Genomic DNA, 125,450 nt, shown 5'->3' on the forward strand with positions numbered 1-125,450 from the left:
ATAACTGTAGAAGGAATCTGAAAAAAATCTATATTGCAGGCAAAGAAAACTATCTAGGTTTACTTTTACATTTTCACATTTCTTTAAATGTGGTGTTACATTCCATATAATGGCATCTCCGACATTACCTCTTGGAGCAATTTAGGTGAGAATGACTTCACAAGCTCCAGCTTTATTTTATATACATCATTTCATTGGAGCTGATACTGGCGCCTGCTTTCGCATGCTAAATTATGCAGAAGCTGAAAACAACCTGTACATGTAGTTGCAGCACACCGTTGTAGCTCCCAGCATGCATTTAGAAGCAACTTGTCAAAAGATAATCTGCATGGTCTCATATAAGCAAGCATACATTGTGTCATCTTGGCACTAATATACATCCAGTCACATGCATACAGTAAATGTGCGTATTTATATGTGCACTATTTTATGCCATCCAATTGATGGAAAGTATACTTTGGCTGCAGGAGTTCTGAAGTATCTCCATTGTTTTTGTTTACGAGTGCATGCATGAATATATATGTATGTGGTGGTGCGGTCTGCTTCGTCTTTCATTTATCTTTTCCCAACATAAGTCTCCGGTGCAAAAACAATATATGAGATGACCGAGGCTACGGCTCAGCTTTTGGCCTGTGGTTCCTCTCCAACTGCTGCATGGGGTTTGAGAGGGAATAGATGAGAGCGTAAGGGCGTTTTTCTTCTTCTTCTGAGAATAGGAAAGCTCATTTTGGTGAAATTAGGAAAGAAGGTAATAAAAATGAAAAAGGAAGCTGGTTGTGTAGAGTTTTAAGCGCGGAGTGGGTGTAATTTGTTCAAATTGTGCTTGTGCATGAGATAGTTCAATAGATCATAGCAGAGGATAGGTTCCTAAAATTAGCTGAGGGTTAATAATGATATAAGAAAAAGAAAAAAACATACTCTCTCTGTATAAAAGCAAGGGTCTGACCACAGAGATATTGATTGGAGTGATTGTTTTTGTTTTTTTTGTAGTTGCGACTGAGCAGACAGCAGGAGAAGTAATAGGCTTCACTCAGCAACTCAGCTCTCAAGCACGGAACATGCAATGAGAATACAGGGAAGCATGTATTTCCTCCGGTGTAATGGGAGAATATGTTTGTACGGCAGAAGGAACCATCTGTGGGAGTGAAGTGAACTACCTATCTAGAGAGTGTACGTGTTTGCATATTTGCCGTGTATTTCCGTGATGCCATGTGCATGAGCACACACGTACAAGCTTGTGTGTTTTTCATGTGCAGAGTTTAAGCGGCGCGTTACCTCGCGGCCCCTCTCAATCACCTATCCCCTAATCTCTGCCAACTCCCGGGCGAGATAACGGAGCTTACTGACATTTGAATATTTCGACTTCTCGGTCAGAATATCAATTAAGACCGAGGCAGAGCTCGCGCTCGCGCTCGCCTCCCTCCCAGCTTACCCACTGTGCTTGTTTCCCCTGTCACTCCAGGAGTCTGTTTGTGTGGCGGGAGAAAAAAAAAAAATCCCCCAAAAAACCAATCATGTGGACAGAGATTCTATAGAGTTTGTGTTTCCTCTTTTCTCTCCCCATGACAACTATTTTATTTATTCATTTGTATATTTATTGGGGGGGGGGTTGACTGCGCCGCTGATGTTACATAACACATTTTCTTTCAGATCTCTACGTCAATGCCTTGTGTTGATTTGATTGATTCAATTTGATCCAGGCTCCCATTAATCAGCCCCATACGCACACTCACAATATGTGAAAAAGCTGCATACAAATTGTCAAACTGGGGTGGTGTGAGTTGAAATTTCCAGTTATTTTGAATTATGAGCAGACTGAAAGAGAGAGGGGTTGCATAAATCTACATAAATAACTCAAATGTGACCAGGAGCATGTTCAAATAACGCTATTCATCCTCTTTCTGTCAAGTCCCTTCTGTCAACTTTTTCTGGCCTTGAAAGAATTTAAAATTATTCCAGTATCCATTTTTTCAGTCCTGAATGAAACTGCATTGGAGCTGGAAGAGCATTTCCTCTCGCAGCTGTTTAATGTGTGACACACAGGGTGCATGGAGGGTTACATCCCAACATACTGTACTACTTACTTTGAGCAGGGACATAAAATAAGTATGATTTAAAACTGAAGTGCTTTTAAGTCTTAAGCATTGAGAGTAAAACATTTGCAATGAATACCACCACACTCGCTTAGTCACTCGCTCACTCACTCACTCACTCTTTGGCTTGTGCTGATTATCAAGTTTTGATCAAACCCCAGGTGTTTTTCTTAATGATGCCACTGATCTGTAGACAATAATTTAATAACATGTTCATTTGACGGTTTTATTGAAGCCTTTACACTTAACTTGCATTCATAACACCTAAACAAGGTCATTACATTGTTTGCTCAAAGATGCATATTATTTTTATCACTGACGCCTTCATTTATTTCTCAGAAACATCTAAAGAACAATTGGATATGAGCAAGATCAAAATTGCAATGAGGAAGAGAAGGATTGTGAGAGGGAAGCATACAATGCAATACTTAGAATGGCCCAGAGAAAGAGGAAGCAGGAGTGCTGAAGCAGATCTCACCAGCCTGCAGACGTGCAGCAGGTAAAGGAACTATAAACTCATTGTGAGAAGCTCTGCTGCATCCGTCTGGCTCAAAGGAATCTGCTGAGCAACTTTGTTTGGGATGAGGTTACAGCAAACTGTAAATTCTCCCACGCACTGGAGAATAATCCAGCATAAACAGTTCAGTGATGGGGTGAATAATGGAGACCGTACACATTTCAACATCACTTCCTTTATCCTTTGTTTCCATCTAGTCTCGATTTTGCCTGTCTTCCAGTTTTGTTTTACCCTCGGCAACTCTCCTTTTTCTTCATCTGTCCCTCCATTCCTCTCTCTCTCCATCCCCACCTTTCCACTGTTGTTGCCGTGGTAACAATACAAAGAGATTTTCTTCGCAACCCTGTCGCCGTGGCAACGCTGGGCTTTCCTCCAGGCCGTTGTTGGAAGCACGCCGTTCTCCAGTTCCGGTGACCACGATCAGAGCGAGGCCGTCCATCTGCTGGAAGTCACTCAAGTCCTACCAGCACTGGCGAGCAGCGTCGGTGGCACGCAGACGAGACGACATTCAGAATGTTTCTTTTTTTGATTACGTTTGTGTGAGCTATTAACTGGGCTGCGGTCATTCAGGTGTCTGGTCTGCAAATAGTTGTGCCACATTTAATTGTGCCAAAACTGGCATCCAGCTGATGTTCGACTTAAAATGTCGCAACATGAAGGACAAACATTCCAGATTTTATTGATATTTTCAGTCACACTGAATCCCTTATCCAGAAACCAGAACATGGTGCTGTTGTTGTTGCAGGAAATGTATTTCTACTAGATGCAGAGTTAGCAAACACCCTCCAGTTCAGGATGAGCCCTCAAACAATTGACAGCATTTTATGGGAAACGGAACCAAATGAATTTGGTGAGGAAAAACATTTGAGTGAAAATCATATGGCAATGATATTCCACAACTCATGATCATAGATATGAGAAAGAACCTCAGGAAATGTACTGCTCATTCCCTGGGGTCTTTCGTAAAATATTACTTGAACAATTCCACTTTTTTTGCAGCACTATATGTCTGCATTGTTCCGTTCAAAGGCACCATGACAACAACAACGATAGAAAAGTGGCTAAAACGCACCTTCCTCCTCACAAGCCCATAATTGCTTGCGACTCCCCTGCTGGTGGAACCCAGGTATTGCCGAAAACGCTAATGCTGCACAGCTGGTGCTGAAAGTGAGCGCCACTCGTGAGGCACAGCAGCCAGTTGGCAACTGCAAGGCTTATTACAACACAAACAGTCGACGTGACATTTTGGATGTATTGTGCCAGTGAGTAAAATGCACTTTGGAGATGTCATGCTAATGGGATTGTGTTTTGGCAGACTAGCGGGGGCTGGGAAATCGTACGTTCACCAGGCCAGAAGCTGGCATCAGCGACACGGCGACTGATTACACTTACATATGCAAGAGTGTTGGCGTCTTGTTATTCCGAGTCTTTTTGTCTGAGTGTCGGCAAATGACTGTTTGGGGGGGGGGGGGGGGGTTGTATTAAATTTATGTCTCTGGGTATCGTTTCAACAGATTAATCCTTCAAAGTCTTTCACTGGTCTGGTACTATAACAAATGTCGATGTCGATTGTTTCAAATTATATTGGTGCAGCTGAATGGCTTTTGTCAGGTTTGTGTGATTGGTAAAGGCTCATCTTAGGAAAAGTAAAAATACAGATAGGCCTACTTAAATTGTAGTGGTGGCAATTGATGGTGGTTTACATCTACAGTATAGCAATCCCAACAAAGGGTGATCCAACTCTTTAACTGGAAATTTTACAAGGTATTAAACAGCTCAGGCCAAAACACAAAAACAGTATTCATTTTGTCAATATACATTTTCAGTTGCTCACATTGACATCTGAAAGAGTCCACAGCCTTAAACCGGCTAAAGTTAAACTACTCCAAACAGGACAAGGACAAATAAAGTAAAGTGAATATTAAGGCCTTGAATGATGGCCTGAATTTTCATGAAAGGACCTGTACTATCTACATAAAGTTCTTCATCTTCGATCCATCATCTTCTTCACCATTGTGGCCCCATTTTCGATTAAAAAAAATTCCTATAGTCATGGATGTTGCCATGTTGAACTCATGCGAGGGAGATTGAGGTTTTCCTACTTGATGAGAACTATTCCTTCAAGTCTCAGCCCAGCAAACATCAGCAAAAGATCACTTCAGGGATTCATGTGTAAATCATAAAAATTGTGAATCCATATAAAAGAAGAAAATCTATATGCCAGCAGCTAGCTATAGATGGACAATAACGGATGAAGCTTGAAAATAATTATGAACAATTACCCTGGAAAAAGTGCAGCAATATGCCCCATCATTCATGACAGACATATATTAGTCTGTCATCAACATCAGCAGGAAACCTGAACATTTAACTTTGTGACAGATGTGGCTCCTCCTCTTCCCCAACCCACAAAACTATGTTGCATCACCATGAATCCAAAACTGGGAGTTAAAAAAATCCAAAATGCTCTTGTCACAGTTGAGAGACTGCTGCCTCAGGAAGCAATGACACAGTGGAAAGCCTCAGCTGGAAGCTGCAATGCCATTGAGCCTCCCAACATCAACGATCAGCTGTTTTTTTTTTTTATTAAGTTATTTGCTTTGTGTTCAAAAGCAAGTCTCTGCTGCAGCTCTTGAGCAAGGAATAGCTTTCGACTGCTGTTTTGCAATCTTCTGTTTTTTCAAAGGTCAGACACACTGAACTTCTTATTTAACTGGCAAACAAAAGATAATGTCACATTCAGTGTTATTATGTTTTCTGTTCTACACTGCTAAGTAATCAGCTTGATAGCTTATTGAAACCACACTTCTTTGTATCGAATCTGTCTTTTTTTTCCTTTTCCTCTGTTTCCCTGACACTTCATCAGCTGAACTTTGCATTGCCACATTAGATTAAAATCAGTTTGTCTCACAGATTTCAATGCAAAATGAATTTTGAAGCTTAGATTTTCAATGCGGGGGAGAAAAGGACAAAATAACACAAATACACTCTTATTTTCTGTTTGTTAAACAGCATTTTAGTGTAGCAAACAAGATAATTAATCTAAATTTAATCCATTCTCATAAGCATGAATTAAATTAATTCAAAGTACAACAGTTTTATAACAGTTTTAGATATGACTGCTCCAGCTCAAATGCAGTTTCAGGCTTTAGAAAGACAAAGTAATCTGTTCCACGTGAAAGTGATTGATTGGACCTTTCTTTAGATTTCGTGTCCTCTTGAGCACATCCATCACTCGACCTTTAAGCTGTGATTCGTCTTCTTTCACTGCAGCAGATGGACTATTGGCTGATCGTTGGAATGATGGAGATCACCTCAGTGATCAGGCTTATTTATGCACTCTGTTAGACATGCATACAGATACACACAGTCTGTCCTCTGCTTTCTGTTTTTCTGTCTGTCTGTCTGCCAGTCTGGAAGCTTATGGCGGAACAGCTGAAGTACCACTGGTTAGACAAGGTGGCAGCATTGAGATTAGTAGAAATAAAGTTTGAGTTTACAAGCACAGCTTGTATAAAACTACTGGAAGTATTCAACATGTCTCATTAGTTTAACAGCCGTGCAGACTACAGTCTGATCTTAACACTATTGTTTTGTTGATCTTATTATTTGGCCAGTAGACTGATCCATTGCGTCACCCTCTGGCGGAGAATCTGCACATTCAAAGTGCTACTAAGTGCAAAGCTTTGGGAAACATGTGGTTTTTAAGAGGAAGGCAGTGTCTTTGCAAAGCAATTGCCATAGACTGAGAGAAGTGGAAGGTAAAGTCACCTCAGAGTTGAAATGACAATGTTTCTGAAGGAATTTGAGACTCAACTGCTGCACATACATGAAAAAAGAAAGCAACCGTGACAACAGTGCACAGTCGGGGTGAAAACTGCCTGGAGTTTGGAGCCAATAACTTATGAGCTTCGAAGATTTTGTACAACCTGATAGACAACCAGCCTTTGTACAAGTGATGGGCCAATGATTTTTTCCCCCGACCTGCTTCTACTATGCAGACGCGTTGGTTTATGTGGTTAACATTGTCAATGTCAAGTTTTAAACAGCAACTCCACTTTCAAACCCCCCAAAATCTAATACAATACTCAAAATCCCCAAATTATTTGCGATTATAGGAGAAATTGATTTGTTTCCAAGAAAAGTGCATAAAACTCAAATTAATTAAAAATATTGTTTTGTCTGAGGTGCTTTTTTCAGCCAAACCATGAAACCTGAACTTGACTGGGTGTGTCCTAAAATAATATAATTTTTTTTTAATGTCTGTGATTCATCGAAGCCTTCTTTGAAACTGTATTGAACCCCTCTCGGGAGGCCTACCTTCTACCTTGAAACCCTCTGATCTAGTATGTGTACTACCAATGGGGTTTCCTTCTGTACATAACAATGTATTTGGAGGTATCATTGGTGTCTGTCTTCAAAATTATTCACAAGGAGTGCTTCTGTTTGTGCTCGTCCCCAAGAGTAGAATCACATTTTATTGAAAAAAAATATTAAAACATACCAAATAAAGTAAAATAGCACACACTGGTATTTATGTAAGTGTATTACACCTGGTAAAAAAAAAACAATCTGGCATGTGTGGAAGTGTTCATTGTTATGCGCCCTCATTTATGGAGAGTCCGACCTTATGTGTGAGTGTTTAAGTGGCGCCGTCGCAGTGTGTGTGCGGGGTGGTCTGCCAGGGCACACTGGGACGGTTGAAAATAAAGAGCCATCTGACAGCTCTGTGCTGAAATGCACCCTGGGAAAAGGGAAGAGAGACGCTGGAGAGAGTCGCTCATTTGACAGCCGGTGCACTGCCTGGTGTGTGTGTGTGTGTGTGTGTGTGTGTGTGTGTGTGTGTGTGTGTGTGTGTGTGTGTGTGTGTGTGTGTGTGTGTGTGTGTGTGTGTGTGTGTGTGTGTGTGTGTGTGTGTGTGTGTGTGTGTGTGTGTGTGTGTGTGTGTGTGTGTGTGCGCTCACAGAAACTGTATTGTATGCGTGGTGTGGCTCATGCAGCAGTTCCTGTGTGTGTGTTTCTGTAAATCCAAAGCGTGTGCAGACGTGCGTGTGAATTTTTTTTGCAACTATAACTTTGTGTAGTGTGCGGCTGTGTGCGGTTTAGCAGTAATCGGGTAACAGTCTGGCCCTCAGCAATCCATTTCCTATCTGCGAGGACAAAGAAAGACCTGCTGATGAACCATCTGGTGTCCAGGTGTATCACTGCCTCTCTGTTCCTTTCCCTCTCGCTCCTGTTAGCGCTGTCCTCCTAAGGACATCTGTCCAATTCACTTCCTGCTCTCCCCAGAAAGCTGCTTGACCCTGGCAGCAGCTTGTTTGTGTCGTCCTCCTGAAAATCGATCTCATCTGCAGCAATGATTAAAGTGCAGGTGTAGTTGCCATTCATTTTGCTCCGGACTGCATCGCACTGCTGTGGACTCGGCTCAGCCTATGTACTCGCTCGAGGCTAATTTGTTAATGGATGGTTAGAGCAGAAGGGGCCCGCAGCCACGTGTCAGGTGGGGCTTCTTCTTCTGAATGTCGGCGAGGAAGTTATGATGAGCCCAATCCTGGTACTGAAGCTTAGAAAAACAACGATTTAGTGACATTCCCATACTTGCGTGTTTTTAACCAGTTGGAAATAGACACTTGATTTGTTAGTGTAGCTCCTGTGATTGATGCCGAGCCTCAAAGGAAGATTTCACACAGTTCTACATTACATACCATCTGCTTGGATCCCCTGAGGTTCATTTGAGTTAAGTTTTCATTTTCCAACTCCCTGAACTAATAGTTAGTGGCTACTTTTCTATATTTGCCATTTGACGGTGGGGACCATGATTAATGGGACTCAAAATGTTGCTGTGTTGGACTAAAAGGGCCTCAAAATGTCAGAAAAACTGAAACAATAAAAAAAAAAACTTTGAATTTAGTGGTTCATTATTTTGGCACAATTTGAGCAAAATGTTTTGATCATGTATAATGAATATCTAAATTAGATCCATATCCTTTTAAAAGTCCTCATCATAGCTGTCAAAGTAAAAGGCACACTTGATGATATGAGACAGGGAGATGAGCCAGCAATTGATGAGACGAAAGACTAAACATGTACACACACACTGAGGCTGGGATAACAAGGCACAGCTGAAGGCAATCATGAAGTAATAAACGTGTTGCACATAGGCCCTGTTTATACGACAATGTTTCAAGTAAATAGATAGTATTTGTCTCCTTGTTTCAGGAAAGTTTTGAATTCACACAGATATTAACCCACAACAGAGATGCACAGCGGTGGGAAGGAACAGGCTTTGTTTTTGGGGGACACTGTTATGATGGTCTATTTTAATTACAGGTGAGTTTAATGAAATTTAAGTAAAACACGGCAGGACTCCTTAATAGATCTCATTTATGTGTAATAATACACAATATCAAAATTATTTTCCATCAGTATAGTACAATGTCTGTATCGTACAAATCTGCTCTAATGCATTGGCTTTGTTTGGTCTATAATTATTTTTTCATTGCTCTATAGTGGCATCCTCTGCCTAATGCCATCTGACTTGCCACATTAAGCTTTGCATAAACTAAAATCTCCAATTTAAGACAACACATGGACGGATGTGTGGCAAGGGGAAAAAAACAAAAAAAACACTCGCTTCCCTTCAACATAAGTCTCACTTCAGTCAAAACAGTCATTGTGAATGAGAGTGTCGGACAAAAAAGGGCATAAAAAAGGAGAACTTATTTATTCAACTCCTTCACATCACACACCCTTTTCTAAAGAGCATAGAGAGGAGCCGAGCTGAGCTCAGTACATTTCATCCCCGAGAGCCGCGAGCCCACTCTGCCTCGCTCTGTCTTTGAATACTGTATTATCTCCACAGAGGGAGAGAGAGTCTCCGGGGAGATTGGCCGGTCAATCCTTTTGACAAGATGACTCATTGAACTCTGTGTAGAGGGTAGTCCCATAATGCGCTGCCTCCTGCATGCGATAATTAGCTGTTGCAGGGTCATGGAGGGAAAAAAAAAAAAAACTTTGACGTGCATACCATGAAAGGTCTGGATCCCACTTTATCTACGCCGCTCAAGATCAGCAATACATTCACTTTGACATGTTTGACATTGACGTCTGTCTTTCTTTCTTTCTTTCTTTCTTTCTGATCTGCATAGTGAATCCATCTGTCAATTTGAGCTCTTGTTACATTTTTCTCTACTTGTTTGAACTTTTTTTTTTTTTCACCATGTAGGGGACAGTTGGACAGCACCATTGCATAAACAAACACCCAAAATACAAAGTTTTCCATTTCCACTTGACATTGTATGAACGGGCCCTAAAGCAGAACTGCCACATTATTTACCCAGTATAAAATTTGCTTCACACCAAATACTACATTTTGGTTGAACACCAGAAAGCACGTGTTTCCAAAGTAACATATCAGTATCGAAAACTGACTGTCCTATAAAATGTCTAACGGTCTTACAAGTTATTTACTCTACATTGTATTCTTTACTGAAGCATAAAGTTGTAAAGCTATGTGCTTGAACAAAATTAACATCTTTTACCCTTTTATGTGCTTTTATGTGCTCTTTTGCCTCATTTCTTTCCGTTTATATAGGTTGGGGAGCCAGTGGTTCAGACAGTATGTGCAATTTCTATTTGTTTGTGTCTGTTAGAGACACAACTGAAAGGGTTGAGGGCAAAAGGTAGTAGGGACTACGTATGGTTGTGATTCACAAACGCCAGAAAATAGAATTTGGTGAAAGTGTGCCCTGGGGCATGTGATGTGTCTGATGTATCTCAGTGACGCAGGTTGAAGTGTGTGGATGCATGTTTACATACTCTTCCTTGCAGGATTGGGCAAAGACACATCATTATTATGTTTTCTTTTTCCTTCCCAATTCTCAGTTTGCTTTGAGGATTGATCTGCAATGCAGGACCAACTCCAAAGAAATATACCCTCTTTTTTTTAATCTTCCTGTTTGACTTTTTCTTTCTTAAACTTGCACAAGCGTCTTGCTCTAGATTCCTTAAACTTCCTTTTTGCTTGTAATATTTGCTTTATGCCATTCATACTTTTTCTTGGAGATCTCCTAATCTTTAATGCAGACTAAAAGATGAACTAGAGAGATGAGAGGAGTGAAAAAAAATCTTGATATATTCTCTCTGTCGCGGCACATTTCTAATTTCAAACAGACACCATTACTACGTTATGAAACGAAGCTCCCTTGGATCTCGGAGTTCAAACAAACAGTGTAAGAGACGACAAAGTGAGTCCCAGCCTCTCTGTCAGTGGTATTCCTCCAGGCTGTACATTGCTTTCTTTTTGCAGATTAGCGTCTGACTCCTCCTGGTCTGCAGCTTTGGAAAGGAATGGTTCATTTTTACTGATGCTGATTTTTCTTTTTCTTGCCCTGGGCCATGAGTATAACATGCATTTTCTAGAAAACTAACTGCTGTTTCCACAATATAATATGCTGTGCAGTGAATGGCTCAGAAGACTTATTGAGGAGAATCAGTGAAGGAACCCGGAGATAAAAATGCTATTAATGAATATGGAGACAACAATGGTGTCATAAATACAGTCCTGAACCAAATTAGATTAAATTTTTTTATAGTAGTTTCCAGCATGTGAGGAAACTGGTCACAGTTATTCTATGTAGTAAGTTGTTCTTGTTGTTTTGCAGAATGATTCCATAATGTCGAAATGAGTCTTTTCTTCTTGTTGCTATGCAGAAAATGAGTCCAGAAATACATTTTAGCACGAGAGCATGTATCCGGGTGCCCTCCATTAATTTCTCTGAGACGCTCGAATGCATAATGTGGACGAATGACAGATTCAAATGAAGGGATCCTTATCCGACTTCTACAGAGCCACATGATAACCACTCATTTGAATCAGGTATGTTGTAGCTGGAGAAAACACACGAGCAGCTTTCAGAGCACTGTTTAACACAGATTTTTAAACCACATCCATATAAACATCAACAATGGCGAGTACATGGACATTCGTTTGAAAAAAAATGACCAAGTTGGATTGCTATCACCGATGACTCTCAACTATAAAACTAAATGGTCCCAGGAGAATATGGAGATTGTAGAGAATAAGATTGTAGTTTAGAAGTAATACGTAGGTCTAAAATCTGGCTTTTATTTAGGTGCAACAGGAGAAAGGTGATTTGGGAGCAGCTTGAAATGAAATATAAAAACATGCAGAATGGTGAGGCATATATGCATAAATGCTCTGATTGCACCTCGCTTTGATTTTACTTTTAGTATCAAAATTGATATAGGCTAATAAAGCAAAAAGAATATTCCTTCAGTACTTCAAGTAACAATTTAAACCCGTAACAAAATGTTGTATGAACCTGTCGTCTCTGTTAAAATCCTGCTGAGTAGATTAACACAGTGTTTACACATTTTTATTATAGTGGAGTCATTTCAGATGTGACGATGTGTACATCAACACTCGCTAAAGTACCACACACGCAAACACACACACGATTTGATTTATCTCTCATTCTAGAACAGATAACTCAGTTTCCCTCATCTCGGGGTTAACATACTTCGAGTTTTCACAGAACCTGCTTTCTGGAACAGCCCCCAGGGTACACTCGGGACAGGTCAGCAGACATTAACCTTTCAAAGCTTGGGATTGTGGGAGGAAGACGAAGTGTCTCGAGACAACCCACGTAGACACATGCAAACTCCACTGTTCCACCGTTCCGCCCATGAGAGCTCATAAAGAGCTTATAAAAGATTTAAAGAAATCCTAACACCACTGGGAAATGCCTTTGTCACACACACACACTCACACCGACACAAATATAGAAGATTTGCTGCATGAGGGTGACATTTCTGCAGCCTGACGTGCCCTGAGATTGGTCTGGTAAAACAACGTTTTGTGATTAAACCTCAATGAAACACGGTAGGGTTTGTTGTTGTACCGAGACTTCTACTTGTTTGATTTCCTCCAAGGTTCAGATGAAACTACTAACACATCTGACATCTAAACATACTGGACTGATCACATCTTTTAACTGGGTAGAGATTGCTCCATGTGTCATTTGTTTATCCAGGAATGGACCACCCCATTTTCTGTCATGCATTAAGTCATTCAGAAATATCAAAAAAGGACAATTGGCTTGAGTGAACAATAAAACCAAAAAATTATTATGATCATTTGGATTACTGAACATCTTTTTGCCAGTGACAACAATAACTGGAGTAATAATTACCAAAACACCATAATGGCAGTTGTCATGATGGTGGTTGATGCCCCCAGAAGGCTGAAGTGGAGATCGGTGGCAGATGGCTTTAAACACACACACAAACCTCTCGTAGTGTAGCGCCGCTCTGCTGAGCAGGATTCACAAAGGTAGAGTGGGATTGGCTGGGGAGCCGCAGGAAAAGCAGGTTTTGCTTTGTTTTTGAGTTGAATTCCCTGGACTGTTTCCTCGCTGCCAATAGCGCTGGCAGCCTGAGCAATTAGTGTAAACTCACATTGTGGGAGTGGGTGTGTCTGTTGTGAGGGGCTGTTTGGATTATTTTGAATTCGCATAGGTGTAAAGTGTGTAGTTAGGAAACAGTTTCCTGTTTTTTCATACCTTTCATCCACAGTTTGTTTGAAGGCAAAAAAAAATTAAAAATAGGAATATATTCAACCAAAACAGTGGGGTTTGATGATTTTTGGCAGTGATGGTCCATTTCAGGCCCAAGGACACATTAACACCGAGGCTTCAGCTCTGCATGCAGGGAAAGAGTTATGAGAGGAGATATTTTCCTGTTGAATAAATGTTCATTTGAACACAGTGACTTTGTAGACTGAGACACTAACCATCTGCACTGGGACTTTTTATCTTTGAAGTTACTATCAATGAAAGGCCACAGCACTACATGGATGGTTCTTGAATTTAACACAAAACATTTGTTTAAAAAGAAAACAAACAAGTGGCCGTCCCCAAGACTTTTCATCCAGTCAGGAAATACAACAAAAGAGCAGCTGGTGAAGCAAACCCACAATATTTTAATAAAGCCATTTATTAGCCATTTGCCATCATGCCACGAGTCCTATAATCCAATGTCATGCTGTTTAAGTGGTTGCCTCTTCCTGATGCATGGGTCTGTCTTCATGCAATATTTACATCCGATCTGATATGAAATATAATAAAAATCGTTCTCTTTGTCTCTCATGTTTGGTTGATCATCATTGTAACATGCTGCCTTGTGGCTGCTTCAGAACGACAGCAGCAGGAGAGATTGACAAAGTTGTGTTTGAGTAGTTTCGTTTTGGCAGTACGGGAAACATAAAACACTGTAATAGAGTGGAAATGCACAAGATGGTTGTTGTCAATTATTCAGCTCAATGGTTTTAAATGGGTGGGGTGGGCTAAATATATGCATGATACATCTTGGGGTCAGGGGGAAGCGTTTCCCTACAGTAGGTAAATCTTATTAAAAACTTTAATGTTTCATTAAATGTCATACTTTAATGTCTCAAACAATGTTAAATGCTATCATAATGATGGAAGGACCTGTAGCACCCACAGAGGTTATTATTCATCCATCTGTCGATCATGTTCTTTAGCATTTTCACATCAAAACAAAAACTTTTTATTGCATTTTAGGTACCATTGACATGACAATGATGCTCGGAGACAGAGAAAAGACTACTTTTTGAAAACGGCTCTCAAGGTGGAACTTTCTGAATACGCTCTGACTTCATCTCCATGGAAACGGTAAACACACCTCAATTCCACAATGGTGGCCTCCAGAGTGTGTGTGTGTGTGTGTGTGTGTGTGTGTGTGTGTGTGTGTGTGTGTGTGTGTGTGTGTGTGTGTGTGTGTGTGTGTGTGTGTGTGTGTGTGTGTGTGTGTGTGTGTGTGTGTGTGTGTGTGTGTGTGTGTGTGTGCGCACGCACATGCAAACATCCAAGAGATATCAATAGATCTTCTAAGTGAGGCGAGACTGTGAAACACTCCGCCACCATGCAGCCTCAGAGGGTGCTTTAGGTGTTCAAAAAGTACATGTCTGTCTATATAAATCCTAAAGTATTATTTCATTTGTCCTGCAACAATATATTTAAACTTGCATCAGGGTTTATTCAACTGACATGAAAAATAGCCATAACACAGGACCTTCACATGTGTATCATTTATCTTTACCTGCATTTTGTCACCTGTCAAATGCTTGCTGTGAAGAAAATTTAAAAACAGATCCTAATTTAGCAGCTTCAATTTGACAGCAATTGTAAAAACAGATTGGGATTTTTGTTTGGATTTGACATCTAGGAGACATTTTGATGTCAAAGCACGAAGCAGCTGATGTGTGAACGCTCTTTCAACTCTTGCTGTGCAGCTATATATAAATGTGCTTCCAAAGTTAGTTTGACTGCGTCCTAACAACATCTATTTAACATCAAATGTTTGCAGAGAAGCACAGAGCCAAGGGAAACAGAGGAGGAAGGTGGGAGGGGAGGAATAAAGAGAAGAGGGATGGGTATGAAAGAGATGGAGAGGAGTACTGTATCCTTTCCTAAGCACAAAAGAGTGGAAGACAAAAGAGAAAAGCAAGAAAGAACAAAGAAAGGCAATGAGAGGAGAGCTTTTACAGAAGTCATCTTTTATTGCCACGTAAGAAAGTTGTATATAGAACAATGGTGATATACTGTCAGATGGCAAATCAACAACAAAAAAAAGAACAAAATTAACCCTATCAACCCTCCCCGAAATAAAGGACAGTCATAGCAACACTATGGTAATATATTTCTCGGACAAAACGTCTGCTATACTTCTTTTTTTTTTTAACAACATTTGAAGAGTACCAAAATACAGCTTTGTCATAACGTAATTTCACAAATCATAATGTCAGTAAACAGTTAAAGGACGATGGGGCATCACGGTGCATATTATAAGCTACTGTGCAAACAATAGTGGAAGATGTCTACCATAGAAAATATGCTTTACTAGTCACGCATAAATGCAGTGTTGGGGCCATAATGTATCCATATACAGATAGGCAGAAATACCACAAACTGGTCTGGACATCAAAAATAGAAAATTGGATCTCATATAACTTTGTATGTAATGCATGATTAACACCAAAAATGAGTTAATCAATGAGTTACTCTATAAAAGGATATGCTTGCTAATGGACAGTATTTATATCTGAAATAGCTTATTGATTCTTCAAAAGTAGTGGAAAATCCCTTGGCTCTGAACCTTGGTCAATAACCAGAGTAATGTTCACATCCACTGTGACTGAAATGCTTCCGTTAATAATAACAGCAACTATATTTAATATGGGCTTCTGATTATTTAAAAAACAAAAAAAACAAAAACAAACTACAACATATAAAGTACAAGGTAGGCGTATACCCTATTAAAACGAATGCTGAGCTTTACCGGATGACAAACACTGCATCTCCTTCACTTCTGTGTGCATAAGTGGACATTTTCAGAATGGTGAAAAACATTACGCGTAAAGATCGATGCTATACAAAGTCGTAAACGTAGGTAATGAGATACCCTTTGATAATACAGCGACGTGTGTTGTTTCACTGGCTCGTACAGGTGCTGCTCGTCAGTTCAGCAAACAGTAAATAAACAGAAAACTAATGAGTGGAGGCAAATCTGCTAGAAATAAGTAAGTTGTGTTTGAGCCCTTTAGTGTCTTTCCGGTGAACTGTACACATCCCGTTTTCTGATCAAGACAACGCTGTTCTGTTTTTTCTTCAATGAAAAGAGCCAGTACCAGTATGTCATCCATGCTGATTAAAGGAAAAAAAGAAAAAAGACTCTCTTGACTGCTTCTCCACCAAGAAATGAATATTTACAGACAACTGCGTTTTCCTGATGCAAACCGACATCAAGAACTACCCACTGATTCACACGTTCACCTCGAACCAGAGGCAGTTTAAAGAAGATTCTCAGCCCAACAGGAGTTGAGAAAATGTTTCATCCCTTCTATCAGGAGAAATCAGTGATTGATTGGAGGATCTGTTGAGCTGCGTGTTTTAATAGTTATATTCCCCTCACATGAATCCCCAGACCGCGTGGCTTCTGTGTGTGTGTGAGCCAACAGTCGTCTCTGATTGGCTGTGTCCCTCACGGAGCTAATAGTGCTCACGTAATGTCCACTGCCAACTTTTTGCCATATGGATGATTTAAAACTTCCTCCTCATCAAATGTTGACATTAACTTCCAGTTTTTTTAATCTCTGTGGGCCATGGAGTCCCTGTTGTAGCACTAAAGCGCTTTGTCATGTTTCTCTGGGTTTTGGTGATTAAAGACCACAGTGAGAACTCGTAATGCCCCCCGGCCACTGGCCCCATTACAGCTCCTGCTCTGTCTCCTATTGATTATTCCTTGTAGATACTCCACAGCGCTGTTCACTCCCAAAGACTCGCTGCTCCTCTGAACAAGAGTGTTTGATTCGAGGCCAACTTGTCTTTTTTTTTTCCTTTTTGCTGTAAAAAGCTGCTGCCAAAGCCAAACCACGAGGAGTTCAGATACAGTCCTGGTGTGTATACATTCAATTTACATCTTCTTCAGCTCATTTCTAATGTTAACAACTCAAGTAAAAGGCTACTGTCAAGTTTTTAAAGTAACAATTGTTGGTTGAATTGTGGACACTCGTGCTTTTTTTTTATTGAAAGATTTATGTTAATGACAACTGTTGGAATGATAAGCAATGCGTGGCAAAAGCTTTGAAAGTGAAAGTCTTCAAATAAAGGCTGCAACTGTAAGTTATTTTATAGATGTCATTTATGTTCAATGCATTTATTACATACATGGTTAAAGGTGATGATCTGCAAACGTCTGAGGACAAGCCTGTTGCTGTATACCATGGACACACCAGTAGATTTGCTTAATGTCGTGTTGAAGCCAAACTGCACATCTCAAAAGCTAGTGGCTACTTTAGATGGAGAAGAAATAGGACTTGTGGATTGTGCTAAAGATATGGAGGGCGAAAAAGACTTGTTCGCAATTTCCAAGCAAAAACACAGCTGATTGTTTTACTGGTGTTGCATTAGCAACTATTACTGGTCGGCGAAGTAAACCCATGCAAAGCTCAAGCTGGCAAGGGTGTGCAACCAATCTGGCTGATGTGTGATGTTTTGTTGGGAAGTAAACCAAAGAGACAAAACATGAAAAAGCTGTGATTTGTCAGAGAGCTGACTGCCATCTATTCTCCGATTTTCTGTTGACTTTGGACTGTGAGCAGAGGGATAAGGATTTGTTTCAATTGTGGCCTCACTTAGTAATTCACTCATAAATATTGCTGTTCGTAAACAATAAAACAAAATACCAGCTAATAACTGCAGGTCAAAAGTCAAAAGCATAATCGCTGTGAAACTTAACCTTGCATAACTGGAGACTCGGTGCTCCACCGACCAGATTCTGCATCTTGCCTCTGTTGGCGATCAATGAACCGGTGAACCGCTGCAGCCTCTAACTTGGGTCTGATTACTATAATTAGGTCAATTGCACCTCCACTCTTCATTTGACTTCCATTCTACCAGTAAGAAGAGCAAAGAAAGGTAGAGCAGAAACCTATTGAGCAGTGCCAGCAGAAACCCCTACAGGGCAATCAGGGCTGAGCTGGCATGTGGGGACGGACATTGGTGTGGGCTTCACTTTGCAGTATGACAGCAAGAGGCAAAGCCCATTATTGTCATTATAATCTATGCTAGTTTTGATTGATCGTAGTTTGATTCACTCAAAGACTGTGGTACAGCAAAAACAGACAATTTTTCACATAATGTGGATATCGTTCATCTCGATTCGGACCATTTTTGGGGGGTTCTTATTCCTATGCAGCCAATTTTAATCTTTATTGTTGTTTTTCGTTAGAAATTCTCAGATTTTTTTCATAATGTGTTATTATTTGAGCACATGTGGTCTTGTTGAAAGCATGTCTAATCATGTGTTAGATGTGTTAAATTCATTGGGAGGCTGTTAAAAGTTAGTAAATGTAATTAGTAAATGTGACAAATTGCCTAAAACTGATTTAAATTTCATTGTTTAATTCTGGTGTTTTATTCAGCCCTGTGTTTTTGTGTAGAGACACAGATGGAGCATTAAAAAAAAAATTATGTGATGTTTGGGATGATCCTGATTTTATCTGCGTCTGACAATCTCTTTTGCTTTTGCTTTGCTTTTTTGTTCTTTGTGTTCTAGGACTCCTAAATGTTGAAAAATATTCATAAAATATAGACTCATAAAATCTCTCGAAGCTTTACAGGGCTGTTTTCACACTTTTGGCTTTTTAATTTCATGATAGTACGCAGATGCTGCAAAGGTTTATTGAAGTCGCTCATTTCTAAACTTGCTATAGGGATAAAATCCTGTTTTATGAAGGACGACAGATCCTTTTCTCTCTTTTTTTGAAGCAGTTAATCCTCTCGAATATGAAGTTCAAAGAAAGTAAATAGCTTATTGTGTTTAGCTTTGAGGGGTTGCAGTGCAAATCCACTTGTCCATCAAAACCAAAAATAACATGAAAAACCTGTCACCAGTGTTTGAAGGTTACTGAAAATTCATTTTCCATCACATGATGAAGAGCTGCAACAAAATACTTCATAAACCTGGAGAAAAAAAAACGTATGGTTTATGAAGCTAACTTTTTCCTTACCGTTGAGTTCTTAATGACAGTGATGAGTCTCTTAACAGGAGTTTATTGAAGTAGCAACTATTAAGAGCTTTGCTGGTTCCATGTGCAGGATGGAGAAATATCGCGGCGCTGCAGCTATTCAAATGTCTGACACAAATCAGGAGACGTGGGCTCTCAGAAACTGTAATTGCGTTATTTCATCATAGTACTAGAATACTAGAACATTGCTGCCTAAATAGGTAGCGTTACAATAACTATTATTGATTCCAGGTTCTGTAACTGAACTGGCGGTTTGGAGGCTGCTCTCTGCCTGCCTTGCCCTTTGTGTCTGCCGTGGCGCTTTCTGTTTCCTCGTGTGACTGAGTCGTCTGATGGAAAATTGTCAGACACGACTGCCTCCTGAACCCAGTCATGTGCGGACCTGACCCTGTCAGGCATGACCCAGTAAGCGCAACCAATTCTCCCGCTTTCCATCGAGTTTATTTTGGCCGTTACGGTGAGTGATGAGGACATTTCTCTCTCTCTCTCACGCTTTGCCAACTATTTCCACTGTCCTGCATGTTTACCAATTGTTCCAGTGGTTGCTTTTCATTTCTTTTTTTTGCAGAGCTGAATGGGCTTGAAGAATGGGGCAGCGGGGGAGGGTTCATGTTTCCACATTTCCACTTTGTTGGATTAAGTCAATTGAGTCTGATAATGCACATCCTGCAAACATTGACCTGCTTCTCAACTCTGTCACAAACAAAAAAAACCCCCTCCATCTGTCTGTGAGAGGAGAAAATAAATGCAAGGTGGGGGGGAGGAGAGACACGATCTGCGGAGGATTCTCGTCAGACGCAAATAGGTTTATGGGATTGAGAATCCCATTTATGTGTGATTGACTTTGTTTGTTGGAGTTTTGAGTGTTTCAGAGACGATAATCATATGCCAAAAGTTGGATTCGCACACACACACACACACACAAGAATTTTCCAATTGAATTACATTTTTGGGCTCACAGAATCAATCATTTATATTCTCTGCTCGAACAATGCACACAGGGAAAACAATCATGTCTTTCGAGGTGGAGGTGAATCATTATTACTCACTGTCTCATTATGACTGTATTCCACAATTGCAGAAAAGATTAATCACAGCTTCTTTTTTGTTTTTTTGTTGTTTTGTTGTTTTCGCACATATTTCTGCTCTGAAGATCTTTCATTCAAGACATGGAGGGAACAAGGGAGGAGAAAAAAGGTTGAAAAGAAGTGTAGAAGAAGCAAAACAAATAGATTAAGAGAGAAAGGCTATGTATCTCTCTCTCTCTGTCTCTCTCTCTGTCTCTCTCTCTCTATATATATATATATATATAAAGCATATTATCGGTAGTCGCTACAAAGGGCCAAGGTCTGGAGTTTTCACAGTCTTTCATGTACAACAGGCGCAGTAACAGTACCGACTCGTTTGTCTCTCTGCTGTGATGACACCTGCCGCTCGGCACTGTGGGAGCCCGCGAAAAAAAAGCAAAGTCCACCCTGTAATATATTCTGTGCATTTGAGTTTCATGCATGTGTGTGTGTGTGCGCGCGTAAGTGTGAATGTGCCAAAGTGTGGGTGTATAGGTGACACATTCTAATGCTCTGTTGACTTCTTAAATCCTGTTCCATGCCTTCAATCTGGTCTCAAGTTTTACAGTCACGTGCAGACCCCCCTCCTCTCCTCTTGGCGGTGAGGGGGGCTCAGCAGTGTGAGACAACCAGCAATCCCCTTATAGATTCACTTGTCTCATGCGCTTCTGGCTTAGTCGTCTCATCTACCTTTTGATTTAGGAGCTGTAGCGTCAGGCAACCCTGTTGCGCCTCCAATTTACATTCAGTTTTGGATCTAATCGAATTGTGTAGCGAAAATAGTCTTTCTGGATAACTGAGCTGTATACCGTGCCTCTTTTTTTCTCTCTTTCTCACCAGATTGTCATGTGCACCTCTTCCTTATATATTCTCGCACTTTGAAATGGACAATTGGCACATTTTCTTGCTTGTTCTCTGTCCACAAATGTCTTCACAATCTGTCAATGTTAGCATGTTTCTGTCTGAGCCGCTCAGCAGCTGTTTGTGCCTCATCTGCGTCTTAAAAAGTCGCCCTCATCTGATCTCTTAAAGTACACACTGAATGAACCAAGGTGGAAGCAGCACTTTTGGAGACAAGGTCAGGATGATCTGCAGCTGCTAAAATCCAAAAGATATAAAAATACAGATCAGACATGCTCGAGAATACCTCAGAAGGTTTTGGCCTATTTGTCAAACATGAGAATTTATTTTGATTTTTGAGCTATGTAACCTAGATAGTTTCTTCCAGCTGGTTTGAATATTTTTCAGCTTGAGCTTGAGTGAGATATCTAATCAAGCTTAGTGTCTGATGACGGTGTCTTAGCCAGCCTTTTTATTTTAAACCCATGTTACACCCACGTATCACAGCAATGTCTTTTTTTTTCTTTTTTTTCTTTTTTATTACAACACCCCAAAAATATAACATGCATTGCAAAACCTGTGCAGACACTGCATGTGGAGAGAAGTCGACGCTTAAATTTGGTCCCTTTAATACACTGCCGTAGGCATCCAGTCACACATTTTCTGAGTGCTGTCTGTGTTACACACTTTTAATTAAGTCGTTATGTCTACTTCCAGTATGATCAAGGCTCTGTTAACCAAAGCTACGCAGCATTTTTTCCTTTTTTTTGTGGCACAATTCATTATTCTTTCAGAGGAATCGTTCAACAGTTTGTTGCCTGGCAACCTAGTGTGAAGTTACTTCACAGTTAGTCTGGCACATAACCCCCCTTAAAACTACAGGATGTCCTTTTCACACTTAGTATTTTTCTTTTCTTTCTTTTTGTTCAGATCAACCAAACTAGATGCAACATATTAATTAGTGATGTTGAGGGCTATCCATTGGCAGATTTCAGTACTTTAGTGTTTTACTGCACAAACCCAGTGCAAACGCTTTTCTCTGCAGTCACCTGGTTGCCTGGTTTATTGTATCTAATATGCCAGCATACAAGTAAGAAGAAATATATTTAAAAATGTTCAGTTGTTACTTCATTTTCTTCTTTTATAAATAGCTTTCAAATTCGAAAGTTGTGTCTACCTGAAATTTTAGGTGAATGCATTTGGTCCGTTTATGTAAAGCTGCCATTTCTAAAAAACAAAAAACAAAAGAAAAAACATCAACATGACCTGAAACAATTATTTCACTCTGTAAAGTTTTAACTGAGGGAAAGTGCAGAATAAAGAACGACAACATAGCAGATCCTAAAAATGTATTTACTGGTGGCTGGTTACAGTATAGGTCATTAACCCTGCTCTCTTCCATGTCAACACATGAGAACTGGGCCGACCGAAAGTCGAGAATAAACTGATTCTGAAACTTTCTTTCATTTAAAACGTTGTTTCTGTCCATATGCCTCTTCAAACTTTAATAAACATTAAATATTAATCATTTTTTGCTTGTGAAGTCATGCAAATATGCTACAAGAAAAAGTTAAAATTGTCTTGATTTTTATGAGGTGCTTTTGATGGACGCTTAGAAATATATAATTCACAACTCACCTGTTGTAGATATAGTGCAAAATATTTTTCAGTTTTAACACTTAGCACTATTGTTTGTTTCAATTTTATTCTTCTTATTAGTTTAGCTTTACTTAAGTGTTTGATTCCACTTGAACTGAGGTTAAAGCAGGCGTCTATGGCCTTCTACCTTTCACTGCTTTAGCAGTTAACAAAGAATACTTTGAATATTGTCCAGTGTACATTTTATGTGGATGTTTGCGTTTGATCGACCTTGATACTGCAACTCCACCAGCCATGTCACGACTGCGCAGACCCTGTTTCCAACTGATCCACTGAGGTGGATACCAGCAGTCATATCCCAAGTGATTTACACATCTTTTTATATACAGTCTATGCTTCTTTAGGAATCCTTAACCATAACAAACTTGGTGTATGGTATCCCTACAGTTTATAAGTGTACATAAAAATGTGCCTCTGTGTGTACATGTTTGTATATGTGCATTTGTGTGTATTAGCATGATGCTCCTGCAGCTCCAGGTGAGCCACCACGAGCTGCAGCATTACCCAGATGATGCCTCTCTGCCTCCTTCTCCCTACTTTGGGCCAGCTGTCACCACACAGACGAGATCAGAACAGAACAATGCCGGCGCGTCAGCCTCCGTTCTCTGTGCCGGAGCCTTGTGGAAAAGGGCGACCTTCAGCAGCAGAGCTTATGAAGGCGCTTCTGAATACCCACGGTATAAAACCCTGTGTGTTTGCAGTCCAAAGCACTGTGGCTTCTCATGTATGTCTGCTTCAAAGCCCTCATGAGATTTAGTTGTGAATCAGGAGCAAAAAGTGTTTCTTTCAAACTAATCCATGTGTTCTTTTGGGCAGATGAGCACACCTCTTGTTAAGAGGAAGATGGGTAAACTTGCTCTACTTCTCTTTTCCCACGATGCTTCGATGCTATAAGTGATCCCTTATATTGCTTCTTGGGTTGGTTTGCAAAGCCAATTCTTCATACATCCAGCAGTTTCCCACTTCAACCTCGGTGTGTTGTTGCACTGTAATACTCTGATATTGTCATTCCAGAGTTGATATTGACTGTGAGACAACACTAACATAAGCACAGGTGTCCAGACATCCCTGTTCTATGGGCTCTAAATATGATTACAGGTGCCACCCACCCAGCCGCCATCCTCTTGACAACAAAGGTCTGTTGAGTGATTTGATTGGTGAACTCTGTGAAAACGAGGATCACTCGGACACAGTTTACCAATGCGCCTCAGATGCCTCACATAAACACACATGTAAATATGCACCTTTGAACACCCCAGGAGTTGGCATATCCACATGTGCCACCACTCCACATGCATCCTTTCCCCTCTTTTTTGTCTCCCATTCTTCCTCTCACACAGTCACCTCTGTCTTGCTGTTGGTCACAAAGTAGGGCTGTGTGGGGAGGAAGTGTTGGCTGTGGCTCTGGCCTCTGGAGCCATGGAGCTGATTGGGCTCCAGTATGGTACACTGGGGCCTCTTGTGCCCGTAAGTCTTCCTCCGACCCACCGTCTCAGTCCCATCCCAGCCTTTTAGACCAAGCCCCACCCCATGGCCGGCCGCAATTGTGTTGGAACTGTATGCCAATGGGCGGCCCATGGTAGCCGAGTTTGGGCCAAAAGCTGTCCCAGCGGCCCTCGAGATACCCAGGGATGTGCCGCCTGGCATGGTCCCTGCCATGTGTGCCAGGGAGGTACCCCCAAGTCCTGGCGGCTTGCTACTGTGGCTGTGAATGTGACTGTGTGAGCTGTAGGCAGCATGGCCATGGCCACCTTTGGGCTTCTGGCCATTTGACTTGAGTCCCCCTCCTCCCCCACCGCTTAGGTGGCGTTCTGTTGGGAGGGTCGACACTGAGGAGATGGTCGGCATCTCAGTGATGTAGGTGGCCACCGGTTCTGGCGTCAGTGGACCCAAGGAGGTCATAGGAGTCATGGAGGTCATCGGGGTATGCGAGGTCATCGGGGTATGCGAGGTCATCGGGGTATGCGAGTTCATCAGGGTATGCGAGTTCATCGGGGTGTGTGAGGTCATCTGGGTGTGTGAGGTCATGGGCGTCAAAGAGGTCATGGGCGTCAAAGAGGTCATGGGCGTCATGGATGTCATTGGGGTCATTGAAGTCATCTGGGAATGGTTCATTGAATTGGAGGTCCGAGGGTTTGTATTCATCGGGTTGGTGGTCATCGGAGGAGTCATGGATGACATGTTCCCCATGGAGGGTCTGCAGTTGCCCATGGGCTGGAGAGGAAGGCCACCTTTTGTTGGCAGCTCCACCATCAGTCGATGCTTGTTGTAGAGTTCACCATTGTACTTGGCAGCTAGCAGAAGGAAAAAGACAGAAAAAGAAGAACCGTAAATGATTGTAACAATCACTATTAACATTTTCAGTTGAATGTTGATGTCTGGATTTTGCTTTCTCCACATTGGCTGCAAAATAGAGAGAAAAGCTGTTACATAGTGTGATTCAAAATAAGACATTCAGCAGTTTGCAGATCAGCTGCAAACCGAGACATGCACATGGGAGTGAGCACACGCAGCCAGAATTTTGGATTGCGCACATACAACATCCCGTCCCTTTTCACTCCCACAAGCTGAAAAGGTCGTATAAGAAATCCCCCATATTTTCACTTTGTTAGTCAGCCTCCTAACTGACCAAGCAAGGTCTCAGGGCTGCTGTTCACGCCTGCATGTGGAGGCCTGGGCTGCCACCGGGGGAGTGAAATCAAAAGTAAAAATAAAAAAAAAAGGCTCCTGAAAAAGCCAAGAAAACATTTTACTTCTGTGTGGGGGGTGAGAGGGGTGTTCAGAATAAAATGTAAAAGATTAATATCAGGGAAAAAGTGACAAGTTGGTGGTGATTTTCCAAGGAGGGGCTTCTTTTTGTCTACATAATGAAGAGAATATTTTCCAGAGACTGCTATGATTTGGTTTAGAGACTAATTCATGGCAATTCCCTACATTTCAAACAATGTGTTGTTTTAAAGCTTTTAAAGGTTCTTGGCTAATACGCACTGTTGTATTTTTTTTCTTTTCCTGGCTGATTTTCTTGAGCTCTCAAAATCACTTCTTTTCAAAATCTAAAAATATATTGGCAGTGTGTGATTGGATTGGGGTTTGGTGTTAACCGTGATGGACTGATGACCTGTTCATGCCCTGCCCTTTAACCACTGTCAGCTGGGTTAGACTCAAGCCTACGCTTCTCAAACTTGAGCAAGATGAGTGTTGAAGATAGATGAAAGTATGTCACATTGTGAAGATACAGAGAATTGGTGTATGTTTAAAAATAACAACAAAAAAAACCCTCTAAAGATATGGATCCAGTTTTTCATTTTGAGCAACAATGTTCAACTGGTGCACGATTACATTAGCTGCTATTCGCTCAGGACATCCTCTTTTCGTTGATAAGTGCTCCAAGTAGCCCTGCAGTTGTGCTGGCCCTCGAGAGATGAGCTCAAGATAAGTGCCAAAGCTTTGTGCTGTGCACAAATGGATTGAATTCTTATCAGAACATATTATGTTACCTTCCCGATGTAAGTACAAGTGGCTATAATGCATTGGTGTTGCATTGATCCCACATAATGACTTAATGTACTCAGTTATACCTTCAGTGACAAATGCCAAGTAGACTTTGAAGAGTACAAATGAATATATACACGTATAAAGCAAGCTAGCCCAACAGACACCAATGTATATCTTTTTTCAAGCATCTTTTTTTATCTCTGCTTCCCTGTGTGTGTGCATGCATGTCTCTTCAGCCTCGAGCATTCAACTCTAATGCCCCACATATATTTCTCCCTCTGTCAGTCAGTGTCACAGGGCTACAGCCTCCCTTATCACCATGAAATGTGGCCCTTTTTTTCCCCGTTGGATTGGCATTTGCAGCCGATTCATTACTCTTTAGCCTCTTGTTGCCTCCACGTCCTTGAAGATAAAGTTAACACTCTCCGAGTTTGCTTTGCCACTGTAACTATAAATCTCGTTTATCGCTCCACAGATGGAGGAGAGAAATGAGCCAGCGGACCCGTGAAAGGATAGCAGCAAGAAGGCGAGGGAGGAGGGGTGTTTGTGTGTGAGGATGAGTTTGGGGTTGGGGTGGAAGGGGGCTGCTTCTCTCCCGCCGAGCTGCCGCGAGACCGCCCCTGGGGATCAAACTTGCTCAGGCGACAGGTGAATCAATCTGGGGGTAGTCAGCTCAACGGTGTGCACATCCAGCAGGGTACGTGAGTGGAAAAGGAAAACACTGCTGTACACGCAGTGTTGGCTCGGCATGCCTCTGCCTGAGAAATCCAGCATCCCGCTGAGACTGACACACATTTTGCATAAGAAAATGAAATAAAATGTAAAAAAAAAACAACCTGAGCACTACTTCTCTAAAGTCTTTCAGTACCAATAACATCAAATCTTTAATAGCGTGACACCTGGATATCACTCGGCATTGTTTTCTGGATTACTTTTTCTGAACTTTGCAAGACAGTGACAGCAGAGGTGGACAAGAGTTAGCACAAAAGAGTGGAGTCAACCGATATGAAGCAAAGGTCTAATCATGTTGAGATTGAGTGGTGGTCTCAGCTGCAGAGGGCAATTTCTCCACTTCACTTAGGAGCCTCCTCAATCTCCCTTTTACTCAGATGGGTAATCTGCTGCCGAGGCAGTGAAGGGGTTTATAGTCATTAGTCTTTCAAGCATTTTACATTTAACAAGTTTTGTTTTTCCCAATTTCAAAAGCCTAATGCATTGCTAAGTTTGTTTTTTGTATTCATGAGCCAAAATATCCATTAGTCTTCATCTCATGAAGGCTTTATGTAGTGAATGTTGTCTGGAAGAGGTTTTCCCTCTCCCATTTTCTCTCCCTTTTTGGCAAAAACTATTCAAAAATGGTCTAAGATGAAGATAATCAATGTTGGTGCTGCACGTGAGTTCTCAGTTGCTGGCCAGTTTTCATTGGTGATTGTAGCACTCAAACAAGGCCATTGGAGACACACAGAAGAAAACGGGGCATAAAAAGTCCATGGAGTTTGTCTAACAACTCATACTTATAGCCATGATTAATGTCAATCAATTTTCCACTTTGGTTTTAATCGAAATATTTCAGCCACTGATGAGTTAATTCCATTTAAATTTCATATTGTCAGGCACAGATGTCAACAACAATTTCACCTTCACCTCACATATATGTCAAGAGAAGATGCATATTTGACTTTTTCCATTATCCTAGTAAAATCTTGACAAACCTGGTAATCCTCTCACAAGCTAAACATTTGCTTTCTAAAATCCATCTATCATCCAACTTCTACACCCACTTTATTCAAACAAGGATTACAGGGACGCTGAACTGCATCCCTCCTGCATAGGGCACAAGGCAGCCAGTCCCTCGGCAGTTCAAGGACAGGACAATTTACAGCCATCAATTAACCAAATGCAAGTGTCTTTGGATTGTGGGTGGAAGCTGAAGTGCCTGTAGAAAACCCACGTTATTTCTTTTTCGGTTTTCATCGGCCCCATCCTCACAACAAATCAGTGTACCAGTCACCTAGCAACCAGTTTTATAACATAGAGAAGGACAGAAAACTGAGAAAACGTTTTTTTTTTTTTTTTTTTTTTAAGGCTGATTCTTCACTTACCATTTCCAATAGAATGAATATTTGGGTTTATTTTTATTTATTTTGTTTGGAATTCTAAAGACTGGAAAGCACGTCCATAACTACAATTTTTGGGATATGTGAGACAGTGAAGGAGCCTGTCGAAGCCTTCAATGTTGTGGAAATTGATGCTGAATGTGAAGGAGATGTCAACACTGTCACGAACAACTGATATCATTGGTGATAAAGTGGTCCCTTCATAGGATTTAGTTATCTTACGCTACATCAATAACCCAAGACCTTCAATGTCTTTGACCCACTGCATGATGAAGAGACTATCAAATAGTCACAATTCATTTATAATTTACCAATTCATTAAAATATCTTTATTTTGTGGAGTTTGTGGAGCTTTGAGTTTTGCAGCAACTATAGGTTAATTTAATTAGTTGTAATCTACAACATTGAGTTGGGAACAAACCTAACGCCACAGTTTGTGTGTTTCAATTTTGTAAAGTCATTTGTTTTTATATATATTAATTGTGTGATAAATGATATGCTTGCTGGGTTGTCGCAGAGCTCTTTTACAAGAACGAGTACCCCGCTCAATATTGGACCTGATACTCGAAACTGGAATCGGTATCTGTACATCCCCCAAAACAGTGTTTATGCTATTTACTTTGTTCTCATATACAGGTATATACAGTATACTGGTGATATAGAGGAATAAAAGTCATTGAGCTATAGAAACTTGAACTATATGAATAAATGAAACTGAGCAAGTCAAACTGCTGAGGATTTACTTTGACGGTCATTTGCTGTAAGTGAAACTATTCACAGCCATAGTAAGACGGGACCTTCTCCTTGGGGTTTATGACAGTTGTCGGACTGAGCAGAGCGTTTGTGGATGAGACGTGGGCCATAATTGGTCATTTGTACTTGCAGAAGACGGTGTCCTGCACTGAGCTGAGTTACGGGCCTGTATCCAGGGACCGTTATTAGCTGGTTTTTGCCTGGGTTGTTGTTAGAATTCAATAGTGACCTTATATAGATACACCAGGGGGCCAGAGGAGATGAGTATTGATTGACAGGAATGTGGCTCATCAGCTGTGTGGTAGACCATTGAGAAAGTGGCCGAGGCAATTAAAGAAATGGGGGAGTTTGGTGTTTGTCAAGGAAACTGCCATCATTCTGTGGCTTTGTTCACCTTCTGATGTGGTCAACATTCAGCAGGAACACCTACTGTTATCTCTTGTCTTTTTTTTCTCTGTCCATTTTCTCCATCTTAACTTCTGTCGCTGTGTTTCTCTAAACATACATTTTCCACAGCTCATGTGTGACATTTTTATAGTTTGACATAGTAATCTGCTGTTTGCCTCCTGGAATCGCCAACTGCTCTGCTCTGTATCTCTGGACAGCTTCCCAATCATTTTCGTAGGTTCCTTTTTGAATACCACTTGTGGAATGGAAATCTGTCAATCAAGCAGAAGCCCGAGGGGGGAGACCTCCCTTCAATTACAGAAATGGAATCAGATATGAGCCTCTATAAGGGGGGAACGAGATTAGCAGCTCAATGATTCTTTAAGGAGCGATATGATGCGTGATGGATTGTGGTGGGAGGAGAAGTAGTTTGGGACGGAGGAGAAACGAAGAGGTAAAGGAAGGAAAATCCAGGGAGAGACAGGAGAAGGTGGTTGATAAAGGTGGCGGTTTTGAAGGAGGGAGAGAGAAAATGGGAAATGGGAAGAGGTGGGAGGGAGTGAGCAGGAGAAAAGGTGAGAGGAAAGGAAGGGGACAAGAGAGAGAAGCAGAGAGGGAATAACCAGCATGGACAGTTAAGGTTTGGAAATCAAACGGGAGGTGGGGCTCCAGAGAGAGGTGAAAGTAAGACGAGTCACATTTCAGATTCAGGAAAGATGAAGAGATGGAAGGGATGAAGTGTGGCGTACATCCACATTCATTTTCATCTGTGAAAAAATGGTTAGAACCTGATTGTACACATTTTCTCCATTGTGAATGACACTGACATCTCTACATTTTATCCCATTAACTTGAAATCAGGAACGCTTACTTCGACTTAAGAACGTAACCACAGCCAGACTTCTACGGCCACAGTCAATCACCGCTTTCAGACTGTGTCAGTACTATAAAAAAAGGAATCAGCTGAAGGAAACCTAATACTGCCTTGGAAAAATAACATATTGCCGTGAACGTTCAGTCTAATACATTAGTTATATAGTTGGGCGGGTAGTTCTGTCCAAAATCAGTGGCATTGGAACATTTGTGAGGAGAGTATTTAGAATATATTTGCGTATCATCGCAAATGAATAAATCAATGCTATTTCATCAGAATCAGAATGAAATGTCCAAGGTTGCCAGAAAACACAGTTTTGTTTACTTAAATTACAAAACAAAAACCCTCTCCGAATTAACATTTGTCTGTCAGCATTAACTAATTTTTTCTTGCAAGCCTTATGGCAGCAATGACAGCTTCTAGTGTTTAATATCCAATAAGAAGCCTCTGGCCCCTGTGTGTTGCTTCCAAAAGTATTCAACCTTAGGAGGGTTAAAATTCGTATAATGTAAGTTTGCACAAGTTCTTTCTACAAGAGCAGATTTTGGTCAGGACTCATTGCTGGCCACTTTAAGACTGTCTCTCTTTTCCTTTCTCTTGTTGGATGTCGTGTATGCTTTGGCTCATTATTCTGTGCAGACACCCGACACTTTCATCTCTGAGAATTTACATCGCGTATTTCTCATTCACGGTTTTGGCACATTTCTCTCTGAAGTGTATTGGATATCAACTGATTTAATCATTCAGTTGATAGAGTTAATGTATCCAGTACCATTGGCAGTAAAGAAGCCAAACAGCGTCATGATACCTCCACCGTGTTTTCTAGTGCATAGACAATATTTACTTTTGTTGCCTTTGCAAACAAACATCTGCTTTCACACAAAGGTCTGAATAGAACTCATCTTTTTGAATTCAGTGCTTGAGTTTTTTTTTTTTTTTTTTTTTATTAAGTTGCTTCTTTGCTCTGCGTCTAGGAACCGTCAGTGTTTACTTTGATGCTTGTTAACAGTTCAAACTGGGATTTCACCAAATGTTTACAATTGGAAACACCTTTAGATGGTTGAATGGCCGATGATTGATGGATTCAGTGCAGCTGAGTCTGATTTCATTATGTTTATTGGAGAAACTAATTTGATCTTCATCAGATTGCTTAATTGATGAGAAGGGGCCAGTTCAGTTTTCGTATATCCATGTTGCTGTCAAGACAAGATTGTGTACCTGTTATAAAAAAAAAAAAAATACTCTGAAGACTTCGAAAATTAAAACACAATGTCAAAAGGTGAGTAAAGCACGAGTCTCTAAGTTTGTCGTCGTTGAAACGTTGTTTCATTGGAGTGATGTAATGATTATAAGGTATGTGAGAAATGCTGGGGTCTCTGTGAGGCAGAGTCCATGATGATTATGTGTGAAGCACACATTTCAATCACTACCCCTCTCCTAAAACAGTTTCAAGGAGGGATCTGTTGGGACGTGACTGAATTTGATTAAGATTCCCACTGTCTTGATTCAATTCAGAATTGGTTCACAATTCAACACGACTCCAGCGAACAGATAGAACAAATTATTTCAAGGCTTTATCAGCTAAATTAGCAGTTAGGCGCATGCAGCTCTTTTTTATTTGAAAAGCAAATTACATACGGGCAGAAATGTAATAAAGTCAAATACTTACTGACCGACATCATTGTCTTATTCTCTTCAGTAAAACAATTTATGTGTTTTCTTTGTCCGGACACACTCAGACCACAGAGTGCTGCACTGTGTGTTGGTGGTCTTGTCTGTTAATGCAGCAGCACTGTGCTTCTCCAACATCGGTCTCTGGGTGATAACATTTCATCTTCCAAAGTTATGCCTTTATTAAATTATTCAGTTGTTAAATCTAAAATGCTCCCAAATGCTTCATTTCACTCGGAGGCAAATTCCCAGACAACCCAAATACGTTCAGCATTTTTATTTTATTTTTTTTGTGCTATGAAGTTTTTTTCACAAGCACATTGAAAAAGTTGAGAAATTTGTGAATCCTGCTTAGAAGGCTCACCAGAAAATAAATGTTCAATTTGGTGTTTGAGTGAATTTATGCAACCTCTCATTGAGAAGTTAATCCTTTGCAGACACAATGTGGAGATGTGCATCCAAATATTGACTTTTCTTTAAAACATGGCCCTTCGGGTTGCAAGCAGACCATTACAGCTCAAATTTGAATTGATTTCAACATAATGCTACAGGAGCAAGAGGGAGAAACCACATGTGGTTAAAAAGGTCTATACCAGGCCAGTAAACCCACCAAGCAAACTTTTCAATTTCAAAGAAAACCTTGATTTTTATTACATTTCCTCACTATACTCAGTGCCACAAAAAAGAAAAATGTCAGTCTTAACCCAATAGTTCGATCTATCTACCCATGTAGAATTTATTGTTATTACATGTCCATGGACTTCTTTATTGTCTTGTATTGTTTGTCTGCACTAGCTAAAAATAATAATGATAATACTAATATTTTCCAAAATGTAAATTTGTCTCACATTTTATAAAAGTGTTTCACGGCCACCGTCGTTTACAGATTCCAGTAACTTTGCTAGAATATCCTTGTACCTATTATTCCTCAACCTGCCTCGTCTGTTTTCCCCTCGGATACAGATTTCATTCATTTCCCAAAATGCCAACCTCAATCCCCAGAGCATGTGTTGCATCCATCTGTTGTGTTTACTTGCGGTGAGATGAAAAGGAGCAGTATAGCCTGACATCAGAGAATACGGTTCTCCAGTTGCGAAACAGTGAGGTTGCACCCTCCTCCTCAAATTGCGGCACATCTCGTGGTTTCGCTGCACTCTGATCTATTGAAGCTGCTGTCAGTGGAGGAATTGGCATGTCTGCTTCTCCTATGATGGATTTCTTTTCTCCTCGCTGAATATTGGTGCGAACGGTTGAGTTGTGAAAGAATCTCTTTGTTCTTTGATCCTCAGGGACTGACATCAAGATGTCTTGTGTTGGTACTCTGGAAAACTGAGCAATTTTCTGCAATCAAACAGAGCTACAGCTGCACTGGAAATATCGAGACATTGTCTGATGTCTAAATTTGGCCCCTTTTCTGTGAATTATGAAAATACGTCATCAAACGGTACAGTTGTCAGGTTCCAGGACTCGGGATGACAGTGTTAATCATTGGGGTTTTTTGGGTGGTTTTTTTTTCTGATGCTCTTTCTCAAAACTCAACCTAAAATGATCTTGTCCACTCAAACTTAGTCAACCGTTTGTCTTATTTCAATTTAACAGGCAGTTATATAAACGGCAACTGTAATTACACAACTTCTCCTTGCTTCAGGGGCACAGAACAGTGCTCAGAATAAACAACCATGATCATCTATTACTGTAACATGTCACGGATGAGTCAAGGCTCTCGAACAGCACCGTGGTGCAGGAATCATAAAACACTAAAATGCAGGAAGTCTGTGACTATTTGTTATCAGAAGCAATTTTTCCCCTCACATTTCCACTCGCAACGGGCAGAAAAAAGGTTTTCGAGGACAAGGTCTACAGAATCGTTTTTCTAATGAAGGACCGACGTGCAGACAAATGGCATCTTGTAACTGTTTATACAGAAATCTAAATGTATTTGTAGATGATATCTGGAGCGAGTGGGTTGCATTCTGATTCAAGTTGGAAAAGAGTACCTGTCTGGCATAGATAAGCGGACGAACACAGGCTGAAAAATGGATGTGTCACTTTAAATGAGTTTGGTTTATTATGAAAATATACTGACGAATAACATGTGGGTAAAAAAAAGAAAGAAAGAAAAAAAAGCAGCCATACCTGCAAAGTGAGTCTGAGTTTAGTGAGATGAATTAAGCAGTCAAGAAGCTTGATTAGCTGTTTGTGTCTTACAAAATGTCAATTTTTGTAGTGCCACCAGTTTTAGCAGCCACATCTACACTGCCTGATTGCTTGAATTTATTTTTAATTTCCATTATATCTGTGTCTATGTAAAGTATGAAGGTATCCACTTACATTTTTTTTTTTTACTTTTCATTATTTTGAGTATAATATTGTTGGGTTGCTGTGATACATTAGCTGACCTGTCAGTATTGCTTGTGTTTATCTAACAGCTGAGTCAATGTGGAATTCCAGGTGAATCATCAATTGGAGGATGATTCATCTGGATGGAAACTTCAGGTGTTGTAATTGTGTCACTGATTGCAAAGTGTTACTTCTATGTACTTTCTCCAGACCTTTGAGAAAATAAATTGAATAACATGTGTCTTTGTGAAATGTTTCAACCAGGTTATAGGATGTATTATCTGCAAACATTGAAAGTAATGATGTTCGCTATACATGGTCATTTTGCGTCCTGCTGCGGAGATGTGGAAAGATGTAATGAATAGAAAGTGCAGATTTACATTGAAAAGAGAAAGATAAATAGGTAAATTACTAAGGGTTCACTCAGTGCTGGAGAGTTACTTTGAGGCTGTCATGCATAGAAACCATGAGCAACACTCACCTACAGCCTTCAGGGAGGCGTACTTGTTGAGATCCTTGTTTTGGAGCTGTTGCTGTTGTTGTTGCTGCTGCTGTTGTTGTTGGTGCTGCTGCTGCTGCTGCTGTTCGTAGACGTGAGCCAGCTGGCTGAGGGCGGGGTATGGGTGCTGCTGAACCATGTTTGAGCCCGGTCCCACATTGTTGTTAATCTGACCACCCTCTGTGGACAAAGAGACACAGCCAGGACAAGGTTACACAGTCACATTCAAAGTACCTGACAGCAATAGCTCACTCCCATTTTTTATTCTATTCTTTTTTTTTTTTTTTTTTAGCTTGTGCAACCTGCTCTTTAATACTGCTGCTTCAGTCAATGTTCCACATGCTTCGCAGTTCTCAGGACTCATGAGCATCAGCTGACAGACTTGTGCCATCCTCTCCAGCTGCTGCCTATTGTATGACTAAACTGCCTGATACACATTTGGACAGCGTCCAGCATGTACATGCACAGTACGAAAGCTGCACCTGGCGTCTATTACATGAGACTTTATGAGTAATTTCATCACATGTGCTACTATATTTGTGCCGGTACTCAAGCTGGAGTGCACTGTGAATATACAATTTCACTGACTTAATAAACTGTCGTTTTAGATGCACATTTGACTCAAGCGCCTCGTCCTCCCCATCTGGAGGGCACCGTGCATCAATCCTAAATCCAGGTTTCAGCTGTGTGTGGAGAAATGCGAGAGCCCTCAGTGAGAGCTGGCCATCACTACTGTTGAGAATGTCTCCAATGAGGTAAAAATGAGAAGGATATTAGTGTTTTCCAATAAAAAGTGACATTTTAACAGTGGTTCAGCAACTGAAAATTAGCTGTACTTTATGTAGGGGAACATGATTTGTGTCACACAGCAGTAATATCTCCAGTTATATCCTGAGCTTTGGGGCATTTCAGTGTGGGCGTTAATGATGGTTGCTTTTATAGGTACCGACCGAATTCCGCCGATACTATCGAGTACTGATTCACGCAAAATGAAACGGCACCATTTTTCAGTAGCTAAATATATCCTTGTGACAGTGGTGGAGTGGAAGAGTAGGTGATTTTCCGAGCCGGACTTGAACAGAACCTTGTACGAGTGTAATAATGTCACCAGTCAAAGGAGCAAGCGTGGAGCTGGGCTTTAATTTGTGCATTAAGACACGTGGTTTTGTTTTATTTGTTCAAGTTTACATATATAGAAATAAAGGTTAAATTGAAAAGTTTTGAGATTTTATTAATAAACAAATTAGACTTCATTACGACATAAACACACAAAAGCCCTGAAAATTGGACAATACAAAATGCTAAAAGAATAGCAGTTGGCTAGATAGACTTTGACTACTTGCACAAAAAATGCATAGCGACATGACAACAGCATCAACTGAATAGTGAAATATAATTCAACCATGAAATTGCCTTCCCATTTGTTATGATGAGGAAGTATTGTTGGTGAACATACTTATGTAGAATCCAACTATATGTTGCTGACAGGACTGAAGGCTATAGCAGGTGGAAATATGTTGATTTCAGGTGGTCACTCATTGTATTTTATCGCTCAGGCATACGAAACATGTCAAAAATGCAACTTTTTCATTTTAATTCAATTGAGTTGCTGGTGGAAAATGGAAGTCACTGTGTCACTTTGACCACTCAGCAAATTCAAAAGTCTTGTTTTCACACCTTGGTTGCACTAACAACACCAAACAGGGATCAGGGTAGTAACATCTGCTGAGTTCAGTATCTGACCACGACCTGCTCGTTGTGGAGCTTTCAGCTGATGGTAAGACATGAGACCCTTGCTCAGCCCTGGTAAATATTAGAACTACAACAGTCTGTTAACACCATGGATAATGTGCAACAACTCTAACTTTCATGTGCTTGTTATAATGCATCACTACTGTCTTTACTACACGCCATTCTTCCTAAAAACCACTCCACATCATTGCCCAACACTCGACAGTTTTCGCACGCACGCACGCACGCATGCACGCATGCACAGGCAGTCTCTCACCCCCACACCTGACCTGCCGCCTTCTTGCCAATCACAGGCAAACTCACTCTAATGGTGCGTAGTAACAAAAGAATAGGAACCAACCGAACATTGTCAGTGAACCTTAACATTGCAACAATAGCACAACTGCAGAGATGTTACACTATTTTTGTCATTTACCTGAGTAAAAACATATATTGGCAGATCCTCGGCCACAAGCTGGGTCCCCACCAGGCCACCCCGAGATCCAATCCTCCACCAATTGTTCAGCGCCTTTCCTCAATTATCATATACTGCTAAGTCACAGGATGTACTACAGCTCTCTTCCACCTGGTCCAAGAAGCAGTATACATGCTATATTCATTACAGTGTCATGGTTTGCGAAACTGGCAAAGTGTAACATCTTCCTCTAATTAAAAAAGTGACAATTCCATTTCAAAAGATGTGCAGAGGACCGAGCAATGGTGAACTGCTGTAGCCGGGCTGCACAGTTTGGCTTTCAAGCTCAGCTGAATGTTAAACTAGAACGTGGGAATTGTTCTTTCGTTACGCTGAACCTGACAGATAATTGCAAATTCCTGTTACTGAAGGCAAAGGTATCCCTGCGAAGTGAATACATTCTGCTAAAAGCCTCGCTACTGCCACTTGGTAATTTGAAAGAGATGAGAAAAGTTAAAAAAATTGAGAGGAGAGAGAGAGAGAGAGAGAGAGAGAGAGAGAGAGAGAGAGAGAGAGAGAGAGAGAGAGAGAGAGAGAGAGAGAGAGAGAGAGAGAGAGAGAAGAGAGAGAGAGAGAGAGAGAGAGAGAGAGAGAGAGAGAGAGAGAGGGAGAGAGAGAGAGAGAGAGAAGAGAGAGAGAGAGAGAGAGAGAGAGAGAGAGAGAGAGAGAGAGGAGAGAGAGAGAGAGAGAGAGAGAGAGAAGAAGTCATGAGGTGGAAAATACAAGATGGTAAGACAGATAAGGAGATTGGCAGTCTGTCTAAGAGTCCCAAGGTGTTCCTTCATTCTCATCCCGCCTTTTCTTAAAGCTGCCATTCAGATGACCTTTTGTTGCTCTACCACAAACAGAAATAGGGAAGTTGTGTGGCGACAAGCCGATGATATCGATTACCTCCACCTTTTTCTCCCCGTTTCATCTCAGCCAGCCACGTATTGTCGGGGCTCCGATGTGCGCACAAAGGCCTTAAACCTGCAGCGCTCCAACGTCAAGCCGGAGCAAGTTGTTTTGTTACTAATCAAACACTTAGCTCTGGCTCCGACTCGAACCACAAACACACAGCGCCTGACTGACGAGGTGGAGAAAGAGTGGAGGCAATCGAAAAGAACATGGAAGAAAGAGAGAGAGGGAGATGCGAAAGTAAAGACTCCCTGATGTGATGAAATGTCCTGTGGTGTTTGGAAAAAAAAAACACCAACCTGATGAAAGAGGGTTCAAACACGGCAGTGGAGCAGAAACTAGGATGACGTATCTCCATGGTGCATACGATGGTTAATGTCATTGTGTTTGACTGTGTTGGTTTGGTAACACTGACTCACTGAGGGCTTCATGAATGTTGGTGAGCAGAAAGCCAGTGTGTGAGAGGGCCGGGCAGCGTAGAGAGACAGAGAGGAAGAGGAGTGTCATGGGTGGAATGGATTAGGAAGAAAAAAAGATGCTGAAGGCTTTGAGTTATCAAGATGTTGAAGCACTTTCTTTCTCATGAATTTGAAAGAATTTGTGAAAAATAAAAACTGTGTTCACTCCAGTCACGATAAAAGCCGTTCCGCGGCTTTATTTTTCATGGCAGGCCAAAATGGCTGGCATGAGGTCACCTATTTTCTCATTTCGTAATGGATTTGGTCTGGTTGAGGAGCACATTTGTGAAATTCAATATCCTATCAAAGCTCAGGTGTGCCTTCTTTTCAGGCACTCTGCCATGAATTGATTCACAGTGAATCCATAAGCAGCCATGGATACGGCACCGTAGAAATGCAGAATACATTGTGACATAAAGAAAATGATATCTGTGAAAGAGGAAATTAGCTTACATCCAGACAACAACTGCTTTACGTTGGTAATGGACAACAACCTGCTGAAGAGCCTGATGTGATGAAAGGTGAAATTATACCCTCACTGAGCTGCAACTAAACACCTGCCTGCAGACATTGTACATTTTAGCTTCGAGCTATTGTTTCTCGATTTGGAAAAGATGTGCAACAATGCTACAGCACATCATGACTGCACAGTCAATATAAAGCAGGATATTCAATGCAACGATACATAGAATTTTCAAAGTATTCCTTTACGTTAAGTCGATGTATCGATACTTATGTAAAATATATTAATTCACCTTTTTTATTAGGTGAAATGCATCTACAAATTCTGATAAAATGATGACGTAAAATTTAAACATTAAATTTATTTACACATAACTCATTATTGCTTTGTCAGCATGAATATACCAGCTTAATCTGACGCATTGATCTTAAATCAACTGGTGCGATTGTTGTGAGTCAGACACTAAATCATTCTCCGAATAAGAACATAGTCCTCACCAGGCTGCACTACATACTGTATATATATATATGAAAAAAACTGAGTTCCAATTAAAAATTCTCTTTTGGAAAGACTTTTCTTTTGAAAAGGCTTTTATTGATAAAACACAAACAGGACTTCTTGGTTTTATTTGATTTTTCTTTGAGTCAGTCCGCCGAGCCTGTCTCCCACTGTATTTGATTTGCTATGTCAATCGAGGCTTCAATCAAGATGCTTTACCTACTCACTGGTTATATCTGCCGTGTTTACATGCGGGAAATTCTTGAGTGTCTTGTCTTTGGGAGGATATTGCAAAGGTACGGGATGTTAAAGCTAAAGGAGACGATCAACGTTAAGTTTGTAAATGGATTTCCACGGTCTAAGTAAATGTTTGCCAAGTCTTCAATCCAAAAAACTGTTTGCAAGGATTCTTTATAGAATTTTCTTCTCCTTTCAGGAAGTGGAGAAACTCATGCAACCTCAGACAGAAAAAAACCACAAAAAATCACAGAGGATTAATCTTGACCAACTTCCATAATGAGTTCAAGATAATGGTGCGCATGCGAAGTAGCCTCATTATCGAAAAGTTTCGTTTACTCCGTTTTCATAGAGACGGAGTCAAATTATCATCGAAAAGTTCCACCCTGGGAGCCATTTTCAACAAGTTGTGTCTTCAGTGGCTCCGAGCTCATTTGTGGTGTAAACAGGCCCCCAAAGCACAACAAAAGTTTTCCGTTTTCACTTGAAAACGCGGCTCAGTTACAAGTCGGTCCTGTTTTGTGCTGTTTGTTACTGTTCTATATGGGCATCCTCTATTCCTGCCATGATATTGACAAACGTGTGTACTTCTATATTCGTTTTTTTAAAACTCCAAATGAACCTGTATATGAATTTAATGTTTGAAATAACCAGATTCAAAAGCTATTTCTGAAATTCTTGTGTAAATAATTGTGAAAGAAAGTCCAAGGGAGGTGAGGAATAGATATTAGTGGACATCCAGTCGTATGTTTGTAGGACAGGAACCATCATTGTGATATACATATATACTGCATTGTTTGCTTACAAAAGCAATTATCATTCAAGCTCAAATATATCAAGAGACTCATTACTCAGTGTGGATAAAAGAGTAATAATGATAATAGAAATTTGAGCCCCCATGCCGACTCAGATCAAATTATTCACATCATCAGCTTTACTGTGATTGAAGCTCCACCTCAGGAAATCCATCTTACTCTGCCACATCGTGAGCTCAGTCAAGAAGAGTAAAAACAAACAAGGCGACTGTGTGACATCATCCCACCTCAAACCCGTAAGACAGGATGACTGGCAGCTGTCACCAGGGTGTCCATCACCGCGATGAAGGCCCGGCGGTGTGTTCACTGCCTGAACCATAACAAACTGATTCTCTGAGGTCACTGCAGCCCTCTGCCTCGGGCTACAGCTGACCTTTCTTCCTGCGGCTGAAATATTTCCTCAAGATTGGAACAAGCAGCAAAACACAGAATTGAAAATGAGAAGAAACAGTCGGGGAACACAGTGGTGGATGATGGTATAATTCTATAATTTTAGGTTCCCTGTCAAACAAAGAGCCTAAATCCTTAAAAAAAAAAAAGTATATTCGTGACCTGATCTTACTCACAGAATGAAATCAGGTTGTGACTTATAAACAAACTATTGCTGAGAGAAATGCAAGTCTCACGAGGCAAAATATTCATTTGTGCTAAAAAAATAAGTTCAATCCTCTCAGTAATTTGCAACGTTCACAGCTGATGTACTGTATAGATAACCTAAAATAAAGTCTGCACAGTAGTCAAATATGCAGAAGGTGCATCAACTAAGTTTATCAAACACATTCAGTTACAGTGAAAAATAAAATACTGTATGGTCAAGGTTCATCTGCTTATTGATTACAGCTTTAAATAATGTGTCTGACAGGTAATGAGGGCTTTTGCAGCTGTAACTTGTTAAAAAGAGTTTGTAGCCAATACCAATGCCATTATCGGGTACCAGGTTTGATACTGCATGGAGTTCTTGTATTGTACTCATAAAAGATCCCTGACGGTGAGTATTTTGCGACGTCATAGGCAGGTAGACAATGGAGGACGAGCGATGTCAGCAGTTTGGAGATTCTTTAATAAAAATGAGAACGCCAACAACGCAATCACCAGAGACACTTGGACCAGCAGCATTATCCTTTCTACTGCACCCTTTAATGCACAAAACCCAATCAAATAATTTGTAAAGTAACGCAAGACATTATACACTGTTCATGCTACGTTGCTCTGCAGCGTGTTTAATTGCTATAGTTTTGCTATAACTGTACAAAGATCACTATTTAATCAGTTGGCTTTGTTAACATAGTTGAAAAAGATTAACTGCACATAATAATGAAAAATAAACCAGGCTGTCTTTAACCCTGGCACCTGTCACATCTTGACATCAGCTGAGAATTCCCCACAGCTGACCACAGCTGTTGTAAACACACAATCCAGTCGAGTCCTCTGTGCTCAAAGAAAGACTTTTCACTCTGAATAAACTCATTCTCCTTGAATTTATCATCAGGCTTAGTTTTATAGACACCATTTTCTTGTTTGCACATTTGTCACTGTTTTGTGGAATGCTTATGTAGTTATCATAAATGAAGCCACTGGTCAGGTATTAGATCTCCGTTGCTCAGAACCACAGTGTGAATTAAGGCAAGTGGCCTTCCATGTGATGCTTCATGTTCTTCTTGTGCCTGCATGAGTTGTTTTTTTTATATAATTATTAAACTTGCTGTTTGGGTCAATTATCATCACAATTAATGTGACAACAGTCAGCGGATGTCAGCTCAAATTCTCGACCCAAACTTGAATAAAGAGCGATTAATGCATGATGGTAGCTGATGAAGTATTATACACTTTGACTGTATATACATTATGCAACAGAGCTTTCATAACTTCCACAGGAGTGCTTTGTGCACACAGTAGGCCTATTGTGTCATTTTTAGCCCTCTGAGAGCGCAGCGAGAGCTCAAGAAGCCAAATGCTCCCATTGCTTACACCAATGCAGATCTTCATTTGGAAATCTTTAGTTTGATAAATAAGGTGCTCTAACAAAGCAATCGTATTTGGATTATTATATATTCTTATATACTCGATGTAACCAACTGAACAGGTTGTATGGTAATTCAATGAAATTGCTGCTATGCAAATTGATTTAAAGGTGAACAAGTTTGGTCTGACTGAAGAAATGGCCTATTTTTTGACCTATTTAATCCTATATTATTATCCTTCCAGTCCATTAATACTACAATACATTGCTTCAAATCAGTACTGCTGACCTCATCAAGCCCTGCCAGGTACGTTGTTTATAACGCTGTAACAGATCTCACAGACAGTTGTTCCAAAGGTCAGCTGTCAGGATTTTCCTCTGACAAGAGGACTGTCTGGCTGTGCACGCTCATTGCTGGCTGGTTTGATTATTCATTTCCTTTCTTGGTCTCAAAAAAATGACTTTTTGTATAAAGCTGAAATATTGGGAGAATAAGTATGATGTGTCTAATGGTTGAAATATTACATTTTTGATTGAAAACGGACAAAGAAAGTATATTTCTTGTGAAGAGATCGCCATGGTCTGATGATGGAATGAGAGGAAGCAGTGGTTGCGTTAAAACGCATGCCCCCATTCGAGTCCTAATTTCAGCATTAAAGATGAAAAAGACATTTACATGAGTTTAAACTGCAGGGCAAAGGCGCGGGGATGTCAGGATTACAGTAAGTGTGACTGCGCTGATGAGACAGCATGTGGATGATGAGCTTATGACCGCTAGGTAACAGACAGTGCAGTCAGCGATGAGCAGCATGAGCGTGCACAGCATAGAGCTGCGGAGACGCACAGAACCAAAAACGCAGGGTGATTTCAAAGCCTCTCTCTCGGGAAGCAGCGAGACATGCAGCATGGAGCCGTGAGGCAATCCTCCAGGGGCAGAGGTGGTATCTGTGCTTTTCTCATGTCCCAGACAAAAATATATTCTGTTCTGCTGCACACAGAAGCGGTTAGAAATAGAGTAGACAATGCTTTCATCCGAGGCCCCTTGATGCGTGCTATATAGACGCGTGTGTGTGTGTGTCTGTGTGTGTATGTGTGTGCAAAGGGAATATGCAGAGGATGAAAACATAAAGACAGACGGCGATTTCACGAGCGGAGCCAGAGCACATGTATGTAGGAGTGCCTAATGCTTGGCCTGGCTCCATTGCTACTGGCGGTACAGTGTAATTTCACCGCGTGTTTGATTCGGCGCTGAAAATTGTAAGCAGCTGACTCATCTATTATTCCCTCTTTCTCCTCACTCTGCAAGTGGATAAACCCTCTTCTTTTCTTCGGCTGCAGCACCGCTTTCTCTGTCATTACTCATCTCTCTCTTCCTCTCTCTCTTGTCATGGCAACAGTATTCTCTCGTGTAGTATTTGCTCTGCAGCACACGGCGAGTTCGCATTGTCCCGCAGTCACCCGCGCCCACATATCAACAGGCAGGCGTGCTGTACTGTACTGAAAAAGTCATTGTTATGCAACCCTATGTTATGCTGCCTGCTGCTCCGTTGGTCTGTCTGTTTCCATGCTTGCAGCTGATGGTTCAGGTGTTGGCTTTTGCCTCGTCTCAGCTCGTTCTAGGTCACATCCTAGCAGCTTTGTCTTGTCAAAAAAAGAAAAAAAAAAAAAGCATGCATTTTTTATTGAAAGACTCGCTCCAGTTTGGTTAAAAAGGCAATTTTATGAGTCATTGCAGGGTAAAGCACTTTGACGCTGAATAGATGTTGACACAAAAGTCTGCACCAACAATAGGAACCTGTGTAAACAGAGGCTCACGATGAAAGCTGAGACGAGTGTAGTTGTCCAAAGCTGCTTCCCTGTATTATTTTGTGAAATTGGGGCCGATGCTAAACATCTCTGTGATATGTGAGGAGTCACAGGGAAATAAAGTGACACACTTCCTAACAATGGAAACATTTCAGACAAGTTAGTTTACCACTCGTCGGAAATCAGTCTCTTGTTTGATGGCGTCCTCACACACACACACACACACACACACACACACACACACACACACACACACACACACACACACACACACACACACACACACACACACACACGCTCCTTCTCGAGTGGAAGTGTGTGGGGTCCACTATGAATCTCTGCATATGCATATTTAGTCACACTGAGACGATAAGCAGGTTATGTGTGAGGCTGCAGTTGAGAGCTCCTTCTTTATCCCCCCCCCCCCCCCCCCCCCGTCTGTTTACAGCACATGAGAAGCTGCATCTGTTTCGACCTCATCCCTCCGGCCCCTATCTCTGCCTTGCAGCGTGGAGTACAGCGAGGATCACAGACTGAGTGGGGGGCCTTGCGATGCTCCCGCTGAGCTCGGGTGGGGAATTTTGCCCACAGCTGAAGCTGTGAAATCCCCTTCGCTCAGCAGTCCGAAAAGGTGAACGAGCACAAGTGAGTGAAGCGTTTGGTGACCTGTTGGGAGAGGTTCTTTCCTGTGTGATTGTGAGAAAGCTCATCAGTTGTTTGTGATACAGAAAGAGGAAAGATTGTTGGAGTGGCAGCAGTACGGACTGTGCAGGACGAGCAGATGTCCGACGGTCTTGCTACCTGCTGGCGCCGTTCGCAGTGGGAGGCAGGTCAGGAGCGCGAGGGCCAAAGACCTCACAGAGACAAACCATTTGACGGCAACGTTCAGACTTTGAAAGACTCCCAGTTTTATGGGAGTCAAACAAAACAGTGAACAGCTTTAGAGGTGCTTCAGAAGTCACAGAGTGGCCTACCTGAAAAGAATAAGTCGCAACTTGTAGTGTGGGGCAAATCATTGGACTAAAGATCGAACGAGGGGATGCAAATCACTTTTTCAGTTGAACTAGTTGAAAATTTGTGAACAACCATCGTAAAACTTAGTCAAGAGTAATATTGATTAAAAAATGAATCTGTTGGGTAAAAATAAAGAATGTTAATTGAGGTAATAGAGTATTTTGTGTTGAACTGAAAGAAATTGACAAGCAATTTAGAACTACCCATCACCTCAGCATTCTGTTAATAAGTTACTGTAACTTGACTGAGTTGCCAAGTTGAGGACACTCATTTGCATTAATGTGGTTCCACACAAAAGTTTATTTTTGCTCTCGAACTCGACTGAACTATAAAGTATACATAAATCTGTGGAACATTTTAAGTCTTGACATTGTGATTGTAGCAAGTTTTATCAACTCATATACTTCAAGTTTCAAATGTCTTTATTTTATATATGATTATATTCTACATTAAAAATTATTATTGATTTAAAGGATTGCTATAATGGCGAATGGATTACTTAAAAGTACAGTTTGAATAGTTACAATGCCAACTGGATGTACTGTTGAAACAGCCTTAAAGTTAATCACATTAATACTGAGCAGATCCCCTTCATGCACTGTCGTACTGAATATTATTATGTGGAAATGTGTACATTTTAAACACGCATGGTTGTATAAATGAAATGTTACTTTAGCAGTACTACTTTAGATTCCTACCATTAAGCAATGCAGTGAGATTAAGTCCTAGAAAATTAGCATAAACCCAACCCATTGTTACCGATGGTAGCAAACGATAAAAGCACGCCATCATAGTCATGTCACTGGCACCATCAGTCATTTATTTGCCCACAAAACACAGCCTGGAGGACTTGGGCGTGAATAACATGTCTCATGTAGCGTAGCCTTAAGCATCCAGCATGAATTTAAATGCACAACACTGTCTGTCTGCTCCAAAGTAATGTGTCACATGCTCAGCCTTATATATGGCCCTGTTTTCCAAACATTGTTCATCTCATTATCATCACCATATGCTTCTAGCTTTGTCTTCACTCATTAACGCACCAACACTCACCCATTTAGAAAGCGATAGAAGAGGGGAGCTATGGGAGTCAGTGTTGTGAAAAGCTCAGGAGATAGGCACAAATGTGCCACTGAGTAATGTGCAGAGTCATCTCTGTGCCAAACCTGATGTCTCTGAGAATTCCCCACAAGGCCTGACCATTAAACAGATAGGAGTGTGATGTAGAGACACAGTATTATTGAAAAGTCTGTTCTGGGAAATGGCGGGGGGAAGGGGAATGATAGCAGAGAGAATGGCTTATCTATGCTTAATTGTTCCTCCCTGAGCTTTTTGCCTTCTGAAAGCGCAATGACTTTCGCTGTACCCTTTTATGATTAGAGCTTTCCGTCATACCTTCCTCATTCTAGAGTGCTATCGATTTCTATTGTTCTTTTCTTGTTGCTCGTGGAACATTTGCAGCAGAATTCAACAGCTGTCTCCCTCTGGCATTGTTTTGTCATGAAACAATGCATTGACTGATGTCCCACAGGGCATTGTTAAAGGTAGTCACTCAATCCATAGTGAGATATCAATTTGATAGTCACAATAGCAATATCTCAGTCCAAGGTAGCTGTGTTATAAAGGTTATCTGCTCTGCAAGGGGGCTTATTCAATACTGAGTCCAAAGAGAAAAAACATTAAAAAAAAAAAAACTGCTGTTAATGAATATCTCCGTCCCATGAGATGATTCTTTTTTCCCTATTCCACTTCAGAAATGGTATACCAATCATTCACAACAATAAATGCACCCAAATTCAATTCTATTAAGCAGAGTCATATTTCAGGGAGAAGGTCAATTCTTCAAGTTGATTCATTGGATACAAGTGCCAATTTATCTCAGAGTCATTGTGATAGTGTCTCCAAAATGATAGTTCTTGTTCGGGCATCAGAGCAGAGGAATGTCGCGATTACATGACAGATGACAATGTTCCAAGTGAAAACGCATCGTTTTAGTAATATTAAAAAGATCGATTCAAAGACATTTCATTTAACTTCCAAATCCATTTCTTTGTCCAAAAGTTAAGTCGTAGAAAGAAGCTATCTTAAAAAGACTAGGGAGATGGTTCTCATGTTGTGGTTAACTGCGGCACACAGGTACGACTTCATCAGAGTTTTATCTCCATCCAAATTTTAAGCCATGAAGCAGATGGAGGTAGTCATTTGTAACAGCATTATAATGTGTCATTGCAACTGACTTCACACTCCTACTAAAACAGGTAAATGAATCTACCCTGTGGCATCTCCATTGTACGAGTGGATGGAAACAACTCAAACGTGAAAGGGCACTGGAGCAAACTAAATTCAAAATAACACCTCCACATACGTATTAAGACCTGTTTATCAGATCCTTAAAACCACAAAGTCCTGTGTGCCGCTGAGTGCTGACAGATGTGTGGGAGAACGTCTGGTGGAAAGCAAAATGTGTTAAGAAGTTGTTTTGAAAGGAAAGCTGCAGAATGCGATTTATTAAGTGCATTTTCATATCAACAATGATCAAACACATTAGTCCTACGCCGAGAGCAACCATCTTATGAGTGTTGATTCATACATTAGTAGCGTCATCGGCCACAGCTTGTGAAGGATCACAAAGAGGGCCATCGGATCAATTACAGAATCTTCTATCAACATTTTATCACATTTCCCATTGATTAGTACATCAATGCTGGATCAGATCAACTTATCTCTAATAACAGGTTATGTAGCACAAGCCTTTAAAGGTTGCTGTTGTTAAACCTCTTCTTAAAAAATACACCCTTGACCCAGGTGTCTTAACAAGTTACAGGCCATTATCCAACCTTCCCTTTATTTCTAAAATCTTATAAAAAAAAAAAAAAAGTCACAAGTCAGCTTTGTGACCATTTAAGCAAAAATTACTTATTTGAGTCTTTCCAGTCAGATTTTAGAGCTCATCATAGCACAGAGACAGCTCTGGTCAAAGTTACGAATTATCTTCGCATGGCTTCAGACAAAGGACTGGTCTTTGTTCTGGTCCTGTTAGATCTCAGGGCTGCTTTTGATACTATTGACCATAACATCCTATTTCAGAGGCTGGAACACAATATCGGGCTGAAAGGTACTGCACTAAACTGGTTCCGATCATATTTATCAGACAGGTTCCACTTCGTTCATGTTCACGATAACTCTTCGGTCCAGACTGAGGTTAAACATGGAGTTCCACAGGGTTCTGTCTTAGGTTCTATACTCTTTACTTTATACATGCTTCCTGTTGGGAATATTATTAAAAAAACACTCCATTAATTAAAACTGAAATGATTATATTTGGCCCAAAACATCTGAGAGACAAATTATTATAAAGATATAATCACACTGGGTGGTATTACTTTGACCTCCAGTACCAGTGTGCTGAACCTGGGAGTTACTTTTGACCAGGATTTATCCTTTAACTCACACATTAAACAAATCTGCAGGACTGCCTTTTTTCACCTACGTAATATTTCTACAATTAGAAACATGCTGACTCAGAGTGACGCCGAAAAACTAATCCACGCAGTTGTTACTTCGAGAGTAGACTATTGTAACTCCATATTATTAGGGTGTCCAAATAACTGCTTAAAAAGTCTTCTATTGATTCAAAATGCTGCCGCGAGAGTCCTGACAAGGACCAGCATAACAGATCACATCACTCCAATACTAACCTCTCTTCATTGGCTCCCTGTTAAATCTAGAATAGAATTTAAAATCCGTCTTCTAACTTAGAAATCCCTTAACAATCAGGCTCCATCATATCTTCGATGGAAAAATACAATGAAATTGAAACTGTCTGAATTAATTCCCTTTGATGCAATTTTTTTTTTGTGAAGAAAACTCCATCCGATAAAGGTCTTGGGGCGGTCATCTCTAGTGGCTACAGACTGGGTGTTCCTTCCTGTGACAGTGTTCATCAGTCACTGGGCCTCAGAGAAAGAAAGAGAGACAAGCTTGCTCTAAAAACAGAGAAATAAATACCTGCTCCACTAAAGCACATGATTGACACAGAGAAACCCTTATTCATCATGATGATGGAGCACCACTCAGGAAACGGGGCATCCGCAATCACATCTGGGCCTCTTGTTTATATCAATGATATTCTATCTCTCTTACAGAAAAGAAATGCATAGCAAAAAAAAAAAAAAAATGCCATGTCCTGATTTTAGGGTTTTTAAGGTTCAAAGAAAAATGACAGTTTCTCTTTTCTTGAGTTCATTTCAGTCTTTGTGAACTTCTGATTAGCTGCCATCGCAGTGCCACCTCGACTTACTGGGCCCAACTATTTCCCCTCCATCATCCAGTGTTATGAGTCAGCAGTGGGACTGCCGCTCTATCAACTGAGGGCAACATGCTGTTAGAGACAAAGCCAGACAGACAGAGGAAGACAGATTGGGAGGGAGGCAATGGAAGATGGTGATGATAATGATGTGTGTCTCCGTGGGGGGGCTGACACCTCTGACAACATGTCAGCAGTGTCGACCCAGATACCACCAGAGACAGACAGACAGGACGCTGCTGAACTTGCCTTGCGAGAACCTGTCAGGTATTTGTAGTTCTTATTATAGCTAGAGAAAACCCACACACGTGATTATGTTTAAAGAATGTAATTGCAAACTATATGTATTTTTGTGATGATATCAGGAGCCTGTGCTAGTATTGTATTGCATATACTTCAGCGTGAGCTGAAAGTCTGCTGTGCAGGTTTTAAAGAGATCAATTTGCATTCCATTAGTGCTTTGGTGTGTATAGCTATGAACATTACATCATTCACCTTGAAATTGTTAGACAAATCAGCATGACCAAAACAGTAAATAGCTCAAGTGAAAGGCTTTTGCTTCTGAAAGTTTCACGGCCACCTTCGGCACCATTTGCACGACAACATTTCAAGTGAAAATGCAGAATTTTTTGTTGAAGAAAAGTTTTGCTTCTACATGGCAACATTTTTGAAATGATGTCTGTTTACAGGAAACACTGAAAATGATGTAAATTTCACTTTCGGCCACATGCGAATGCTGTTGATTTGTGCTCGGAGACAGAGCCCGAATGTTTTCAAAAAGTTCCAGCCATATTCAATGGCTCCGACCATCATTGTCATGTAAACAGACATCCAAAATGCGCCAAAAGTTTTGCATTTTCATTTAAAAATGTTGTTTAAATGAGTATCTACAACAAATTACGAAACAGAGAGTGCAAGGCAAATGCTGGTCATTCTTTCACATATTACTATTTAAAGGGTCTTGGTTTGAGGTTCAGTTTGGGGTCCATTTAGTGTGCAAGTTGCATGTTGTCCTTGTGCATGTGTGAGTTATCTATACATACTTTGCCGGTTTTCCGTCCACAGTCCAAAACAATGTGGTGAAGGCGACCCTAAATGGCCTGTAGGTGTGATTGTGAGTGTGTGTGCGAGAGATTTCCTGCCTCACTCAGTTTGTGATGGACAAGTTACATGTCCATGATGTTGCCTTCCTTCATTGTTAACTAGGATTGGCTCCAATCCAAAGTGATCCTTAATTGGATGAAGCAGCATAGGCAACTGATACTATCTTGGTGTTCTGGTGAAGGACAGTTTAACTTCTTCCTTGTGCATATCACTATATGAAGATGACCCTTTCTGTGTTTTGAAAACAATTGTTGGCCCTGCAGCAGGTTGTATAGCCACCATGGGTTCCCCTGCAAATATATAATAAAGGGTTGGATAAAAGGGAATTTCATAGATTTTCTGGAGTTTAGTTTCCTCTCTAAAAGGTGAGGATTTGCCTGGGTGATGCCAGTGTTTGAAAAGATTAACCCTTTTAATACCACCAATGTAATCTTGTTTGCTTTGTGAGAAGGCAATGGAATCCATGAAGTTACAGTCCTACATACAGTAGGAGGTATGTGAGGTTAAATGACGGCCCTAAATTTGAATGATCCAGGGAGTTCTTAATATTGGATATGATATGAGTGACGTTTGAAAATGCAATGTAAACAAATGTAAACAATTGTGTTTTTGTGTACAAAAATACCAATTTTGGGTGTGGCCAACTTGAGACAATCGTCATCTCGATTTCTAATCCCTCGCAATAACTGAAGGCATGATTCTGATAGAGGATAGCATTTAATTTAATTTATTCCCCTTGATGTTTCTGACCTACAGTCAGCTCAGCTGACTTGGTTGAAGAGAGGCTTTATATTTAAAAGCATTAGTCTGCTGCACCTGGCCCTCAGGCTGAATCCCTGGCAGGTTTAAACGTTGGGAGCACAGCTGTGAGGGGCTTTTCTTGGCCTGCGAAGACAAGGCAGGTCAGTGGGAAGCTTTCTTCTCATTCATCCCTGCACAGACAGTCAGCCAGCCATCCAGTCTGCAACAGCAGGATGAGAAACGCCTAACAATAAGTGCTGAACGCAGGCAAAAAGCAGCTCTAAATGCAAGCAATAGCGACTTAAGCTGTGTGCAGTTTACACGACATCAGAACAATCTAATCAATCCCAGGCTGCAATTAACAGGCTTTTTTTTGTTTGGTGAACAAAAGAAGGGTTTTGAGGTGTACGTCTGGGGAGGTTCAGAACAAATAACCCCTTGTTACATACTTCCCAGAATTGCCTGAAAGCACAGCAGCTCGATATCTACAGCTGTAATTTATTTTGCTGGTAGGACTCATGAGTTTATGACATTTAGCAGTTTCCCCAACAGCAACAGCCGAACCATAATCCTTTCCCCCACTTATTTATTTCTTTGGTCTAGTATTGTCAACCTCCCCCAAATAAGCCAAAAGGCATCAATGATGAAGTGAGTCAAGGCGAGGCCATGCGATCGCCTCGCGTCCTGCTTGTTGCTCCATCTGTGAGGGACATAATCTGTCTCATGCTCCTTTCTTCCTTCAGATAAAAGTACTCGCATTGCCTTCTGTTGGCTGGCTGGCGGCCCTCTGACGCGAGGCTTTAACTTCACCAAAGCTGCAATATGTTTCGGACTGTGCGTTTGCTGGCATGCAGTAAAGGGCAATCGGACCCGTATTTGCTTAAACTGAATGGGTGCTTCATTGTCGACATTGTACAATGTTTAGTGAGAGGAGGGAGGCTCCAGCAGGGGCAGCTTGAGAGGCTTGGTATTTAGAGGTATGTGTCCTCTCCCTCTGTCTTTGCATCAGCGTCACTGCCATATGCCTGTCTGATATCAGCACATGGTAGGCAACACACACTCATCCATGTGCCTGTTTATTTGTGTGCCTGTTTATCTTCTTTCTCTTTCTCTGTGCTTCATCTTCCCCCTCAATCCCCTTTCTCCCTTAGTCAATCTGTTGTCAGAAGCTTCCAGAGTACTAATCTGTCTGTCTCTCTAATATTCTTTTTGCTCACAGAGAGAGAGAGAGAGAACAGGTCAGCACACTCTCACTGCATCATTAAATGCTCCAAATGCACATATCCGAAGGGCCATCTGATACCTCTCTCTTGCTTTCCTCCAGCCTGTGAAAGATTTGGGAGAAATGAAATATTATTTCAGGAACCTCGAAGTGCTCCCGTGGGATCCTAATGCTAAGAGGGACAGATTATCCTGCAAGTGAGTCCCATACTCCACCTCAGGACCTGTCTATTCATCCACAAAAGATGCTTAGGTGACATTCTATTATTAGCAATATAAACTAAGCATAGCACTTATTGATGGCCCACTGCGCTGCAGGGATCGTCTTGAGCAAGACATTCGATACTCCCCGAGAGAGTTAGGGATGCAAGTGAAAAAGGAGAGGGGAAAGAAAAAGTAGGTTACAGAAGAAAGAGCGGCTGCCTCGCTCCATTTGTAAGCAAAAGAACACAAGCACTGGCATGGTGCAAAGTGTACAGTGTGTGTCTCATTGTATTTTCTGTGAATGTGACTGTGTTTTTTTGCAAGAAGAAGGAGGGCTGCAAGAGTTGCAGCATCACTGCAAGAAGTGAACAACACAAATGTCAATATATTGTAATGCAACCATTGTAGTAGTGCACATGATATTGTATGTCTGCTCTAACAAACCGGCGCACATTTTCACATGGGTATTTGCGCTTGCAGGGATTGATTTCCACAATAGAAAGAACCTGATTTTTCTTCTATGTGGATACCTTTTGTGCCTCTCATGTGCCTCTGTTTCATGCATGAATCTCGAATATGACTGAATGTTATATGATCGTATTTAGGCGGCTAGATAGAGAGGCAACAGCCTTGCAGAGCAGCAGTGTTGCTGTCGGCTCTTCTGCACCAGTCTGTGTCTTGGCAACACAGTACAGTAAGAAAACCAGTGCAAGCAGGCAAAGGCACCTCCATCTGCCTGGTGAGTAGTGCAGAGCAGGAAAAACAGAGCAGATGAACCCATTCCTGTCTTTCGTTGAACAGTGTGAGGGTTAGAAGTGGGTTATAAGGAAATCCCCATATGGGCCACCCTCCCCTATTACCCTCCTTACCCACTCTCCTGGGCCCTTATGCCAGCAGCCCTTATGAAACTAGCCCAGAGCCCTGACCAAGAAACACTGAGAGGATAAACACGCGACATATGCAGTGAGCTCTCAATCGTGAGATAGGTTGCACATCTCAACAAGTTAAGGGAGATCTGGATTTTTCAAAGTAAGTGAATCATTCAACATGTTAGAAATCGCAAGATGCAAAGGTCAGCCTACCATCTCTCCAGTCCGACCTTTAGGATGCCACATTTGTCATTTGTTTTCCGACCTGGGGAGTTCGCCCAGGGCGGAAAACCAACCAGGTCCGCCACTGCCTCCTCCTCATGGTGGTTACAAGCCTGCTCACTCCTGTCCGTGGGATGGCATCCTTTACTTCAGCCAGCATTAGTCACAAGCCGGCCAACGTGGTTGTGTTGTTCACTCTGGCACTAACATCACACCAAAGCTGATCCCAAAACTGATCAATTGGGTTGAGGACAAGTCTGCTGGCATGCCGTTTATGCAAGAGCAAATCTCAACAGAATACATTGTTTGGCTATTGGGAGAGAATAATTGTCAATTTTTTTTAAGAGCGCCACAGTCACACTTAAGTCTGTTGCTCATCCCACAAATGCATGTCCCTTACCGATGTTAAACCATTCAAACGAAAAATAAACAGGCGAGCATGTCAGCGGTTTGGAGATTCTTCAATATTAATGAGAATGACAAACATGAAGTAGACAGTAAATTATATTCTGCCAAATTATCAAGAGGAGGCGAAAGCTCGTTCTTACAAAAAAGTGGAATCAGCGCATCCCTAAAAGTCTAAGATTTTAACAAATCCTTGCAAAGCAACAGACTCCAACAAGCTCAGGCAGTACTTGCAACAAGCACACGCATCCCCACCCAATGCTTCATACTCATGTCTTCCCAAATGAACTAAATCTAAACTGTTTAATTATGAGATGCATCGCTGTTTGCACCTGTTAGGTAATTAATGCCAATCACTGCCTTCTGGGGAGGAAAAATTATCCTCCATGAAAACATGGTTTAGCTAGCATCAGTCTGTCTCTTTCTCTGTCTCTCTCCGCCTTCTCTCATGCTTCCTCCTTCCGTTCTCTCTCCCCTACTCATCACCTTCACCAACCTGGGTGCCCCGTGCCTGCTGTTAGCAAATCAGCCCAGGAAAATAAATAAGCACCGTGATAAAAACAAAGGTTGCAGTGATGGCGACGCTTCTGCATGAAGCAGTGAAGGAATTCCGTGGACTGCAGATGGGCAGATGATATCAGGGTCAGGAAACCCAATACATCAGCTGGAAATCAGTAGCTAATAAATTATTTATGCTATTGCTGCGTCAGTAAGATAGTTTTGATCATGGTGTTGGTCAAGCTGTGTACATTGATATTCAAACCAACAGTGTTTAATGAAATTTTAAAAACATATTGCAAGTTTAATCAAAGTCAGACTTGGTATGGAAATCTTCACTCCAGGGCTGCTGTGTCTGTCAGGGTTATCGAGTTTCTTCATATCAATGTGTATCGTGCAGGTTCCAGATGTGCAATGAAGAAGATGACGATGATCTTCTCACTGTATAAGAGCTGCAAACTGCACTACTGCTGGCAATGATGCCGTTAAAGGTATTACATTATACCCAGTAATGGACACAAGACATAAACACAGATTATCACTTGCCAGCTTTGTTGGGCCCACTACGACAATGTATCTTGACAATCTAAGAGCTTCTGGGGTTTTATTGTACCATCTTTATCTCATTCACCCTTTTCACAATAACTACTGAATTAGATGTAATGAGTCCTTGTGAATAGCTGTTGTTTTAGTAATTGTATTTGGCCCAATTAAACCTACCGGAGTCAAAATGTACTATTGATGGTGACCTCTGAAGGCTGTAAGAATTACGTTGTCGAACATTTAGAGAGGCGAGAAAGTTTCAAGTGCAACTGTCATTCCTGTTACTCTTTCGTTTAATCATTATAGCTTACTTAGATCTATTCATAATTTAAACCACTTTATCTTAGTTATTTGTTCTGCTTTGTTGGAGCTGATCCCAGCTGACCGTGGGAATAGGGAGAGAGCACACCCTGTACAGGTCATCAATTCATCACATAGCAAACAGAGAGACAAGCAGTCACAGACACTCACACCTTTAAACTCCCCAATTACCTCATGCTGTATCTGAAGAAAACCAATTCGCACACTGAGAGTACATGCAAACTCCACACAGGCCTCCATCTTGTTAGAATGATACAATATCACAAAGATGATAATATGATTGATCATACCAACATCAACAATGTTTATGGGACACTCACAATTGGTGTCCATCTAAACAGTTCAGTTCAAATCATCCAGTGAAGCGGGTGGTTTACAACTTGGTTGTGTTCGTAGCCAGATTTTGGCGGCATGTTTTTGATGTTGCACGTCAAGATGCAATTGGGTTTCTATTTGCAGGTCATTACTATAATATCCCACCTGAGCAATTTACTATTTAACTTTAATAGTGCTTCATACACAAGAGACAGAGTCCTTTCAGTGTACAGGCCTAATAATTAAACACTGAAGGTCTGTGGCTTTGCAAAACTTGCCCCGCAATCTTTTATTAATTTTTTTATTGCTGTGGGATTTTGAAAGGTTAAAAACATCCATACAAGTCAGTGTGCTGATGCATCTTTAAGTGTTTTGTAGTATTGGTAGGCCAACCTGAGAGATCTTGCATCCAAGTGCAAACAATTTGAACGCCTGTCTGCCTGCTTTTCTGGACCTCTTGTCATTTCGGCATCATATTGCGTTTCATCTTGTTGTAACCGATCATTTTGGTCCTTTTTACACAACCATGAAAACAGAAAATAGAAAACTTTTGCATTTTGAGAGTGCATTTACATGACAATGGTGCTTGGAGTGACTGGAAACACAATTTTTTGAAAAATGCTCCAAAGGTGGAACTTTTAGAAAATACTCTGACTCCCTCTTCGTGGAAACGCAACTTTCTGAAAACACTGCACAAATAAAGAATGATACACAAATATCACAAAGCACTAATGCACCATGGCCATAGTAAATTGTTCTTCTGGACATGCGTGAGTTGATGGACACTAATGACAATGTTTGCCTCCAGAGTATCATGACTCCCCCAGCCTATATTCTCCTAACTCCGTAGTTTTAGAGTTCTCTGGGATCCCCTGTCTTGACCTTGTGCATCTGACCTGGTATGACCATCAGACTTTTCAGTTTCTCCACATATAATTTACCACTGCAGCTGCAGTTCAGATGAGGTTGTAGTTTTTCTTGAGTTAAAGATATTCCCAACTGAGACAACAGTTTAATCAGACATAAATGTTAGTAAACAAACTTACTCCCAAAAGTAGGAAATCTTGTTTGGGCAAATTTGTGCAATCTAAAACTGGCCTTAAGTAGCTCTACATTTTTGAAACACAAACTTCTCTCCTGTAACTGGAAAAGATCGCTGAATTGTGTTTCTTTATATTGAAGATGGTAAAGCCTTTTTCAATGTAAGAAATTTTAGATTCTGCATACATAATGTATAACAAGGTGACATTACTTTAATTAGCAGTTTTTAACAATAATCTAACTATGATCAGACAATAAATAATCAAAGAAGTTTCTGCATGAATGTGATCACATCAGAAATGTATACCAGTCTACAGTTGTATAACTCATTTTAGTTTAGGGGCCACAGACAATCCACTTTTATCTTGAGCGTATCTTGACCAGTAAAATAGTGCCATAATAACATTTAGATTAAAACTTTAAAGTTTTACTTTGTTGTGGTGTAGACTATACCTGATGAAAATGCTTATAATTTCGCAAAACCAAACAATTACTACAGACAATGGCTGCAATCTCAACGTAAAGCCAATTTTAAATGACACCTTTTGGTGCAAAAAACCCCAAAACAAAACCTTCTCCTGTAGCTGTTGAATTGTGCATGTTTTTGAAAACCCACCCTGACAACATTGCTTTGAGGCTAATGCTAGGCATCATCACAGATAGCTCAGCTCAGGTCCCAGTGTTGTGTTGTATCCCTTACTCTTAAGAAATTTGTTAAGAAATCAATGTTTTCGTATCGATTGGAAACTCTTGCGTGCCACTTTTTTCACATGGGGCTTATGGTTGACAACCTTGGTCTGTACACCCTAAATGCCAGTTTGCTCCCATCACTTTGCCTGTTATCTTCTCAATTTCCACGATCCACAGTTAAGACAAGAAACCTCCGCCTCTTATCTCCACCCTTTCGTCTGTGCAGCAGCCGCCACATGCACGTCAATACTGTTTGTTCACATTTGACATGTAACCAAATCGACAGCAAATGGGGACTGTGTACACAGGGGGGCTTTTGGCCAAATCAGGACTAAATGAATGCCAAAAGCACAAAAGCCACATTACCACAACAGAAGAATGTTGTCATTGTGCTCTTGAAGGGGAAACGCAACAGGGAGCTTTGGTCTGACTCTTATCTGGGCCGTGTCTTTCCACTTTCATAGCATGAGAGGCTCGGAAGATCAATAGCCTCCGATATAGATTTCCTCACATGTCAAACAGTGTCAGCCTCCCCTCTGTCAGCTCCATTCTTCTTCCTTGGTCACAATCTGTTCTTTTTTTTTTCATCTTGTGTTGCTTCACTTTATGTCCCTCTCTCTATTTTTCAGACTCGCCGTGTTCGACTACCCTGTGCCTGCCTCTATATATCAGAATAAGAGGGGTAAAAAGGCACTTTCAGAACTTCTCTACTTCCATTTCCCAAGATTCCTGAGGGGGGACTGATTCAATCGCTGCCTGCTGGTGAGGTTGACAGTGACATCTAAAGGTACCTCTCCCTCTGGATGACTGTCTCTTATACTTCTGTAGAAGTCCTGTTCCTCCACTCTCTCTGCAGCACTCGATGCAATTATTGTCTCCATATGGTGGAAAAAGTGCCTTTCTTGTGCGCTTGCAGATGGTTATCACATGTGCAAAGGCGTGCCAGTTTTATGATTACAGGTTTTCCACTACACACTTGGAGGAAGGATTAATTCTGCAAGCCAAATAGAAGTTGAATGCTTCCTCACAGGCAGAGTGGTGCCTATTACATGTTACGGGGTAGCCACCTAAATGTATGTGCGCACTGATTTCTCAATAAGGTAAGACCTGTCAGGATTATGAAGCTCATTAACTTGCTTTGTGTGCAGACAGTGTCACACTGCCACCTGCAATCTGATGAGAAGATACTGAAATAGCTCATTTGCATATATATTCAAGACAAAACATAATGGCCAATGAAAGGGCATAAGAACAATAGAAATATCTATACCAAGAATCGTGGACTAGCTCTTCTTAATTTAACTTGACTTCAGCCGCTTTAAACTAAGTCACCGAAACATCTAGTCTTACTAATTGAATATGATTTAAAGCAACAGTTGTGATGGCCCTCACTGGCTGTAGTTATTATGAGGTAATCAATGTGGGGAGGCAGATGAAGAGCAGGTAGAAGTCGGAGCAGGGAAATGGTTTGTACTTTGGACTTTAATCCAGACATCCAAGTTAATTCAAAGGGAAAATATCATTGCAGATGTAATGAATGTTACAAATTTCCTGCAATGCTGCGTGCCAATTGTGTTAGGCTCCATTTACAATGTTTTCAGGTATTTAACGGTGCTCGGAGTTGGAGAAACGGCTCACAAGGAGGAATTTTTTGAAAACACTTTCCCTTGGTCTCCGTGTAGACGAGAGAAAACACAACTTTTCTGTCACGCTGTTGTTCCACATGCACACCACAGCCATATTAAATAGTTCTTCTGCAGCCACATGAGGAGCTGGACAATAACAACAATGGCGGCCTCCAAGTGTCATGACTCCCAGTTCATACTCTTCTGGGATTAGTTTTGCATTTGAGAGTCACCGCAGTCCAACGTTGTCCGCCATTATTTACATTTATAGCATATTGTTCTCTATGCGTGTTTAATTTCATGACAAAATTTTTTTTTTTTTTTTGTATTTCTGCCACTTCTAAATAAACAGAGATAGTTTGCAAAATGTTGCCGTGTAAATGCAAAACTTTTCTGAAAACGAATGCGCCAAACTGATGCGTTTTTATTTGAAACGTTATGTTAACGGGGCCTTATATTTGCAGTTCACTTCTTAGGGAAAAATGTATTCTTGTAGTGACGAACAAAGGTCTTCATGCTCAATGGACACACTATGGCAGCACTTGATGTACAGTTCGGAGAAATATTAGAAATAAAATACCCGACACAAATATGAAAACACTGCTTATACATGCGTAACATTAATTGCAGACATATTGTGACAATTACTCAGTGACATAGAAACTGTGTGAGTTCAAAATTGGACTTTCACCCTAAAAGGAGATGGGTCTTTTGCCCAATATGAATGTGATTTAGATGAAAGAGAGGAAAGCATTTTTTTCTGAATGAAAGTGACATTTCTCTTTAAACCACAGGTGTCAAACATTTTATTTCAGGGGCCACATATGAACCACTTGGCCCTGGGTGGGCCATTTAAATAGTTCCATAATAACTTTTTTTCTTTTTTTGTGCTGCAGAATGTTTACATTTTCACAAAAACAAACAATTACTACTGAGAATGACTGCGATTTCAAAATCAAGCAAATTTTTATGACACTTTCTACAGCAAAATACTTTGAAATGTCTAATGTATCCTATAGCTGTTTCATTATGCGTGTTTTTGTTGTTGTTGTTGTTTTGTTTTTTAGACTCACCCAGACAGCATGACTTTGAGCAATGAGGGAGCTATCTTTCATGGTGGTATCATCTATTTCTCAGCTCGGATCTCAGTGCCGTGTTGTGTTCCCTACTCTTAAGAAATTGCAGGCTGGATTAGAGCCTCTTGCGATCTCGTTTTGTCTCACAGGCCTTTTGTTTGTCACCCCTGCTCTAAACAAAAGCAAAGAGCTGATTAAAAAAAAAAATCCTTATTTTGTTATTTCGTGTATACTTCTATACTCGCTAACCTGTTGATGTCTTTTTTGTGTTATCACGCATTTTCGTAGAAAGTCATTGATCACATAAAACACACGTTCCCAAATCCCAAATGTAAGTGGATAACTGCTTTCCAGCTATATCACAGAGATATATCATGTTTCCTTCTGGATGCAGAATGTATTAATTAGAAAAACTGATATTGGAAAAATGGTAAGCTTAATTTTATACAACGTAATCTACATATCAACAAGTCTAAAAATCGCTAAGTACCATGTTATATTGCAACGTTTGTGGTTTCACAGGGCCGATATACAGACAGACCTAGCTTTGCCATCACTGTGAGGTTGCCAGGTAGCCAGTAGCTGTTCCCCCCCATCTTACATATTTATGCTAAGCTTCGCTGTCTGGCTTCTTACTGTGCTTTCATTTCCTACATCAGACATCACATGCTATCAATTCTGTCATTGAACTGTGGGCAAGAAAGCACATTTCTAACATTTTATACCAATAATGTGAAACTGGATCAACATTTCGATCCACCGTCACGGTGTTGAATTGACGTTAATTCTCGCCTGAAACGGAGGCTGCAAACTTTTCAGTCAACTTTCATGCCAAGAACCTTGGGTTTCAGTCGGAGGTTGTTCAGGATGGTTGAAAATCTTTCTGTTTATATTATGTATTCAATCAGTGTAGTCTCCTTGACTCTCCTCTGTGACCCTGAGGTGATTCTGGCTGTGAGTTGCTTTCTCTAACAGCACCAGCATGAGCAAAATAAAGACAACTTCAGACCTCTCCTGAAAGAAGAGCTCATGAACCCCCCCCCCCAACAACTATGATTTCTTTCAATTCAAATCCTTCAGGAAGGAAGAAGTCATGCAGACTCTACTCATTTCCAGTCACCAAGCACAAAACGTGTGCAATGTCACTGCCTTTGGACCTTGTTGCGAACACAAATCCAAATATTTTACAGACTCCTGGTTCTCTCTGGAGGAAATCATGAGTCTAAAATTGACACCCAAAACAGCACTACGACTACAGAAAAGAGCAGATTTTGTAACAGAATACTGCCAGGGAAGACAAGAAATACAATGAGAAAAGGCAACAGTGGCCAGGAAACAAGCAGAGCTGACAGTGGGGGCTATTGGTGCAATCAGGAGGGCGGAAAACAAAACTCCTTCACTGTTTTTATGAGGTGTTCCAGGCTGGTAATTCGCAGGCAGGCAGACAGGCACAAGATCTGTCAGAGTGAGAGCCCAGCATCGTGACGCATTTCGACCAGCCACATGTCCCCATTCCATGGGCCAGCACCCAGCATGATTGGGGGGGGGGTTGTGTGGACGCGGGGGCTGTAAGCCTGCCCATGATTTTGTGTTTGTGTAAGTCCATATGTATGTATGAGGATGGGAGGGTGAGTGACGGGAAGCCTGCCAATGTGTTTTGACCTCCTCGGGGCAGGGTGACGAGAAAGCCAGGCCACACTGAAGCCTGCGGGCAAAAGAGAGAGAGAAATCTTCCAAAAAATATGGTCTGTTGATGGATACATTTTTGAGGGGTGTAGGGGGGGAAAGCACGGAGAGAGTTTTAGGAAAAGGGATGGGGGGGTTCATAAATGTGCTCACAGCATGAGCGTTCCCTGCTTGTGACGCTAGAGGCATCAGTAAGCTAGCCAAGCAAATCTGCTGTCTGCCCCTGGGCCGCGTGAAACCTACAGGCCTGGATCTGAAGTGTCATGTGCATATGCAGCCTGCACACGTGTGGGCGCCTTTTGGTGTCCATGTGAATGCGTGTACATATGAACGGGGACAGGGAAAAAAAAAAAGAGCCTACAGTGTTTTGGGAACGTGGAAAGTGATCTGCTGCTTTGGCCAGTTCATCTGAAACAGACTGTTCTCTGTTGACGCCAAAACTCTCAAATACAAACACAGAGAGGAGTGAGTGGCCAGCCTTGCTCCCACTTTACTGTATTAAATCAGCATAAACACCAGTGGTACCAACATTGTGTCAGGTGGACACTACCATTATGCAAGATAAAGTGTAGTACCCCTTAACTACCTGTCGGAACAATTTCAAACGACATTTTTTTTAAGCAGGTACTGTTCGAGTATTTTTCCATTTCACTGAATTAATGAAGTTAAGATCAGTTTGAGTTCATGCTCGTACTGTTGGTAATATTTGATCCCTAAAGCGAGGGGATCCAGCAGTTTTATTATTATAGCCTTCATCCACACAGCCTGAGGAGGTCACTGAATAGTTTGATGACTATGGAAATGATGGGAAACACATGCTGGCACTGGATGTCAATCAAATTAAGCACATTTGAGAGTGGACCATTGTGTTTGACAGCACTCTCCACCTCCATCATCATAACAACACATGAGGGAATATATCTTTCCAATGAATGGCATTATTCTTTCAGTTGTCAGTCATCCAAGCCATGTTATATCTAATCATACCAGCAATAGCAGTTTGAATTTGAAGGCATTTCAGTCCTCATCCAAATGGTTTCATCAGTTTTCTGTGATAAACAGCAACAAAGCTCAACAATCAAAGTCTAAAGAGCTTTCAAGCTTTTCCTGCTGGCACATGGTGACCTATTTGTCCAGGATGCGTATTTACATCAATCCACCATGATCTTAAAACCAAGCTACCAAGTTACAAAATAAGCTGTCAATGGACTAAATACATTGCAGGTGAATCGGTCCAAATCATTTGAGCTGGTGTAAAGATCTGAGCTATTTTCACAGTCAGAGAATCTTCAGACATCTTATGCGATGTTGCCAGGATCCCGTGGTAATCAACCATCAAAAGTCTTACAAAGATGAACAGCAGGATTTGTACAATTTAACAAAGAAAGGATGACACATGTGAGATGTTCTGAGAAATCTTCAATTCTGCCATTGAAATTGAGGTTACTTTGATATTAGCCTCGGCCAATATTTAAATGCTTCCTGCTGAACTGCTTAAATTGTACTGTATTAACATGTAGGAATGAAGTTCTCATTCTTGACTTGTTTTCTACATTGCAGGTCTTTCTCCAATAGAGCATCTGTATCTACTTCAGGGAAATACTCAATATCAATTTTTTGCAACTGATGCTTGTTTGTTTCTGTTCATCTCTTCTGTCCAGAGATGTGCGGCCCGATGAGCAGCCGAGATACCGCACAGAACCTGCACAGACCCAGGAACGATATCACCGCCACCCCATGATGCATGCAGTATGGAATGGGCAGGAGTGTATTTCAGCATAATGCAGCCCAGGTTACCACAAACTTCTTCCATTTCTGAGTATAGAACAAAATCTGGGCTTTTAGTATGTGGAATTCAGTGTTGATTGATTTCACAAATCTTACTCATAAGGTACTTATATAACGCATGGAAATGTACGATACATTCAGTTGAGTACTCTCATAAAATAGCAAGAATCTTGTCTGGAGGAATTCACTGTACACACTATATTGTCTGTGATCCAGGAGATTAGCGCGTTATTCTGTTATAAGAATCACCGGAAAAGGAAAACTGAAAATAGCTGCAGATTACAGAGGATTTTATACAGCGTATTACGCAGCTACATGTTAGCAGGCCTTAATGGACTTATGCTTGACTGTATATCTGACACACAGTAAGCTTGTTATTGTTGTAAGGAACATGGCTGTGTTCTCACTGGGCTACTCTACTGCATCTGCACATGTGAGGAGAGGAAACCTGAATGTTTACAGTTGTCTTCATCCGTAATTATATTTTTTCTGCAAATACATACGACAGAAAATAATCCCAATATTTGAAAAGGGCTTGAATCATTAATTCCAATAGTTAATTAAGAAGAAGATTCAGTGTCGCAGTTAATTAGAAACCAGTGGTGATAACCACCTGTTCAAACATACAGATGGGAAGTCTGTCTGCTTATCCCATGACTGCCTCTGAGTGCTTTATCATCACGGGTAGTCAAATGTAAATGAGACTGAAGTAGATGAAGATGGATCGAGGTAATAGTCCTCATCTCACTCAGGATTTGACTGAAGTGCACCACGGGTTACGACATACACGTGCAGAGATGGACACAGGTGCACATACAAAAAGGGCACCTAAGCGAACAGAGACAAGAGGGCATGCGTGCACGTCTGCAAACACACGTGCACGCAAATGTAATTACCTGTCAAATGCAGGATGTGACTTCCTGGGAGTAAATGAAGTGATTAATATTCGTGCAGATGGGGGGATGGGGGTGCACGGCTGATTAGAAGTTAAGATATTCTTTATCCCTATTGCTTCTTTTCTGACGCTGCAGCACAATGAATAGATGTGAAATTTCACAGTAGAAAGTGCAAACGACGGGCTGCATGTATGAGACTATTTTCACAAGCCATAAAGACACTGCATGCTTTCTTCTAAATGACTGGAGAATGAGTGCTTCTTCAGACAGGAGCCTGATGCAGTCTGGTGTAACTTTAGAATCTCACAGAAAAAGAAGTTAAAAATATACTCTTTTTTTTTTTCCATCTGTATTTTTTAATCTCTCGCCTTGTATGCTAAAAGCTTTTTGCCTTTCTTGTCCATCCCTCCTTTCTTCCCTCCCTCCCCATCCTGTGTTGACACCTCATTGGCTGGCCTCCCTCTGTGCCTGAAACCGAGTGGATGTCTACTGTTGGTCGATGCTTGCTGGCTGCGCGGCCCCAGAGCCCTAATAAGCAGGAGTCTAATGGCATCCCAGGGCTGCCGAGGGGCCTCACATTAAGATAATTAGGCAGGGAGAGGGTGCAGGAATGAGGCCCTGGAGAGGAGAAGCAGACACTTTTGAACTTTCTGGGAATCTGAGACTTGACTCACTGTCTCTTAGCTTTGTTGCTCTCTGCAGTAAACCTATAGTGTGGCTCCAAATCACTCTGAAACCATTTTTTTGTTGGGTCGATGGGTTTTTCAAGCTGTCGAAATCACTCTTATTGCTGGCTGTCACAAGTAGACTAATAATGCTGTTAGACAGCGAGGAGAAAACCAACTGCACTAAAGAGCAAAGAAGGATCCTTCCCTACATAATTTCTACATGTGTAAATCGAAACAGCATGCACCACAGCCAAACGCTGCATCCAAATGGCTTTACTAATGGCCATTTGACACAGTATAGAGATCTCAGCAGCTAATATGACTTCTTCTAATGTGTTTGGTGACAATATTGCAATTTATAGTCCATTAGGAGCATACTAAAATGGGGACCAAAGCCTCGTTTGTCTTGACCGACAGACAGGTGTCTGAAATGTTATTAGATATCATCAAGGCCCTTAAAAGGAGCTCCCATCATGGAAACTTCCACCAAACCAAATGTCAATTTCCAGGGCAGCAACAATAGTCAGGATGGCCAAATAGATATGACAATATCTGGGATGTTTGTGTCAACAACAGTGCTAACTAGTGACCCTACATGAAAACTATGAAAGGGTGTGTTTCCTTGATACAGCAAACGTATCAGATTACAGAGCAGGTGTTTTACAGTTGCTGTAACTCAGTACTTCTTGTAGTAAATGTGTTGTTACATGTATGGAAAACTGAACCAATGGCAACGATCAGTTAAAGTTACTCTGAAAATATTCCGTCTGAAACCTTTAAGGATACGTGTAGAATTGTCTTGTTTGTGTGAGAATGTGAGTAAACCCAATTTGGGGAAGAAAAAAATAAGGAGAAGGGGAGAAAAAAGCGTAATGGACATTTCCTCAATGGTTTGGATCAAAGAAAACGAGCTGTAGATATAGAGGGAGCTTTGCTGTCACTCAAGTGGGCTATGAGCCTTAAAGACAAACTCGGGGGATGGAACCTCAACTGTGCTTTTTCCTGCCTGTTTGAACACAAGGACAGAAGCTGAGCTTCAAGCGGAGCCGGCGCTGGAGTGACGCCTCGCAGATAACTACCTACAGCTCTGTCATTTTCTCTTTCACAGCCTCCCTTTGCTTGTTTCCCGCGGCTCGTGTGTAGGTTCGCTCCTCTTTCCGCTTCTGACACTCAGCAATCAGATGTGAAGGCTCGTATGACAGCCGATGAGACAAGGTCACACAGTCGCCTACTTTTAACGAAGGATATGGCGAACTGCTTTTGACAGGCCGGCACTGCTTGTACATAAAAATACACGAATGCTGCATGCATGCATGCTGAGGACATACACACACACACACACACACGCGCACACACACAGAGCAGGGATATTTTTGCAGACGAGGCCTTTTCTCGTGCCTGTGCAATCTAAGAAGCAATTACCTATTAAAATTTCATCCTTCCCATCAAGAATGTTTAGGAAAAGATTATAACGACTGTGGAGGTAATTAAGCCTGCGAATGTTGAATTGAGTTGCGAATATAGAGGACTGTGTATGTTGTGTGTCTGTGGGAGTGTGTGCTTTGTCTTAATAAAACTAATTGTGCTGCCCACCTAAAGCTCTTTAGTGGGATACTCAGAATGACAATTATAGAAGCAAGAAGCTCTACATTATTGGTCTGGAGGAAGTTTCCAGTGTATTAATTTATGAGGATAACCGCTTTATTCCAATTAAACTTCACAGCTAATGTATTTATTAGATTATACAGTGCATATAGTAACAATGAGATTAGCTTTGACAATTAGACTTAAGAACATTTCAAGTTTATTAGGCTTGAAACTTTCATGAAAGTCACCCTGAATTAAATGGTACAGATGTCTTTCCACTTTTTAATCTAAAGGAGAGTCCAGCTTGAATTTGGGACAAACACACAGGCCTGTCCTTCACTGTGCCATCATTCCAGATATTGCCAGAGAGATGCTTTGACGACTCCTCTCTATACTCTTGTCCTTCTCTTTTCCCATTCCTCCCATCTTTGTCTCTCCCGCTCTTTGATGCTGGAAGCCAGGAGACGTGGGATTTTCAGCCTTAATCTCAGAAGTTTTTCTCGATGGCATGAAAGCTGGCTGGACTGCTCCGCCTCGGGAACTTGTGGTTCACAAAGCAACCAGAGTGTCCATTTTTAATATAAAGTAGGTGGCGGGCGGCCCGGCCAAATACACATGCGGCCCCTGAATATAACAAACACGGACCTCAGACTTGTGTATTACTAATTGATGGGGTGCACTTCTTGAACGTGTGGTACATGGGATAATTATTGTGAATTATCAAGACACAGCAGAGAGTTAATTAAGAACTGAGGCATGCTTGCTGTTCTGCCTGACTTACTCATAAATGATAAACCATGATAAGGCAAAAGAGATTCAGTTACAGAGAAAATAAATCCAAACACATATTAGCATTTTCATATTACTCTCAAAAACCAGTTTTTGAGGGGTTTACTAATAGATCCCTATCATATGTTACAATTGAACAATATGGTGTCTCATAATTATATACTGAGGGGAACATTGATCTGTTTTTCCACACACTGTTGTCTCTTTCCAAACATACAGAAGATATTATTTTATTATGGATGAATGCAAAGCTGGAAATTAGCACCAAATTCAACAATGTAATGGGGAATCAGCTGCTTGTGAGAAAATTTGATATCGCTGCTCTGCCATATCTGTCCTGCCCCTGCATGATGTCTTGCAGCAGCTATGTGACAAAGTGTCAAGTGATTGTTACTTAGCCATGCATGAAAAGGCATGCTTGATCGGCTGATTTTGCAATTAATTGAAGGTTTTATGTAATGCAAGTAACAACCTAATCATTTGATTTCTGTAAGATGACTGCACGGGTCATTGGTCACTTGTGAGCTACGGGAAATTTCTCGCCTTCTATACGAAGCAGAAAACCTGCCAGACTAGATTCATTGATGACAATAACGGAACAATCTGGCCATGAGCTATAATCAATATGTAGTTTCCACTAAAAATACATTAAGCAGCGCAATCTGCTCCATATTTGAATGGAGCCCTGTTGTGTGCACATGGGCGCGAACAACTGGCCCTTTTTAACCAAGCGCTTATCTTTACATTGCAATTACCGCTCTCTTCACTCTTCCCCTTCTTCTTCTTCTTCTTCCGCCATCTGTCCTTTGCATTCACAGTGAACCTCCTAATGAAAAATCACTTTGCCCTTTCCAGTCTATTTATCTCCCATTTACTCGCTTAAAATAAGAATAACATGTCCACATCCGGTAAATCCATATCCAGTTTCCCTCCTCTCCTGCAACCTGTGATGGATTGCCCCACTCGCCAACAGAGAGATCTGTAAACCAATCAGGTGGCTGTCACCGAGGATCCTACCAGATCATGGAGGTTAATAACATTCCACATGATTACCCACAAGCCCCAGGATTAGAGAGTTCAGGGGAGCAGGTTCCACATTGCAAATAATAATCACTATTTCACAGCCGTGGCCACTTAGGTGATAGGCCAACCTGCCATCTCATCGCTCTCGCAGTGGGGAGAAAATAAACGACTAGAGCGAAGCCATGCACCTATTGAAAGAGTCACTTTTTTGTTGTTTTTTTGTTTGTTTCGGCACTGAAAAAAACAAACAAACAAATAAAAAACAATTTTTCAATCAAAGCAACCTTCCTCCCCACTTTTCCATGATGTTGATAGTGTCTGTGGGTGTAATGCTTCACAGAACAGGGTTATGTCACCTTATCATTTGCTAGAGGAGCTGTTGTAGGATGGCATATTAGTCTCATTCTCACAAAACACAAGCGATTATCCCAGCCCGCGCATCCCTTCCTTACATGTACACTTCCTGATTGATAAGTGATGGGTGAAGATGCAATCCATGTGAGGTTTTCTGACTTAAACTTATTTAAAGGCAGAAAAGCAAATGGGAAGTGAAGCATAAGTCCAAAATGCTTCATTGTTACATGTTTGCATTAGAAAGTCAACCTCCAATCTCATCAATTTGTTAGTCTCCTTCACTCTTAATGAAAGTAGAAGCTTGAAAGTCAATAACAGATTTAAAAAAAAAACACAAAAAAAAAACGTGGTGAGATTGATATTTTTTTTTCTTCACCAAAGTGCACTATAAAAGAAGGCATGATGCAACCTTTTGATGTGTGCGTATTTCAGCCACTCGTCAGCTGGAATGACACAGAATTCATGTTAAGTTTGATAGTAACACAAGAAATGAGGAAATGACAGCCCCCTGTGTCACTCCATCTCAAACACATCGTCTATGGCAACTATCAGCACCAATTTGCTTCAGTTTGGACACCAGAAGTACAGGCTGCTGCTGCTGCTGCAGCTCTGCGTTGCACTCGCATGTACAGTATGCTGTGGTTGGTACATATTAATGTGCTGTTATGTGTATTTGATCTTTGGTGTTAAAAAAAACACACACACAAAGAAGCTTGGTACTGTAGCAGCCCACGAGACTCAATAGAAATAGATGGCATTCATACGCTTTGTGTTATACCCCATCGCCCCTCCAAAAACCCTTCACACACTACCTCGCCAACTCACTCACTCGCACACACACTCCCACTTTCCTCTTTCTCTCATTATATCATGTGGGCATGAACCAAAATATAAACGGTGAATAAGGACTGGATTTGAAAAGCAAGAAAAAAAAGACAGGCATGTTTTCTCTTTCTAACGCGTTATGAAATGGATGAATATCTGGCCTGTGTGAGATAAAAACAAAACCCAACACTGGTATTTGAAACAAAACAGGAACAAGCCTGCAGGGATGTGTTTTTTTTTTTTTTTTTTTTTTTTTTTACTCTTCTCTGCTTATGTTTTATGTTTGAGGATTTTCTGACGAGGATGCTGCTTCCAAAATTCTAGCCATCCTCACATCACTGTGCATGACTTCACATAGGCCTCTGACACCAATGTGGACACCCTCAATGTCTCTTTAAATAAGCAGCTTTTTTTTCCCCTTTTTGCTGACACATGCTACACCTACACTTCCATATGCTGCTCTAAGTTATACACACAATTCACAACAGTCAGTAATGAGCTGTCCAAAACTTCCAGAGGGGAGAAAATAGATAAACTTACGGAGGTTTGTAGGTCTGGAAACATAGTGCTGTGAATGCATCCCGAGGGCCTCCTCCCCCCGGTACTGCTCACCTGGACACCCACCCTGCAACACGCTGGCAACAGCCCTGTGTGTGAGAGAGAGAGAGAGAGAGAGAGAGAGAGAGAGAGAGAGAGAGAGAGCGAGAGAGAGAGAGAGAGAGAGTGTGGGTGATGGCAGACACAATAAACTGTGCATGGCATGGCTAATTTAATTATTCAGTTTGAATGCATTTACACACATCATCTTTTTTTATTTTATTTTTTTTATTAAATTGTTCAGGAATTGTGAGAGAAAAGTGCCTTCCCTGATGAATGGACAATATTTGGTTTCATTTGTTTTCAGTGGCAGTTGTACACACTCATTACCTCCTGCATCACACAATAAAGGTGTGAAAAAAGGAGAGAAAGAGAATATTTCAACTGATCTCCAGTCAGATGGATACACAATGGAGCGCAATGCCGCCTTTACTCGAGTGAAAGAGACCGCCCCCGCCAGATGAGAGAAGAGTAGATCACGTAATATTGTGCCATAACCACAATAGATGGATTGGCAAGAATGGTAGGAGCAGACAGCAGTCACTCCTGTTTGAGGTGATGCTTTAAGTTACCCTGGTTTCCCATAAATCATATAGCCACTGTGATGCACCTATATCCTAATATTCCTAATGCGTGTGAAAGAAGCTGCAGGTCATTTATGATATCGTGATTAATTCTACTGATCTACTGATATATGTCCGATGTGCGTGCGGAGATGAGGACGGCACGTTGCGCGCTCCAGATCCCTGCGTGCGTAGGCTACTATACTGCAAGTCTCTTTGTAAACAAGCGAGCCGACGAGAAGACGTGGACAGATGCATACGAGATGGTGAAAGAGAGACTTATATACCTGGACATGTTCTCTCTTTGAGGCCGGTGCGCCTTTTCCAGTCCCAGTTTGGTGAAAATCCCCACGAGAGCCATAATGGCCACTACTCCACAAATTATGTAAACAATTAAGTTCGTCTTGTCTTTGGTGCTGTCGTGCATCTTGTTCATCTTTTTGTATGGGGTCTGTCCGGTCTTCATCCACACCGGAGTGTCATAGTTTTTGCAGGTACTCTGGTCCAGACGCGAGTCCTTGTAGGAGCAGCAGAAGCGGAAGCCACAGGTGCCGCAGCAGTACAGATAATTGCCCGTTTTGCAGATGAACGGCGGGTCCCACTGGCCCATCACGTCGTAGTAACCCCGACATCTGTCCTCCGTGTGCGGGGTCTCCTCGGACACGCTCTCCTCCTCCCTGGAGCCGTTGGAGGTGGCAATCATGACGAATCCCCCGAGCAGCCCTGGCTCCCCGTCAGCCTTGCACACGAGCGCCATAAGTTTGAGCAACAAGAAGCCGAGGAGGAAGTATCTCCCTCTCATCTTGTCTTCTCCCCCGTTCAACTTCACGCAGAAACAAAGCGACTTGGACAGAGGGGGAAAGGCGCACGGTCATGATAGGCTGGAAAGTCCACAAACATATATCCGAATACCAACGCACCGTCATCCGCGCTCATGCACATCTTTCCTAACATATCATCATCCAGAAGGGGGGAAAAAAGACGCGCCGAATAAAAACAACCTGCTGATCTTGACTGAATAAAACTATCTGCGCTCCAAGGCGTGCGCTCTGCTGCGCATTCATGCGTCTTCCCAGGAAAAGGCTTTTTGTAGGCTCAGGTTTCGCGTTTTAAGGAGTGCATCACTTCACTTATCCATCGGTGCGCTCTTACGCACAGGAGTAGGCAGAGACACAAGCCGCACCGAGGATGAGAGCGCAGTGAGCCAACAGAAAGAGCCGAGGGTGGGAGAGCATGGTGCGCAAAAGAAGAGGAGGAGGAAAACAGGGGAAGGGAGGGAGACTGCAAGGGCTGAGAACCAAGGAGCGAGAGAGAGAGAGAGAGAGAGAGAGAGAGAGAGAGAGAGAGAGAGAGAGAGAGAGAGAGAGAGAGAGAGAGAGAGAGAGAGAGAGAGAGAGAGAGAGAGAGAGAGAGAGAGAGAGAGAGATGCTTTATTGTGAAATATTATGATAAAAGCCCCCGAATACGCACATCACTATTCTGCTGTGCGAGAAAAGACGTGGGAGCCCTCATTTTTGGTCCACTTTGCGCCATTCCAGTTGGAGGTGGCCATTGTTTGAGGAATCATGAAATCACAAGTAGCTTACAGTGATGCAATGGCTGGTGGCTGACAGAGCTTCTCAGAACAGGGAAAGTATTTTGAAGGACTTCTTCACCAAAGAATTGACCCCGGTAAATAAATGCCCGACTCCCCAGAGGGCTTGGGTATAGGCTGGGTGCTTGGTTTTTTAAGCTGAGTCCTTTGTTCACATCCGCATGAAATAGTCACAGACTATGAAAATGAAAGCATTAATTAGACTTTTTTTTTTTTTTTTTTTTTTTGCATTTTATCAGGCAAATGATTGCAGTGGCTTGAAAAGGTATTCATAAAATGTTGTGTGCATAAGTATTGCGCCTCCTCGAGTTGATACTTTTGGGGTATGTCTCTCCCAGCTTTGCATATACACTGCTGCTTTTTTGCCCATTCTACCACACGAGTAAACCATTCCCTTGTACTCTGGCTGTATGTATAAGCTTGTTGTCCTGCTGGAAAATGAACCTCCACTGCAGTCTCAAGTCTTTTGCAGGCACTCACAGGTTTTCCTCCAAGATTCCCCAGTAATTGTCTCGATCCATCTTTCCATTAACTCTGTCCAGCCTCCCTGTCACTCCTCACGGAAAGCAGCCATACAGCATGATGCTGCCACCACCATATTTTATAGTGGGGACAGTGTGTTTGGGGTGATTTGCAGTACCCAGCATTTTGCATTTAGTCCAAAAAAGTTACATTTTAGTCTAATCTAACCAGAAGAATTCTGATGTGTCTACATGGCCCGATGCAAGCTGCAAAAAGGACTAGTTTTGGCTACGTTTCAACGTTGACTTTTTTCATGCAACCTTTTCATAAAGGCTTGATTTATGGAACCAAGGCTGATAGTTGTTCTTTGGACAGATTGTGGATCTTTGCAGTTTCTCCAGAGCTGGCCTCTGAGCTGCTCCTCTGATCACTGTTCTCCTTGCCCAGCCTCTCAGTCTGGGTGGACAGCCATGTCATGGTATGTTCAAAGTCATGGCACATGTCTGTTTTTTTTAAAGCCTTCAGAGAACAGCTGTATCTAAACTGAAATTAGATCGACAAATTGCCTTTATTTTTTAATTAGGTTACTTATGGATTGTACTCCTGGATTGTATTTATCGGTATCAAAGTAAAGGAGTATAAATACTTTGGCCTGCCACACTTATCAGTTTTTTATTTAAAGAAAAAAAGAAAAAGAAAAAAGAAAACCAGTATTACAATAAACATTGTGATAGGTGTTTCCCCTATAGTATTTAGCTCATTTGCTCTTGGTAAAGTATAACTGCTGCCCAGTCAGTGTACTTTAAAAACACATTCAACATCAAACTATATAGTACACGTTTCCTTTCAAACGTATACCCAATGCATAGGAATTCATATTTTGAGTTATTTTTTTGCAAATAAGCAATCATATAGAGGGTTGATGAACACACAATTAGAATTTTTTTTTTTTTTAAGGATTATTTTGGGTAGAAAATGGAGAATTGTGTACTGCACATAGAGAAACAAATTGAATCACCTGTCAATGCATCTTAATTTGTAGTGATTAAAATCATAAGCCAGTCTTTCGTTGTATTTGAACTGTTTGGACAAATATAAAGAGAGAAAAACAAAACCTTTTTTTTTCGTTCAGATATGATCAGTATTGTAGCCCCACAAACGGTTTTTGTTCAGTGCTGTAAAGAAGATGGATGTGCAGTTATAAAGGCCTCTCTCCATGGTGCTGAAAGTATCTAGCCTCTGTCCAAGGTCCTTGTCTTTGTGTGCAGCTAAAGCAGTGGGCAGTGAGTGACAAAGACAAAAAGTGAACTGTGGAAAATGTTTCGATTGTCGAGGCTTTTCTGTGCAAATTTGATGAGGCGAGCAAAATAGCAGATTAAGATCACAATCTAATTCATCTGTGTGCACACAATTGTCCGGGCTTGTTGTTTTGTTTGTTTCTCTCATTTTTCATTGTTCTTAGCGCAGTCTTGTCGAGGTTGTAGTTAACATGATCGAACACCAACTCGAGCCATCCAACCATCTTTTATATACAGGGCAAACACCAAGAGAGAACCATCCACCCAAAAATATCCACACCTATTTATGTATGTCTATCAATGAACCAGGAAGGAAGGAGGAAGGTGGAAACCAGAGAATACCAACACAGAGTAAGCAATATTGAATAACAATGGTATAAAACCTGCAACATTCTTACAAAAGAATTCTGAATTACAAAAAAAATTTCAATTGTATTTTTATAGTACCAAATACAACACATTTTATTTAATTTCAAGGCACTTTTACAGGCAAAATCACAACAATTCCACTTGAGCAAGCATGAGCGATGATGTAAGGGAAAAACTCCCTTTTAACTGGAAGAAATCCGCAGAACCAGACTCAGAGGTTCACACTTTCTGCTATTCCAATTGGGGCTAGGAGGTAGAAGGAGAGAACTAGATAGGACAGTAATTGAGAACAACAAGCAAACAGATATAAAACCATTGGCTGCAGATGCGATGGGGTCAAGGGGCTCAGACCACAAACTTCCAGTTCCACTGTGACCACAGAAAAGCGAATGTTAGAGGGCAATGAGAAAGGAAAGATGCTTGGTGCAGTAAAGTTGTTCCAGCACTCATAACTTATCACAGTTCAACTACAAAACGGTCCAAAGTGATCTGGACCAGCCCAAACTGTAAGTTTGATTAGATAGAAACAGTTGTAAGCCTATGTTAAAAGTAAAAAAAAACTACTGAAACTGGGAGCTGGTTCCACATGAGGAGCCTGAGAGCTGAAAACACGACTCCACCTTGATGGCAAATGTCGCCATGGGGACAAAAAAAAGAAGAGATTTCCATTAAGGAAATCAATAGGTGAAGACACGGCTTTGGTTTATGGGAGTTTTGGTCCTGTATGGGAGTGCGCGCGCACTCGGGCACGCGCACTCCCATACAGGACGTGGTGTAGTTGGAGCGGAGCCACCCGCAGAGGGAGAGCAGCAGCTCACCGCAGCTACACCACGAACCCTCCCCAAGACAGCCTCACGGGACCTCCACGCCAGCTCTATAACCGGCGGAGGCCATGGCCGACAGCGAGGACGTCTTCCTCAGGGCTCAACATCGGACATTCAGAGGACTCGCTGAAGGTAACTCCACTTCCCGTTAGCCGCGTTAGCTTTGCCTGCTAACTTGCAACGCTCACTCGGTTGTTACACAAGTTGTTGGCTGCGGTTAGTTAATGATCCAACAGAGATCATGTCGTGTACTCACAGCTGCTATGCAGGTTTTTGTTTCGTTTAAGAGGTCGGTGCTGTCAGCCGTGGCCAAACACGTAAACACGGTGGCTAGCTTGCTAGCTTGTGTGTACATGTAGTGATTGTGGTGTAGTTTTTGTCACGTGTGTGTTCACACAACTTGTTGTGGACTTGTAGTAAAAGTGCATCGGGCCAATGATCTCTGGCAAAACTCGTGCGTTCATCACAACTTGAGGTTCGGGTAGAAACTTCTGTTTTTCTAACGCGACTCAGATTTCTTAAAAGGAAACTCGATGGGAATGTTCCAGCCCTGGAGTCACGATACTCAGAGGTTCCCTCCGTGTTTTCAGCCTTTAAGTCTGTTGAGTTTGTTAGCACCTCCTGCTGGAAACGACCTAGTTTCCTTGAATCCAAAGAAAATTTAATATTTGCTCTTCCTCAGCACTTTAATCTGAAAAAAAAAGATGATTGTTTTCTGAGAGTGCACCGTCTGTCACCTGAGAAATCTGAACAAATGTGAGTGAAGTTGCAGCAAACTGTTTCTTCCTGTCCCCTGTCTTGATTATTCTTCTATGGAAAAGTTGTTCGTCAGTCTCCTGTAAGAAATATTGTTTGACAAAAACTGCAAGAGGTTGATATGAGCACTGCACAACACACATTGTCTCAGGATTTAAGGGAAAAGATATGGCTTAAACAAACATCTGGGCCGGGTGTGCACATTGACGAGACATATGGAAATGAATGCACAATGTGGTGTGCCAGTGTGATTTGCCTATATCCCTTTTGCAGGAGAGAGCAGGTCTCCTCTGCTTACTGACATGAAGAATGTCAGGTAAAGAAATTGGTATGAAAATTGGTTTCCAGGTTGCTCTTTTGCAAATGCAGGAGTCCTAAGATGTGTCTGTGAAAGTTTCTGATCTGTTTTAATAAAGTCGACTTCAAGCAGTTGGTATTTGTGTGCAATCTTAGGCTGCTGCGATGAAACTGGGCTTAAGCCAGAGCAGGGAGACGTAACTTGTAACTGCACTGATCTCGCCAGCCGGCTCAATTTTAAATTCATCAACCGTTTTCACTGTTTGCTGCAAAAATCACGAGCGGTCCTCCAGTGAGTACTCATAAGTTAAGATCAAGGCCAGGCTAGTTTGGACTGAAGGCATTCCGGAATAATTTGGTTGAGGAGATGACGGCGATAATCATAAAAGTAGAATGTGTTTCCCCTCATCATCTCATAAATGTCAATTACACCGAGGGGATCATTGTCGAGCTTTTACTCATCTTGTTCCCAGGAGCGAGACTCCCTTTGTCACTCTTTCTTTTCCCTATCTTTGCTCAAGTTTCTCTGGAGGACAGAATTAACATAAACTCATTTGGGAGAGAGATACATGGAGAGCATGTTAAACACGGAGGATGCTCAACAGCTCGCAGCCCCTGCTGAGTGTGAGTGAGTCGGGATTTGTACAGAATGCAGATGTGGACTCTCCACAGTGACAGTGAGTTCTTCCTCCTGGAAGAACTCGGATCGCTGTTGTTTACACTTTCTCTTAGCATTCATTCATTGACAAGACCCCACCGAGAGTCCGTTTCCATATCTCTTGTGCTCTTCTGTCTTTCACATCGTACCTTGTCACTGCCACCGGGCAGTACTTCACACTGAAAGGCATGCACTGTTTGCTCTGTTAATTAATATTGGACAGTGATTAGATTGCTGCGGTCAGTTGTGTAATATGAGGATTATATAATACACTTTTTTGCTATTCATTAGCCACCATGTAGCTCTTTGTTAATTATTTAGCACTGGTTGCTCATAAAAAAGACATGTACTTCATGTCTCAATTTAATTTTTTCCAATCCGAGCATTGACGCAAGGCCTTACGCCTGTGAATTACTGAAGCTGTAGTGATGCAGGATCTGCAAAGCTTCTGTACCATAGTTTCTCGGTTTCAAGGGTTTTTCTTAGGTTCCAGTTCTTCTCTAACCTCCAGGCCACCATTGCCTCCAGACCAGTGGAAATGGCTACCATGAAAGGCACTCATTCCATCCAATGGGAACAGTTTGGGGTTCACGGTCTTGCCCAAGGACACTTCGACATGTGGATCGGGGGGTTAACTGGACACCTTAGGATTGAGAGATGACAACTCTACAACAAAGCCACAGCTACATTCTTGCAGCTGAGCACTCTTCCTAATTGTTCTTCGGAGATAAATACAGTTCTCCAAACATTTCTTCCACAAAAGTGAATAGGAGTGGAAGTCCAGCCAAACGGGCGAACAAACTGAGTCAGACATTCAAAACTATGGAGAAAATCTTGACTGCACATCAGGTTCATTTCTGACCACGAACGTGGTTGTAGCGTGAATCGTATCCAGCGTTAAGATCAGCCAAGTCTTCAGTGCGTGTATTAAACCCTGTAAAACAGCAGGTGAATGGTGATAAATTCAACCATTCGATTTTGCTGGAATACTTAAAATGTGTGTAAATTGTTTCACTGCTTTTTGTGCGTTCACGCTCCAGATGCAGAGCGAGAGTGGACCGGGCCGTTCTGCTTCATCCAGGCAGCGGACCCTCAGCTCGGACTGATGAAGGCCTGGAGGGAGGGCGACTGTGACGGCGGCGGGGACGAATGGGCGGAGGAAGTGGCCCTGACCAAACAGGCGGTGGAGGTGGTGAACCAGCTCAGGCCCAGACCGAGGTTCATGGTGCTGTGTGGTGACCTCGTCCATGCCATGCCAGGTACGGTCCCGGCTGCAAGAAGTCGGCATGCTCAGTTTGAAGCACCTTTTTTTTATAACATTGCAGTGTCAAATCGTGAAAAAATACAGTATCAACATCATAGTCTGTCAACAGGTGTTTATGGGAACCACCAACAGTGATTCCTGCAGTTGCTTTTTCATGAAATGTGTGGGGATGAGCTTTGTGTGTTTCGGTACTTTTAATGAGCAAGCAGTGCTCGGTGAGTTGGGATTCTCAAAAAAAACAAAGAAAACAGTAAACACCAAGTTATTGCAAGTGAAAACAAACTCTCGCAGCGAGCGGCGTTTCCCAGCAGAGACCATCTTGCTTGCTTGTAAAAATAAGAACCAACCAGTGACGCTGCCAAGTGTTCGGTGGCGTTTTAAGGACTCAATGTCAACTCGCAGACACCGATCACATGTGGTTTCCTCAGCGACTTTCAGTTGGATTGAAAAATACTACAGAGGCCTTGAAAGTGTTATCTGGTGGCATCTGGTACCTCACGCTGGCTGGAAAAGCTGCACTGTTTTTCAATTGTGCGACTTGGCTTTCCCAAATGACTGATAACAGCAAAGTGTTTGGGAACACAAGCTGTGAGTTTGCCTACTGTTTTACCATTTCACTCCAGTCAACTTGTTTGCACCTCATTGGTATTGAATAGTTTGGACTCGTTTATTCCCTTTGTGATACTCAGTGGAGATTGGTTTTGCACCTAGTTTTATCCACCTAACTTCTGTTTCACATTGTCTAAATAAACAGTTTGATTGTGGTGCTGCTTCTTTTTTTTTTGTAACGGGTGCATGAAGCAGCGAAGTCATTATTAGCAGTGTGATTGGACTGGAACCATCCTGTACCATTTGAGACCAAGTCACAAAAGTTTATACCTTAGATCAGGTCTTTTTTAGGATTTGTTTGAAAGTCAAAAGCTGCCCTTTCCAATTGAAATCCCACTAGTACCGTTTTTATATTATTATTCTCGTTATCATTTCCATTTGCTTTACACTATTTGTCCAGCAGTGGTAATATAAGGTTTTATATTGTTAAAACCACCCGTCTTAATGCCTTTAAAGTACGGAAATGATCACACCATGGAAAATGCACAGAAATCGTGTGTATAAAGAGCCATACAGGTTTGTTTTACCTTGAAGACAAACACACTCCCCTTCCTGAGCCACCATCAAACACCAAACTGCCCTCCTGTTGCAGAGGATTTATCTTCCAAACTGCTTCCCCCGGCTCAGGTGTATTGGAGCCAGTGTCACATAAAAACAGTGGCAGAGTGTGACAGACCAACAATACATTCAGTCTTCATCATACATTTTCCAGGGGATGAAATGATTAATATTGATTGGTAATTATTTTTACTCTATGCAGTGCTGCTGCACAATGAAAGTACTTTGAGTTTACTGTCTTTGTTGCAAAATATATCTGCTGTTCTATGCATGTCACCTACCCGACACTCAATATCCTCCCGTAGGCTTAAATGTCATTAAGCTTAAAATGATTGCAGGATTATTTCTCGCCATCGGCATATCTGAGATATATATCAGGAATTTGTTCTGATGTTTGAGTCTCACTTCATCTTATGATGTGTGGAGGTCAGACTTGTCAGTGATTTCCACTGGTGGCTTCAGTTGTCAATCCACTGAGCTCGAGCCGACGCTGATCAGGCAGGAAAGCTCTTGTTAAAGAAGCTTTTATGTTAAGGTCAGAAATATTTCTCAGAAATGTAAAACGGTCTAAAAATGCTTTCTTACTGAAATCATAAAGAGTACCACATTTGTCCCTGTGGCGTACAGGATCGTAAAACAGCCTTGCAGTGTCATCTGGGCCTCATTGTGAGATACGGCTGTCATTTGTGTGCCTCGGGCCGAATTGATTATTTCTGACCACAGTGCAGCAGGTGGGAAAGGGTCGCGGCTGACGGCAAAATCAATGCAAGTATACATGTCTGGTAGCGGTAAATGGCCTTTGTCAAAAGATGTAATCCAACCAAAAATGGCACCTTTACTGATTTTGTTTTGTTTGTTTGTTTTTTGTTGTTGACGTAAACATTTCAAAAGGTGGATGTCAGCTGTGAAGTATTTATTGAAACACAGCTGCCGTGGGTTGTTGGCACAAGCACAGCAAATATGACATTCATCGGTCTTTAAGGAGAATTTGTAATAAAAAAAATACACACATAATATTACAAAATGTAGAAACTGTGAAATGCACTTTATCTAATTCATGCATTCTTTGAGGAACATCGACATTGAGATGGTCCAGAAGCAAATTACTCCTCACTGTGGTAAGTGTGAACATTGGCTTTCTCTTATTTCCCAGCCAGTCTGTAAACAACATATTCCCAAATGACGACATCTTATATTTGTCTATGAAAAGCAAAGGGCTTCTGGCTATTCTCAGACTCGTGCTGATGATGATTTCAGCCATTGATCACACAAGTTGGACTTAAATTTCATGGCCAATCCCCCCCCCCCCCATCCTATAGATAGATATATCTATATGATGTAGCCACTGCTGTGTTTGTGGTGCAACAAACACATCAGCTGGGAGCACAAAAAAGTTAGTTGCCTCCCCTTTTCATGAAGTTTACTGTGTAAACAGCAGACCCCCTGTGACAGCATGCAATATTTATCTATAAAAAGCACCTGGTTGCCTTCGAGGTATTTGCAGGAAGGCGAGGTTTTTGCTTTTCTGAAATGACGAAATATTGCTGGAGAGGACTACCAGTTTCACATGGAAAATGAAAGCCGTCGTCTTGTCCTTTTATTTTGTTTTTGAGTAACACCCACCAGAAGGATTTGTTGGGTTTCCACCATCAATCTCATTCTGAGTGTTACATGTTAAGTCTGTGGCAACCAGGACAGCAGCCCAGCTTCTTTTTGCCACAGTGGCATCTAGGTTTCCTCCCGTGTGCCAGATGCCTCCACTGTTAAGCCAGCAAAAATGTTTTTTTTTTTTTTTTTTTAGGTTAGGACCGGGTTAGAAAATTGCTGGCTGCTTCCAGAAACGGTCTGTCGAGTAAACAAAATAATGGCTTTGCTGCTCATTTCCCACCTTGTTTGGAACTGACACTCTGTGTTTTGTTCAATTTTCGCTCGCATCTGTTTGTTTCAGCGGCGTCAAAGATGTGATGATTAATACTACATAGCTTGTAATAAACCAAGTGATGCTATTCATAAAACAAAACACGCCGTTGAGCTGTAAACGGTGCATCTTCTCGCAGCGGATTTTGGCTGTGAGCATCAGTGAGCGTTCATGTCAAGTGGACATTTTTTTTTTAATTGAAGTAAGAATGATGAAGTGAATTGAGTGATTGGGGTGTGTTTTGTGTGCGTTTCCTGATGTCCAGCTGCCTGGCTCCACAATGGGGCAGAAAGAATTGTTCTGCCGCGACCCAATGCCGAGGTAGTGTGGAGCAAAAAGAGCCGCGAGCCGTCCAACTGCATGACCACCTTTGCATGACAATTAGGGGGCGAGCATGAGGCGCCGGCTTGGCCTGGAGGAATGGGCACAGGAAGAGGGGGAAGTCGGCAGGCGAACCCGTCTCTCTTCTCCATCTCTGCACATGATCTATTCTCGCAGCACTCTCGCTCTGTTGACATGTTTGGCCACATTGGGCTGATGGTGCAGCGTGTCATCTGCAAAATGTCCTTGACTCTCAGCTTTGAAAATTTGTCTCAAGGCAAACAATTTATATTCCCCAGGTATCGCTTGGTTTTATCACATTGCAACACTTGCTTTCATTTTTTTTTTTTTGTTTTGGTTCATAATGATAACCAATTTTAACTGTACAACCGCAGTCGCAAGCCCTCCTGGAGCTGCCTTTCCCGATCATCTCAGAATCTCGCCGTCGGCATCCAAGTATCCTTATCATCTCCATGGCTGCACCATTTATACCAAAACACTCCCACTCTTTTACCACACTCTCTCTTCCCTCGTGTCCCTCCAATCAGTTGCATTTAGAGGTCGGAGCTGGATGTATTTCACATGCACTGGGACGGTACATAGTGTAAGCAAAGGATTTAAACACAAAGGCCTTGGGGACCTTTAAACATTTCGGCGTCTGCCCTTGTTACCGTCAGCGCTGGCGGAGCAGGTTGTGCGTGCCATCCTCATTACTCGCCACGTCCGTCACTTGCTTGGCAACCGGGCTGTGGTGTCGATGGGGAGGAGGCAAGAGATATTCTAGCCGGAGTTGCTCCTTCCGTCTCTCGGCTGACATTTCCCCTTAAACTGTTTATTTACAATACAGAATGAATGGGTGGTGGCCAGCGGAAGCTGGCTGTCAACCAGCATTGTCAACACTGCTGCCTGTCGGCGACAGGAAATTGGCAACTGTATTTTCTGTTCCCACGGATTTCACTCTCCATCTCTCCTCTTCATTGCGCTCACATTTTCTTTTTTTCTTCCATGTCTCCTGCTCCTGTCATCTGTCTGTTCTCTTTGATAAACAGCTGAGGTCACACGCTTTGTACCTTATTTTGACAACCTTCATTTGCAAGTCTGACACCACCGCGCAAACACACTAATTTATTTGCACCTCTGATGAATCTATTTGAAGCACCGATGCGAATTAAATCTAGCGACGAGAAATCTGAGCTTCTGTTTGTTTGCGCAATTGCTCTGGGGAAAAAAATAGCTCCATTGTTGGAGTCAAGTTTGTGTTTCACGCTTAGATTTTAGGATCGAGGAATTGTTGGCTATTTTACTTTCCTTTCTTTATGAAGACTTGATAAAGGAGTCATCATCAAGCGCTTTCATGCATGCAAGTTGGTTAAAAACTCGATGGACTCAAATGTGCTCATGAGCCTCCCATCACAGTTTCCATGAGGAATAACCACTCGCCCAAACTGAACAAAGTGAAATGAACATTGTGAAAAACGTCTCCCAGCAGCGTCTTCTCATCTGGACCTTTACTGATACAAAGGTCTGCAATACCGATTCCCCATTTCCCCCCCCCGATCCCAGCTTGAAACCACAAGAGACGCCTTCTCATCTCAAGGTCTTCCTTCAATCTTGCCTTGCTTTCTCTCCCCATCTCTGCCTATCTGCTCCCTTATTTCCACTTTCTTGTTCCTTTCTCTCGCTCACTTTCAAAGCTGACAAATGAAGAGGATAAAGAGTACGGGGTGGGCGCGGGAGGGGGAGACGGGTCGGGGTGGGTGCGAGATGGAGAGCTGATTAGATTAGAGAAACATGCTGGACTTGACACTCTCCTAATGAGCACTACAAAGGATTCGAGCTGCGTCCCGAGGGTTTCGTGAGGGAGGTTGTGCATGATACAGCAGGGAGGAGTGTGTTGAGTATGAGTACGCATGAGTACAAAACTCGCAAAGGTGAACTAAAGGTTATCTTGGGACCTCCCTGTCCTCTCCGTTATATTAGAAACATCTTTAATTGCCATTGAAGCAGAAAGCAGAGAAGAGGGGAGTTTGGAGGAGAGAGACTGTTGAAAAATGTTTATTTTGTATGAGATTTTTGGGAGGTGGGGGGGGGGAGGTTTTGTGTGTGTTTATCAGATTGTTTATCCAGTCCATGTGGGCTGTAATAGGTTTCTTTGGGAGTTCGAGACAACTAGAAATGCAGACATGTTTCCCTGTTACCGATGCACAGAGGCCCAAGAGAGGCACCGTTAAAATGTCCATATGGAAAGAGCCTCTTCCAACAAAGTCATGTTGTATGTGTCTATGAACAGCTACAGACATAAGACGAGCTTGTGTGTCTTGCGTGGTATATTCAGGGGTAGTTGGACATGTTCCAAACGTGTGCTAAAAAAAAACAAAACATGGCAATCTTCTGACAGCAAAAATAACTTGGCCTTTTGTGTTTGACTGAATGAGATGGAAAAAAAAACAGTCAAGGTTGTTGAAGGCAGCGGGAATACATCCTAATATGCAGCGGTTGCATAATGTAATCCTCTGTTTTGGTGTACCTGCTGTTCTCATAGGCTTTGTGGCCTGAATCGTCGGGCCTCCCTTTCATGATCTTTTCAGTTTGAGAGACGTGTTTGAGTCATACTCTTACAGACAGCAACAAAAACGATAGTCTGGACAATCTAGTCTCGGGGTGTCCAACCTTATTCCTCTACGGTCAGCGTCCTGCATGTTTTACACGTCTCCCTGCTTCAGCCTACCTTAAGCTATAATGGGTGACACTCAACTGTACAACTTCCAAGTTCCAGGAGAATATGGACTGGGGGTCATGACACTCTGGATGGCACCATTTTCAGCCACTCTGAGCACCGGTGTCATGTCAACAGACATTCACAATGCAAGCAAAACTTTTCCATATTCACTCTAGAACCTTCCAAATCGAGCGCCAGTGTTAATGTCCTGAATTCACAAGTTTATTATGAGCCACCCTCAACGCCTGCTCTCCAGTGTACAGCTGAGAGAACCACACTGCAGCATAAGGAAGATGTTTGTCAGATGTGGACATTGTTTCAATGTGTCTGAAATGAGTTTGTGACCACTCATGATCCGCCGATCACAGGCAGTATAGAGACGCGTGTGTATGTGAAGGGTTGCGGGATACACTTAAACTCCACTCCTGCTTGAGAACTTGTCACAAACTGCCCCGCTTACGCTGCATCAGCATTACCTGTCGTTGCATGCTGGAGTTAGTCACAAACACAAAGGTCTCCACAGGGTGAAAATGCAGTTGTTAAGGTGTAGAAAATGTATGTGACAGCAAGACCCCACGCACTGCGAGTCTCGACAGCCGGCTCTTTCAAGGAAATACAGAGGAGTGCTTCCAGTGTTGGACAGGCTCAACGAGAACCTGCCAAAGACTCCTGTCAGGGTTTGAGAATCAGTGTTGCAATCTCATTAAAAGAACAAGGCCTTTCAGTCACACCCCCACAGAGAGCAGAGTGCTGCATTGTGTTTTTTATTCGCGTGCACCCTGCTCGGTAAACAAATGCTTTTTCCTAAAACGAAGGATGAAATGTCAGAATACATTTATATGAAAATAAATGTTTTCTAAATCCTAAAAAGTCATTATCATTTCTTGTGGATTACAAATCCAGATTTTCAATTCAAAATCTTTTTATTAACATTTTCTCATTATAACAAATGTGCAGTGCTGAATAGTCATTACAGAGACATGAGGTAGACGTGGGTGTATATCAATCACATCATGCACAAATAGGATATACAAAAACAAAGACAAAAAAAAGAAAAGAAAGAAATATTTTAAAAGAAAAAACAAAAAAGGAAAGAAAAAACAAAATAATCCCTCCCATGTCATTGCCAGATTACTGGTTGTAGCATAAAGTCACTGTTAGATCAAAAGCTCAGAGTGTGTAGCAAGTGTGCGGCATAGCTGAGCTGTACTCGAGGACCAAGCCTTTAAAGGGTCTGGAATTCTTTTAGGAAGGGGCCCCACACCTTCTGGAACTTCTGATTTGAATGCTGAAGTGAGTGTCTAATTTTCTCCAGTTTTAAGCAGGACATGATATCTTCCAGCCATTGCGCGTGAGTGGGAGGGAAAGTATCTTTCCACCTAAGCAGAATTGCTCGTCGAGCCAAAAGGGAGGCAAAGGATAGAGTGTGTTGCTTTGCTATGGTTAACTTTTTCACCCCTCCCATGACCCCGAACAGAGCAGTCAATGGGTTTGGTTCCAGTTTGATGTTTAACACCCGAGAAAGTGTATGAAAAACCTCCCTCCAATATTTCTCAAGGCCTGAGCAGGACCAGTACATGTGAATAAGAGAAGCTTCCGCATGTTTGCATTTGACACAGTATGGACTAATATCCGGGTACATGGAGGACAGTTTTGCTTTTGAAATATGAGCCCTATGTACCACCTTAAACTGAATTAAACATTGACGTGCACAGAGGGAGGTTGAATTAACCAGTTTAAGAATGGAAAGCCAAGTATCCTCTGGTAAAGGAAAACCCAAGTCCTCCTCCCATGCTGTTTTGAGCTTCTCTGTGGGGGCACTCCTAAGATCTAGTAGCTTGCCATAAAAAGCCGAAATTAGCTTCTTTTTAAGTGGGTCTATAGAGAGGACAGTGTCAACGATGGTCAAATCCGGTGCTGTTATAGATCTGGTCGCCTGGGAGAGAAGAAAATGTCTTGCCTGAAGATACCTGAAGAAATTTGACTTTGGGAGGCTGAATTTTCTACTGAGCTGCTCAAATGATGCCAAATTATTATCTATAAACAGATCCTTGAAACGTACAATCCCCTTCCTGTGCCATTCTTGAAAGACTGAGTCCTGACAGGATGGTTTGAAAAGATGGTTTGATGCAATGGGGCTTAGCAGGGAGAAGCTATGAAGACCAAAATACTTCCTAAACTGGGCCCAGATTTTTAGAGAGTGTTTAACCACTGGATTTCCGATTGATCTAAGTGGGGGAAGTGGAAGTGAGGATCCAAGGAGTGCAAGAATTGACAAATTGTTATTTGACTGTAACTCCATCGCCACCCAGTCAGGACAGTCAGGCTGGCCATAACAGGAGGACCAGAATGCAAGGCAGCGTAAATTAGCAGCCCAGTAATAGAAGCGAAAATTTGGAAGTGCCAGACCCCCCGTCGCCTTGGTCTTTTGAAGATGAATCCTGTTCAAACGTGGTCGCTTACCTTGCCATAAGTATGAGGAAATAACTGAGTCGAGAAGTTGAAAAAAGGATCCGGGGATAAAGAGTGGTAAGGCCTGGAAGAGGTACAGAAATTTAGGTAGAATGGTCATTTTGATTGAATTGATACGGCCCACAAGCGACATCGACAGGGGCGACCATTGTGTTAGGATTTGTTTAGTTTGATTTAACAATGTGATAAGGTTCTCCTGGAAAAGATCTTTATGCTTCCTTGTCACAGATATGCCTAAATAGGAAAATTTATTGTTCTCAATTTTAAAAGGAAAACTGCTGAGGTCTAAGGCACATGCTTCATTATTGATGGGAAAAAGCTCACTTTTACTGAGATTCAATTTGTAGCCTGAAAGTTTACCGAACTGACTAAGCAGCGACAGAACAGGGGGCAATGAAGCTGCTGGATAGGAAATGAAGAGCAGCAGGTCGTCCGCATAAAGTGAAACTTTATGCTCAATGTGACCTCTCCAGACACCAGATACATCCTTACAAGAGCGAAGTGCTATGGCAAGTGGTTCAATAACCATGTCGAAAAGCATGGGACTGAGGGGACACCCTTGACGGGTTCCACGATGCAAACTAAAGGGTCCTGACCGTTGAGAGTTGGTGCGAATTGAGGCTGTGGGATGCAAATATAATAGTTTAATCCATGAAGTAAAATTTGAACCAAAGCCAAATTTACTCAACACAGTAAATAGGTAGATCCATTCAACGCGATCGAATGCCTTCTCCGCATCAAGGGAAACAACGCATTCAGGGACATCTTCAGAGGCAGAGTAAACAATGTTAAGCAGTCGTCTTATGTTGAAGTAGGACTGCCTGCCTTTAACAAAGCCTGTTTGGTCTTTGGATATGATTGTAGGGAGGACATTCTCCAATCTATGGGCCAGGACCTTGGCTAAAACTTTAGCATCTGTGTTTAGGAGGGAGATAGGCCTGTACGAGGCGCATTCCATCGGGTCTTTACCTTTTTTAGCAATGAGAGTAATACAGGCCTCAGAAAATGAAGAAGGGAGGGAGCCTTGTCTGCAGGATTCTGAGAGAACTGAACATAGTGATGGGGAAAGCAGCAAGGAGAATTTCTTTAAAAATTCTGCCGGGAAGCCGTCAGGGCCTGGACACTTACCAGACTGCATTGAGGAAATGGCTAGTGCTATTTCTGCCTGGGATATAGGTTCCTCTAATTTCTTCCTTAGGTCCGGTGAGAGACTGGGAATACTAAGACCGTTTAGAAAATCAGAAATATCATCGCAATCAGTCTGAGATTCCGAGGTGTATAGCTGGGTATAGAAGTCCCTGAATGCATCATTAATTTGTAAGTGATCTGTAGTTACATGGCCGCTTGGCAACCGGATTTTGGAGATATTTTGTTTAGCCTGGGAGCCTTTAAGTTGGTTAGCTAATAATTTGTCTGATTTGTCTCCATATATATAAAACATGGTTTTACTTTTTAAGAGTGATTGTTCTATTGAATGAGTGGTAAGCAGGTCAAATCTGGTCTTAAGTTCCAGCCGCTTTTTGTATAGATCTGGAGACTTTGTCTGAGCGTATTGTTTATCGATCTCTTTAATTTGGTGGGCAAGGTCTGAGCGCTCCTTATAGGACTCTCGCCTCACTTGCGCAGTGTAAGATATAATCTGTCCCCGGATATAAGCCTTGAGACAATCCCAAACAATTAGACTGGATATGTCTGGAGACAGATTAGTAGTAAGAAAAAAAGCTATTTCCTTCTCCATGAATTTAACAAAATTATCATCAGACAGCAAAGTTGAATTAAATCGCCACTGTCTGTCTCTTTGTGGCAGGTCAGGAAGGGACATAGTTAGGGCAATAGGAGCATGGTCAGAGATGACAATGCTCTGATAGGCACAGGAGTGAACCAGGGGAATCAATTTATTATCAATGAAAAAATAGTCGATCCTCGAGTATGTGTGATGAACATGTGAGAAAAAGGAGTATTCTCTGTCGCATGGATGCAGAGAGCGCCACACATCACAGACACCAAAGTCAGAAAGAAAAGCCTGAATAAAACGGGCTGACCTACTCGCTGTGCTGGGGTTCGTAGAGGATCGGTCCAAAACCGGGTCAAGCCAACAGTTAAAGTCGCCACCAAGTATGAGAGAATATGTATTAAGATCTGGGAGCAGGGAGAACAATCGTTCAAAAAAGACTACGTCATCTATATTAGGGGCGTAAACATTTACAAGTACGACTGGTGTATTGTATAATTTACCGGAGATAATCACATATCGACCAAATTTATCAGAGATCACACTATGCAGTTCAAATGATACATCTTGACTGATAAGGATTGAAACTCCTCGGGCTTTGGCTTGAAATGAGGAATGGAATCCCTGTCCCAACCATCTTGAAAGTAGACGGTTATTGTCTGAACTGCGAATATGGGTTTCTTGTAGAAAGGCTATTTCTGTTTTAAGTTGTTTTAGATGTGAAAAGACCTTTCTTCTTTTAACAGGGTGATTTAAGCCCTTAACATTCCAGCTCGCCAGCTTCAAATGTCTACTCATAGCATTTGACATGAAAAGTTATGGTGTGAGCACAGTGACCTGGACAAAAAACTGAAAAGAAATGGATAGAACAGTAAAGTATTAATTTCAAAAGAATAATTGAAACGCTTCTGGCAATGACATATCTCCCCACCCCGCCCTCCCCGACCAAGACAGCTGCTAAAAAAAAAAGCAGCAAGCTCTTCAGAACCAACATTATACAACAACACATCTTCCTAACTAGCACTAAACTAACTATTGCTCCTATATTATGAACATTTATGGACTTAGAACCTTAAAACCAACGTGTATACTTAAGAGGAATAGTAAAAAGTAAGTTTGTAAAAGAAGGGATTCCCTTTCCAAAATAGGACTTTGACACCCTGATTTGAGCTCTGAAATATAATTACAGAAAGATAAAGCAGATACAAATTCCTGGCCCAAATAATGTAGTATTAAAATTGTCAATCAAAATTATTACAGAGCCAGCAGGCAAAGTGGTAGAACTTATGATACTCTCAGAAGGTGCACGTAATGGCAGAGTCGAAACAAATCAAGCTTCAAGCACAATGTCAATGCAGATTGTCCAAACAGCACAAGATTTGTTCGCAAATTTGAAGAAAAGAAAAAGAGAGAAAGAAAAAAAAAAAAAAGAAAAAATGATCGGTGATAGTTGTCCGCAAAGGGGAGCGGGGAATAGATACTCACGTACTAACCAGATGAGTGAACATGCCCACCTATGTAATGTAAACAAACCACACCAACTAAAATGGCGCTGAACCTGCAGAATGGCAGGGTCGCGAACAGTAGTGAGTTGTTAAACCGTGCTATTATGGCGACTTCGGAGACTTGCGGAGGGTCTCGATGTATTTCTGCGCCTCGTCCACGGAGCTGATCCACTTTCTGGTCCCACCGGACAGCGTAAGACGGAGCCGGGCGGGGTAGAGGAGAGCGGGCTTCAGACCCAGTTTGTAAAGTTCTGCCATTACTCCAAAGTATTCTGATCGCTGACTGAGAACTTCGGGGCTGTAGTCCTCCACAACGCGAACCGGCTGGCCGTGATATTCAAGTTTCCCTCTCCGCCGTGCCTCTCTGATGAGAAGATCCTTCGTCTGGTACCGGTGTAGGCGGAGGATTACTGGCCGTGGTCGCTGTCCGGGGGCCGGCTTGGATGCTAGAGAGCGATGGGCTCTGTCGATTTCTGGTGGTGAGGGCAGTGTGTTATTCCCAAATACCTCGCACAGCAGCTTCGAGAAGAACTCGGTAGGAGATCCACTTTCAATGGACTCCGGTAGACCCAGGATTCGTATGTTCTGCCTCCTGCTTCGGCTCTCCAAATCGTTAACTTTAGCCTTTAGCCTAGCATTATCATCGCGTAGAGTCGAGCAAATGCCTTCAAGGTCGACGACTCTTTGACTGAGGTCTTCTGTAGCAAGTTCGAGGGACGAGACACGTTGGCCATGGTCCTCCACTGCGAGCCGCGTTTGGTCAAGTTTCGAGTCGAGCTGACTGAATGATGTCTTGAACTCGGTGGCTAACGCTGCACGATGTTCCTCAAGCAGCTCGGTGATGGCTGCTAATGTTAAGCTAGCGCTAGCTTCTTCTTTTTTGCTGGACTTGCCGCTTTTCGCAGCCATTTCAGAGGTAGCGGGACTTGTGTCGGCGAAACAAAAAGAGAAAAGAAAGAAAAGGAAGAGGGAATTCCGTTTGTCTTGAAAGTTTGAGGGCTAGGTGGTTTAAAAAGTTAGATATTCATGGGAGCACTCGCACAACACGTCTACGCCATCAACTCGCTAACCGGAAGTCACAAATCCAGATTTTGACTGAAATTGATGAATGTGGAAGGTATTTTTGTTTTTTATTTCCAATTTTTTACAATTCCATCCTTCCATCCATCGATCCACCTTCTATGCCGCTTATCCAGTTCAGGGTCGCGGGGTCGGCTCTCGGCGAGGGCAGCAGCAGGTCGCCAGTCTGTCGTAGGGCAAACCGATATAGTCAAGCAAGCAGACACATTCACATTCACACCTAGGGGCAATTTAGCATCACCAATTCACCTCACATGCATGTGTTTGGACTGTGTGAGGAAACCCATGCACACACAAGGAGGACATGCAAACGCCACACAGAAAGGCCCTGTGTGAAATGACCACGACCATCTCGCTGTGAGACGGGAGCGCTAGCCACTGTGCCACCTCCATCGTTCTATCCATGAGAATTTTGCGAGCAGTTACGTAACGTGATGGAGGATTAAAAGAGCATTTTGGAGGGACGGGTCCTTTCAGAAGGAGTCGTACTCATCCAGAATAAACAGCTTAAACAATTTGTGAAAAAGGTTCCTCCAAATCAAATTGGAAAGACTGCATATCCCATCGTCACATCAATGATGTATATGCAGGAATAATTGTGCTCAAAGGAGATAATATTTGATGCTATTGATGTGGGTTGTGCTTCAGGCACCTCTGCAATAATCAACAAAAACTGTCGAACTGATAACAGAGCTGCCCTGCAAGGTGCAACCTTCCATTCCGAAAACTTTTCAGTTGTAATTGTTTTCTACGCTTGTACACTTGACGTGTCGATGTCGATCTTACACATCTTGAAATTTAAACCACCTTACCTTGCGTCTGAACAACTATAAACACCTGAGCTAAAGCCTTTAAATGTATATCAATGATATCATAGTCTATTTGAGGACATTGTGGCTGTTCCTGTTGGCCTCTGCAGGTCGAAAACCTATGGAGCTACTTCGGTTCAGCTTCACCCTGCCTTTTTGCTTTATGGATTCATCCACACAATCATTCTTTATTACTCCATAGTCAGACATCTTAATTTGAGGTTTGGTTGAGGATTGGTTTTGAGTTGTAAGGTGCAGATGGTTGATGCATGGTTATGCCGTGTTAGCAGATGGCTGTGGTTGAGGGCAGGCAGCTGGTGGTTTGAGGAAGCAGAAGGCTGCGCAGCATCCCTGCCACTCTGTGTGGCTACCAGTGCTATTTATTCACATTTATTTATCCACAGAAAGTTAAGTGTGGGGAGATGGTTCTTATTGAGGTGATAGTGTTCTTATCCACATAACGTGTTGTTATTTATCAGGACTCTTGTGCAGTTTTTTTTAAAGACATCGGTGCTCATCTCCCTCGAGAGTTATCACTATATCACTATTGCAGTGTTTGGTTCTACCTGCTGTGAGGCTTTTTATTAGCTCAAGTAGCCACAAGACTCCCACAGATTCACAGTTACTTATTGTGCATGAACACTTGTTGCCGAGTGCCATCCTCGGGAGTGGTGTGAGCTGCAAGTCTGGCATGTTTGAGAAAATGAAGTATTCTGCACTACACGAGAGCGAGGCAGTCATATTGATGTTGCTGAATGACTGACTTTATTGCTAGTTGTTTGTTGGGGCAATAGTTTAAGCAAATACTGTTCCTCCGTTTTGCAACTCTGCACCCAGCGAAGCACAACTCGGGCTTGCATGTGTGCAAAGGAACCACATCCTGAGTTTTCGCAACAGTCTGCTGCTTTTCACAATTTCCGAATTGCTTAATTTTTTTTGGGCTTGAGCAGAAATGTAAAAAAAAAAAAAAACCCAGTTGTGTCAATGGATAGGTTTTGTGTACAACAAGTGTCCATCAGAGTAAAAGAGAGATTGTGAGCAGTCATGGTGACAGGATACAATGAAGCATATGGTGACATTTACAGCATTTCCTTGCTTGTACAGCGAATAAATGTTTCTGTTTTTGAAATGTGTTGGATAGCCATTCAGCCTAAACGTATAGATCTCAGTGACAATCGCTTGTTTTTGCACTGATTTTGGCTGTCGGGGAAAAAAAAAATGCCAACACTTTTTGTGAACGGTACTAAAAGATGTGGCAGTGTTTTCTGCCGTTTACACAACATTTCAAGTAAAAACACAACAATTTGTTTTTTTCATTTGCACTTGAAAACATTGTAGTGCAAACAAGCCGTTGGCTGAGAGGTTTAACCACAGCTCACATTCCCTATTAGTGGGTGATCCATCCAACACTGTGAATTCTACTTCACAATGATCGGAAGAGCCGACATCGAAGGATCAAAAAGCGACGTCGCTATGAACGCTTGACTGCCACAAGCCAGTTATCCATGCGGCAACTTTTCTGACACCTCCTGCTTAAAATCCAAAAAGCCAGACGGATCGTGAGGCCCCGCTTTTCACGTCTCGTTCACCCTTAGATTATGTCGAGCATAAAATGTGTTTTTCTGTTCTCCGTCACGAAGCAGCGCCGCTGGATCTGATGACAAGGTCGGGTGCCTTGCTAAAGGGGCACATTGACTGTTATGAATGGTGTTTCTCATTCGCATCTTCTTCACTTACCCTCAGAGTTGAACACTCGCAGACACTGACCTTATACAAATAAAAACTTGTGAATAAATGTCTGAAGTGGTACAAATCAATTTGTCGGTGACAGCAGGGTGAGCTCAGAGCTACAAGCTGCAATAATTGCTTTCAGCATTTTAAATGTCAATGCTTGTGCCCCTCATTCGCCATCCTAGTTTCTGTTAGTCAGGCTGCCTTTGTTTGTGATTTTGGCAACTGTCAATTGTTGTAATTGTGAAATACTGTGTCTGCACTGCTGTGGATTCAGCTGTCATCATTTTCACAATTCAGCTTCAAGCTGTTGGCTCCACAGAGAATAAACCAGATGTTTGGTTGCTTCGTGTAATTTTCTACACAAAACAATGTTCAGATCTTGTTACTAATAAATTATGCTACCAGGCCTCACACAAACGCGTATTTTTCCACGATACTAAACTTTGCCAATTTTATGCTGACAAGATACTGTGCATTTTGATAAGGGCAACGCTGGGGTTCAAATTTCATCACCCTGAAATCCCACGAAGGGCAATGGTGTGAAACTTGTTCACAATCTGCTGTTGCGACCCTGGAAGGCATCTGCTGAAACAGCAAGCGGCATTTTGATTGTGGGAATGCTGAAAACAATGTAGTTGGCATATCATGTGAGCAATTTTCAAAATGATGCAAGCATTGTAAATGGAAAAGGAACCTAAAATTATCTCCAGGTTAATGTTTGAATGCTTTTTTTTTTTTTTTAACTTCTCTCAAAGAGCCACTGGTTAAAGAGTAATAATGTTTTCCTTTATTTATCACCAACGAACTTCAGCATCTCTGCTGTTGGAACCCATTTTGGATTCATCATGTTTACATGCTGACAAATTGCAATCTGTTGACCCAAAACGGTGGGTGTGCAAGCTGCCGGGAAGAAGAGCAGTCTCAGTTTGCGTAGCCGCATACCTCATCCAGATGAAAGTGTCGTTTTCTGTAACTTCAGTTATTTATGCCAAACTTTATTTACAGAGTTGCCTGCAGTTTACACCGACTGACATTTACTGGACATGAAAATGGAATCATTATTCCTCCGTTCTGACCTGTTGTGCAAGAGGGCGAGAATCTGCTCTCGTTTGAATCAGGCGTGTTGCAAAAGGAAGAAAAGCATGGAAATGTGAATATGAAACAGGAGACACTGTGCGATTAATTGCAATTTAAACAAACGACAACAAAACATTAATCCACTGACAGGCCTGGTTTTAAACCTTTTCTCCCTCAGTCATGCACAAGATGTTCCGTCGGAAAAGGCTCTTATGTAATGAGCCCTATCTAAACATCCAAAGAAACGTTTGCAGCAGAAGTAGGCCAGTAAAATAATTACTCGGATGAATAAAAGGCAGATGAAATGGGGGAGAAGAAAAAAAAGAAGACGGGATAACTTAAAAGCAGGGGATGATAGGTTTGTTTGATATAAATTCTAAATTATAAATAGATTTGAGTCTCACCCTTTACCCACACTGGAATTGAATTCGTTAATCTCAAAACATTATCCTCATTCTTACACATTTCTCTCCTTTCTCTGAACTTCAGGCTTAATATCACACTCTTGACAGAGTTTAACGTAGAATTGAGCGCATTTTAAAGACTTTGTAAAACAAATAGCCTTGTCTTGATCCACTGAATCGTGCAGTTGTGGCTTCCATGGTTCACTTCGCCACGTAAAGCCAGAGGATCCGACCAGAGCGCCGCTCATCATGTCAGTAACCATGGTGATGTAAAGTCAGCCTGTACAGGGCATTGATCATTGAGCTGTCATCATCATCCGAATAATCCCCCTTCCCCGAGGCAACTCTCACCTGTAGTATCATCTCATCCTCGGTCGAACGTTTTCAGTTTCTCTTCTTGGCTCAACATAATTTCCCCCCCCACGTAAAATATTATCGAGTCCACCAATAGACAATTTAAAATGACATTGGATTGTTACTCTGTGTTAATCAGTTCCTCAATTTCTCCTCCAGACACACCGTTCAGGGAAGGTCAGGAGCGAGACCTGAAGGCGGCCCTGAAGGGGACGGATCCCTCCATCCCACTGGTGTTTGTCAGTGGGAACCATGACCTGGGCAACACCCCGACCCCCGGCACCGTGGAGCAATACTGCTGCGCATGGGGAGATGACTATTTCACCTTCTGGGTAAGCAAGACACCGAGTGCATCTCGAAGTAGCTTCGTCGAGCATCCAGATTTCATTCAGTGGTCACTTTAAAAGAATTTTGCTTGATTTGACACAGATTGTTATGCAGAGTCCACAACGAGCCGTACGTGTCAATGCTCACTGCGTCTGGTCTAAAGGCTGAACTGTGCCACTTCATTAGAAAGACATTTGTCTAATTCAGTGGGCTGTTAGAGGATCGTTAGTCATTAAAACCGTCTGATTCTGTGGTTTCCATTTAGCTTTCAGCTTCTTTTCTCTATCCGTCCATCTTCAATACCCGATTTATGCATTGTAGAGTCATGAGGCCAACAACCAATCCCAACTGACACAGAACAAGAAGCAGAGTACACTCTGTACAGGTCATCGGTCCATCCCACGGCCGCAGATTAAAAAGATAGGCGCGTTATACTCAGAGAGGTCATACACTGCTGCGTTCATGTACAATGTATAAGTTGTCAAAGTTGTTCACGCTTCATTTATGTGAATACATGCTTACACAGTTGAAACTGTGTTGGAAGAAAGAACAACAGGCTGGAAGAAAATATCTCGTAAAAGAATCAAGTTCTCACTGTTTACTATGTGAAACGCTCTTCCTTTCCCAGGTGGGCGGAGTGCTCTGCCTGGTTCTGAACTCCCAGCTGTTTTTTGATGCCTCGGCTTGCCCTCAGCTGAAGGAGGCTCAGGAGACCTGGCTGGAGGCGCAGCTGAGCAGAGCCTCCTCTTCAACGGTACAGTGGCATGACTTCTTCCCTTGCTGTGTTGGGACTTTGGGATTTTGATACTTACCGCTACCTGGAGGATTGGGATGCACATTAACCCCACACTCACCCAACTGTCTCCGTCTCAGGAACCCAAACCCAAACATGTCCTGGTGTTCCAGCACATTCCTCTGTATCTCAAGAGCCCCGATGAAGAGGACGACTACTTTAACCTGCAAAAGACAGTCAGACAGCACCTGCTGGACAGGTTCAAGAAGGCCGGTAAGACCTCGGGGAGACACTAATTATGGGCTTCTCATAGACAACTCGGATGTTCTACAGCTGGAAGCAGCAACTTTGATATTTGAAAGTCTCACAAAACTCCGGCCCCGTGGACATGACCGCGTTTTCAAGTTTCTATATCTGACCGAAAACTTGTGTTAAAGTCAAACATGAGAATCACATGATCTGCTGACAGCAGTGAAAAACAGTGGTTCAGTTGTTGATGAACCTTCCTCCTCGTTTGTCACAGAAATCATTTCATTTTCTGTTTTTTTTTTCCTTGCCACATCTGAACTGCAGTTCAGGAAATGGCTTACAGCGACTCAGCATCATTGTGCTGATTATTTGTGCAAGGGCACAACAAATATATCTTAAAACTGCTGAATTAGTTGTGCCCATTTATGTCTGTAAACAATTAGAAGTCACTATAGAGACTAATCGGTTTTATTATTATCACAGATAAGATGCCGGGTTTCCACAGCTCTGAATAATCAGCTGTGTTTTCCATGATGCAGGATTTAGTCCACTGTGAAGTGGTCTTAAGTTTCTTGTCTTAATGCGTCTTAGCAAATTTCCCTGTAAAACCTGTTCACTTCAAACATATCTTACTGAAGCACAGTTAAGATCCCTGCCCAGAGGATTAATGCTCCATTATCCAGACCCACAGGAGGAGCTCCGAGCACACACGCCACGTAGATGTAATTGAATTAATTAATACATTCCTGTCCTGTAAGGAGAATAATTCCATCATCGAAATCCATTGTTGGAGGCTTATGAGAGGAGGATAGAAGACGGCCGGACAAAGAAACTCTCACAAGGACAGAAAGTCTTTAAGAAGACTGAGAATCAGTATTTGTCGCAGTGTCCGGATAGCTCTCAGCTGATTGACGAGACCTCTCATGCAGACGCGCGTCCCGCTTCTCAACGAGGCGTCAAGGTGACTGACGACAGGATGGTGTTAATTTCATTATCCGTCCATTATCCTGTTGTGTAGCTTACCGTGTTGGACCGTTTTGGTCTGATGACCTCTCTCTCATAATTGATTGTTCCTCAGAGGGAACACTGGTTAAAGATTTAAAGGGCAATCCGTGCAAGCTTTTTATATGCAGGAATGGAAGGTGTTACTTGTACATGGAGAACATGCGAAGTGTGAGTGTCCTTTCCCCACCCACACTCTTGCTCACTTCTGCCCTGCCAGCAATTATGAATTCAGAATACATACAGGGCATGGTACTGTATGAGCCATATACCTCCGCACATGTACATTGTGGGTAATAATTGATGGAAGACACGGCAATGCTGCGTAAACTACATGACTTTCTCATGTTCGTAGGCATATACATTAAGGTCCTTGTGTGTAAGTGCAGTGCCTGGTACATCTGACTACAGCAAGAGGAGAGGTGGTTTCTGCGATTTAACTCGAACCAGTCACGACTTGCCTGGTTCTTTCCCATACAGGATGATTTCAAGTACAGTTTCTTGAATTTAATCCGGAAGTTTTTTGCTCAATATTGGATTTCACAATCTAAATGTGCTTCATTTTGACATTTTTATGAGAATTCTGAGTAATTCTGATTGTACGACGTAGAGAACTTGTGGGGAAAGGCACGTTTTACTCACGAAAATGACAAGGAGGTGCACAAAGCCATGTTGCTATGAGTAGCTCTTGATGATTTTGCTGAATATGTCAATTTCAAGTCGGTAATCGGATGACTTGACTTCCATAAAAGAAGTAGAACTAGTTATTGTTGAATTATACAGCCTTTGCGTCTTCGTTCTCTCCCCGCCCTCTGATCTCTCCACTCACTTTCATGCTCCTTCAGATTTCTCCGTCTCTTCTCGGTTGGTGACACGTGACTGGTGCTATAATGTCTGAACCTACTGGAGTCTGTCCTGGAGGCATGCTTGCAAAAGAGACCGACTGTGATCATTACAACTCTGTGTCACTTTTTGATTGAGCTGCTGCTGCACGTTTGTATCACATAAAAATGGTAATCACGGGGGCCAATGTCCGGATGGAAAAACAAAATATGTGATCTACATTCAGCCATTCAGGAGACGGCAGTGTCAGCATTCAGCTTGGTTCAGTAACAACTACTTTGTCTTTCATCACTTCATCAATTTTAAAAAAAGAATTTTATTAAGCGATGACCTCGTAAATTATTGAGAAAGTTGTCTAAAAAAATAACTTTTTCTTCATTTCTTAAGTTACTAAATGTTAGTTTGTCTCTGATACTAATTACGTTTTAATCACATGATAGAATTATGCATCACCTTCAGTCCAGTTTTAGCAATTTGCATTTAATTAGTATTTGTCAGTAGTTCTCCGCTGAGATATTTCTTGTTTTGCCTTTAAATTTTCAGTTTTGATATTCTCGAAGCATTTTGAGGCTACCGCTGTCTGTATTTTTCATGGTATCCATGGTTACAGATGTCTGCGGCAAGGTGAAAGGAAAAAAAAAAAAAGAAAAAAAAGGCAGGCTACCTGTTCCCCTCTGCCATGATACTTCACATTAACTCTCTTGATGCAGTTTGATTAACATTCAGAAGCTTTTTCTTCATCTGGCCTGCCCACTCTGCATGAGCTTTTTCATCAGCACAGCTGCTTGTTTTCTTCACTGAAGAGCAGCAGCAGCACATTTTGGTACAATCAACTACTTTTTCACTGTAATACTGTTCATCTTGAGACGAAATGCTGAATTAAAGTTAATGTAGTGGTCATTCATTCATGCTTTTAGGCCGCGTAAGTGAAAATGGAAAACTTAATTGTGTTTTGGGGGTCCATGTATACGACGACGGTGCTCGGAGCCACTGAAAATATGGTAAATGCAAAACCTTTCTGCCATGAAGATGCAAAAAAACAATGCCTTTTCACTTAAAACATTGCCTTGTAAACCTCAAATTATAGTTAGTTCACTGGACCCATTTGTAGACACCCTAACAATATAAACTTAAGGTTCTAGAAGGCCCCTTAAAATGATGCTGCTGAGCTGAGTGATGTTTATGTCTTCAAGTGTTTCTAATGAATGTGAAGATGAGGAAGAACTCCCACATGGAGGATGAATCTTAAACGCAACGCTGCCTCATAGGAAAAGAAAAGGACATTTAATGTCGTGAATTTTAAAATGGCAATATACGAAGCAATATCATTGGGATGAACAGTTATCTTCAATATAATGCATAAAGTAGAAATTGCTTTAATATTAATTGATAGTAGACTGTACAGATTTATAACTTCAAGAATAGCAACAACACCGTGTGTTGATGAACTGCTGATTTTGTTCTTTCTTTTGTGGAATTGCTCAAATATCCCAGAGGAGCAACAGCAGGCTTTTTCAGAAGAGGCAATACCCGCAGCTGACTAGGTCAGGATATTTATTTGCAGAGCCAGTGAAAGTGTGTTTCCACGTTGTGCTGAGAGGCCGTGGTTTTTCTCATCCGTGACAAATGATTTCTCTTTTGGACATACTTTGGTTCTGGCGAAACTATTTCTACCTTCTCCTCATGACGGGTTATTCACTCATCAGTTCCCTTCCCCGTCGGTGTGTCTTCACCGCCGCACCTCGTGCTCTGAAGCCTCCAGATGTGCTCTCGCACTTGGACGATCATTACTGTCATTACAGTGAAAGGGCAGCATCATTAACCTCTCTCTGGCATACGTTCTCATGCCTTATTCCCTGGAGGATTGAAGCATGCTGAAGAACATGAGCATCGGCACATTAAGCAAGAACGTCATTTTTCTTTGAGGGTTTTCATTAGGTGGGCTTTTGACAAAGAGGAGTTCCAGTCCATATTTGCGCAGCTCACTTATGTAACTTTTCCTTGGAGATGAATGGTGCTATAACAGCAGCTGAAGTGTTGCATGTTCCAGCGTGACGTCGAAGAAACATCTCGAGAATGCTTGAGCATTAGTTCTGTTGGTTTTTTTTGTGTGGTAGTCTTTAAAGACGACGATCCTCTTCACACCCTCAAAGTTCTCGTTACTTCCTATTTGAGAGACGCCAAACGGCAGTCTGTCGGGAACCGAGCGGTAAAACTGAACAATTCTCTGTGTTTCGTCGTCAAGTAATTCTAAACGCTACGGCGAGCAGCCATCAAATCGGATCAGACCATTTTACACAAATGTCTCCTTGGCATCAGATCAATCCCGAGAAGGAAGCGCGCACTGCCGTGTGTAGCCGGGTTCTCGGACCACTCCAGAGGTGTCTTTTCATGGCGCGAGTTGTCTCGCAGCAGCCGGGGACTTGGCTCAGCATTGTGAGGTTGTTATCGCTCCTGCTGTGTTTTCCGCTGCCCCCGCACCACTCCACTTTCATATGATGGAAAGAGAGACGATAGTCCCCCTGCACACAAAGAAATACATTTAATTGATTTTTCTTCCACACAGAAGTCTCCCCCCCCCCCCCCCCCCACTTCTTCATCTTCGAGGGTCTGTGTGCTGACAGTTATTTGAGTAATTGCGTGTGGTTTTGTACATCTCGTGTACGTCTGTGAGCATTCTTTGCCATTTCTATGTATTTTGCATTTAAATTACTATGCATTATTGTGTTGTTCTTAACATGGTGTGTGTGTGTGTGTGTATATGTGTGTGTCTATATATATATATATATAACACACACACACACACACACACACACACACACACACACACACACACACACACACACACACACACATGCATGTGTGTGTGTTATCTCAGCAGAGCAGCTGCACGTTGAAAAGGTGCAACACCAATTAGTCTCCTTCTGGCTCATCAGAGCGAACAGTTCCACTCTAGCAACTGTTGTCTGGATTCTCGCTCATATTAATGACACCGTCTCTCCGTGATGACCACACACACGCACACACACACACACACACACACAGGGCAGTGTTGTGCAGCCCCTTTTTCAATTGCGTGAGCAATTACTATGGTTAGTGATTTTGTTAATATTAAATCATTTGATTCGGCGCCGTCGTGTACCTGCAAGGAGGCAACTCTCAAGTTTATTGCTTGCTTTTCAAACTAATGTGACAAGCCAGAAAGAAAAAACAAGTTAGACAAGCAAGTTGTGTATGTGTGTGTGCGTGTGTGTGAGAGTGTGTGTGTAATGCTGTGACTCTTCAGAGAGTTCTTTAAAGACAGTCTGTGGAAAACAACAACACAAAGCGTTGAACACCCTGGAGGAAGTCCTTTACTTGTATTATTGTTACTTCTGCGCAGCCTTGTCACTGTCACACTCGTAATCATAGTAAATAATGCTCTCCAGGCTATATTACCTGCACTTTTTCCGATTTGTCACTGCATGAATGCATCTGATCCAGCATGTAGGCAGTGCACAAAGAGGAAGACGGCGTGCAAAACTGTGCGGTTGCCTGCTTGTTGAGGATGTTGAATTTAAAGAGAATAGGTTTTGCGGACCACTGGGATAGGGGTGTCAAACATCTTTCTTTATCTCAAGTGAGATGGATCAGTATAGTACTAACCTTTGAATTAAAACGTTTTCGTTGTTGGGGCATCGAGTATATGTAATGGAACTGTCTTTTTTTCACAAAACCAAACAATTACTCCAGAAAATTGCTACAATCTCAAAATGATGCCAATTGTAATGATACTGTCTGGTGCAAAATACAGTGAAATGTCAAGAAAACGGTTCCGTTTTTCTTAAGAAATTTGTTAAAAACTCAATGTTTTCTTTGGGATTTTCACAATCTGCTTGGTGGTTTGGTGGCCCGAATTGGAGCCTCTTGCAGGCCGATCTAAGCCCACAGGCCTCGTGTTTGACACCCCTGCATTAGAATCTGCTTATGACAGACTGAATTCCCACAGCTCAGGACCGGTGTCAGCTTTCAGATAGGCGAGCAGAAATCCCAGGAGCGCTCTCAGCCCTCCTTATAGATGGAGTGCTGTAATTAGGTTTCTTTGCCCTCCCTCGTATCCTCATATATTCATATCCTACAGTCAGGATCTTCACACGTACAAACAAGGAGGGATGAGCGTTCAGACTGATACATACTTACCTGCTGCCTCTGTTTGCCTGCAAACCCTGTTTACGTTATGGAAAGAAGTGGGGGGAAAAAAAAACACAAAAACAAAAGTGCAGCTGGGATTTTTCATTGGAATTTCCAGTGTTGCTCGCGGCTGTCGAGTTGTACATACAGTAGGTAATTAGAGGCAAAGATAAGCTGTGTGCTGCTCTGTGTAGTCTCTCCATCTCCCCCCCCCCCTTCTGTCTCTCGCTCGTTCTTGCTCTTTTTTTGCCGCCGGTCGTCTTTATCAGCGAGGCTTCTACTCCCTTCAAAAGCGAAGGCACATTTATCACCCACTGGGGACTTGATAGGAGGCCACGGTTAAGCCTTTAACCCCATTGTTTTAGTGATGAGACTGAATTAATAATGCTTCAGCTTTTTCTAATGCTTTCTTCCCCCCTGCCTTTGAGGTCTTCCGTTTCTGGATCTAAAGGTACGTGTTGTTTTAAGATGTCTTTGCTCGGCTTTCAAACTGAAAGCTGGAGTGTTTTTCTCTGGAACTGTAACGACATAACATACAGTATTTTAGCGACTTTGTCCAACTTGGAGTCACCGGAGAGCTGGATAGTGAGTGTAAACTTCAGATAAGAAACAATTCTATAATGGGACAAACAAAGACAATCACTCATGCACACAATGTAGACACAAATTCATCTTTGTGACAAAACTAACCACTACATCATCATGTTCCCAGCCAGTTCCAGTAATATAGCATATTATAGTGAGGGGGGTTTCTTGTTAGTAATTGGGTTTATTTCTTTAGTCTTTCTTTTTGTGTGTCCGGATCACTTGTTAATTTCTGTTATGTCTCCAGTGTTGGTACTCCAGCTGCGTCCAAAAAAAACGAAACAACAAAAAACGAAAGTCGAGTCTGCAGTGTCATGTTTGTCCAAACAGCATTAGCGTAGTGATCCATCTTGTTTTCATGCTCGAAACAACAATGTCCTCAGAGGGATTTACAACACATCCTCTCCTCAAGAAACCTAGTTTGAACTTCATTCAGAAACTCGTCTCCTCAGCATCGTGATGTCTTTTTGAGACAGAAACTCGTCTCCTCACCAAGTTAGCAAATCAGCGGCTTTTGCTTTGTAAAGTTGGTTTATGTGACTTGCCTGAAAGTGGCTTTCTCGCTGTTGAAGATAATTAAATGTGATGAAAAGGTGGGTTTTATCAGCTACACTGAGCTGATATACCAGTGATGCTGCCGTGAAAGATGCCTAGGGTAGTGAGCAACCCAGCCTTAAAGCCATGCTGTCAAGGTGAGTCAGTAAAAACATGCATGATGCAACAGCTGGAGGAGAAGTTTTCTTGAAATTTCACTGTTGTGGTTTTGGAGAAATTGTTTGGTTTTGAGAAAATATATACATTTTTCATCACACATACTCTGCGCCACAACAGAGAAAATCTTTCCAGTATAGATTTAAATGTTGTTATGGCACTATGTGCTATCCCCTGGATAATAATGTGTTTGACACCACTGGTCCTAAACAACAAACATCTTCGAGCGTAGGGTCGGCAAAATTGAAGAGGATTGCAATGAAACGCAGGCTCGTCAGATTTTTGTCGTCAACATGGTGCTGAAGTTTCTGCTGAAGGTCAAACTGCCTTCACAGTGTTTGATTGTTATATTCTCAGATGTCTAATCCTTTTTTTTTGGTAGACAAATACTACTCCCCACAATAATTTCTATCTGGACTTGGCTCCAATTGTTTCTCCTTCGCAGAAGTTCAAAGTGAAGTTTGTACAATATGAGCAGTAAATGATGCTTGACACTCAAAGACCTCCAGGAATGGTTCCAGGAAGCGTGGTGGTGTTGTGCTGCAGCACAAGGTGACTTCAAAAGTGCTGGCCACCAAAATGTTACTTTGGTTCTCAAAAGCTGTTGATCCCACTGTCTTGTCAGAAATGTTTCACAAAATGTTTATTTAGCATAGGGGTGTGGTTGTTTTGTACAATCTTTCGAGCGTCGCCTGAATTATTTGAATGACATGACAATGTCTAGGTGAATATTAAGAACTGGTAATAAATTTGTATCAACATCTAATGTGGATTCAGAAGGCTGTGTCATGTTGGATCAATCATCCATTCATCCTTGAGTGTTGCTCACAGTGATTGGTGCATCGAGGATCATTAGTTACCACATTGTCTACCAAAAGGCCACAAGTCAAGACTGCATCATCAGTATCAGAAGCTATGCAGCCTTCCTCCCCACTCCCCTTCTTGATTGCATTGATTGCATGCATGTAAACCTGTTTTGATCTCCCGTGTGTCTGTGCATGGCCGGATGACACGAGAAGGAGCTGCTCGGCGATGATGCCTGGCTGAGTGATTTATGAGGATCCGGGGCTGTAAGATGCCTCACAACACTGCCTCTTTTCGTATCCCTCTGTCATGCAAATTATCAACAGCCACCATTTCATGATGAATTATTTCCCAGACCTGCACTTTAATGACAACCGCCCTTCAATAACTGCGCGCACATTGGATGTGCACTCCTACGCAGTCGCCTCTCACAGATGTGCAGATGACAGCTACATCAGGAGTTTGCGTCTGAAGAGAAAGAGGTGAAAACTGGTTCTCCTGCAGGTTACTCCCTGGTGGACAGTGGTTTAGAGGCAAGCCGTGGGCTCGTCCTGCAATTAGCAATTCCAAAAAGGAAATGATGGATAATGAGACCTGATGAAGGAAAGCACAGCTTGATGGAAGCATGACAAACACTAAACCTGATGTGAGCCAGTGTTTCTCTGCTCTTATCTGCCACTATTTGTCCGTCTGCACAAACACGGCAGCTCTCTGCATTTCAACAGTAGAAGTTGCTTCAGGGTATTCAGACGCATCTACCAATTATTAGTAAATTAGCTCGGATGATTGCAGCATATAAGAGCACAAAGTACAGCACGTACTGGAAAGAACTCCACTCTCCTTTCTCTGCATTTTTCTGCCACCCCTGACCAGAATTCAATTTGACTCCGGGTAATTTCCCTCCGTTTGCATTCAATATGTTTTCATCACACTGACTGCTTACTCTGGGTGTTTTCTGAGAGTCCCCCCTTCTCCCCGTGCCTCACAACCCCTCTTCACACCCTCCTCTCCCCTGTCTGTCAAGCAAAGGCCAATCCACACATGGGAGTCTTTATCACAAAGGAAAGCACAAAGGAACGAGTGCTGTTTCCAGGCTGACAGGTAAATGGGATTTCAGTGGAGACTCAGACAACACGTGGAATTATCAGCACAGAGACTGCATGTTTTCACAAGGGCTCCTACTCAGCGAGGAAAAGGAATGGGGGGGGTCTCGTATACTATAATTTAGCGTGATACTGTGCCTGCCTCTGCCTGCATATAGAGGAGTTGTAAAGCAAGATTTTGCATACTTTCCTACTTTCTCTGTTGGACTGAATGGGCTCAGCACAGCATCGTTGGGAGGAGAGAGCTTTTACTCTTGATGTGTCTCTGGAGCTCGGGCCACAGCACTAACACTACACCACAGTTGATGGTTGAAGTCCCACCAGGCCACCCACGCTAATTGCTCTGCGAGACACTTTTAGATAACGTATAGTGAGGGTGATGTGTGTACTTTAGTAGGAGTGAAGAAAAGTAAAACCAGTTGCGTATTGCACTTTGTCCTTGTCAAATCAAAGCCATTTTCCCCACAGGGGGGGCCGGATGTCGTTATACGGCAGCTAGCATGAGCCTGCAGTTGTCTATGTGACGCTATGAGCTTTCAGGTCTCATTTCCCGTAGTGCTCTTCTAGAAAATGTATAGTCTGACCTACGTTTGAAAACTTGAAAACTTGAAAATTACAAAACAAAACAAAAAAATCTGTCATACTACCAGTAACAGCGAATATATACAGAAATAAATCAATTTTTTTTTTTTTTTAATAGAATTTTTATTGAAATTTTTCAGTTTTCACAGTTACAGTGTCAGGGCAAAACAAATATACAAAATCTATCCATCTTTCATCAACCAAAGTCTCTATTGTCCAGTGATGGCAGTGTCCTCTTCTGTCCTCCTGAAATCAGTCTATTTTTCCCACTTTTCTTCAAATTGAGACTCCTGTAATCTTAGTTTGTGAGTGAGTCTCTCCATTACAAATATTTCCTCAGCAACCCGTAACCACCGCTCCCGGGTCGGCGGCTCCACTTTGTACCACAATCTGGTGATCACTTTCTTGCTTGTTGTTAGTAATATCTTAAACAGATATACGTCTTCTCTTTGTATCACATTATGAGTTATGTTTCCCCAAATACAGCATCTTACAAGTTTTGGGGAACTGATATCCTATGACTTTTTGTAAACTCTGCCATATTTGTTCCCAATACACCTGTCGTTTGTGACGGGACCAAAATATATGTGTGTGATCTGCATCAACGTGTCCACACAGTCTCCAACACGGTTGTTGTGCTGACACCACTTTTGTCCTTGAAATCAACATTTCTATACTTCTCTTCACAAAAAAAACGACAACGGATATGCAGGCTCATGCCGGAACCCATATGACCCATGACAGACGTTTATGCTTCGTCACATCTCTGGTTGTGCAACTGAATGCAAAAAAAAACAAAACGTAGGTGATAAAAGACTCCACACTGCGGCCCGAACACATCCCGTGTATACACGGGCGGAGGACAGAAGCTGTAACGGCTGCTGCGCCAACACGCTGCTGTTCCTGTGTGGCGTCCACATCGCGGGGCTCAGGAATGGCTCCACAGAGCTGCTAGCGCAGCTGTAGACTTTTAGTCATGTTTCCGCCGCTAATCTTCCTGCAGCTGCTGACTGCTAAATATGTGTGTCACCCCCTCTGCTCATTTCTGCTGTGGTTACCAGGGTTTTTTTTTTGTAGGTTGCGTTTTCCTGTTTATATTGTGTATTTTTCAGTTTTGCACTCTCACTCCTCTTGCCATTCATTTTCTGGCAGACAATTTCAAAGGTCATTTCCATCTTCTGACTGCATTACAAAGGAGCTAGCGTTCTCAAAATCTTTATTTTATATTTATTTTCATTTTTCCAATCGTTTATGTTTTATTCATTCAGACACTCTTTTGGAGACAGAAACTGATTTACTTTCTCTGACAGGCTGTCTTTTCTCAGTGTTTTTCATGAGCAAACAAGGCCTCTGGTGGGGTGTTTTGACTTCTAAAGCCACATGAAGGGACGCTTTGAAAGGGACATACTGAAATGATTGCAGAACAGGACAAATCGCAGCTCTTTTTCTAAATTGTTGATTCGTATTCAAGTGACAAATGCATAATTTTTGCATTTTGGTTTCAGAAAGGTTTTGTGTTTATGCAGAAATATGTCCGTTTAGATGGAAACGACAAACGCTGAAAATGTAGTTTTCATGTTGGGTCACTCGTCAGTGATGTTGTTTGTTTTTTAATGAGAACACACACACACACACACACACACACACACACACACACACACACACACACACACACACACACACACACACACACACACACACACACACACACACACACACACACACACACACACACACACACACACACACACACACACACACACACACACACACACACACACACACACACACACACACACACACACACACACACACACACACACACACACACACGTGCTGTCAAGCGATTACAATCTTTTTCATCAGTTTAATCCCAAGGCTGCTGTGGATTCATTTTGATTAATCATGATTAAATATCATTCAGTTTCAATCTATATTAATTGCTTTTTTCTTTTTTTTTTGCATGAGCAAACAAACTCACGAAAGAAGTGAGCATATTTGCACTTAGCCTATTGATTAAACAGCTTTTAAATTTAGTTAGGTTAACGTGGCCGTTACTCCCTTTTCAGCCAGCTAATAAGACAAACTAACTTGTCGATCTTGTCCGAGACGGGAGCTGCCGACCCCGACGAAAGTGCTTCACGTTCATGTGCTATTTTATGATGGAAGAGCTTCGGTGAGAAGAAAATCGTTTCCCGCAGATTGTGAATAATGCTTTTTTTTGGACAAGTGTTTGGTATTGGGTCTTTTTGTTCTGAACTTTTGCATCAAGAGGGCCAACGTGCTTGTTTTAGCGTCTTTATATCGATTTGGTTAGGGCACTAGCGGAACAACTTCCCATTTACATAACTACCCAAAATGCGTTGCCAGAGACGTTCAGGGATTTCTGCGTAGCAGATGGGTTAATTATATAAAAAAGAAATGAATGCAATGAATCATAATGATGGATTAATCCACGTTAATGTGTTAATTTTAACACATTAACACACCGCTCTCCTATAACCATTAATAATGGCGGCTACACGGACATTCGTATGAACAGACGAGGAAGTTGGACTGCCATTACAGGCAACTCTCGACTATAAAACTACCAAGTCCCAGGAGAAAATGGACTGGGAGTCATGACACTCGGGCAGCCGCCATTTTTGCGAAGGTCCATCAACTCGTGCATGTGCTGCGGCTGCGGCGCACATGTCCAGCAGCAGCGTTATCAAAAAAGTCGCATTTTCCGTGTCTGCCCAAAGACGGTGCCAGAACACTTTTGAAAAGTTCTACCTTTGGGAGCTGTTCTCAAAACGTTGTGTTTCCAGTGGCTTCAAGCACTGTGAACCCCCAAAACTCAATGAAAGATTTAAGTTTTCAGTCAAAAACATTATGCAAACGGAGACAAGGTCGACATAGACTGTGCTCAACCAAGATTGAGATGAGAATTAGGAATGACAACGTAAAGAGATCCAGGTTATGGATGAAACGTGATCACTGGAAATGCCCTTTAACTTGGTATTTTAAGATAAGTCAGTTGCCGAAGGTACTAAAACATGCCCAACAGCAGTTCATTCCAAAGAGGAATTAGATGCTAATCAGATGAAATCAGCTTCTTGCTGGAGGCATTCAACAAACGCTGTGTGGTTGTGTCGCGGAGCGCATGTGGGACGTGGATCATCAGAGACACAGACGCACCAACACATGTACACATATGCACACGTACACTCGCCCACACACTTTATTTGGTCGCATGATTAATCTTTCTATCTTTGGGAGTTTCACAGGAGGTAAAAAAAAACCAAATTTAGCTTTAAAAAAAAAAAAACGTTTTTTAACTCTTCCCTCTTCTCCTGCTCGTTCATTCGTTGTTGTTATTATTATTATTATTATTATTACAGGATTAAATCTTGCCTATTGCTTCTTTACTATTGCTGTCTTCATGTCTTCCTCCCACCACTTCGTCTCTCCGAAGTGACGGAGAAGTCGCAGCTCTCGTGTGGATACTGTGACAAATCCAACATTTCCCACAATCGGCGTCGCTGACTGAGTCATCAGGTGCTCCCATCAAACATTTCCCCCAGCTCACACTTCTGTCACTTTGTTTTCACTCGCGAGGGTCGGAGTAAATGTAGATAAACCGTTCAGTCCTGGTGGAATAGATTTTTTTTTTTTTTTTAAAGAAGAAAGAAACATATATTTACTCCCACGATCACACCTGTGCGCACAGTCATGCAAAAATAATGAGTGCCTGTTCAGATGCAGCATCAAGGGCACGCATTTACACAACCGTGCGTTCGTGAGTAGTCAGCGTTGACCCTGCCGTTAGTCAGACACCTGGGGGAAGTGGCAAGGTCATGTGTAAGGTTGCTAGACTTGGACACGGACACGTATACACTATAAGTTACTGATCCGGCTGCAGGGCCTGCCGGAGAGGCGGGAACACGGGTCCTGATTGGAAACGAGTTTCTCCCAGGCATACAATCTGAAGTCATCAGTTTCCATCTACAGCAGATTAATTATTCAATGGTCTGGCATTTGCGATGGCTGTCCTCGCACAGCTCCCAATATTAATACAAATTTAGGTCACATTTGTATTCTCGTGCTGTTTGATTATACAGAGCGTCAGTCATGATGATTCGGGGCAGTTTCACCCTGCTCGCATGGAAATGGTGTCAGCAGCGGCAACATGAGAGGTTTTTAGTTTTTTGTGTCTTTTTTTTTTTTCCATTCATAGGGATCCTCCACGTCTTTGTTGTGCAGATTTGTAGGACAGACCCTCGTGTTTCTCATGCACAGACTGAATCTTATCCTCTATTGTTGCCAGTTTTGGTTATTGTGTTTTTTGGCCGGGCGTCTCTGAGGAGATGAGGCAGCTCGCAGCCAGACTTCCCTCCCGTGGAAACGCTCGCAAAACTAGCAATCCCATCATCGGCGGCAAGGCATCCGAAACACAAGCCGTCATAATTCCCCTCACACTTCATTCGCTTTCAGCGACATAATCCTAATATTAAGCTCTTTCTTCATCCCTAACCTTTTGTTCTGGCCTCTCACCAGGATGGGTAAACAAACTCGCAGGCTGAGATAAACAGGGCCCTCGCATGGAAATACCATCTCATTTCGCAGCTCTCATCCAAAGTGAGGTGTCTTTGACATGTTGCAAGTGTGCAGCCATTTAATTTCTGCAGCAGTGACAGTGACAGTCTCAGTGCCGTGGGGCCGCAGCCCCACCGCCACCGCCACTCTATTAATAAGGCTGCCTGTAATTGAAAACAAATTGAGAATCGTTGCCACCTCAAATGAAAATTGCCAGGGTTCTGAAATATGTCACAAGTGGTGGGTTTGTTTTCTTTTTCTGTTCCAGTTTCACTTCCTATCTGTCTTCCTGTTCCTCCCTTGACTGCTTTGTTACCATGTCTCTTCTGGCATCCTTTCCCTCCCTATCTTTACTTTTATTTTTAACCAAAAATGTATTCTTTTAGCAAGTGCTGGCAGTTTTTTTTAGAAGAAAGTTATCAAACGAGTTGATATTTTACCTTGGTGTAGCATGTGTGCGTATTTAATAAGGACAGTATGCTAATAAGTGAGCTGTTCTGAAATATACACACAAACTCTTGTGAAACTGAAGAAACTGAGCAGCAGGTCTCTTCATCAAAAGCACTCCAGGAGCTGTTGTGCGAGTTATTTAAAGAAAAGCAGCATTGCTCATATTGATTAAAAATCCTTTTTGACATAATTTGTTGTTTTCTCTGTGCTTTGCGGTGCGAACGACTGCATTCTGTGTCTTTATTTGTGATAATGAGGGGCCGACGGTAGGACGTGATGTGAATTACAAGGCACCTTAAAACCGTGTCACCTATTTATAGTAATATCCCAAAGAGACGGATTAAAAGAGGTCACTAAAAATACCAAAAAACGTTTCCCCCCCATTTCACGATGCTCTGATTTATTACTTTTTTTTCTCCCCCCCGCCTTCTTCAATCTCTGCCTCTATTTTCTCCAACGCAGGGGTGAAGGCGGTCTTCTCCGGCCACTACCACCGAAACGCCGGCGGCTGCCACGACGGCCTGGACATGGTGGTGAGCTCGGCAATCGGCTGCCAGCTCGGCGGGGACGCGCACGGCCTCAGGGTGGTGGCGGTGACCGCCGACAAAGTGGTCCACCGCTACCACAGCCTGGAGCAGCTGAGGGCGCGGGGCATGGACGAGGACCTCCGCAAGCTCCTGCAGGCCTGAGGACGCCGGCGTCCCAACACACAAAGCTGGGTAGTTTCCTCACCTCATTTTGGTTTAATTGGACATTTTTAAGCTCACAAGTGGTCTCTTGATATCTAAGATTATAGGCTTTCAACGGCCTGCCAATAGGAGAGGAAATGGAAAACTTTGCACAAAGTCCATGTCGCACCATTCGATGAAACCACTTGCCACATTTTTGGACGCTCTGTCACTTTAAGCCACACACAAACAAACTATATCATTCTTCACTATCGTTTTAAAACTCTACAGATTTTACAATTACAAACCAAAGGAACATGCTCAGTAGCAAAGGGTTTGAATTATTGATAATCTATGTGTACGGAAGGTCATATTTTAAGAAACGCCTTCCTGCTAATGATCTGCCAGATGCAAGTAGAAATTAAATAATTAAAACTGTTATACTTGTTTGTACTCAAGTACATGTAGCCATTGAAAACGGCCAATCTAAACCAGCAACAATGATGCCAACCTCACATCGGAGCGTGTCCTGGAGTCTGGGATGAACTTGCGTTGTTTCAACTGAATGTTTTTCTCTCGGAGGATCGGATGTCGTCTCTGAAAGGCCAATGAATGTGTTCTGAAACCTGTGTTTTCTGTTGTAGAGCAGCGCGCCTCTCTTTGATCTGAAGTAGCATTTCGTCCTCGGGTCTATGAAGTGCAGATGTTGTCTGTGTAACATTTAAACGTGTCCCCAGTTTTTCCCCCATCATTAAAGGATCATTCCACCCAAAAACCCTGAAACATCTTCTGAAGGTGCAGCAAGTCTTTTTGATTCCTGCACATAACTGAGAATGGGAGAAAAAGAAATGAAAATGCATCAACTGCATACATTTTATCTTGACTCTTTTAAGATCGAAGATTCCTTTATTGTCTTTGTACACACAGAGCATAAACAAGACAACTGGAACTGAGCTCTGGTAGATGGTGAGGCTCGGTTTGATACACAAGAATACATTTTTACATGCACACTCGCAATGTTCACCATACCCAGTAGTCCAATGTCAAAACAAGTAACAATGTACTTTCACTTCAAAATCTCTGCCCTTCTCTTCCTGTAAGGCTTTGCACCCAGAGGAGTTTCACACATCTACTTTGAAATGTTCTTCACAAAGTGACAGAATTGACGTATAGCTCTCCAACAAGATTAAAATGAAGGTTTTTAATTCACAGGCATGAAAAATGTACATATGAGTGATGCAGGTTTTCATACCAGGACTCCCTATTTCTTATGGTACGACTGAAATCACCTTCAGATTCTTGAGTACGATGACAATATAAGCATCTCTCCACTCAGCAAGGCTGGCTAAAAAAAAAAAAATAATCCAGATTGATGTTGGTTTCCGTCTCCTCCTGGAAGCAATAGTTTCATGTTTGACACTCCCAGACATTGTCTTATATTTTCGACTTTTTAATTGCCTAATACATCACTAACTTTGTTCCTGCACTTTGAATATCATTACTTAGGCTTTGAGGGGCTGCCATACGCATACCATTTAAACATGGGTGTAAAAAGGTTTGAATTTTCCTTTAATGATCCAGAGTGTTCCTGTCTTCTCTGTCTGCTGCCACGGCGGCCGTCCTATGCAAGCTGTTCACGTGACTGTGTTGTTTATGTTTGTGTTTTCTGTTCTGGGTGTTTTCTATTGTTTGGTATTTTTGTGTAGAGCCGGTGTTGCTGCCCTCAAGGAGTGGATTTAGTTTTAAACCTTGTAAATTTTAACCAAAATGACAATCTTGACCGATTTTGAAGGTGTTCTTCCTTTAAGGCTTTGCCTTGGCGAGCGGCTGTTATTGATGTCAGTGCTGAACGCCTCCACAAACACATGGACATGTGCAATGTGACGGATCTTGTGCCTCCAAAAGTTACATCTGGACTCCAGAATTTGAATTTGATTGAAGTTACATTTTTCAGTTTGATGTTAAAGGGAATTTATAATTAAGACTTTCCATAATTGAACTAATTTCTAAGGATCCTCTGCGTCTGCGAATCAAATCACATTAACCGATTCCCTAATTCACCCTAATGTTAAGCGTTAATTAAGCTTGTGTACGTAATACATTATTCAGTCTAAATCTAAACTTCTTGCACAACTTCAAACTGCTTTAAAAGTGCAAGAAAATGTTTTTTTGCTCCCCAAAAGGCATTAAACTGAATCGCTTTGATTTGGGGAAAAAAAAAAGAGAGTCACCAATTAGCCTCAAATGTCTCGTCGGAAGAACATGCGAACTCCACACTGTGACACCACACCGCCTTTCATTCACTTTCGAATTCTACTTTTCAGATAAAAATTATTTTTTTTTTTAACAATCCAAACTCTGCTCTTTGTGGCACAACGTCCGTCCCCCGCAGCTCCAGTGCACGTCGGGCTTCCTTCAGCTGCAGCTCTCGCTGAAAGTGATCAGCGTGTTTGATATCTGTGAGTGAAAATCCCTAAAAGCGCAACCTGAGATCACGTGTCTCATTACCTAACGCACACGTGAAGCCATTTCAAAACCCTGATGGGGGGGGGGGGGGGGGGCAGACCCTGATGCTAAGGAAACTATTGGATGAACGGGTCATTACGAACAAAATCAAACGGGAACCGTAAATCAATAATGGAGCCTGATTTAATGAAAATCTTCAGAAAAATCTGAGATTGCATCAGATTATTCCATCTACAATATATTTCTCTGCAGTGTTGCAATATCCAGCTGATGGCTCCTAGCTACATGTTTATTAAAGCATAGATCAAACCGGCTGTGATTTTGCCTCGCTGTGATGTTTCCGAGATGAAAATATTTCATCATTAGACCTGGGTGTTCACTCAACATTTATGACGTCGACCCTCAGATTTAAGGCAGGAGCTAATCATTCTGATCTGCGCGTGTTCGCGGCTCCGCACTTGGCGAGGTGCTCGGTAAATAAGATGAATGAAGCGGAATTGTCTTGTTAAAAGCCAAACTTAACGGAGGTGTCAGACTGATGAAACACAGTGACGGTGATGTGATGGGCTGGTGATTACTGGTGGGAGGAGGACGGTGTTTCCTGGCTGTTTAGTCAGAGCTGAAAACAACCTCGCTGTGTTCCCGTCTGTGAGCTGCAGGCTGATTTGGGAGCTCGCAGTCCTGAAATGATCCTTAAAATGGACATTTCTGCTGCAAAACGACTTTCTCCCTGAGCCCTAAATGACTCTACTCGATTACACTCTCCACGCGCGCACTCCCTCCCTCCCTGACCGACTAGGAACCAAGAGGAGTTGTCATGGCAACCATTTAGCAACACATCTGTGTGTCTGAGCGAGCGTCGAGGGGGGGAAAAAAGTGGATTTAAGTGCGCACTTGTGTGTCCACCCCTGTTCTGGTGGGTACCGGTGGCAATTTTTTTGTATCCCCCCCCCCCCCCCTTTCCACCGGCGACATCATTGCTGACCTCGTTTCACACCGGCTAATTCTCTTTTATCCCCCCAAAAAAGTCGGCATGTGATGGAGGAAGGAGGGCGCGTCTGAGGGGAATGGATAATGAGAGTGATGTGTGAAAGACGACACAGTCCATCTCCTTCATTTCCTGTCTGAGGAGGAACCTTATGTCCTTATCTATTTTTATATCTTCACGGTAGCCATGCTCCCTCACATTGTTCTTATCTCCTGTGGGTGTGCTTGTGTGTATACGAGATTGTTGTTTGAGAGCACATCAGCACTAAATATTTGGGAAGCATCCCACACTTTGCACCTATGTTGGTTCCTGATAAAATAACACCTCGACTGTGACAGCTGGTTGTATTTTTATAATAAATGTTAATTTTATGTAATGATTTCCTGGTGTTGTGTCCATTTTTTACTCTATACCATTATTGTCCATGTTTCTGTAGTTCACAAATACAGTAGGGGTGGAAAGACACCTGGAAGCATGTCCTTTCAATAAATCTGGTAAAACTTGTCGTATCAACATGACGATAGACACAACTTTCCATTCTTGACTGAAGTGGGAGCCAATAAGGTACGTAGTCTTTCCCTGGGACTCTGGTCCTGGGGAACAGCAACAGCGAGATTGGTGCATGTCAAATAAAAAAATCGTCGTCTCTAAAAAGGTCTGAGGAATAAACACATTGCTTTTATTTAGCATTTGGAGTCACTGTATTATATATTGTAAAGTTGTACAAAGTGTTTCTGTCCCCCAAAGATCCTGTGCTATCATCTACTCAGTGCCGTACCAGTCGTTACTCTACTGCTTTTCATTAAGCGACGGCTTGACGATTATGTGTTTGCTCCTTTTGTGCTGATGTTTAACATGCGACCTGTTTCTATCGTCACTAATAAGATCTGCAGGAGGAAAAAAACCACCTTGGTTTAGTCTGGGGAATTAAAGAGTTGATCCCCAAGGATCTACATGAAGATCAAGGTAAGAACACAATTCAAATGTAATAATTTCATCTGTGATGATGGATGTTTTTATTTTATTTATTTATTTATTTTTTAGTTGATGAAAACCTATTTGAGCCTTGTTATTGGGACTGAGGCGTATAAGGCATTTTCACTTGGTTTGCCTGATTTTAATTGGAATATCAGAGTATGTAATTCTAAGTATTGATTAAACCTGTAAACATAAGCTCATCATTTAGATTCCGTTCCAAGAGAAAACATCGTTTTTGTGTTTCAAAAAAGTTTAGCATTTACACTGCCTTTTGACAAAGTCCGTTCCTACAGAAATGCTTGAAAATGATGTTAATTTTCATATTGGGTCACGAATGGACTACAAACTGTTCACCGATTTAGGCTTCTGTCGAAAGTAATGGGGAGGGGGGGCTGTTTCTGTGCTTTATGATGTACACTGAACAAATATTAACAGAAAAGATCACATCTTCTCATTGAGTTTGTTTCGTGTTATTTTGCCACATGTCTGAAATCACTAGACCACCCCTTCCCCGGCGGTCTTTTCAAAAGCACGATCAAAGCTGTAATTTCCTTCTATAATAATGACTTTTGAAACATGGTTATCAAGCGCCTTAAGAAAAACTTAAAATATCCTCGCACGACGGCTGCTTCGTGGACATGTGTGAACCGCTGCATGGCCTTTGCTCCCTTCCTACAGACGTACTCCGCAGATGAAAGCACATCCCTGTTTATTGATCTGAAGTGCTGTCATGTTGTTCCAGAGTGCTTGTGCACACACACAAATACAGACATATAGACAGTCCACACACACATGAAAGCATGGCCTGCTGCACTTTCGTCAGCTGCCAGTGTAAAATTCACAACACTACTTTTTTTTTTAGACATGAGCACTCTTCAAGTGGATGTGGGGGACTCGGGTCATGGGTCATCCAGCTTCTGAACGCCCATGAGAGGCTTACGTACAGCCCCATAGCGAGAGGGGGATGTAAATGTTTCGGAGGCGAGTACAGGAAATCACCAGAGATCCACTAAAGAGCTTGGTTAATGTTCACATGAGCGTTTCGGCTCCTAATGGAATCACTCCTTGGCAATGGGGAAAAAATACTTTGGTGCTCGGATGTTTACTTTGATGTTGCAATTGAAGATCTTCAGCTTTGAGTCTTAAGGCTCAATTTTCTGGATCTCCCATCTAGAAGAAAAGTGGACCTCGCTTTATCAATTCTTGCGTGCACATCTTTTTCAGAGCCACCGTCGGCAGGCACCACGATGTGTTGCATAAGTAAAAACAATATCCTCAGTCGGTTTAGTTCAGGAATCAATGATATGAATGTCAAGTTTATGAAAATGGCTTCTTTTGACCTCCATCATCCACATTGAATAAATATGTGCTTTACTTTATGTACACGAATAACTTCAAACGTACGCGACTCCAATAGGCATCTTAGTGGTCTTCGCTTCACCCTCACCCTAAAAAGCTCTACTTAGTTTTTTATTTCTGCTCCCCCTGATCCTTTACATCAGTGGTTCCCAACCTTGGCTCTGGATTATCCTTGGTAGGATGCAAGAGATCCCAGGGGGGGAGTGGGAGGTCTCCTTAGCCTTTGCATGCTCGGAGGGTGTCAAAATGACATTTGCACGTTTAAAAAAAGACTTTATTGAACACGGAGTCGACCCATGCATTTTTGGGTGTGTGGGTCGACCAGAATTCTAAGAGATGAAAGGAGGAGTCCACATTGTTTCCCAGAGGTCACTGAAGAAGCTCCGTTGGGGGGGGGGTTGGAAATCACTGATCAAGACTCAAGTCGTCAGTCAATCATATAATTTTTCAAACTCAAAGACAGCTGAGGCAGCGAAATGACACGCTTGACCACGACGGTAGAAACTGGAAAAGTCATTTCACAACACAAATCATTTACGTTATAATGCCCTCGAGGACTTAAATCCACTTTTGTTTGGTTCAAATTAGTGCTGGAGTCAAGAAGGACTCGCAGTGAATAATAGCTTTGTGTGGCACACAATGACACTGCTGAGCACTGTGTCAAAAATTAGACCCAAACTGAGAATAGCTCTCTAAACAGATTTGTGTACTTGGGAAATAATTTCTGATAATTCTGTGATATGATTATTAGCTTAAGTAGATGAGTTTGCATGGACTGGAAATCTGGTCGGGGCTGCTGGGCTTTCACAAAGAGACATCTTGTTCTAAATGTTTCACTCTCCAGTTCTTGATTATATCGATAATTAATATTCTTTGTGGTCAGCAAATTCCCACATCACGTGTAATACGTCTTTATTTCAGAAATGTGTGCAGGAGGAGAGTGTAAACATTGAAGGACACATCCACTTCAACTGATTATACATTTTTGTTGAAAAAAAATCACTAAAAGATATTATTAATGTTATCTGTATTGGGTTTAACTGACAGAGTAGAAATAAAGGACCACAATGTGAAAAATACCCCTAAAACAGACTCCACCGCTTCCACAGCTATCCTTAATAGAAATGGAGTACTGATGTAATTCTACCTCATTATCTAAATCTTAATCCTGAACTACTGTAAAATAATCTCCCAGCTGCAGATTAAATTTAATTCCCTGTATGTTTTAAATGAAAGTTCAGTCACAATACAATCCCATAAAGGTGGATGGCGATTATACCTGAGAATTTCCTTTAATATAAAAACATACATTGGCCATTTAGTCTGTCCTCAGCGCTGCCGATCGTCCAACTTCTCGGAAGTTAAAACAAAACACAAAAATCAGGCAGCTGATCAGTGACGAGGGGTTTTTGATGCCTCTGTGTGTAGAACTCTCCAGGATAGTTGTAGTAAGTAGATGTCAAACTTTGAGATATTTAATTGCTTCTGTTTGGCATAAAGACCCACCACCCCGTCTTTCCTTCACAAAATCCACAGGTGTGTGTGTGTGTGGTGGTATTGGCGGGGGGGGGGGTGTGAAGTTGGCGTATCCAATCACGACCTAACGTCGGGGTGCCACCCATGATGGCGGCGAGCCGGGTGACAGAGCCAGCCATCTGGGAGCCAGTGAGGCGGCGACAAGCCCATCCATTCCTGTGCCCTGCCCTCTGGGCCTGCAGCCAGCGAGACAGCCTGGGAGAGCTGGCGGGGCCCGGTGCGCCCCCCCCCCCTCGTCCGCTCACCCGCCAAGCTTGCAGCACATTGTGATCAATCCAGCGTTCAGCGGGGTCAGAAATGTGCACGACTCGGTCTATTCAAGGCAGCAGGCTGGTTTCTGACGCGCCGTCTGACTGGTCACAAATATGTCCCCCGCGCTTGAATCAAGGCCATCCATGATACTTCACAACTAAATGCTTCTTTCTCTCACCTGAGACAGTGGCCCCCCCGAGACTGTCCTAAAAATAACAACAGCATTTATAACATTAGTTCCGTGCACGGCTGGTGTGGCGAGAAGCGAGACGTTGGCATTTTTCCACATCGAAAAGTCGCTATTCTGTGGCCAGACAGCTGACACAACAGCCATTAAACTAAATTGTGCTCCACTTCCCCTGTCAAACCTTGGAGGCGGCTCTGAGGTGGCTCGGCTTAGCTCAGAGTATGGCAGTGTTGCTCTGATTGGCCAAATGTCTTTTCTTTTTGTCCACTCTTTTCATTTTAACCTTCTCAAAATTTGTTTGCAAGCACCTGAGTTGGGAATAAAAGGTTGCAAGTCAGCCTCTTGACTTGTAATCTTGACTCCGGGATGTGAGAACATCATGACAGGGTTGATATCATTCGCCGAGATGGGGCCAGAGGCAAAACAACAACAAGCTATTGTTTGCACTTCTTGCACTAAGTCTATTTAGTTACTTTGAAGAAGACTGTGCCGCTCTTTACTTTTGGTCCCGCAACAAAAAACCACTGCAACGAAGGGGAAACTCTGCAAAAAGGTCTTCCGTCGTCGAGTAAATGGACACAAGAAATGGAACGAGAGTTTTCAGTTTTCACCTGAAAACATAGTGTAAAAGGAGGCCTTAGTCTATTACTTCAATTAAAAGCATCCTTATAATGCCTGAAAAATTCATGTGAGCTCTATTTTAGCCAGCAGCAGCAGGTGCGTTCCAGTTCAACTGCAAAACGACCTGTGAAATAGTGGACAAAAAGTCAATACTACCTCGCTTTAATTGTGAGTTGTAAATGTGGGAAAACTTGACAGCATTGCCATTCATCTCGTATGACGCGAGCGCAGCAACAAGCAGGAAGTGAGCCATATGTCCACAACAGACAGTTAGATGAGCCTCCATGTGGGGGTGGATATACTCTTCAGTGAGAGGCAGAAGTCAGTTTTGTGACAAATTTGCTTGTTTGGTGTATAAATCATTCAGACAAAGTATGTAGTAGCTGCATGTGTGTGACTCTCGAATAAGTGATAACTCATCCAGTTGTACTACTCAACGGCACTGCTCTCCTCTCTGTGTCTGTTGTTACAGTTGGCAAAGTGGTTATATACTCAAGGACTTTTCTTTTTTTTCTCTTGTTCACTTAGTCAGATATGGAACAGAAGGCTCTCGTTGACATTTACCCACAATACTGTTCTTCACACCGCCACCGACCGGACTCCCACTCTTCTCAAAATGAAGAAGGAAGATTGTTTGTTTGGACACACAACACAACCTCCCCAACAACTAGCCACCTGGTGACTAAAAATGGCCCGGTTGGTGTTATCTAGCGCCACACGGGGATGTGGGCACAGTGGCTGAGAGGCGGATGGAGATAGATGCAGTAAATGAGGACAACTGGGTGTACCAGCGCCCACCTGGATGCGCAGCAGGTTTGGTGAGTAAGCGGCCAGAACAAGCACTCTGAGCTCGTCCCACTGTACCTCCTGCACAAAGTACGCAGGGTAATGGGGGTTTTGTGTCATTTCAAAGGTAGAACCAGGGGTGCGAAACTCTCCACGGCAACGAGACGCCCATTCGTTCGAGAAACCAACCAACAGCTTTTTACCGGTGCAAGCATCCATGCTCTGCCCACTTTATCCCCTCCCCCCCCCCCCCCCCCCCCCCCCGCCAACCAAAGGCTGCACATCTGTTTATCTCTGCTATTTTAACATTAGCTTGTACTTTGAGAAATTCAGTGTCAGTCCATCCGTACGTAGTTTTTTTTTTTTCTTTGTTTCTTCTCGTGAATGAATGATCACAAACAGTCAAGCATCCTCCCCCAAAAGATGTTTGACCTGAAATTGGCAGCAGTTCTGTTGTATATCAAAGGATCACTCCCCAACCATCGCAAATGAACGCCAGAAAATCGGCTTTAATCAAACTTTGAAAGGCATCCTTACCCGAAGCATCCTCGCTCTGGAAAGCTGTTGGACCTCCGCATGACAATTTAGCCTAATTTGCATCCATCTGATGTGCAAATTTGACACGGCCACTTGTGATATCTGTGATCACAGGAACCACGACTATACGTTCATGTTCGCTCAGTTGCCAGGAAGGCCACCTACTGAAAAGCTTTCGGCGCCATGCTAGAGACGTCGTGCATCTCACACATAACCGTGTCTCGGTTGACACAAAGAAAGTACTCTATTTCAAACCTCCCAGTGCCCCGGAGCAAGCTGCGAAGCACACTGCATGAAAACCTCTCATATAGAAGCCGGGAAGGGTTTCCATAAGGTTCTGAATTGGCGTGTAAACAAGTTGGGCCAATCAGGCGGCTTTGAGCACAATAAATGATCTCTGTCTGTATTCTTCAGTTTTCTACATATTTGTTGGGTGCAGTCCATTTTGCTCAAAGCACTTTGGTTTATTTTATGAGAAGCTGTTTGCATTGGTCTGCAGACTTTGAATTAAATATGTAACAGAAAGGTGAATCAGACTATTTATGAGATGTTCTGATGATTTGAACATTCTTCCACTTTATGGACTATATCGGAGTCACAACAGTGGCAGATGAATAAATATCCTCCATAAATATTCTTCAGAAGCTGGAGATTTTCCATTTCACAGCATTCATGTGCACTGCACTTCATTGTTGCTGTCAGTGTCACAGGAGATACAAGCTTATTATCACATACATCAACCAGGAATGGAATAAACAAAGAATTTTCAGAGGTGAGGTTGTTTTCATTCTATGTAAATGCAAGTGCATTTCTTAACCCTTCACCAAAAGGTTGATTTTCCCAGTTTGAGAATATTCAAAGGCATTTTCCCACTGATGAATGTTACTTTCCAACCATCCCAGTTGTTGACGAACACACTCTATATGCCAGCTTCATTCAATTACATTGTAGTCTGGGTGTGTAAAGTGTGATGCTGTATTTGAGGAACAACATCAAAAAGTTGCCGTCTAAATGTGCAACTCTTCTGAAACGAAAAATGCAACGACGATGCGTTTTCACTCGTGTAAACGGATCCTAAGAAGTGGAACAACAGGAACTCCAGTATTCAATCCCCACCGTGTGTGGTGGCGTGAAGAGTTATGCTTCAAACTTCCAATTGAACTGCGGTTCCTTTGACAGTCAAAAACCCTTGTTCGATTTGCTTGTCTTCCACATTCAGTTCAGAGTTCCAGCTGAAAGTTTCCTTTCAGCCAGCCAAGCAGTTTGTAGTGCAGCTACAACCCCCCCACCCCCCACCCCCCCGGTCATCACAACACTCTCCCCCCCAGGGAGCAGTAGACTGTAACTTCTGAAAAGAAGTGAACATATCTCTAAAGTGTCTGCTGTCCCCTGGGAGCACACACGCACAGTGAACACATCCTCTCTCTCATGCTCACGTGGCGCCTCGCTTATCTGTAATCCCGCTCACATTATCCGGCATGTATGTGAGGGCTGCAAGATTTAAATATATAGAAGCTGGAACAAACTGTGCGCTTCCTTCATGCAAATACGCAGATAGTATGAAGTCACTTTTTGCCTGTCAGTCAGCTTTCCGACACAACCTTTAGCTTGCTTTGAGTGCACGGCGGCAGATCTGCATGCCATTACTGTGAGTTTTGACGCTAATGGAGGCCTTTCACAAAGCAATAAATTGTGGGGCAACATTAGCACCTGGGAAGCGGTCTATAACAACGCGCCCAAACTGACGGGTGCCGACATGCCGCGCATCACTGAGAGCGCCTCCGGGGCCGAGGCGGCGCGAGCGAAGGCTACAGACGCTCTAAATATTAATATATTCCTCAGTTTCTCGGGGAAGGCTGAAAAGAGTGGAGGGAAAGCCCGGGTTTAATGGACTTCCACAGTCAATTGCTCTCACCTCGTGTCGCCGAGTGGAACGTCGCTCAGCGGGAACATGAGGGGACTGATGCGAATAAACAGAACATACATCCGTGCTCGTGCACACAGTTAAATAATATAGTGCAGGATGCCGAGTGTGTACATGCAATCACTCTTCTGATTTCCAAGAATATATTAGCGATATAGTTATACTCTCCAACCAATTCATTAGACACATTTGGTCAAGCGATATAATCGCCGACATCTACATGGGATGACTCGACAGCTTCTGATTTAACCTCTTGGTTTCTGGTATTTTTTTTTTTCATGCAAGCTTATGAGGTGCAATAGATCACTTTATTTTACAAGTGTTTGTAATGAAGTGATTGGTGAGTGTTTTTCCATTACACAAAAGAGACCAGATCGATCTTCAAGCAGCCAATCCATCAATCAAAGCAAATCCAAAGCGTAAACTCCAATCATTTTATTCTCATAATTGTGTTTTTGTATAGCTGAAAAACCTCAGTACAGTGGCAAATTCAATTTTGTGAGATTCTCTCTTTTTCCTAAGTGATATTTAGGTGTCTTCCTAAAACCCCTGATCCACACAACTTTGTGATTTAAAGATGACTCGCTTTGCACAATGAGCCAGCTACACTCAGCCGATAATAACGACTTACAGAGATTTCTCTATTAACTTATGGTTTTTATCCTTTTACAAGGTTTTATTAGCTCCCACACTTGCAAACTGCAAGTGCTAAAAAAAAATCTTGTTTGGATGAAAATAGAATTTTTAAATCAAGGTCTTTTTTTCATGCACTCAGTGACTAATATTTGTTTCAGATTAGCCTACATTTTTTTGGCTATGCAAACACGAGACTGTTATAACGTGTAATAGTCCAGATATAGAGCGATAGTTTAGAATAACACAATTCACGCTAAATAAGACAGCGCCTATCTACACTATGAGCCATTTACACATATCTATAACTA

The 125,450-nt window shown here is 42.1% G+C and overlaps 2 protein-coding genes across 3 annotated transcripts; one reads left to right on the plus strand and one right to left on the minus strand.

Annotated features, from left to right (window-relative positions):
• Positions 1-24,138: 24,138 nt before the first annotated feature.
• On the minus strand, positions 24,139-72,055 carry shisa9a (shisa family member 9a; the record flags this gene model as incomplete). The annotated part of the gene is made up of 4 exons (XM_080517042.1): positions 24,139-25,100; positions 34,925-35,122; positions 70,634-70,740; positions 71,541-72,055. The coding sequence occupies 4 exons, from the start codon at positions 72,053-72,055 to the stop codon at positions 24,139-24,141; spliced, it is 1,782 nt and encodes a 593-aa protein (XP_080373168.1).
• A 3,712-nt stretch (positions 72,056-75,767) lies between these two features.
• On the plus strand, positions 75,768-115,034 carry cpped1 (calcineurin-like phosphoesterase domain containing 1). Of its 2 annotated transcripts, XM_080517217.1 has the most exons (6): positions 75,768-75,932; positions 78,552-78,770; positions 96,227-96,399; positions 97,023-97,148; positions 97,268-97,400; positions 112,667-115,034. In XM_080517217.1, exons 1-6 carry the CDS (start codon positions 75,869-75,871, stop codon positions 112,891-112,893), a joined length of 942 nt encoding a protein of 313 aa, XP_080373343.1. In that variant the 5' UTR covers positions 75,768-75,868; the 3' UTR covers positions 112,894-115,034. The 2 variants fall into 2 exon arrangements, with proteins under 2 accessions (XP_080373343.1, XP_080373344.1); XM_080517218.1 differs by lacking the exons at positions 75,768-75,932; positions 78,552-78,770 and adding an exon at positions 90,178-91,088.
• Positions 115,035-125,450: the final 10,416 nt, after the last annotated feature.

Source organism: Blennius ocellaris (genome assembly GCF_963422515.1).
Source record: "Blennius ocellaris genome assembly, chromosome: 21".
NCBI lineage: Eukaryota > Metazoa > Chordata > Actinopteri > Blenniiformes > Blenniidae > Blennius > Blennius ocellaris.

Bases quoted from the DNA above. Each gene is read 5' to 3' on its own strand.
- cpped1 (XM_080517217.1), top strand. From the start codon at position 75,869: ATGGCCGACAGCGAGGACGTCTTCCTCAGGGCTCAACATCGGACATTC. The intron at 96,400-97,022 runs GTAAGCAAGACA...TTCCTTTCCCAG, and splicing joins ATGACTATTTCACCTTCTGG to GTGGGCGGAGTGCTCTGCCT. The intron at 97,401-112,666 runs GTAAGACCTCGG...TCTCCAACGCAG, and splicing joins GGACAGGTTCAAGAAGGCCG to GGGTGAAGGCGGTCTTCTCC.